This window comes from Apostichopus japonicus, chromosome 17 (assembly GCF_037975245.1).
Source record: "Apostichopus japonicus isolate 1M-3 chromosome 17, ASM3797524v1, whole genome shotgun sequence".
NCBI classification, from domain to species: domain Eukaryota; kingdom Metazoa; phylum Echinodermata; class Holothuroidea; order Aspidochirotida; family Stichopodidae; genus Apostichopus; species Apostichopus japonicus.
The window spans coordinates 12922912-13046972 of NC_092577.1; the positions used below are offsets into that span (position 1 = coordinate 12922912).

Here is a 124061-nt window from a genome sequence, read left to right on the forward strand (position 1 = left end):
CATGCCTTTTAAAGCATTACATTTCCTGACATTTGCTTCAACATTTTCAAATCAAATGTAACACATTATGTTGATACTTGTACAGATATACACCGATTATAGAATATTGACAAGTTAAAAGATACATGATTGGGTCAACCGCCATCACCACTTCTATTTATCTATAATGTAGGTATAGAGCAAACGGTTCATCCTATATGTAGACAGGGAAGTAATAAACACAGAGATACGCAGTACAACTGTAGACGAGAGAACAAATAATAAAATCAAAGGTAACAAACAATTTAATTAGAAGCTATACTGATTAAGAAAGAAATTGTTTATTTGCTCTATGTCGCTGGTAATAAAGTAATATATATATGGAATATCATCACACGGAATATTTTTAAGAAGATGGTGATAATCAAGTAGACATTTTCGTTGAAATATAAGTCCATATTTTGATGCTATTTTGCGCCTCAAAAACTAACACCTAAACAGACCTCCTACAACCCACCGCAGGGGTGAATCCTCCTTCCCCTTGGTGATCTGGTCAGGGTTTGGGGGTTGCTAGGGGAGGGGGATTAAATTATACATAATGGTAAGGGGTGACTAGTCCATAAGCATATCCAAACAGGAAGTTTATACCACTTCCGGTTCCGAAGTTTTATTAGATTAAAGTGTGAAAACGTCATATTTTCAGCTATGGGGAAGCGAAATTACGTAAGCTGTGTTTGTGGTTGAAGTCTGAACTTTGTGCCGGTTTCCTCAATGTTAGATGCAAGGGGACATAAGGTACAATAAAGTAAATAAATTACGTTTTTGAATCGCAGTTGAACTTTTATGGTTTCACAACTATCCTACAACCAATTGTACAAATTGTTAGATTCTGACCCTACGTTGGACTATCGCGGAGAACTCATTTCGCATTTGAACACCTTACCCTCGGCGGTCAGAGCAGAGTTCGTAGGACTCATACCATCTTCACCAAGACCTGATAATGACATATACCCCAGTTCCTGAACACCCTGAATGAAGTATACCACAGAAGCATTATGATGACAATTCCTGAATACTGTACTATAGAATTTGTAAGAGGAGAAGCACATTGTTTTCAGTAAATTCACCAAACCATGTGACCTTTAGCAACAAGTTCCTGTTAATAATATAATAAAAATTACATTTGAACATTTTCCCCATGGAAACTGTGTGAAAAGATACTGTATGTGTGTTTTGATACCAAAGAGAGGAGTTTAACTACTTCCTATTCGAACTTCTCGTGACTAATTACGTGTGCAATGAGGTTGTTCTCTTCTGAGGTCAGATCTACGACTGAGATAAACACTGTTCGAAAGAAACCGTAAAAGCTATACAAAAGAAAGCTTCATATCGAAGAGAAGCACTAAATTACTAACATAGCTCGTGATTTCCATTGCTATGCATGAAATCACCCAATAAATATTTAAAGGAAGACGAGTTAGCCCACCTTTCAGTTTCACAGAAGCTATGGGACAGGGCCACAAGGTAATATCAAATACAGGGATATGTTTGCGCAAGGAGGAAACGTAATTGACCCAAATGTGAAACTCTGGTTGGATATATTTATTACAAGTAAACTTCTTCTTTGTCTTGGACATTACAGTAACTCGATTTATTGTGTTCGAGATAGTTGGCTTTAAGCCTTCGGAGAAGCTATAGCTCGTTATGTTTTATTTTGAGAGAATATAAATCAAGTGTCAAATCTTAACAGAATTAGTTTCATTCTCTGTTATTTGTCTGAGTGTGTCTCGCGCCACATCCCTATATTACGATTTATATCCGAGTTAAACAAGCGAACCATAACAGAACACTCCCAAGAATATTTTGCAAAGTAGGTCAATTAATATGTTTTACATCCGGTTATGACATAGTCACCGTTTATGAAAGCTATTGGATGATTGCGAAGCAAGCGCAGGGAGGAAACTTAACTGACTCAAATATAGAACTCTTGCGGATTTTCAATCTTTTATTAGCCAATTAGTAAAAGCTTAAAAAGAGGAATACCAACACAACAATTTTGCTAAGAGACACTCTGTAAACGACACCAACATAACATTTTTTGCTAAAAAGACAAACGAAGTAACGAAAAAAGGCCCAGCGAACGAGACCAATTACTGGAGCGTGGAAGAAACGGGGAGCATTGTGAGGGTAAGTTTTATTTATTCTGTAGTTGAGTCAAGCTAGACAATATGTTAACACCTTAAACATATATATTTTTATTTTTGGGTTTTCTTTGCTGATATTGAAGTTTGTTTCATATGAAATAGCTTGGATAAATCTGACTTAATCCATGTACCGGGCATATAATGCACAAGTATTAAACCTTTTAAGCATTTTAAGCGCAAGACTGTGAGGTATTTTTAAATTTTAATCTCATTGTTGATTCTTAAACCTTCATTTATTGAATGGTTGATCCTTGTTAATGGTTAAGTTCAGATTCATCATACGATTCTAACGATTCTAACAAGACATTCTACTGCGTGGACGGAGAATCCATGAGCTGAGCTTAGTTTAAGCCCAACCCCCAATATACCACCTTTTTCGCCATGTCTAAAAATCAGTACTTTTAAGAAACAAAATCAAACCTCTAGCTAATATACAATTCATAAACTAAGCTAGCTATGTTCATTCAAAACTATGAGCAGACCTAAAGTAACATATCAAACATGGCTTCATTGCACATCAGTATTGCCGTAAAAGAAATGCCGAAAAATTCATTCCCGTCGGTGAGGGAAAATTTACATCTTATCGTCAAACCCCATAATCCGTCAACGTTAACTTTTCCTCAAAACTTTCCTTTAAGTCCATATTTTGCTGAAACATCGAAAGCATTCCACGTTCATTCATTCGTTTATTTAGATCTTTTCTTACCTATACATTAATAGTTTATTTTACCTTACTTAGCTCCACCCCCATCGAACTTAATAACACCCTAATCTTGATTTTGTATAAATGTTGGAGAAACAAGTTCAAAACTTTGAAGTAAAGAGCGAGTTTTTTAGATGAAATAAAAAAATATATAAATGTTCCATTTGGGTCACCGTATCATCAACAATGGTAACACTCTTTTAGCGAATATACTCAAGCCAATCATCGGTTTTATTTATTACTCCCCTGTCGCTGCCATATCCTCCACTTCCCCATATTTTGCTCCTCTTTACTCGTCTCATTATGTTATAGCCTTCTACTGCCGGTTGTGATATCTGGTTTGCCTTATGAATTCGCAGTGAACAATTAAATCTAGACAAAGTATGTTCTAAACCCCCTTCAACCCCCCAAAAATCCCAGCTTGTCCGCTTCTGGAATAGACATGAAATACATGTGGGATGATCTTAGAACTGACTTGTACTTCTTATACTCACAAGAACATGAATCGTTCTGGAAAAAGATTACTGTCTATGTGAAAGGTTTTCATCCAGAAACATCGACTTATTCAATGCTTAATAATACTGTACCAGTATTGGCTCTTGTCACCGGTGTATTTACTGGAGATCAATAACCTCTTATTCTGACAAATATGTACAAGGCATTTGACAACTTTACTCAACATAATGGCTAAAGAAACTTCAAAGTCGAAAAGCAAAATATTAATTTTAATTAGATTAATCCTAGCAGGATATTCTGTAAACTCCATATATATATATATATATATATATATATATATATATATGGTTGTTAAAATCATATTTGTTGAAGATAAAGAACCCAGAGTAGCTTGTACAAACAAGGAAAAGTAAATGTAGCTAGACTCATAGTAATAAGGTCATGTAATTTGAGTAACTTCAAGGAAGCAGCCCATGTAATGTGTCTAATAGTCCTTTTTTGAAGAATAACCATTTTGTTTAGAACAGCTTCATTATTACAGGACCTTAGATAAATTGAATTGTAGTATCGGTCAAACTATGTTTTTTTTTTAATGCCAAGCAATTGTTGTTGTGTATTGGTCCAACTATGTATTTCTGGTGTTAGAGACACTGAAAACTCGCCCAACCGCGTGTCGTCCTCTGAAAAAAAGTGGAGTTTTCTTCTTGTCGCTACAAAATAAAGACGGTAATGAAACGTGATACCTTGTTATCTTCATCTGGACCTGAGATGTCCAGCGATGCTATATACACTGTGTTGTGGGTAGTTGCCGTAGCTGCCTGTATTGACTGTACACTAGTATCTAATTACCGACCATAGCAAGCTGTGTGTGTATTTTCATGGTCCAACCATGCATTTATAATGCCAAGAAAAAAATCCTTAAGTTCAATAATATACTTTATACTATAAAAGCAAACGTCATAACTATCTATTGTTTCTACAATGTATTGTAGTATCAAGTTACGGCGATTAATGTTTCCTTAGATAAACGACAAATAATAATTTAATTTTCACCTGAGGTACTTGTAATAAACAAGCAACAAGACACTCCAAATAGGGCTACCTTCTTTCAATTGTCAATGAAACGTAGTAGAAGTCTATAACTGTATATAATTTCGTAGTATTTCAATTAACAGTACTACATTTTCAATAGAAAGTCTATCTGTAACATTTGGAATCTTTCCAAGGAATATAATATCGTGATCCCATCAGCATGAAAATATATCATGTCCTACTTTTTGTTGATGTAGTCTATATTTTCTTAGAAACCAATGTTGTTTTTGCTTATAATACCAATTGTTATTTGGTATATTTGGAAGTTCATAAACTTCGTTCAAACTTTTCCTGTCGTTCATATTTTTTTTTTTCGTTTAAAGGTAAATGAAGTTTTTTTAGATCATCGCAGACTAATCATTTAATTTTTACCTGAGATATTTGTAAGGGACAAAGCAAAAGGCCCAGAATCTCCAGATTGGTCTACCTTCGTTCAAGTGTCATTGAAACGTAGTGGAAGTCTATAACTGTATACAAGCTAGTTTTGTAGTGTTTCAATTAATAGTAATACATTTTTATTATAAAGTCTATTTGTAACAATTGGAATCTCTTCTAAAGGAATATTATATCATGATGTTATTAGTATAGCATGATATTATTTCCTCATTTTTGTTGATGTAGTCTATGTTTCCTTAGACAACAATGTTATTTTTGCTCAGAATAAAAGTTGTTAATTACCACGCTTATAAACTTCGTTCAGTCTTTTCTTGTCGTTCATATTTTTGACGTGTGTGGGTAAAAATCCTCAGTAAAGATCAAACAATAAAGCCCTATACACGAAACTAATGTTCAACGACGTTCAACCTTGTAAATCTATATATAATATGCTACAATTACTGGTGAAGTTCCACATTGTTAATCAAATTGAAATTAGAACATTGTGAAATATTTTTGTCATAGTTTAAAATAAAGAAATATTATTATCTCATCGCTCTTATAGAGAGGATAAGATATTGTAGATATTTGTTAGTTGGGTCGTCGTAAAGCTTTATCAGTTGCCATGGCAGCATCTTCCACGGCAATTGTTAATTTTCCTGTGTAGCTACTCTCGAGGGGTCGTATATGTTGGGGTGCCCCATGGTGACCTGAAGTACATGATTAAGGGAGTGGTGCTCGTGTGCACGCAGATGGTAGTTTGTGTGCACACTGTTGTGTCAATGTTGTACAAGGAAGTTTCAGGGACTAAGAATGGTTTTGTTAAACAGTTCAATCATTATTATTCTATAACTTTTTGTCTGGACTATATTGCACATTATAGTATAGTGAGTTATACGGGAAAAAAAGGTACCACTGGAAATAACGTTTGACCCGCACTGCGTAACAGTTAGTAATTCTTCGAACGAAACCATAGTAGCTACACAAAAGTAACCATCATAGCGTATTGAAGTACAGGTAAGTAGGACAAATGGAGGGCGATCAAAACATTACCACTTAATGAAATCAAATTTTACTTCGTTGTATCTGGTTTTTAATTGTGGCAATATGTTCATACTGAGCCAGTGATAACATTATAGAAGCATGCGGACTTTCTTGCTAAACGAGCAACATAAAATGGCGCAGAACCACACGACGAAATCTACAGTTTCTAGAAACGAAGCTGTTGACTTTGATTAAGAAGATATCGTAAATGAACGGAATGGTCCCTTCACTCCGACATGATATCAATACAGAAGTGACAAAACTTTATATTATATGCTTGGGAAGATTTAGGAGTAGGAGGCGGGGGAGGGAGGGGCATAACGGTCAACAAATACAATGGATTATTTACGCTCAGTTTCAATTTAATTGTATTCATCGAGTCATTGGCTCGAATCTCGTTCAGTTCAATTTAGCAACAACAGCAAAAGCCCAGCATTGCGTGTTTATTTAATACGAGTAACCTTCTTCTTTGTCTTGGACATTACAGTAAACTCGATTTATTGTGTTCGAGATAGTTGGCTTTAAGCCTCGGAGAAGCTATAGTTTGTTCTGTTTTATTTTGAGAGAATGTAAATCATAAGTGTCTAATCTAAACAGAATTAGTTTCATTCTCTGTTATTTGTCTGAGTGTGTCTCGCGCCACATACCCTTATTACGATTTATATCCGAGTTAAAGAAGCGAAACATAACAGAACACTCACAAGGATATTTTGCAAAGTAGGTCAATTAATATGTTTTACATCCGGTTATGACATAGTCACCGTTTATGAAGGCTATTTGGTGATTGCGAAGCAAGCGCAGGCAGGAAACGTAACTGACTCAAATATAGAACTCTTGCGGGATTTTCAGTCACTGATTAGCCTATTAGTACAAGCTTAAAAAGAGGAATACCAACACAACAATTTTGCTATGAGACACTCTAGTAAACGAAATGGAGCAACATGTCCGGCGAGCGAAACCCATTACTGAGGCTTCGAAGAAACTAGGAGCCCAATGAAACTACTTATTATTTAGCTGAATCAAGCTGTTAACACCTCAAGACAGTTGCTTTTTAGCTGGACACATCACAGACACCTCACTTTCCCAAGGAATAACATTCATACATTAATTACTGCAAGTATTTCCTAAGTTTGCACCACCCTCATGAAACTTAAAAACACCCTTATCTTGATTTTGTATAAAGTTTGGAGAAACAAGTCATGTTGCCAAAGATGTATGTACTGCTTTTACGATTCCACCCTAGGCCTCTTTGTATTTGTGACCTGATATTACAGCAAAACGCAGACCAATCAGATGTTGTCTCGACAATGACAGAATTGCACTGGGCAGAAGAGATTCCTTTCAGTCAGTTTACGTGCCCCGCAGCTATATATTTCATCCATTTAAAAAGTCAATATGAGATACATGATCACATTCTTATTACCCTAGTGGTCCTCGTTTGGGGTGGACATTCATTTTGGATGATCTGAAGATTGAGTTGTACTTACTATACTAGCTGTAAAACGAAATATTCTGAAAATATTTATTCTTTTTGTGACTTCAAGTAATCCAAACATTTCAGCTTATTAGATGCTGGACACCATTATACGGGTACTAATTGCTCTTGCATCTGGAAGCCAATTACTGGGAAGCCAATTCATAACTGCAATTCTAAACAGCAATATGGTTTATAAAACGATATGAGAATACACGAAACCATGATCTCATAGCAGTATATTCTTAAACAGCTAACCTGGTAGAGAAATAAGTTTAATATTTTGGTCAGGATTTCTTAATTTGGTATGTTGAACCAGGGGATATCTTAAACATTCCTCAGTTGAAAATAACGAACGGACATACACTGACATGCAGGTAAGGACACCGAACATGAAAATGTTACTCAGTAGATGGAGACCAATCGAGAATAACTGAGGTTAAGTTAGACAATTTGACGATTAAAAATGAAGGTTGAAGAGTAAAAGAGCACAAATGACAAAGAAGGAGGAAAAATTAAGAAAAAGCAAATGGATTAGTCTATAAATTCTTATATGCTTTCACCGTAAATATCGATGATGCAAAGGCCCCAATGAGTAGACGAGATCAGACTTCAATAGGAAAATTTGTAGTTCAGATGAAGGAAAATTTTGAGAAATATCTGAAATTCCGAGAAAAATGGCATGTTGCAGGACAAAATAGTAAGTTTGAAATTTCCAACGTCTCATTTGGAAGACCGTAGCATTCAAAATTCAAATTCGTCTGGTGAGTACCGGTATACCGTCAATTCTCATCTGTGTTCTGGTGACTATATTTAAAATCATGCCTACTACGCCTTTGCTATAGCATTTGTGACGGTTGGCATTTTGGAAATAAGGCCAAAGCAAAATTTAGTATCTTGATGTAAACATTTTACTCGACTTCCTTTCTCCTATAGAGGTTGATGTTATCAGTTTACTTGACAGAACTTCAACAATGTCGGGGATAAATGCAAAGTTTCTTCTGATTATGATTACATAAACATTTACAACAGGACCAGAGGTGAATGCAGGATCTTTTACTTTATATCCAGGTTTTTTCTTATATCCCTTTATAGTACGATGCCCATTTAAATCTTTAGAATTGCCCGGTCATGAACTTATGAGTATTCAAGTTAAGGCTAACCTTCACAGTACACTTCTTATTCCATCGTTGATGATGACATCGAAGGTATTTTGACTTGCTCCTCTCGATATCAAAAGTGTAGTTAGATTCTTTTATGTTGGCATTTTTATAGTTCACCTAAGTATTTTTCTTAAAGAAAAGTCAACCAGGAAAGTGCCTGGACACAAAAAATACTTTTGTTTTATATGAACAATAAAAAATAGTATTCATACACCTGTTCTGGTAATTTTTTTGTAACAAACTGGTATATTGGTTGGAAAATGAATTGTGACATTCCGGGTGACAAGTTTGACAGGGTAAGCAGTATAGCACATGAATGCCTGGATCGACATTCACTTCGGGAGTAACCAGCTGTTGATGTTAATGGCAAATATATCGTCAATAATTGTTATTGTATCTTAGAAAGGAACCTAAAAGTCCACAGTCAATAGCAATTGTCGTTTCAACAATTGGGTATATTGCAGCAAAAGGAAGGAATATATTTCTAACAATACGTTGTTAGAGAGATATACATCCCTTTTGCTGAAATATAACCAAGTGTGTGCGTGTGCTAATGGACCCTTTGCGAACTTTTGTGTTTTGAAAACTGCATGCTCAGGATGCTATGACATTATACTCATGAGTTGAGGTATTGGTATATATTTAGCTTTACGCTACTTAAACCTTGCATGTGTTAGTTAGCCAATGTATGTAAGATTTTCATACTTGTATTTATGCATTATATTATATGTTCACTGGTTGTCAGCACTAGCCTATTAAGTGATCGGTGCCTAAACAGGCTATAAGCATCATAATAGACTAAATAGTTACAAGCCCATATCGATTTACGTTTGTCGTATTCAGTTTATGATTTTGTTCAAACACAGAAGCGCTTAAAACCAAACGAAAACGTAGAAGCGGTCCATATACACATGCATCAGTAAAACTGTAGAGCGACTAACTTATATAGCTGCCGTTTGGCGAGTGTGACTAAACATATATTGGCCAAAACGCATAATTTACTCACAACTAATAATACAATGTTTAGTATCTGCAATTAGAGTAGTACAGAATACGACAGCAATTCTTTCCAACTTAGTTTAGCAGAACCACGAATATACTGGCTGCACCTATGTTGTTTCAAATAATTATCAAAGGAACAAAGCAAGGACCGACGCCGCTGCTTGTTTCTGCGAATACAGCTTGTCTTTTGTAACATTGCTTTAGTACTAGTGGCTAGCCTTGGCACACATAGTTAACAATATTATAAATAATGTTATGTAAATCACTGGTTGTAAAAATAAAAAACATGGCATTTTGTAAATTTTACACAACATTCAGTTAAAGTATGCGTATGCCTGCAATTGAGGATTGGCGACAATTATAGTATCAGTCCACTTAGTCATTTTATATGATTACAAGTAATGTTTGCCAAAGAGTTAGTCAACGGTCACAGAGTTAGATAATGCAACCTAATTTGTACCAGTTTGTCAATTAAAGTCATTTATCGTTACTAAATATACCAGTAAGACACGGCCAAACACGCACAAGCCACATGCAGTTCGCAAACACTTGAGCTACAATGCATGGAAATCACGTTAAAGGAATGGGACCTGGAAGACTTGATTGACAAATTCGAAGGTAAGTTTAATTATTCTGTAAGTAAACGTGGCAATACTGAGAAATGCATTTAGACTCACGACTACAGTGGGTAGACGACAGATTTTGATTTGCTTGCGTTACGTAGACCTAACATTAAATGTATACATTAAGTTATATCATAGGCTAGCTGCTGTTTGTCATATTTGTCAGAGAATCACGGACGGACGGAGGATTTATTCTGTTTCTTAGTGTATTCTATTCGCAAATTCATCTAGGCCTAATCCTAACTGAGTGTATCCTTCGAGTCCTTTTTACGTAATAGGTCTTACTTAGGCTAAACTAGGCAGTACATTTTAAAATGGCCTTGAGCATTGGCCCATCCTAACGCTGATACCATTTTTTTTTAGAGTAAACGTATTCATGTAATGCAATAAATAAATACTGGTTTGCCATTTTAGCAGGTTGCAAGTAGGCCAAGGCTGATGTGGATTGGTGACACTGATGGACCTAACTAAGGCTCTCATATGGTAGTGATCTTGTCCTAATCATAGCAGTGTATCCAACTGCAGACAGTTGGAGTGAGCATTTTTTAAGCATTATATTTTCCCAATACTTCATCATGCATACTTTGTTCAAGTACCAATATAGAGCTCAGAGAACGAACTTACTAATGATGTGTTAATGTATTTTTTTTTGTTGGATCGGAGGGGGGGGGGGGTTATATTGAATATCTTTCCAAACACTTTAGTTGAAACTTTGTTTACGCTGAATATGATTGGAAATTTGACCTTTGACCTAGCCATTTTTCTCGAAATCAACTGAAATTTAGATCATCCAAGCAGTCTCACTAATAATTCAAAATAAGCTTAACATATTATTAAGATACCTTGAAAAGCTCAGGTCTATTTAGTGTGGTAGGAAATATGACCGAAATTTCCCCAACTTGCCTGAAATATTTGTCAAAATCCGGCAAATTATGGGCAAAAGTAATGAGTATATACATACTATACAGACACAGACTACACTCTCCTAAAAGCAAATACAACTCATATCGCGGACAGGGCTTAATATACCACATGTCTTTTTTCCTTATTATGACAGACATATCAAAATGAAACAGCTTGAGAGTATCTCTGTTAAAGGTCCATGCTTGATAATTAACTTTTCTTACCACTTGAATAACTAAACGATTTTTTTTTTTTTTTGGATGCAGATGTCACGTTGTATGTGTTTACACAACCTTATCATGATGGGAATGTATTATTTTTTTTTTTTTTAATTAGGAAAGCACCAACTTACAGTTCTATCTGCAAAATATTTCACAAAACCCTCTTCTATACGTATTACTTCTTGGAAAAAGCCAAATACATGCTAAGCAGTTATTTGTGATCATCAAGAGACTTGCCCTACCTCAGAGGGCATTCATGAAGACCATTGATGTGTGCTTTAAATCATTACATGTGTTCAATCTGGAATACCAAAAGGCATGTCTTGGTGCCTGGGAAGTTTTACAAAAAGTGGACTGGTAGTGTGAAGTGAAACCAGATTCGAGATTTTCGTGCTTACCGTGCCAACAACAAAGACAATCCAACTGCAGTGTAGCATAGTCAGCATTCCACATGTTTTCACATCTCAAAGTTAACTTTGATGTATATCTTCCAGTTTCTGTTAAAAAGATTATATCCTTTCATTTCGCCACTACTTGTTTTGATTAGTTTGCATGCAAATTCAAATTAAACTAATAATAAACAAACCAATGTGTATCTAAAGTTGTTGCTTGTTTTAAATTGACTTCAGGAATAATAAGAATAATAAATGAAATTATAAAGCGCTAAAATCTACGGAGTATTCAATAGCGCTGTACAACCCTAACAGAACGCTAACTTGCAAAAATGAGTCTTCAAACAAGACTTAAACTGAATGAGAGTGGGAGAACTCCGCACAAAAATGGGCAGACAATTCCAGATGTTGGGCCCGGCTGATGGAAAAGCACGGCCGCCATAGGTTTTCAGTTTAGTTATGGGAACTGTGAGAGTGAGTGTATTGGTAGAACGCAAGGTATAACGAGTACTGACCTGGAAGTGTTGTTTCTTTGTCATTACATTTTTTTTTGCCTGTCACATCGGATGACTTGAGGAAATGTTGTTATTGTAAGAGTGTTAACATTCATTGTGCTTAATACTCAGCAGTACAATAATAAATCCAATCATTGTGATGAGTGTGTGTTTTACATGATGAATGTACTGTCATAGCATTCAGCGTCCCAATAATGCTAATGGTCAGTTTAATGCAAATATGTTTCATGACACAAAGTTCACTATTGTTCCATTTTTTTTTTCAAGAAGACTATATCGGTGCAATTCATTCTTCATTTGGTACTGGGTTGATTGTTGACTCTAAATTGAAATTAAACTATAATCTGCAGCAGATTATGAAAATACTGCTTTTACAGGAAAAGTTGTGTCTTTGTCATTGTTTTTATGGCTGACAGTTAATTATGATTTAACTTTAGCTTTCAAATGATGTTTAATATCAACGTTGAATAGGTGGGTTATTTCTGTGAAATGTGGAGGAAATAATTTCAGTGCTAACTGGCTACCAACAAATATTCAAGATCCTTCTTCTTACTTGAGGATGTTAAGTATTGATCCATTGCGCTTCATAGTATTATATCATAATCCTGATAAAGAGCTGATAGTAACTTTAACTTGTTGGAACAGTACTACAATGCTCAATTATATACCAGCATGTTTAAGTTGCTCATAAGCTCATATGACATTTTTCTAAAACTATGCACAGATCATTCTACGTATCTATGCAAGAAATTGTACTTAACCTGTGTAAAGTTTTACATGATCAGCATGTAACACAACTACAAAATTATTTTGTACAATTTTACAACGATTTCAACATGGCACCCGTTCAGTAAGCGTTTTCTACAAGTTTTGCGTTAATTATTTAAAGCAGCTTGATGCATCTTTTTATTAATTCGATCACAACGGAAAAGCACATTTTAAGAGACAACAAGAAAGAGTGACAACACAAATAATTCAGAATAGTTGATCAATTCAACCTATTATTTTAACACTTAAGAAGTTATCATGTGCATCTAAACCATGCATGAATAGTAAACTATATTTTAATTTTCGTGTCCAGTTATGGATGGCAGTTTGCATCATATACATTAGGCGGCCGTAACCACATTGTTATTATACCTTCAAATGATTGAAATTTTTCAGCAATTTAAATATCACTTTTACCTATAATAAAACCAACTACAATAACAAAATCATAAACAAAAGGTAATAACTAAACATGAACAAAAGGTACTTAAAAGTGCATGCATACGGAAATTTAATGATTTACTCTTTACTTTCTGAGATGCATATACAAATAGCATTTGGTCGACTTGGGAATTTTCACCCAACTCTCCTAACATGTTAAGATATTTGAAAGCTCCAAAAAATAACATAATCAACTGTCTGATTGCAAAATTTGATTGCGAAATATATTGTACATGATATCATTATATAATTTCATTATATAATCAGTAAGAGTGTTATATATATATATATATATATATATATATATATATACATTGGTATATTTGTTTACTTCAACGCATGATAGCTGGGACTTAGGTTTACCTCGGGGATAGGTTTACCTGACACCAGGTAAACCTAAGTCTAGGGTCTTCTTGTTCAATCAATTTCACTTCCTTTGAGGAATGATTATTTCGAGTTAAGAGAAAACCTCATAAACTTTTCAATTCCGAATTTACAAAAAAAAAATCGTTCATTTAAAGGGTAAAATTTCCCCTCAAAAGTGGAGGTAATTCCGAAGGGTATATAACAGAATTACGTAGTAGATATACGTGGTATATATGTTGATCCCAACTTTACACCTCGATTTTGACCAAATGCGGCTATATATAGTTCCGAAACTTAAAGGTTCCTCTAATTACACTGAAATCTTCGTGTTTGTACTTTTTCTTCCATTAATTTGGGATATTTAAGAAAATAAGAGTTTCTATTTTAACTGGCAAATTTACACGTAACGAAACAACGCCCCCATTCATAAGCAGTTCTTTCTGTGTTCGGAGGCAGGGCAGTCGATCGGATCGTATCGTATCGTTGCTATCCCAATAGCCTACATTCAACGTTACTTTATGTGGGCCTAGCCATGTAGTCTACAAAGTAAAGTGCCGCAGGTTACCGTAAACGTTGCCCATTTGAAGTTGGCTTTTGGAACTTTGGTGGAGTATATGCATTGTAAGTAAATTCCTTAAAAGTGTTCCGGGTATATTAATAACATTTAGAGTAAATATCTTCATGCTGAACCAGTGGCGGAGATTTCTTGTCAGAAGTGGGGGGGTTGCAGGCCATTGATGAAATAAAAAGTCATAACTGCTGGCTCACTATCTAAGTGGAGCACCACCATAAGTTGGCGCGAAGTGCACAAGAATCTTTTGGCAAATATTGCCTCCCAGATTGCAGTAAATGGCACTGCCAAGGCCTTGAAAAGCTGGATTTAACGAGAGGCGTATGCAGGATTTTCTAATCCGGGGGGGGGGGGGGCGCGTATTACTATCTAAGCGGAGCGCCGCCATTGGTTGGCGCGCAGCGTACAAGCAAATTTCTGGTTTTGGTACCCCCAGATCACCGGAAATGGCACTTCTCGGGCTTGAAACTGACCAACCATATGTACACTTTTGCCTGAGAACCAAGTATTTCCAAATACTTTTTTTCTCATCTATAACCTTCTTGAAGATTGTCACGAGTCACACATCATGTTCGACTTCATCACATATCCTGTGGATCATTGCTTTTGTAGGTGATTCTTCATCGCGGCCCACAGTATCCGTCAGCCCCACTGTTCAGAATTTGAAAATTCACAATTCTCGTGAATAAATTCACTTCAAAACATACCCATAATGGATAACCGATATAGAAAAACCTCCTTCAAACCCTAACAGACGGGTCAAAATTGCACGAGTATGATGAAGTATGATGAAGAATGTTGGTAAGGGAATTTTCGAAAATTCAGACGGCAATTAAAAAAATTCGTTGAAGGAAATAAAAATTTACCAGATATTTCCAAAACCGAACACTACACACATCGACAGTTTTGAGCATGGGCGCAGATCAGTCTTGGATAATGGTGGGGACGCGTGTATGCTCTCTGATACTATCTAAGCGGAGCGCGACCATGGGTTCGCGCGTAGCGTACGATTTTTTGGGGCAAATATACCTCCCAGATCGCCGGAAATAACACTTCCCAGACCTAATGATGTTCCTAAACCTCCTTAAGTTTTAGATCTCATGGCTTAGAAATTTAGTTTGGAGAAACACATGGGCGTCTGCAGAAAGAAAGTCAGGGGACAAAGAATCCAAGTAGACTTTTGTATATACGATGGGTCTGGGGTCCTCTCCCAGAAAACAAATATAGACTGCCGCAAATGCGATTTCCGTCCTATATTTAACAACTGTGGATAAAATACAATAAAATGAGAACTGCTGCATGTCATTTGCACAATGCTGGACAAAGTTCAATACAGGGGAACTTGAAATGCAGCTATTGGTCAAGACAAATTGGTGGGGACACGGTATATCATGTCCCCTCTACTGAAAAAGTTGGTGGGGACGCGTCCCGCTGTCTTCACCAGGATCTGCGCCCATGGTTTGGAGGCTGTTTATCGTGGAACGCCATTTTTATGCTCACTGATATGATTTGATATCTGCTGTTTGCTTTACAAATTCGAATAATTTTGTCACTGTTCCTCTTTCTCTTCCCGTTTTCTTGCCGTATTTTCTACTCCATCCTTTTCTCCTTTTCTCTCTTTCTTCTTTTTCTTTTCCTTCCTTCCTTGAAGTTGGCAAGTGTATACAGTTCCAAAGCTATTCAACAGCAACAAAACGTTATTTTGTGTATGTCTGTTGTGGGGTGAAGTTAGCGCTACGAGCTACAAGTTCCAATGAGCAAGATGGGGGAAAGGGGGTAGAAATAATGTGTGGGTCAATTCTAACTCGGTTTTCGGTCGTTAATTGTTGATGTAGCCTACCAGGTAAAAGGTTGAAATGACTTTAACAATTTCAATTTCAAATTCAATAATTTGATTTATTATGCCATTTGGAGCACATAACATAGGCTATAACAGAACATTACTGGCTAAAACTAGGGGGGGTTGATTGTGTGGGCCAACCCCCCCTCTTCAAAAAGTGGGGGGGTTAAAACCCCCCCAACCCCCCTGTTTCTCCGCCACTGTGCTGAACACAAATAAAGTAAGACCATGGTTAGAGTTAGAGTAGACTAGCCTAGGCCTAACGTTAGCCCTAAATTGGACCTATCAGTATTACTGGCTATGGTAAATCACAGCTGCCTGCTACTGCCTTTGCTGATACTCGGAATATAAAATGTGATAAATAAATTAAAGTATATACTTGTAACAGACTGGTCAACCTACACATTTTGCAGCCTGGTGATCTTCCAGATCTTTTAAAGTAAAGGCTAAATAATTGACGCACCTCCAAATATTACTAGGCCTAGGCCTACTAGTACTACTATTACTATACTAGCCTACTAATACTGTAGCTAGTACTAGCAACTATACAGCAGGCAACCATAACTTTTTGCAGCCAAGCAGAGTTAAATATTTATGAGTTTGAATCCATTTCAGGTATATGCTGATCAAATTGTGTTTGTGCATGTTTTGGGGCATTTGGAAATCTTACTCCCTAAAAATAACCAAAATTACCTCAATATAATACCACTAATCTCTGGGACCTGACCTTTCTGAGGTAAGAGGCTCAGAGCATAGCAAACAGCATCCAAAGATAATACTTAGGCCTTCACTACAGTAAGCTTATCGACAGATGTGTCAATTTAGGGGTATGAAAGAACTTGCATTCGTGCGATGCAATTTTGAACCACTTCACGAAATATAAATCTTTGGGTATGTCTCAATCTCTCTGCCATAAAATAAGGCAGTCAGAAAGTCACAACTCCACAAAAACAGATACACAAGCAACGGAACACTACAGTAAAAGAAAGGGCCTGATAGATTCCATAAACGAGTTACAAAAGTAAAAAATGTGAAAACGTTTGCCATCTCAGTACAATATTCATCCCCACAATATTCTCTATATGTGTTAGTGTGCATCACTTAGCCCTGTACGTACAGTAGTAGTGGTGTGTCATTGGTTCTGATTCAGAGAACTAAGTCACACAGGGCCTCAGTGTAGCAGTGTACAACAATTTTTTGTAACATGAGTATTTTCCCCCTGCACCTATGGGATGAATCATGGCTGAAGGTAAACAATTGAGTATTCATTTTAGAATAACAACGCAATCATGGCTAAGTAATTTAGGCATTTTGATATTAACGTTATGATGTGGGTAGTGTTAATGGTGCTGAAGTAATAGCTTGATCAAAAGTATTCCTCAAAGTCCCACAATGCCTTCACAGGGTGACCTACTGTACAGTCACTTGAGCACTTCGGAGTTTTTGCGAAAAGAGCAAATTCCTTGTCCAAAATTGCTAGGTTTGATCCAGTTTTACAGAGTCCCATAACAAAAAAACACAGTCTGTGATATATCAATGGAAAAGTATAAAGATTCAATGTAACATATTTGAAAGGATTAGAGTATGTTGAAAAACCACCAGCTATGCATTTTAAGGAAATAAACAGTACCTCATTGAACCTTGCATTGTGTTCACACTAATGAGTTATGAAATTGTTATCAGTGTCTTCATCATTAAAAGCTATTAATTAGGTTGATCAATGGTCTCACATATTAGTGCAATCACAGAGGTTAAATTTCAATCAGGTTATAATGCCAAGGGAATCCAGACCTACTTCATAAAAAAAAACAAATTCATGGCTCCTATAAAAATCATTCATGATAAAAACCAGCATACATACAGTATGTGCAACTAAAGTAGTTTCATATTGGGTATCATGTCCAAATAAAAGCTCTTGATTGTATTCATGTTTTCATACTTTTAAAAATGACCATCTGTGTGCAGTAGTTTGGTGTTAGTAAGTAACATGAAAATGCACAAAACTAATGTTCAACAGGCACTAGATAGTTCTCATGTCCATAGCACAAACCAGGGAGTTGTTCCATTACAACTCCCTGCACGAACAGGCTATTATGATCAGAGTTGTTATGGAACAAATAAAACTCCCTTGTATGATGTTAGCACTGTACTGTGTGACAAAACACTTAAATGCATACATGTGGTAACTTGTTGCTATGATCCGATACTAGCTGGTTGGGTGTATAAATAGATCACCATTATGCCAACTGCACTGCACATGGTTTCCATTATGTACAGTAATAAGTTTCATTTTATGAATTTGTCAATCTGACATGTATGCTACTGTATATGTGTAGGCTGCATGTACAACTTCTTGTATCTTAATAATATACAGTAAAAACTATTGAGAACAGTGATAAACAACATTTTCAAAGTGACAGTTGGGGATCTAAAAAGACCACTGAAAGCCTTCTGTAGCGATATAACATGATACTAAACATTATATATCTCTGCAAGCTAGTGTACCCTGCTTTGAGATGTATGGTTTAAATAAGGTTTTGACAAGTTTGCCCTGTTGACCCAACCACTGGCCTAGACATACCAATAAATAGATCTATCCATGCTTCAAATTGAGTTTTCACAATTTGACCATTTTAACCTAAATTACCTTTGACCTTCACCAAAAACAATAGGCTTCTTGTACTTGTGATGCATCTATACATACATACTGTACCAACTATGAGATCTGTCCAATAAAGCTAACTGTCATGAGAAACTGTGTTTACAAGCTAGGATCACAAACACAGTACTCCTACCAATGCACACGCACACATATGCCATCGTGAGTGGAAAGTTTCAACATCATTGAAACCAAACATTAAAAATGAACTCAGTCATAATGCCAAAGTCTGTGTACACGAGTAGTCCTAAGCTTAAACCCCAAATGATGCGTTGAGGGACTAAATGTACCGGTATACATAGTCTAGGGTGCATGCAATTTTTAAGTAAATGAACTGCATGCGGGATGAGGCATTGAACCATGCATGATTACTCAGTCAATCTCTTGAAGTGATTGCATGCTAAATTCCTGGGTACAACTTACATACCAAATAATAGATCAATATTCAAACTTAGTAGTGTGGCATTTTTCTCAATTGTTGCATATGCGGTTTCCATGAAAAAAGTGATAGATATATTAACTAAACTGACATGAATATTGGACAACATGTACACTAAGTATTGACATCAAATAGGGAACTGCACTGTCAAGACTTCCACTTGCAATTTATGAAACAATAATCTGGACTTATTTATGTTCATTCTCTTGTCAGAAAAGATGGCTTAAATTTGGCACAATTTGAGGAATGCATGAATGCAGAATGAGAAGACCACAGCAGATATGCTCCACTTTATTGCAAGAAGTACAGGGCTGCAATTTCAAGGTCGACACAGGATATCAAAATACTGTAACTTTGAGCTGCTGGTTCATGCTGATCATGGGATGCAGCGAGAAATGGCTTATATGGAAATAAGGAGCTCCCACAAGCATATATTGCAAACATCCCCAGTTGTCTTTAATATTCAGTAAGTATTGACTGTGAGATATATTTTAAATCCCTATGACCTGAAGTTAGTTTTCTAAAGTCTTCCCTTTAATATCCTCTAAGTCTGATCAACACACACTATACATTATATAAATTTACTGTACTAAGTTTCAACACGAACAAAGATGATGAAAATTTGCTGTTTATTTCTAAAAACTGTAAACGATCTAAGGCAACCGCTAACAAAGTAATGTAAGAAAGACTTTCCACTTCCCACCAAGTCCACTGCCAAACCTTTTGTTTTACTTTGCTTCTTCCACCATCATAGAATGTTATCAGAATTGAAATGACTTTATGTGTAGTCTTTGAAAACCAAATGTACTGTAAATCTGCCATCTGGCAGGCTGGAATGAATTGTAGGTAGGATTGTGAAGCAAAGACTTGAGGTGTTAACACACCATCACATTTTAACCTTGATTATGATGTGTTTATTTGTACCTTTTGCAACAATGTCAATATCAAAATGTGAGGCTTTAAAAAAAATATTTACATGGAATGTACTTCAGTGAAACTTTGACATATGATTGAAATGTTGTTTTGGTTTGTTGTAGGTTAACAAGAGCTGGTGGAATTTCTCCACAAGAGAAGGAAGTACTGTCATCAATAAAATCTGCAGACAGAAGAATATTTTTACTGAAGATCAAAATTTTCAAAGAAAGGAAAGGCTTTCGATTAAAATTGGACAAACAACTTCTGTAGATACAATGAGGACTAGATTAATATGTCATTGCTTGGAGCCAGGTACGGTGCATTCTATGAGTTTGAATTTTTCTTTTTAGTTTCTGGACAGGTATATGACATGCAGCATACAAATTAAAATTTGTTAATGAATTTTCTTCCTTCACAGCATCATAAAATTCATTATTAATAATCCATTTATACAAATTCTTATGTTGCTGTATTTGAGAATAATTTTCGTTAGTAAAACAAAGATTTTAATCCTATTCATTGCATTATTCATGTAACTCCCTTACTTCACTGTATCAAATAAAACATTGTTTCACCAATCCATTATTCCAGTTGTTATACTGCTGGGAGGGGAGACACCAAGGTCTTTTAATACTTCAGTTACCCAATTAATGCTAACTAGATGCTCAATAATGCTTCCCACTATGGGGATGTTGGGTCTAGCAAACCTTAAGTCTAGTGGACCCTCAATGTAATGAGCATCCTCCCCCCCCCCATGTTGGAACTGCATGTGGTATACTTTTGTTAGTGAAACTAAGAGTTTCATCCTAGTCATTACATTGAGGGATGCTCTTTATTAAACTCCCGTACTTAACTGCAGCGTATTGGTAATCAACTATTCTAGTTGTAATGTTGCTAGTACTGTATTTGAGAATCCTTTTGTAAGTGAAACGAAGAGTTTAATGCTATCCATTACATTTAGGAGTACTCTCTAAGTGTCTACCTTCACAACATCATATAATAAATTATTAACAATCCATTATCTCTTTATATTTATGGCAGAGTTGTAGTCGAGTCCAATTAGCCAGAGCCCGATCCAAGTCCGAGTCCATCTGGTCTGAGCCAAATACAAGACCCCTCAAGTCCGAGCCGACTCCAGATATTCAAATATGACCACCTTTGGTAAAAATTCTTGAACTGTTATGATAATTATGCACCCAGGAGGAAATTTACCTCATGCTATAATTTTTTTGGACCAGATAAGTGGCAGCAAGCTCTTCCTGGTTCATAAATGTTATAAAACTACTGGGAGGGGAGTCACCAAGGTCCTTCAATACTTTCAGTTACCCAATAAATGCTAACTAGACGCTCAAAAATGCTTCCCACAATGGGGGTGTTGGGTCTAGCAAACCTTAAGTCTAGTGGACCCTCAATGTAATGAGCATCCTCCCCCCCCCCCATGTTGGAACTGCATGTGGTATACTTTTGTTAGTGAAACTAAGAGTTTCATCCTAGTCATTACATTGAGGGATGCTCTTTATTAAACTCCCGTACTTAACTGCAGCGTATTGGTAATCAACTATTCTAGTTGTAATGTTGCTAGTACTGTATTTGAGAATCCTTTTGTAAGTGAAACGAAGAGTTTAATGCTATCCATTACATTTAGGAGTACTCTCTAAGTGTCTACCTTCACAACATCATATAATAAATTATTAACAATCCATTATCTCTTTATATTTATGGCAGAGTTGTAGTCGAGTCCAATTAGCCAGAGCCCGATCCAAGTCCGAGTCCATCTGGTCTGAGCCAAATACAAGACCCCTCAAGTCCGAGCCGACTCCAGATATTCAAATATGACCACCTTTGGTAAAAATTCTTGAACTGTTATGATAATTATGCACCCAGGAGGAAATTTACCTCATGCTATAATTTTTTTGGACCAGATAAGTGGCAGCAAGCTCTTCCTGGTTCATAAATGTTATAAAACTACTGGGAGGGGAGTCACCAAGGTCCTTCAATACTTTCAGTTACCCAATAAATGCTAACTAGACGCTCAAAAATGCTTCCCACAATGGGGGTGTTGGGTCTAGCAAACCTTAAGTCTAGTGGACCCTCAATATAATGGGCATCCCTCTTGTTGGTACTGCATGTGGTATCCTTTTGTTAGTGAAACTAAGAGTTTTCTCCTAGTCATTACATGGAGGGATGCTCTTTATTAAACTCCCTTTCTTCACTGCATCGTATTGGTGATCCATTATTTCAGCTGTAATGTTGCTAGTACTGTATTTGAGAATCCTTTTGTTAGTGAAACGAAGAGTTTAATGCTATCCATTACATTTAGGAGTTAACTTTCTAAGTCTCTACCTTCTCAACATCATATAATAAATTATTAACAATCCATTATCTTTTTATATTTATGGCAGAGCTGTAGTCGAGTCCAATTAGTCTGAGCCAAGTCCGAGCCCACTTGGTATGAGCCAAATCCAAGACCCTTCAAGTCCGAGCCCACTCCAGATATTCAAATATGACCACCTTTGGTAAAAATTCTTGAACTGTTATGATAATTATGCACCCTGGAGGAAATTTACCTCATGCTATAATTTTTCGGACCAGATAAGTGGCAGCAAGCTTTCCTGGTTCATAAATGTTCAGCCCGGGCGCTCAACTTTCAAATCATGCAGGGAGAGGCAAAATCATATTCAAACCACGACCACCGCCAGGTTAGAACGTGCTTGTGAGAACCCTGCTCTACTAAAAGGGATATTCTAGTTACATTTAGGATTGCTCATTAAGATTTCAAATCATCATCATTGTCATGGTTGCTACTTTTTCTGATGTCATCATCATTTGTGAATAATTGTTATTGTTGCCATGTTACATTTGCCAGTATCAATTTTGCTTATTGTTTTCTCAAAATTGCAGAGTAGAAGGAAGAAATGTTAGCTAATAGTGATTATACCATATGTTCTTGGTCTCTAAATTGTTTACGCTGAGGTCAGTATGAACAAAAGTGTTTGTAATAGTTTTCCTTTCTGTTAAAGTATTTTCTGAATCATTTCATTAATTTTATATTTATACTGGAATTTTCAGTAGGTGTTGGCTTCATTGAGGGTCAAAGGCTACTCAAGGTCAGTAGAGTAACATAGAGCATCTAACTCAACAAGGAAAAGTTGGTAGTCATATGTAGTGCATATAGGTTTCTGACATTGAGTACTATTCTATAAATTTGTACAGTATAGCAGAAGCCCATGTGAGATAACTAGATATCTGAAACTGAAAGCCATGTTAACATGATAGTTCAATATTGGAATGATGAATGGAAGTTTGTATGCAGGTGTATCATGTGCTGAGTGCTCTTAGCCAAGTCAAAGGTTATTTGAGGCCAATATAGGTAAAATCTGGAAACCTTCATGATCCCATACTATCTAGTATCTGACTAGTAGCTGCTTTAATAGCTGAGTCTTAGGGCAATTAATATATTTATCAGAACAAGTATTGTACCTCAAAAGACTTCTTAAGCTCTTTTGAGCCCCATTCAATATTTCAGTGTATTAACTTCATCATTCTTTTAACAAATTTACTCAAAATTGCTAGTTTCATGTTCTGGCAATGAACCTTTGTCATATCATGTTGCATGAGTGCTGTAACTGGTTTACAAGCTTGCAAAAGCCTTAAAAGGAGGATAGGGTGTTGGGATAAATAGTTCAAAATAATATTAACAAAATTGTACCGTATTTTGCTTTTCTTTTTTCCCATATGTTGCCACTGCTTGAATAAGACTAGTTGATAGGACTTTTTGTGAGCTCCACCTTTGACAACAAGGTACAGTAGGTAAAGTTTCAATAAACACAGATGTTTCTATAAATGAGGAATCTGATGATTATTCCAATACTGCGAGTCTTTATTGGACATTTCAGCAGGAGGCAATAACCAATTCTGCTATCGTTACATACTGTAGGTCCTTCATAAAATGCCACTTAAAGAACTGTATTACTTCCTTGGGAAGGTGAATTTATTGTCAAATACAACATCTGTCAAATATTTAGTTTCCCAACCTGTCCAACTCCCCCCCCCCCCCCACCCCTCCATTTATCCCGAGTAGTTTACAGAAACTGGGACAGAACATTTTTTGTGGGAAACAAGGTTAAATAATGTTGTTTGAGGTATTGAGCATTTATCTATATGTCCCTTTCGAATCTAGATAGGAGGAAGTAGCAAACAATGCAAGGAAAACATGAAGTTCAAGTGGATGCTTTAATTGCTTTTACCCAAAACATTGCTATATTCATTGATAAATATAATCCACCTCAAATTCAGTACCGTTATACAACATGCAAAAGAGTTATGATATTGATGTACTTTCTGAATTTAGACCATTGCAGGTGAACAAGTTTAACATTGGTTTTTAATTTGACTGTATGTAGAAAACAGCGGTTACATAATGAACCTCAGATACAATGTCGTGTAAATACATATTACTGCTAGGAGCTGTTTAACAAACAGTGAAAGAAAAATTTATTACTTGACTATCAAGAGATTGGCAGAACTCCACTCCTTCAACAATATTTACAGTGGTGCAGACTTCAAAGCAGTGCAAGGGCAACAACTGCCTATCTCTTTAAGAAATTTCCAAGTGCTTTCATTTCTAGCATTTGCATATGTTCAAAAGAAAAATGACAAATTCAAAGATGTGGTCTTTTCAACATGTTACCACATCTCCCCCCCCCCTCTCCCCCATCAAAAAAGTATTGCATGTACAGCAGTAACCCTTTTTGTACATGTGCAATATATGGGGCAGAGCCTTATTCATGACTTGACCAAGCCCTTTATCCATTTGAATAGCACAAGTTATGTCAGTGGTATTCACATCAATGCCTCATAGAAAATGTGCCTCATGGTAAATTTTCTAGCTGATAGCATGAATGTGAATGAGCTGAAGTTGTAGAAGTTGCTTTGTTTATATATTTCTGAAAGTAACATGAAATTTCATATTGATTTTTAATGAAAATATTTGCATTTATCAGTAATAAACAGAAAGAAGACATAATGATTTCTGCTATAGTGTCTTATCTCTGCCTCTTATGTTAAAATTGTGTTCATTGGTTGGTCCTTGTACTTCGAACATATTGCTCCCTAACTCAGCAAACCCATATTCGATCTGAAGATGCTAATTCAGACAGCTTACTGTTCTAGCAAGTTCTCGACCAATTATATTGATGAATTTGCATCTGGATGAATTTGCACTGGATGAATTTGAATCATGCCAACTATGTAAGGAGCCATTTCTTTAAACCTTGCAAGACTGGTCTATAGAGATTCAGCTAATTTAATACAAGCCGATCGATGAAGAATTCAAATACTGTGTAATCCTATCCTACTTCAAAGGTGTACGTGGTCGAAAGGTTTCCTAGTAAAATTACTGGTCCTTTCAGATCTGCAACTTCATCTTGAGAACTTCTTTTTGGTCACATAGTAGCTTGAAACAATTGAAAGTTGGAGACAGTACTTTGAAGATATGTGCTTCGGCACCATGTACCCAGTGGCGTAGCCACGGGGGGGGAGGGGGAGGAGGGGTGTGGGCGACAGCCCCATGAAAGCTTGTCGCCCGCCCACTGGGATTTTGGGTGTCGAAAAAATTACATGTGCGAAAAATATATCATTCATTGGTCTGCATGGTATCGAATCTCCATGATGACCACTCATGAACGACCCTTCGACCGCGGACCGGCAGTAGGCTATAGTTGCTGAAAAACCTGACGTGACATAGCGCATAGGCCGAGATATGTCATGATATTTCAAAGCAACTTACCAGATTGTCTTTTTTCTTCTATTTCTCTGAACTATTTGATGACCATATCAAGACATGGGGATCTCAAAATAAAGGATGTTGTGAAACTTTAGAGCAGCTTACAAGGCCTGGGAAGTGTTATTTCCAACGATCTAGGAGGTCTTTTTAGCTGAAAATTTCCCGTACGTTGAGCGCCAACCCATGGTGGCACTCCACTCAGGTAGTAACAAGACGCCCTCCCAGGAATTGGTCAAGCCCCCCCCCCAAGCGCCCACCCCCTCCACTGGAACAATCCTGGCTACGTCACTACATGTACCACAGGTTTATCTGATATCAAAGTGAAAGCGGCTTTCCACAAGAATAAAGAAAGCATATCTACATTTTTGTGTAACACCTACACAACTCAATCCCCACGCAAACAAGACTACCTACTTATAGTTTTCATTAAGGATTCCAATAATTCCTGCAATTTCCTACCAATAACATATGGAAAGTCACTCCTGTTATCGTGGCGGAGCTAGGGGTATTGGTAAGAGGGGTGAGAATGGTCTGTATGGGCGCTTTCGACTTTATCTAAGCGGAGCGCCACCACAGGTTGGCGCAGAGCGTACAGAAATCTTTTGAGTAAAGATACTCCCTATATGGCCCGAAATGACCCTTTCCGGGCCTTGCTAATTTGCAGATAAACGAAGAATAAATAGGTGTCATCGCCAACAAAATGTGACAAATGTCAATAGGTAGATGAGAGCGCCATAAAAAAGTCAATAATCGCGAATAAGTAAAAAAGTGATAAATAGCTGAAAAGGGCGCCAGCAGTCCATATGAGTCCGTTTGGGGGGGGGGTGCATCCGCCCCCTGACTGTATTGACGCTCCGCCACTGTTGGGAGCTCAGTGTAGGAAGAGAAGGGGAGAGAGGGACGGTATTTTTTAACGGTTTGGGTGAGCGTCTGCAATGATTCGTAATGACATGTTATCGCAAGCGTTCAACATGCTCAAATAAAAAGAATGAATGAGGAGGAATTCATATCACTTTTCAATCATTTTTTGAAACAAATTGAGCGAATTGATCGCTAGTAATCTTGAAATTGGTTTTATCACGGTCATTGTCATGTTTCTCATATGTACCTTTCTCATATAAAAGAATTCTGTACGTAATGTTATCAGAAATACTTTTAAAATGACACCAAAGAGATTAAAAATTCTTTTCGAATTTGTTAATAATATTGTCTTTTAAGAGACACCGTAGACACGTTGCTCGGTTGGGTTTACTGCAATAGTGGCAAATGGAGACCAATATCCGCACTTAGTGGACCTAATGTTATAGTCGTGCATTGACCTTGAACAGAGGGGCCTACCGTGAAAACGTACGGAAAATTCATCCTTTTATATCTCAGCGAGACAATTCCACTGGATACAATAATACGGCTCAAAAGTCCTTAGATGTGGTCATCATAACAATCACAATAAAAGATATGTATGAAAAGCAGATTAAAAATATGATGGAAACTCAAATGTGGACCAAAAAAACGATGTCCCTACGGATGCCGTTTAGTGACATTTACATAATTTGTGTGTAGTAGGTTCCGTAGCTCTTTTGTGGAAAAAAATTGTAATATGCTTAAAGTTGGTAGTTCATCCATGCTTTAGATTAATTAGAGACATAGATCATCACGTTTTATGAGGAGGGAGGCTATTTTTAAAAATCTGGGTAATAGGTACTGTAACTCTTTTCTTGGAGAAAGCTTGGAATATGCTGATAAGGAAGAAAGTTTCGAGTTCCTCCCACGCATTAGATAAATGAGGGACCTAGTTCATCACGCTTTGCGAGCATATCTCATATATTAGGTGTAAGAGAAGCGGTGATTGTAAGGAATGGAAGGGGAGAATGGGGGGGGGGGGGTAAATGATGTTACCATCGGGACCTAATAATTTGTCCTAAATGAGATTTTAAAAATTCATTAATGTAAGTAAATTTCATTACTGCCTGCTCTCGCTGATTTCTTTTAACCCTACAGAGCGGAGTGTGTGAGGTGAAGAAGGGTAGGGCAGGATGGGGGAGGGATGATAAATGACGTTGTAACCAGGGGGCTGATAATTCGTTCAATAAGAGATTTGAAAATATATATATATGTAAGTTCATACCATTACTGCCTGCTCTCACTGATTTCTTTCAACCCTAAGTTACGCTTATCGGAAGACTATACGCCGATAATACAATTCTTTAACAAGGAGATGCTTCTAATTTATTAAACTGTGTAACTTTCACTAATCTATTTGGAAAAAAAATGCTTTTTAAGTTGAAAGACTCAGTAAGGATCAATTAAGTAGAACAAAGATCGTTGCGTGCTGCGTGTAACGATGAAGTTTCCTACATTGGGATGGAAGAGTATCAGGGAGTGTAAGATTGAGTGGGAAGTTAAATGACGGTGTAACTGAGAAATTAAAAAAAATCTTAGTGATAAAATCATTATTGCCTTCTCTTTGCTGATTTAACATTGGAATAAGTGTCTCTAATCATTAGATATTCCTTTAACATACGAGGTTCGATTGGGGAAGGGGGGGGGGGGGATACTAGACGGATTGACGGGGAAGAAGATTGGGAGCCAGTGGCGGAGCTAGGGATATTGGTCAGAGGGGCGAGGAAGGTCTGTACGGGCGCTTTCGACTTTGTCTAAGCGGAGCGCCACCACAGGTTGGCGCAGAGCGTACAGAAATCTTTTGAGTAAAGATACTCCCTATATCGCCGGAAATGACCCTTTAGGTATAGGTGTCATCGCCAACAAAATGTGACAAATATAAATAGGTAGATGAGAGCGCAATAAAAAAGTAAATAATCGCGAATAAGTAAAAAGTGGTGAATAGCTGAATAGGGCGCCAGCTTCCCATTTGAGTCCGCCCCCCCCCCCCGCCTGACTGTATGGACGCTCCGCCACTGGCTGTTATGACATTAGAAACAAATACTGATATGAGATGAGTGTGGTATATACCTACTGACGACTGATAACAGTATTATAGTGCATGTTCTAGCCTTTTGACATCGTATGAATCTAGCAGACAACGTACAGGTACCGTCTGGTACCATTATCCGTTTTGAGTGCTATTTAGGGGTTCTAGGACAAAATTCCCCCAGACAATATCCCCCTGACCCATACAAAGCCTGCCTGCAACAACCAGGGATGGCCCAAGTGTGACAGTCAAGGCATGGGACATTGCACTAGTTAGGGTACCGTTCAGGGGATTGGTCAGGGGACTGGTCAGGGTACTAGTGAGGGTACTGGCGAGTGTAACAGTGATGGCTTCTGTTAGGGTACCTGTGAGGGTACCGGTCAAGGTACTGGTCATGTGACTGGTCAGGGTACCGGTCATCATACTGGTCACTCTACCAGTCGGGGTTCCACTCAGAGTACTGGTTAGGGTACTGGTCAGGATACCAGTCCGGATTCTGGTCAGGGGACTGGTCGGGAGATCATTGAGGGTAATTGCGAGGCTACCTGTTAGTGTGGCCATGGGATATAGCTCCATGGTGTGACATTTAAGGGACCGGTCAAGGTACTGGTCAAATTACTGTTTATTGTACCAGTACTAGTAAGGGTACGTGTCAGAGTATGTGTCAGGGTGCCTTTCAGGATACCAGTTGGGATACCGGTCGAGGTACCGGCCGGGGTACAGTCCAGGGTACTGGTCAGGGAGGGGTACCGGTGGGGGTAACTGTCAGGCTCACTATTAAGGTACCGGTCGGGGTATGGTCGGAGTACTGGTCCGGGAACCACTGAGAGTACCACTGAGAGTACCAATGGAAATACTGGTGAGGGTACCGGATGACTGTACTGGATGACGATACCGGGGACCGGGATGACGCATTTTTGTAAAGAATTGATGGGAATTTTTTATAGCTTGGGGAGATTTTGGCTTGGGTGGATTTTGTCCTAGGGGGATTTTGTCCAGGGGGATTTTGGCTCTGGGGGATTTTGTCCTAGGGGGACTTTGTCCGGGGGGAATTTGTCCTGTCACCCTATTTAGGTATTAGTATTGGACCAAAAACAGTATTAATGTCGGCACGAAACAAACGTTAAAGAAAGCTTAAATGTTGTTTGTCCATCACTAACATCCCTGGTGGAACCATGGAAATATTTGAAAATTGTCAGCACTGTGGCAAGTCCCCAGACATTTTGATATGTTACCATTATAGTTAACAAATTGGGTAAAGCCTGTTCAGGGAATGATGATAAGCAGCCCCTCCACTTTTATGTTTTTGACAAAATACTATACACTCAAAGCCAGATTTTTAAAGCAAAAAAATTATGGCAAGAACTAATGGTATACTGGCAGTTTTGAACTAAAATCGACAGTGAATATTACATGAATTGCATCAGAACATAATTTAAGTAATGTATAAATGCATGCGCAGTTGCAACTGTTCACTGTATGTTTATTTTTTTCACTCCTCAGAGGAATACTGCAAACAGTCAAACAACAAACAATTTTCAATTGATCAGGAATACAACAGAAAGTGTCCCTTTCTGTACACTACTGTACAGTATACTGTGTTGCTGACTCAAAACATAAACAGAGATAGAGGCAGTGAATGCGATTGCTTAAAATTCATCAAAAATTGTTGACGATTTGTTTGTTTTAAACTTCTACCCAGAAATCTGGCTTATTACCAAACACATACAGTAGTGGAGATTAGCATGATATTAAAAGACGAGACACAATAAAAATTGTACAATCATATTCAAGCAGTTGATTGTATTTTCAATCCCAGTTAATATTTTCCACAAGATTTATTTCACATAAACCAGGATACTTGCACTATTTCATGACCTCAATTTACTGACCTCTCTCATACATGAGAAACATTTTGGGAACTAACTTATACCTCAAGTATTTATCTAGACTTACCAGTATAGGCTGTATCTAATACCGTAACCAATGCAAATTACCACAATATCATGGAGTTTCCATGCTTGGAGGGACAAAATTATACACAATACCCCTGGATTGCACAATTTCATACCTATAGTTACAAATGTTGTGGTTTTACAGTATGTTTCATTGGGCTGCACTCGGTTTCCATGACATTGGTGCTAGTTGCATGTGCCTTTGCTGTATTCACTCCCCTCAATTTTGAGGGGAAATAATTTAATTTTGTTTAAAGAATAAACTGGTTCTTGGTGTAATAAAAGACCACAAGCTTTCAGTAATTAAGTCAGGCCTAACATTGTAAACTTTTCCCATAGCATAACCCCTGAACCCCACTTGTAGAATTGTGAAACTGTGGTTCAGAAACAATGCAGTGTACCCCTGGAGATTTTGAGGGATAAAAGTTTGAAAGATTTTTATAATAGTAATCTGCTTAACAAATACCCTTAGTCCTGCACAAGTATCTGTGTGGTGGTTGTTGAAAATTACTGTACTATGGCTTGCTGATCTTGCTTGGAATACAAAATTAAAACATCTTAAAACATAAGAAATGCATTTAAGAACAGTTAAAGCAAGGTAAGGCAGCAAAATATCCAGTAACCTCAACACTTAAGCATCAGGACCACTTCAGTTGTATAACAAGTTCCATGTTCTTGACAAGCAGCTGCAAATGTTCCCTAATACTTACAAAAACATGTAGTGCCACAATGTCACCAAACTAAAATATTTCAAGAAGTACTATACATTGCAAAAGAATGAGTCCATTTATACAGTTAAATATGTAGAAGACTTGCCATGAAGACTGGTCTGCATTCTCTTGGTTCTGTCTGCTTGAAGCTTATAATATTAATTTCCTCTATCTTTTATATGGTGTAACAGTGTAACATATCCTAGAACTAGTTAGTTTTCTGTTACTGCTCTGCATTTATGTGAAGCAAATACTACATTACTGTGCCAATTCAACAACTATTCCCAGCAACTTCCTAACTCCATTGAAAGATGTGCTGTGTCCCAGAGGATATACACGAGATGTGTGAATCTACTTCGCGATTTACAGGACATACTTTTGCTTTGCTTGGCATCGGCTTCTATGCAAGCTTTTAATTGATAAGCCCAACAAGGAGCTACTGTATACCACTATGTGCAGCATGATGAAAAGCTTGGTTGATGATTGTATTCACCCCACTGTAAACTGTGTGATAATCTTGCCTGGCATTTCTAGTTAGAGCATATCCTTTGCTGTATTAGCCTGTAGATCTATCCATCTGTTGGTACAAAAAGAAAAGCTTTCTCTTAAAGATATGCTGATTTGGTCCCAATTATAGCACGCGCAATATAGCTTGGAATGTTTTGCGATTACCGATTAGACCTCACATGACCTCACACTCTACAAATGAAGAAAACAATGAACTGCTTTACAAAACTAAATCTCCTGTAATTCAGCCAATATTTTAATCATCTCACAACCTTTCATATATACTATTTTCACTGTAAATTTCAATTCGTTTATAAATCCATCCCATTTTGGGCCCATTAATTCTTGATTCATCTTGCCTTGTATACAACATTACATATTTTATTTATGCAGCCATGCATTCAATTGGAGCTGAAACAGCTCCCTACCATAGCAAGTGCTTTTAAAAGTTGCAAGTCATTCAAGCTTTACCAATGGTAAAGATTTCAAAATTTAAATATACATGTACATTTTATGTGGACCTAGCCTGACAATTTGGTGTTGTCTTGCATTGACCCACTAAGATTAAAAACCAGAGAGTGGATATAGCTCTAGTGTAGTTAAATACTATGGACATAGAGGAAAAGATACCACCACATTAACCAGATCATACAAAAGTTTTCATCCCTTCTGATTGTTTCTTTCTTCATTCCATAACTTTGGAATAAATTACCTCAGATGTTACTCGTATTTGAGATAATAGAGTCCTATGGTATCAAGTTTATGCGATGTCAAACCTACAGAATATTAACTTACTTTTTGGTTAATTCAGAAAATATCTTCCATTTTGCTGTCAATGATGCAGTAGGTCACCACATCAGTCTGTCCCAGACGGCATCTGTGCTCTAGCTATGATTGCTACCGTTCCAACATTGACTTTTTCACTGCATGGCAGCTACATCGTACAGTGTTATTCCCTTGGAGAGTGGGCTGTTGTCATTCATCTTGAGATTGAGAATGTTGATCATCAAATTTGTCTGAGAAAACATTAACAGTGCCAATCAAATAAATATCAAATGGTCAGAGTGTAGATGTGCATTATTTCAATTTTTATTGTACACTTCTCTCCAATATATTTTGGGCCAATACAGAGCTCAGATCTTTAACACTGAATATTGCACATTTAGTCAACTTGGTATTACTTATGGATCTAAATAGACTTAACAAAATGACTTACAGTATATGCAAGGGAGGGGATAGAAGGATTTATCAAATTTTTGTGTTATATAGATTTTTGGAGGATGTTAACTTTTAATTAGGTGCACTCAGCTTTTGTAATAGTTACATTATGGAAATGTACTGACTCAATAACCTTTTGGATGCATGGCATTGTTATTTTGTACAAATTTTGGCTAGTTATAAATAAGACACTTGAAACACAATGCATCACTTGAGAGACTTAGATTAAAGGTATTCTGCATTGGCCCAAATTTGATGCTGGATTTTCAAGTATTATATCCTTTAACTGTTTTTATTGATACCCTCACTGGGATATTCAGACATCTTACAGTACAGTGGTGTTTAGAATGTCTGAGAATATTTTTTGGCCATTTGGAAATCTTACACCCTTAAAATACCCAACATTACCTCGATATGATAACACTACTCTCTGGGACATGACCTGTCAGAGCTTAGAGGCTCAGAGCATAGCAAACAGCATCTAAAGTCAATGGATGTATACTAAGGCCTACACTACAGTTAGCTTATCGACGAATGTGTCAATTTAGGGGTATGAAAGAAGGCCGTGGCTATTCTGACGACTAGTCGTAACAATTGGTTATAAACTATTCTTACAACATCGGCGAATTCATGCGAATTCAAAGTAAATAAAGCAACTGCGCATGTAGTAGGGGTAACCCTGACCCTAACTCTAACCCCTAAATCCAATCCTAACCCTAACCTTAACCCTAACCGGAAATTATTGTTACTCTTGTCGTAAAAATAGTACTCCTAGTCGTAAAATAGCCACGTTATAGCAACTGCGCATGCGCAAAAGGGAATTATTGTTACGACTAGTCATAAGAATAGCCACTTTGATGAAAGAACTTGACACGGCAGACATTTTGTGGTCAAATTCTGCTCAATTGTACGGTGCATAAGCACAGAACCTTAAATATTTTGAGATCAGAACATTTCTGAGGAACTACACATTTGAAAAACACATACAGTTGAGTAATTTGGATTTTGCCTTGATACAGTAGATATCATTGATCAAATCCTTAAGTGCGTCAATTATAAGCCCACCATGCTACAGTATCTGGTCATGATTAGGGCAATGTATGATACATACATGCACAGTAGGCTAAGAAGTTAAGCTGACCTACTTGCTATCTAATTTCTCTGGCAGTTGGTATTAATTTGTAGCTCACACTACAGACCAGTTTACCCTTGACCCAATGCTAAGGTAGTGTTAGGACTTGGACTATGGCCCTAGGCTACAGCCGAACGTAGGCTAGGCCTTACAAGTTTTAGGCTAGAAGATAGTCACTATAGTATTGAAATATGGGTATGAACAAAAAACGTGAAGCTGTATGCAACAACGTTATAATATCAACGTTATTAATATCACCAAACTTTATTGACTAATCTCATGGACCTTACCTGAAGTTGTTGGTGAGACGTTTTCGTGTTAACGGTACTTTTTTAAGAAAAATTCAACAAGGAAAGAACCTGGGCACGAAAACCAAACTACCCGGCGAACGACTGACCAGATCTCAAGCCCAGTCCCCTTGCATCGAGAGGGAGCAGATACTACACATCATCTTATATTAGCCGAAACTGTTCTTGGGTTGCATGCAATGCAGCCTACGGGTATGCTTTAGCGTTAGCCCTGGCGTATACAGTGTACACAGTGTAGAGCGTATACACTGAATACAGGCTACTGCCGCTGCCAAGAAAACTACGGATGCCTGTACGTCAGGTCAACTTATATACCAACTGGGGGATATACTTTGAGAGCAAGACTTAGGTTTACCGTAAGGGTTTGACCAATTGGATTTTTCCTTGCCAAATGACCCAAAAAGTAGGTAGCAACTTATAACGACTGATATGCAGTCCTAGTACCATAAGGTATACTGATGTAAAATTTCAAGTTGATCCAATCATTTCACCTCAGGTAAACCTAAGCACCAACTTGGAGAAGTAAACGTAAATACCAATCCAGTGCTATATATATATATATATATATAACTATGGATCATACCTTAGGTCGACAGTTACATTGACTTACACACTAAATTTAATCTAACCCTAACCCTTTTTTTCTAACCCTAACCCTGAACCGACCCTAACCAAAACAGTGAAAACATTAGGTCGACACTGAAATGTCGACCTAAGTAAGGTACACTGTTGACCTAAGGTACACTTTTTTTACCATAAACTGTCGACCTAAGGTACATATCATGAGTATATATATATATATATACATATATATATATATATATATATATATATGTGTGTGTGTGTATATACATATATATTTATTTATATATATATATATATATATATATATATATATATATATATATATATATATATATATATATATATTTAACACTCTTACTGAAATTATATAATGATATCATGTACAATATGGAGCGCCAGTTATTAACTCCATTTGCCGAAATGGACCTAAGTGCCGCGTTTGACACAGTCAACCACCAGCTGTTATTGGGCATTCTTAAGAAGGGCTCCGGAGTTCACGGAGTAGCTAGAAAATGGGTATCGTCGTATTTATCTGAGAGGCAATTCGCTGTTTGTATAAACAAATCAATTTGTACTCCGATGGAGGTCAATTTCTCCGTACCACAGGGTAGTATAAATGGACCAGTATATTTCACCTGGTATACTAACACAATGAACACATGTATCAGTGATGACCAATTCCTCATTGGCTACGCCGATGACCACAGTATCCATTCCAGTTTTAAACCCGGAGATGTTTCTTCGGAATTGGAGTCAATCAGGGGTCTTTCATCAACTCTAGAAAATGTGAAACTCTGGATGCAATTTAACCGTCTTAAGATGAATGATGAAAAATCGGAGTTTATCGTTTTCAGAAGCAATCGCTAACTAACAAAGTGCAATAGAGACGTTTTATCCATTGGGGACACTCCCGTCCGTCGTACCGATAGTGTGAAGCTACTAGGTGTTTACATGGATGAAACCCTCAATCTCAAACATCATATTTCCATGAAAGTTCGTGCATCAGCCCTCGCCATGTTTAATCTAAAGAAGATCCGGAAATATTTGGACAAGTCGACATGTCTCAAAATTGCAAATGCCATGATTTTCTCCCATATGGATTATTGCAATGGTCTTTTTATCAACCTCCCGGCCTCCACAAATTGCACGGCTAAAATTATTCTCGGCAGATCAAAATATGACAGTGCCTCTGCAGCATTGAAGGAGCTGCATATCCTCCCCGTCAATGTTCGTGCCGAGTACAAGATCCTCCTCCTCGTTTATAAGTGTATACATAATTCAGCACCAGTTTATCTGTCCGAGTTGCTAGAAATTAAGATACCTGGTCATTCAACACGCTCGTGAAAGGGCATCCTTCTCAGGGTTCCTTTCATACGCCGCAAATGTTTCGCAGGCCGCTCTTTCAGCGTTGCTGGCCCCAGACTCTCCCCGTCCACACAAGAAATTCGAAGACCACCAGAACTTTTAAAGTTGCTTTGAAGACTCACTTATTTCAGAAATCGTCTTTATAATTGTATTGTTGTTCAGCTCCATTGAGTGTTTTTACAGTAATGTGCGCTTTACCAAGTGTTACCTATATATATATATATATATATATATATATATATATATATATATATATATATATATATATATATATATATATATATATATATATATATATATATATATATATATATATATATATATATATATATATATATATATATATATATATATATATATATATATATATATATATATATATATATATATATATATATTAATATATCTATATCATACCTTAGGTCAACAGTTTATGGTAAAAAAAAACGACCTTAAGTCAACAATGCACCTTAGGTCGGCATATATATATATATATATATATATATATATATATATATATATATATATATATATATATATATATATATATATATATATATATATATATATATATGTATATATATATAAATATATATATATATATATTTATATATATATATATATATATATATATATTATATATATATATATATATATTTATTATTTATATAAATATATATATATATATATATATAAATATATTATATATATATATATATATATATATATATATATATATATATATATTATTATTTATATAAATATATATATATATAAATGAAAATCGTAATGAGTTGGAAAATCAAGAACAGTGAAAAAACTTTCAGCCATTTGGCGAAATCAACTTTATCGATCCTATTTTGATTAAATGATATGTATATCATCATTGTCTCATTTCCTAACACTGCTAAGAACATAATCAACTTCATGTGTAAGTCTCATCAATAAACATGCTACCAACGCTATGAAAATTCCATATACCTGTTTCTAATGAGTCGTTCTGCTGTATCGTAAAAAAATATATTGTTATGTTACTGCGCTTGCGCGTGATATAATTTCTGAAGCGCTAGGGAGAAATGTGAGCAGGCATGCACCAGCATACGTTTTTCGTGGGCCTTCAGTATGGTACACCTACAACAGTGTAACTATATGACCTGCTTCGTAGTTTTGCGTTCATTTACTGTACTTGCTGCTGAGTAGTACTACTGGATTTGTGTTAGGTCTGGGATTGAAGACATTACGCCCGGTAAGATGATTTGTTTCAGCTAAAAACTATTAATATTGTATTTGTAACCAGAGCGTGCTTTTTTTGCCGGAATGTTCCCTTATATAATGTAACTTTCTCAACTTCAAAGTTCAACCGCCCCAGCCATACTCGGACTTGCATAGGGTATAGCTAGGCACTTTGCTTCATAATGCCAGGCTTAGGTTGGGTAGCCAGGCTTTTTCTAGGCTTATAAAAAGTTAAGGTCTAACGTTTGGCATAACAAGATTAGACTGAGGCCCATTTTCCGTGATTGCCTAGTTAATTAGGCCGAGACTATCGTGTTGGCTTGGCTCGAGAAATATTGAGGCAAACGACTAACTTAGATACACATGCACTGGCGGATCCAAGGGGGGGCCAAGGGGGCCATCGCCCCCCCCCAAAGGTGAGCCAGAAAGTGTTTCCGAACATCCGCTAAATCATATGATTGGAAATTAAAAAAAATCGAGAGGAATAGCAGTGGTAGACTAGTCCAGTGGCGGCGGAACCGGGGGGGGGGGCTTGGAGGGCTCTAGCCCCCCAATGCAAAAGTTGAGGGGGCAAATGCATGATAAGCCCCCCCCCCCCATATTTACCAACGCTCCGAAACGTGCATCTGCCCATTTTTCATTGCATACTTGTCGATCTGTCCGATGCACACGTATACTATATAGGTGTAATAATTTAAGTAGATGCTCGGGGACCCTCGGCCCGTCCCCTGGCTATAGACCACATTTTCACCCCAACCGCGTCTTCACGCCCCGTGAAAAGTGGAAGCAGTGAGTGTGAGTATATCGGTAAGCGCAACACAACTCCGTCTTAGGACAATGACTTGCCTCATTTCAGCCAGTTCTCCAACATCCACTTACTCAGTGGCGGAACGTCCATACGATCAGGGGGCGGATGCAACCCCCCCCCCGACGGACTCAAAGGGACTGCTGGCGCCCTTTTTAGCTTTTCACTACTTTTTACTTATTCGCGATAATTGACTATTTTATTGCGCTCTCATCTACCTATTGACATTTGTCATATTCTGTTGGTGTAATTTTCCGACAAAATGGCAATGACACCTATTTATTCTCCGTTTATCTGTAAATTAGAAAGGCCCGGAATGGGTCATTTCCTGCAATCTATAGAGTATCTTTACTCAAAAAATTTCTGTACGCTCCGCGCCAACCTCTGGTGGCGCTCCGCTTAGATAGTGTCGAAAGCGCCCCCCCCCCCGACTAATACCCCTAGCTCCGCCACTGCCCTTACTACACTCAAAAACGTCTTTGCGAGTACACTACGAGTAATAGCTACTCTCTTAAAACACCATCGAATATACAAATTACAATGTTTTTACAGACTTTCTCGTGCAATCTGAGAAATTGCAGGCTTGAGACCCATATTTTAGGGCTAGGTATTCGCAGCATAAAACACTCAGGAAGTGCCGTTTCCGGCCATCTGGGGGTTTGAAAAAACCTAAAATTTTATTGTACGCTTCGCGCCAACTGATGGTGGCGCTCCGCTTAGATTTTAGCATTAGCCCCCCAATAATTTTTCCGTTGCGCCGCGCCTGGACTAGTCTAAACCTTTTCGTTTTCTGATTTAAAATTAAATGCAGAGCTCCCAACTGACCCGCAATTCGCGGGAATTAGACCCGCATTCTAACACCCAAACCCGCTGACCCGCACAAGCGTCCGAAAAAACCGCATTGTAATTGTCAAGTATACATAGAAAAATTTGCATCAAATTTTGACTTAGCAACCATGATTTCTTTAGCATTTAGCAGAGTATAAAACCTCCTTTACAGCATCATTTGAACCTCACATTAGCCTATATTTCTTTTCATTGGGGCGAGCAGCGAACATTTTCATGCCACCGGAAAGAATGAAGTATCACCTACTATTCAATTTATTGATGTTACACACAAAAAATGCATATTTTTCAGAAAATTTTGGGTGACAAAAGCCTTTCTAAGTGCCACCATTTTACATGTAGGAATCACCAGGATTCAAAAAAAAATCAAAAGGGGAGGGGGACACCCCCTCCCCTTATACCCCTCCCCCAGGACGGCGATTCGTGGCATGGACCAGCATTTGCCTTCGAGAGAGTTGGGAGCTATGTAAATGTATGAGCATGAGGATTTACAGTTTAACACAATTTTGCAGTTACAGGCTGGTTGTTAGAAATCTATAACCTATGAGAAATAAAATTTCTTGAGAAAGATGATCCCAACTTTGTTTTATAAATATTTTAGAAAATTACACCTGGGAAAATTTTTTTTAGATGTAAATTAACATCACCATTGTACACTTTTGTCGCACCAAATTGCCCCCTTAGACCCCTCCCCCATATCACTCTAATGCCACTTTCACCCCTCCCAAACAAAGGTCCTGGATCCGCCAGTGTACACATGCCTATGCATAGTCCAGTCTGTTGATGTTAGTGTTAGATATATAGCCAAAAATTTGCACCTAAGTTAGGCCTAACGTTGGCCTCTGATATTAATGATTTAGACCTTGTTAATATTGATAAAAAAGTAAATGAATAAAGTTTCCGCTGTGAGGGAAGATGCAAGAAATGAGAACAGGAATCCAAAATTCATGAAACCACAGGCAGTATTCTGCAGGCACAACTTCTTGCGCCACTTGCGAGATCATACCTATGATACACAATATATTGTAGCTTAGGCAAGATCCCAAAGGGTGAGGGCAACTTGCAATTGCCTGATCAGAGCATTCTATGTTGAATTTCTAGTGTTTGGATTCTGGAGTTGGACATAGGACCCAAACCTAAGCTAGCATTTACCTTTCATTAGGGCTTTACTGTAACTAGTTACAATTTAAGATCATCCATGAATAGTATCGAGTTTATTCGTTTGCCTGGCAACTAGCCTAGGCCCATAACTAATTGTTCCTCACCACAACTGTAGCATGTAGAGTCTAGAACTGCTTATGTGATGTTCATAAGGAAAAGGATGAATATAATTATGAGTTCACAGTAAGGAGGCTTTGATGTGTGATACCTCGCCCTCATAATGATTTTCAATTTTCTGTGTTATTGGTGCTTAAACTTTTACATGCCGAATAACATCATACGGTAATACTTCAGCCTAGTGACTCTAAAATGGTTGATAAGTGGTCTTTAATGTGTCATTTACTTTGTCAATAGGCACTAAGCACTCATCAAGAAAGAGGAAAGTAGAAGAAATCCTTAAAAAAAATCGGTGGCCTTGGCACATAAAGTTCTATGAACTAAACAACTTTTCAGTCTGGTACTTCTCTGGCAAAGGTATGTTAAAAAATTCTTTCAGTTTTGTTAAAGTGATCTGCTGTAGGGGGAAGGATAGCTTGAAATAAGTTACAGACACTTGTAACCAGTGAAACACTAAGATATTTGACTCTTGTTTCATTTTTTTTATTTAGGGTTACTTATAAGGGCTGTGTTATTCCGGTTATAATCCCCTAACCATTTAACCGTTTGATTATCTGAGCAATTTATGGTTATCTGGCATAGCCATTATTTCAAAAGCTGTAAGACGTACGTAACTTAGTATAGGGTTAACTAACCCTTAGTATACACACCTGCATATTGGAAAGGCCTAGGCTGGGCCTATCCTACACCTGCATTTCATAAGACATGCCCCATGATAAACTGTTATGAAATAATTTGCACAACAAGTTCTTACTTCTCTACAAAATGCCATCTTCATGTTTTGACCTTAGTATTCACTAAGATTCCAATTACTAATTTTAATATCATTACTGAACAGCAACTTTACAATTATGTTTAACGGTATTATTGCTTTGCTAAGCATTTTCTCAAGAATCCATGAGTCTCCACAAGTTTGCGCAACTTACAGAAAAATCCAATATATATTATATGTGGAAAGATCAATTTTTTTTTAACACACTTAATACCCATTGACATTGGTCACGGATCAAAAGTTGGCCCTAGAAATTTGAACTTGCCTAAGTTAAATGCTCACAAGGAACAACATTTTTAATCAATGACATTCCATTGTAAGAAGAACCTTGGCCAATCAGATCTTGTAACATATTTTCTAAAGACCAAACAGATCAAGCAATGTGATTGGTTTAAGTTCAAAATGTGAGAAATAATTATCCTAACTATGAAATAATATGGCCTATACTGAAACTTGCGAGGATGGTTTAGAATTGTCCTTTTTGATGGTGTCACAAGAATAAATGACCTGTAGGGCTTCAGATATTATCCTTCAAACGTTAACATATTTGCAACCCAAACCATAATTTTGTTTAAACTTACACAGTTGTGTTGCTTAAGTGTTCCGCTTATTCTATACGTCTACACAATAACGGGAAACAGTGGAAAACAGTAATTTCCTTCTAGTATTTGAATGATCATCCAGATGGTACGAAGACTATAATACCTAAAACTATTAGCTCAGGCTTGAAGTATTAGATCCCCAATTTTTGGGGAGAAAGGTGAGTCGGACTCCTGCAAAACAAATATCAAACCCTTTACATACCCTATTCATTTACCGTCTGGATGAAAGAAGTGTTATTGGGTGCACATGTTCATTAGACTGAAAGCGTTAAGTTTTTTTTTGTAGGCATGGACACTAAGACAGAGTCAATTTTTTTTTTTTTGGCAAGTGAAGATGAATATTTTCTTGTAAGATTAATACTAGCAATATCATATGGAAGTAATCTAGCAAGAATAGTTTGGCTTTGTAACAACATTTTATGCTTGGCCTATATGTTTTTACCAACATTTTCTAAGACGCATCGAACATCTTATCCCAAATATCTTATCCTTGTTTTTCTTTGTTATTTACTTAGGTCGCAGGGATATTTTAGAATTCCTTGATGTTCATGAAATCTTTGGCCTTGATAAGAAGACTTTCAAAACAAACGTAATGAATGAAGTCAACAAGTCTGAAAATATTGCAAATGGAGAGAAAGCATATGCAGGAATAACATCGGATGATGAACCGTCTACCTTAGTTTTAATTTACCCCTGAGCCGAGAGCATATCTACCTTTTGGAAGGACCACAATTGTAGTAAAGGATATGTTCACTTTAGGGAAGACATCCCTTCAGTAGGTATTAATACTAGCTGCATGATATTTCCATAGTCATGTACTCGTGGACTGTTGGCTTTTAGAGAAAGGTGTTAAAGAAAGGTGATGTTGGCATATAGAAATATCACTCCAGGTTGATGCATCATTACAGAACATCACATGTGTCGAAAACTTATGTGTATCCTTTTAAGACAGGTCTTACATATTATTCTCTCAGGGAGAATATAAACAGGTATATTATCCTCTAAGTACCACAGAAATGGGAGGACTATAAAGACTTATAGGAATATGTTTTTTCCTGGCTTCATATGATTTCTTTTGAGAAATGCAAAGTTTGTCAGTAGTAGCAGTACAGGCTATTTGCATCATAACATCACCTTTCTTAAAGGGTAAGGTTTGTCATTTTCTTTTAAAAAGATAACATTTATTATCCCTCAGGGCAAATATACACAGGTAAATTACCTTTTAAGGATCAAAGTGACAGTATGATGTGGGAATCTCATATCCTTCTGTATTTGCTTCATGAACACAAAGGTTTGCATCTGAACTATGATTTAAAGAGATATATTCTGATTCACAGTCCACCATGAGTATATGACACAGGGTAAATGATTGACACCTTAACGATTAGTGGAGGCAGATATGTGTACAGTATTGTCACCATAGTCCACTAGAAAGAATGCATGAATGGTTTACTTGGATCAGTGTTAAGCCTGTACGTACAGCACAACACAGATATATTTTACAACACACTTAATTGTGGGGATATCATATCCTACTAAGGAGATGCTGTTGATAAGATTCCTCCACAACTTGTGTAACAGGATTGTGTGCTATCCAATGTATATGCCTGTCTGTTTGTACATCAGTAACTCTCCTACAATGACCAATGTTCAGAGATCTTCAGAGAGATTCAAAAACTATTTGTATTACCACCTTGGAAGAAATTTAACTCACTGGGACATTCAGTTCATTTAGAATGTCTAACAATTTGGAGAGTAAAGACCTCCAGGAAAGTACATTTTGAAACTTCTAGTAATTATAACGTGTTATAATTTGAGGCCTAAACAGACTTACTTTTAACATAACTATACATATACTTTTTCAAGTAGACATATAAATAGGTTAATTAATATGGAACGCCAAAAGGACCACAGTGACATGTACCACTACTAATTTGACATGTACTACTACTAATTCGAAGTGTACTACTACTAATTTGAAGTGTAATACATGTAAAATGTCGCGTACTACTACTAATTCGAGGTGTACTACATCTAAAATGTCGCGTACTACTACTAATTCGAAGTGTACTACATCTAAAAAGTCACGTACTACTACTAAATTGGAGAGATGGCGCTATTCACAATCTTTCCGATACCATGTCATCGAGTTGCGCATCTGCATTAAAATAATGATGAAGAAAACATTCTTCAATACTCTGTTGATTCAAATGTCTATTTTACAGTTTATACCTTTAAGGTCTGTGGCAAATATAGAAAATAGCATATAGTTTGGCACAGCTGGGGAATCAAAAGCATTCTTGACATTTCAATGACGGGGAAATTGCTGCTTGTGAATAATAATGTGTATTACAATTTTAAGAGTTAAAAACTGGTGTACTATATTTTCTATATTTGCCACAGACCTTAAAGGTATAAACTGTAAAATAGACATTTGAATCAACAGAGTATTGAAGAATGTTTTCTTCATCATTATTTTAATGCAGATGCGCAACTCGATGACATGGTATCGGAAAGATTGTGAATAGCGCCATCTCTCCAATTTAGTAGTAGTACGTGACTTTTTAGATGTAGTACACTTCGAATTAGTAGTAGTACGCGACATTTTAGATGTAGTACACTTCAAATTAGTATTACTACAGTTCGAATTAGAAGTAGTATGCGACATTTTTGATGTAGTACACTTCGAATTAGTAGTAGTACGCGACATTTTGCATGTATTACACTTCAAATTAGTAGTAGTACACTTCGAATTAGTAGTAGTACATGTCAAATTAGTAGTGGTACATGTCACTGTGGTCCTTTTGGCGTTCCATAAATTAACTCTTTTAAGGTATTCACGATGGAAGTAGTATTAAAGAGATAGATTTCCGTGTGAAGTTGAGTCTTTGTTTGCGCAAAGATTTAAGTATAATTTTCTTTTCTCTGTACGTAAGATTATGTAGTAAAATATGCATTTTTCAGTCTGCTGTCAAAGCAGGATTGCTTATTAACTTTGTTTCAATTACGATATTCCAGACTTTGGGTAAGAGTTCATTGTCACTTTACTGGTTTATATTTTTAACACGTTGCAGAGGAAGCCCCAAAGTGCTATGTCCGTGTGTCTAGATGTGCAAAATATAACAACATGCTTACCTTAGCACAATCCACAATTGTGCATGGAGGAATATGACAGCTCCTTTGGGTGCCATCTATATTGCTGCCAGGCTCATTGAAACAATACTAGCCTGGACGCAGAAACCCAACAAAAAAATCAACTCTCCCGATGTCCTCTAAACGTAAATTATATTGAAAGGACTTGACAAATATCTTGTCTTGAATTTCGATAAAATTGCAAGGTAACGCCAGTCATGTGACCAAGTTATGAAGTGCAAATGTGGGAACTGGAAGGAAACAATAATGAAAATGAAATATAGCGCCATTACATCAAGCAGATGGTAGAACTGATAATCTCTCTCTATTATGTTCTACCAGTTATTGGAATACACATACACCGTAATAGGTATTTGGGTATTTTCATCAACTTGAAATCGCACAAAGATCACAGTCGTAGCATTTGCTCGCTATACTTTAGTACAAACATACTTCAAGTATTGTGAGCAATGTAATAAACTACAAACTGCTTGAATTGCCTAATGGAATGTAACGCGTTAGTTGTAAAGCGCATAGAGAAGCAACACTCACTCAATCCTAATTGTATCGTCGATATTTCTTAACTGGAATATTAGAGAAGCTGTCAAAACATCAAATTAGCTCTAAAAACGTTAGGAATATCATATCGATCGAAATGAATTACAATTTACAGCGTTTTAAATACGGCCAACACGGTTGTTTTCACTTTTTGAAAAATAATTTTCTCTGTTCTTAGGTGATGTAAAATCAAACAATAAGATAGCTACGCCCTTGTTTCGCACTGATAACAATGTAGATTGATATATTTGTGTACTCTTTTAAATTTGTATCCTAAGTTTGACAATTGTTATAGCAGTTTCATTGTATGTCAATGATGCTGTTTTTTGGTGTTGCTGTTGGTAGGCGATGTTACAGGTTTAGTGTATTAACATCTCTCCATATTTACATATCTTGCTTCAGTGGGTTTGATAACAATTGGAACTAAAATTGTATGCATATGACAAAGTAAGTAAAGGCATATGTAAAGACATACGAACTACACTAATACTGGTAACAATAACATAGACGACAAAGGTAAGGCCTAACATGATGTATCAACTTTCAGCGAAACTGAAGCAATTCAATGGCAATTTGAACTTGTTTTCCTTTTAAATCACTGCCACTTTGCGAATGTTATTAAAATTATATTGCCAAAACACATAATTCACTCACTACTAATAATACAACGCTTAAGTCTCTGCAATTGGAGTAATACAGAATACAACAGCCAAGTCTTTCAACATCAGGTAGTTATATGTGGCAGAATCACTGATATACTGGCTGCACCTATGCTGTTTCAAAGAATTTCCAAATGAACAACAGCAAAGACTGATGCCGCTGCTTGTTCTGCGAACATAGCTTGTCTATTGTAACATAACGTTAGCAATAGTAGCTAGCCTTTGGCAAGTAACCTCATTGCACTTCTGACCTATTGTACAATGAGCGAAGAATCATTAGTTTTCGTTTAACTAAATCAAATTGTATCCGACCTTTTTTAGTGTATATCAGCCTAACCGAATCGGCAGTTAAATGCTTCTTTGTTGTTTTTCAGCCGAAATTACAAGTAATCTGGAATTATGTTATCTAAACTTATCATCACAGCTCTCAAATAATCATGGGTCACTAAGTCAAGGCGTCTAACAGCCAAAAATGAATATGTCGTGGTCTAGAGTTGTCATAAGTTAGGTTAGTAATTGCTTAGTAATTTCGTGCTCTCAGCACATACCTGGAAATTATCGTAAGCCTAGCCAATTCTATCGTTGTTGTTGCTGACATGTGTAAAAAAGAACGTATTTGCAACATTTAAGTTTGTACTATTAGATCTGTTGTACGGCACCTACCAACAGTGTTCCAATGATCCCTTGTATGATTTTTGCTGTACAGTGCTAATTGACATCATAAGTGTTAGTGTAATTCAGTAATTCAGTCTGAGCTGTTCGTTGACTGACACCTGTTATTTTTACCCTAAGCGTTCACAGATTTGCAATTCGAAGTTAAAATTCATCTTATATAGTGTGGTGTGCGTGCTATAGCAGTCACTTATTGGTATCGGGTCGATACCCAGACGAAAGATGTTAAAGGCAATTCCAAATTCACATTTATTTCTCATAAAGAAAAATGCATGTTATGGATGCCCGGTCTTATGTAAAACAAGAAAGCAATATTTTGTATTCCTTTGCTTTTATATTTTGTCTAAAAATGTTCATGTAGGATATCGACATACTAACGCAAATGGTAAAACACTACGTCAGATAGTTGTTGCAATAACCCGTCAGTCATACCAGGAAATGACGTGTCAGCAATTTTATTACTAATTTCAAAGAAATATTGATGAAGTACATTTGTTCATCCGCTGCACATTACATACAATGATGGAATACAAGGCAAGCTTCGCTTTGTTGTAAACATTTAATTTTCTGAAGGTTGGTGGCTTTCTCATGAGAGTGTAACCTACAAACAAGTTACGGCTGCTCCATTGTCTTTTTTGAATTTCCCTCTGATTGTACTCAACTGTATACAGCGCCATTACATCAAGGAGATGGTAGAACGGTAAATAACTCTCCACATCTCTTCTACCAGTTATTGAAATACACATACATCGTAGCTATAGTGTGCTATTTTACTTTTAATACATTAATTTTCCAATTTTATTTCAATTCACTTTTGGCTAAAAACTTAGTAATGAACAGACGGTCATCTTAATGTAAATTTATATAAATTAATATCAAAATCTTTTCATTTTGTGAAATTTAACAGGAGTTACTCTACTTATATGATATATGCCTTCACCTTAGGATAAGTATATCTTAAATATGTTTGTAATGAGAACAATTGGTACAATGTTCATCAACTTGAAATCGCACAAGGTCACAGCTGTAGCGTTTGCACAAAATTCTATGCAAACATTTTTCAAGTTAGCAATGTAATAAACCAATGAACCGCTTGAATTGCCCAATGGAATACCAACGTAATAGTTAATAGCTCATTGAGGGGCAAAACTCTGTGTCGTGCACGCCTTGGAGAGCAAACAGTCGCTCTGTTTTTTTTTATGGTTCATTCACAGAATGTCACCACATGAAAGCTACTTCACACGACGGTGCAACAATATCCATTGCAACGATTACCTTTACCCAATAGAGCAATCTTGCTACAGCCAACACAATGACTCGCACTAACAGCGCTAACCTTATCGAAACGAGGTTCAGCCGCGATCATAATATTATCGTCGAAAATACTTTCACTGGCACATTATAAAAGCTGACAAACATCAGATTAGCTCACATATCGTTAAAAATTGCATATCGATCGATATGAGTTATTATTCACAACGTTTAAGGCACTGTCAAACGTTTTTTTGTACTTTTTGAGAAGTAATCATGTTGTGTTTCTAGGTAATGTAAAATTAAACATTAATGCTCTCACTAGTAAAATAGCCACGTCCTTGTTTCGCACTGAAAACAATGTTGATTAATATATCTTGTATTCTTGTTTATTTGTATCCTAATTTAAACTCATGTTATAGTAGTTTTAATGTATACCAGTAATGTAAATTTTCTATTTTGTGTCTTGTAAGCTTTATCGTGAACTTTTGGTGGTCGATGTTACATGTGTATCAACAGCTATCCATATTTACATATATCACATATATACAGTATAACTATTGTTGTACTGTATATAAAATATTATAACTAAGACGTTATATGTTAATACATTGCATCTGACCTTTATTTTTCATCAGTTGCTTCTTAGCCTAGTTGAACACAACATTGTCAAGTCCCGCAAGCTAAAGTCGTTAATCGGAGTTAGTCTCATAAAGAAATGGGGTCGCGAATCAGTTCCAAAGCGAAGGACAATGACCACGGGTCCAATAAGCGGCTTCTTAGCGTCTCTAACGTCATTAACGGTAAGTCTTAACATGATGTTTTAATTTTCCAGCGAGACTGAAACACTTCAATGGACAACTTTTTTTGTCTATCTTTAAATAGCTACCATTTGGCGAGCGCGACTAAAACAATACTGGCTAAAATGCATACTTTACTCACAACAAATAATACGTATTATGATATGCAACTTGGGTAGTAAATTAGACAACAGCAATTCTTTCCAACTTAACTTAGCAGAACCACGGATATACTGGCTGCACCTATGTTGTTTCGGAGAATTCCCAAGAAACGACAGCACGGGCTGATGCCGCTGCATGTTCTGCGAAGAAAACTATCAGTAGCATTAATTATGTTGGTTATAATTTATGGTTTGCTATTTTTACAATTTGAATGCATTGCAACTAAAATGGAGAATGAGGTGGGATAGCCAATTTAATTTTCAAGGAAAGTGGTAATTTAACCTGGAATGAGGTCAACAATTCTTTTATATTAACCAAGATAATGGTGACATCAACCAGGATAAAAATAACCAGAAAGAGGTGGAACATTCTGTGATATTAACCAGGATAGTATTAACACCAACCAGGAAAAGGTTGGTTAATTTGACCAGGAAAGAGGTGGAACATGTTATGATATTAACCAGGATATTATTAGCACCAACCAGGAAATTTTGGTTGACTTAACCAGGAAAGAGGTGGAATACTTTTGATATTAACCAGGATAGTAGTCACATCAACCAGGAATTGTTGGTTATTTTAACCAGGAATGAGGTGAATACCCATTGGTATTAACCAGGATAGTGGTAACAGGAAATTTAACCAGGTTTTCCTGGTTATTTCTACCAGGATTTTGTTTACATTTCATTCACCAGGATACCTGGTGAAAACAACCAGGATATGGAGGGTGGCATATAAACTGGTGTAATTTCACCAGGTTGCGTTTAGAGTGTATATCTAAACACATTTGTATACACATGACATGCAACATGTTGTCATATGAAGTTTAGCATGATTATTACATGGAATTAAGGCAAATTGTGGGTGAGGGGTGAAAAACTCAGGAGCAGGAAGTAAATAGTTACTCTTAAGACAAAAAGGCAAGGAAACACCTGCTTCAAGTGATATGATGGGGATATAACAACATAATACATAACATTTAACACTTTACTTAAGCACTGTAAAAACTGAAAGGGCTTATTTACAAAAAAAAAAGGTAAATGTAAATCCTGCATAGTTGCACCCCTAGGGGGTATTTTTGTACTAGTAAAAATTGTATCTATTTGTGATGTACTTTACACAAGTTTTTACGATCTGAACAACCGCCGAGGTGCGTAATTTTACATTTTAATTTTAATTTACACACACGAATGGTATATGTACCAATTTGGGGTTCGCTGTGCGGGATTTTCATTTACCCTTGTAATTGTCTCGTACTTTCAAACAAGATGTGTTTTATAACCCCATCAAATGCGGGTCAATGAACACACATGAATAGTATATGTACCAAGTTGGATGTCGCTGTGCGGGATGTATATTTACCTTTGATTTCTCGTAATTTTACACACGATGTGTTTAATTACCCCATAAAAAGCGGGTGAATTTACACACACAAATGGTACATGTACCCATTTGGGTGTCGCTCTGCGTGATTTACATTCACCATTACTTCTCGTAATGGTACACACGATGTGTTTTCATTTACCCTTAATATTCAGGTTAATTTACACACACAAATATTATGTTTTCTTTTGGTGTTGCTCTGCGGGATTTACATTCATGGTCCGACAATAGTTGATCCTAGTTTCGGTAAGGTGCAAAAAGATACATTCCTTTATAGTAAGGACAATTAATTACTATTAGTTTGCATATGTAGGGACTACATGTACTATACATATCTGTTTCGTGTAAATGAGAGGTCAGTGCCCGTTGTGCCTCTCGCATGACAAGCTTTGATGACAAAGATGGTTAAACTTATTTCTTTTACCTTTTTTAGAAATACTAGAGGTTCCACATGGAGGGCCCAATTCTACACAAAGTAATTAATATGAATGCTTTCGAAAAAGCAAGGGTCGTAGTAACAATAACTGCGCAGGAACAAGGTTAATGGTTTTAGCAGCATCGTGAGAAATTTAGAGAAAGGAAGTTTGGTTAACTCGTTGTGGGTTTATTATCATTAGTAAGTTTCTCCCAGTGGGCAAAATTAAACCACGGATCCGAAACTATATAACTGTTAAAACATCAACACTCGTGGTAATCTACTTACGTGGGCTTTGAAATATGAAGTCGAAATTCTGGCTAAAGTCATTTTTTAAGGATTTTACGGCAACTTTGTTTGAATAAAAAAGATAACGATGAATTAAAAACGCATGTTTTGATTCAATTAAGCATAATAGTACATTAAATTTACAATTTGCAATTATCTGGTGATGACTATATATATGTGTATTAACAACTATATAAGCAAGCACAAAATGGAGTTTAGTCCACTTAGTGCGCATACTGTTTATTCCAGAATCGGCTAAACACATAAACCAATAAACTTGATGAATTGTTCATGAATTTTGTCCTGAAAGATACTTTCATTCATGTTAATTGCTTAAATTTCCAATAGATATAAACAATTCAGATCCGGTTTTACCAAAAGAGGAAGCAAACGATAAAACGAAGGAGGATGAGGTAAAGATACTGGTCGAGGAGCAGCAAGAAACAGGTAACATGAAAACAAATGCAGTTGATATTACGATGCCTTACGATACAAAATTATCATCTCATGATTCTCATCTAATAAAATACATCAATTACGCAACTGATTTGAATATAAAACATAACAATGTATTAAAAATGCAAAACCAATAAACTCGATAAATTATTCATGAATTTTTATCTGAAAGATGCTTTCATTGATGGTAATTGCTTAACTTATAAATAACTTTGAACAATACAGATCAGGTTAAAAAGCAAGAGGAGGAAAACGATGAGGATGCGGAGGATGAGGTAAAGATAGAGGTCGAGAAGAAGCAAGAAGAAGGTAACATGAAAAACAAATGCAGTTGATATTACGATGCCTTACGAAACAAAATTATCATCTCATGATTATCATCTAGTTAAATATGATACAAATGACGAGGAAACAAATATAACTTATGAGTGTAGCTTTTATGTCGTAAACACTGGAACAATGGTATTATCTACGTCATAGGTCCAATTCATTAAAGACACCAACAGAAAAAAAAACCCCATCCAAGTTGTCTATGTGAACCAAACGCAGTAGCATCGCACGAAAACTATCGCAAACAGAAGCACGCATGTCGTTGGTACAGTAATTGTGTTTTGGCTTTGCTATGCTAAAACCATGATGTGAATCCCGATTGAAGTTGCATGCATACATAAGATTGCTTTAAAAATGCATTAATATCGTATCAACTAGGCGTAACACTGCATTACATCTTCAGTTGAGGCAATTTTTAAAGATGAACCCGACCTTTACGGACACTGTGCACAAACATGCTACCGATGTGCAACTGTAAATTATCTGGTGATGAGTCTATTTTCAATTGCATTTTTATGTCTGGACTTAAATTCCGTTTTCCGGGCTGAAATGTATCATTGTGTCGCTGGCGTTAAAAACAAATTTCGGACAAACCTAGTCAGTGTGTAGTACGTTAAGTGTTTCAATACCAAACATGTAGGGGGATGAAGTAGTTTCACCTATCAAAATGATATGTTCAGAATGCTTTTCGCTTGCATTTGTATTATTTTAATGAAAGCTGCCCACATTTATTATATTGTAACACTACATCAAATGAATAAGTACAGAGCGTTCCAGTTTCCAAGTTGACCTATTCTTAAATAAACCTACTTGATATGCAAAAGCCAGAAATTCAGAGAAAGGAAGTTCGGTTTACAATCTATGTGTTTACATTTCCTTAGTATCTCCCAGTGGGCAAAGGTTAACCACGAAAACGATACTGTGTAGCAGTAGAAAAATTATAAGTACCTGTAGTTATCTATTTGCGTGGGCTAAGAAATATCACTAAATTCTGCCTAGAGTCATTTTTTAATGATTTTACGCAACATCCCTAATTGTTCTTGATCCAGATTGATGCTTGATGCATACTGATATTTGAATTACAATGCATCAGTTTAACATCAACTAGGCATTATTTTACATTAAATGTACAGTTGAGACAGTTTTGAAGATAACATCAACCAACACGGACACTATGGACTGCCATGTTAGCGCATGTACAACTGCATTTATTTGTAACTACTGTGTGTGTGTTGGCAACTATAATAACGAGCAGAAATGGAGTTGTGTCTTCTCAATGCGAACACTGCTTACACAAGAAGCGGCTTTATGTCACATAAAACCAATAAAGTCGATAAACGGTTCATGGATTTTGACCTGAAAGATAATTTCATTCATGGTAATTGTTTAACTTCTCAATAACATGGAACAATTCAGTTCATAAGGTTTTACTTCATGTGTCACCAAAAATATATTATTTGATCCTTCTTTCGGTAGGATGCAAAACAGATACATTCCTTAATAGTAAGGACAATTCGTTACCATTAATTTGCACATGAAGGGACTACGTGTACGATGCATATCTGTTGGGTGTAAGTGAGAGGTCAGTACCCGTTGTTTCCCTCGCATGAAAATCTTTGGTGAGAAAAATTGGTTCATGGTTAACGCTTATTTCTTTTACCTTTTAAGGAAACCAAGAGGGTTCAAGTAAAGAAACCGAGGCTTCAAGAGGTAAGTAATGTGAACGCTTTGAAAATACCAAAGACCGTATAAACCTTAACTACGCATGAACAAGATGAATGGTTTAGCAGCATCGTGAGCCACATAATTCACGTCCATGTATTACTGATGAGTATTGGTATACAGTTAGCTTTACGCTACTTAAACCTTGCCGGTGTTAGTTATCCAATGTATGTAAGATTTTCATACTTGTATTTATGCATTAATTTATATGTTTCTAATATAACATTTGACAATTGGTTTTCATTATCACGGACGAAAGCGCATCGAAGTTCGCGTATACAAAAGAATTAGCAAAGCAAATGTCTTAATTCACTATCACATCGATAACCCCATTGGCCCTAGAAAAAAGAATTCACCGGTTGTCAGCACTAGCCTATAATATTATACATGTAGTGGTGTGACTCGTGTCCTCATCAAGTAATGCAAATTCATCTCCTAAATACCGATACTTACAGACACCCAATCTATGTTTACAGCCGTTCTTCACATTGCCGCATTTCAAAACGCTTTGAAGTCACACAAATACACGACGTATAATATCCAACCTGAGTTTAACTCGAATGATCTATTGACATGTTGGAACTTTATCCATGTGACTTTTATTTTCACCGTAAGTTACCCTTCTAGCATGTCAACAGTTATTGTAGATTCAGTTTGCACCGAGAGACTTTCTTAGCAAACCATTGTAAACATCTGAAAAGAAACTTCAAATATTCAATCGTTATTTGTTAATAACTTTTGCGTAACAACTCATCACACGCTTTACAAATCCTCCAGATGTTTTAAGCCACTCAAAAATATGATCATTGCTTTACAAATCCTTGTCGCGGTATGAAAGAGCTCTCTATTCCAATACCATTCGCTATCATATTGGTTTATCTAGTTCATTGTTGGTATTCGCCTTGGTCGTTTATTCTATCTATTCTTTTGTTTTCATTTTTTGTGTACTAAAGTACTAATTGACAATATTTTATTGTATGATACATCCCGCTATAAGCTGTATAATACCTACTTTTATAAATATATGCCCAATTGAGAGCGCTATGAACTTGCCATTATAACGTTATCATCTTAAACCTACACATATATTATTCTTACACAATACACGTGAATGAGATAAAGGAGTATTGGGTTCAGTACATGTTGGAAGGAATCTTTTACACCACACTTAGTTTACAAAAATGAAAAATTGACTCCTTTGTAAAGACAACATCCCAACGGTGCATTTCCTTTTACGCCACATAGAAATCATTATCAGCGTATCAGTGGCTCGCCGTCGTTTATTTATGTTACATCAGTAATATTGTGCTTGGTCAACAAGTTTGAATCTACGGATGGGAGTGTTACTGTGGTTACGGGGAATTTTGTACAGTGATGACCAACTGCTGGAAAATTCTTTGCTGGTTTCACAATAATGGTACATACGCAGAGAAACCAACTAACTGCATTGATCCACATTTAAAATGGTGTCACACTATGATCAACATTATTACTTTTAAAATCTTCATTGATTACTATTTTACTTCCATCTGCATTATTAAGTTTTAGAAAATAAAATCGTAACTATTATTGTATGCAATTCGTGTTTGTTTAACTCAAGTTTACTATGACTCACGTCTTCGCTCATTCAAATCACAACTCGTGGCGATCGTAAATCGTATAGGTATGTAGTTCGATAGTCTTATTGTCCTTGAGTTGAGTAGTTGGTACGTCGATCGCAATTCCTATAGATGGTAATAAATACTACTTATGAATAGGCCTTGGGATTCGTGACCTCTGACCCTTGAATGGATAATAGCGTTAGAAGCCGGTAATGCACCACAAGTTATGCTTACGAATACAACCACTAAGCTTGCAGCATATCGAAATCCCGGTTAAAGAAAAAAATTCCCCTTAAATTTCGCTAACATTATCGTTTGAATTATTTTTTTGGCATACGCTTAATGGCCGTAATGAACTAGTTTTTCCTGCAATATTTGACCCTAAATAGATGCAAGTAGTAGATGACAATAAATCATATATCCCGGCATGCATGTAATAAATATGATATCCATTGACCATTGGCCTAACAGTTTAGGAAGAGTTGACCAAAACATTATTCTCTCTACTGGCAATTCCATACACTTCACTCTCCCACGAACACACACACACTCACATGCAGGTTGTTTTTGTACCCGCATTAACTCCACCCTCCTCATTCCCCTCTTCGCATATTATGTTCCCTATAGTATCCCCTTAAATGTACACTTACTCTCCGACTCACCCGTCAGTCACACAGATAGATCGATATTTATTCAGCGAATCATATATAAATATAATGGAAATTGGTTGATAACAAGAGCTCAAGACATTAAAAAGTGTAAACAACAAATAAGACCTATAATAATGCACATAGATATGAAAACGTTCTTATAAAATAATAAGATGAACACAATATCAAATGTACCTACAAAATATTGAAGCGTAAAAAAATATGTAAATGAATGCCCTCATATCCTAAATTAAGTCTACAAAGTTAAGTATTGTTTAACGGTTTTGTTGCGCATTGGATATCTTCACAGCAGAAGGATACAAACTGTCAGTCAATCTTTTAGAACCCTTAAAAGTACGTATTTTTTTTCCTGAAGGCGGGAACTTGAAATAATCAGTTGTTGGGTGGTAATCATCATTCAATATAAGTTGCAGCACGTTTTAATGTTCGCTCCTGGTAGGGTAAGTGAAGGGACGGTAGGCCTGTGCCAATGAGGCACTCCGCGTTTCTTATGACAGATTCTAGTTTCCTTAGATCATTCTTACTTGCGCGACCAAAACAGACATAAATGTTTAAATTTAAAATACTTTCAATAATAGCACGATAAAAATTAATTAAAATATTCTGACTGACACCATACGATTTTAGAGCGTGCAAAAAGAATAGTCTCTGTCGTCTCTTTTTCAATATCTCATCAGTATTTTTTCCATGATAAGTTGTCCATAATAAACGTGCCTAGCAACTTAAATGCGTTTACCTGTTCTACAACATATCCATTAATAATGATAGGGTCCTTTGTATTTGTGTTTCGTCTAAAGTTCACAATTAATTCCTTAGTTTTGTCCACAATCAGAATCAAGTTGTTATCGGTGCACCATTTCACCAAGGGATCCACTTCGTCACTGTAGCCACTTTCATCTTCGTTGATAATCAAACCAGTCACTGTAGTGACGTCTACAAATTTGATGATTCGTGAGTTCTGATCGGCGGCTCTGCAATCGTAGGTTAACAGAGAGTACAATAGCGGTGATAATACACAACCCTGAGGAGTACCAGTGTTGAAAACAATAGATGCTGAATGAATGTTGCCTACTCTAACAGTTTGTCTGCTACATAGAAGGAAATCTTAAATCCAATCACAAATACACGCAGGGAAGTTGAGGTGTTCCAATAATTTAAAATGTAACCGCGAAGGAGTAATAGTATTAAAGGCAGAACTGTAATCAATAAAAAGTACTCAGGCGTAGGAACATTTTTTTCCCAAATGGGCAAAAGTTTCATGTATCCATATGGCAATAGCATCTTCAACTGATCTGTTTGCGCGATATGCAAATTGAGATGGATCGAAATCAGTAGCTAATTGAGCACACCATTATCAAGTTTTGCTAGCAGAATTCGTTAATCGGATTATGTGTTATAAAGCAATGAAGAAGCGCGAATTTGTCAAAGGTAGACATACGAACTACACTTATCCTGGCTACGATGACGGAGAAGACAATGGTTAGACCTAAAATGATGTATCAAATTTATTTAATCGGAGTTAGTCTCATAAAGCAATGGCGCAGATCAACCTTTTTCAAACCTAAACATGCCAACTACATGTTCATTGTACCGTTGCGTCAAGACAACGTCCCACTATTGGAACTTACTGGTAATGCCTAGCATGATTTATTAACTTCCAGAAGGACTGAAATACTTCCATGTACACCTAAAATATTTTGTGTTCAATAAATATATATATATATATATATATATATATATATATATATATATATATATATATATATATATATATATAAATAGCTGCTATTTGGCGAGCGTGACTAAATTTATATTGGCCAAAACGCATAATTTACTCACAACTAATAATACAACGCTTAGAATCTGCAATTAGGGTAGTACGGAATACAACAGTAATTCTTTCCAACTTAGTGTTTAGCAGAACCACAGATATACTGGCTGCACCTACCGCTGGATGATTGTATAAATATGGTTTATGACAAATACAATATTTATGTCCAATACCAAAGAAAAACTTTAAAAACACATATGTAGAAAATGTTTAAAGCAACGGTTTAGCAGAACCACAGATATACTGGCTGCACTTACCGCTGGATGATTGTATAAATATGGTTTATGACAAATACAATATTTATGTCCAATACCAAAGAAAAACTTTAAAAACACATATGTAGAAAATGTTTAAAGCAACGGTTTAGCAGAACCACGGATATACTGGCTGCAACTACCGCTGGATGATTGTATAAATATGGTTTATGACAAATACAATATTTATGTCCAATACCAAAGAAAAACTTTAAAAACACATATGTAGAAAATGTTTAAAGCAACGGTTTAGCAGAACCACGGATATACTGGCTGCACCTACTGCTGGATGATTGTATAAATATGGTTTATGACAAATACAATATTTATGTCCATTACCAAAGAAAAACTTTAAAAACACATATGTAGAAAATGTTTAAAGCAACGGTTTAGCAGAACCACGGATATACTGGCTGCACTTACCGCTGGATGATTGTATAAATATGGTTTATGACAAATACAATATTTATGTCCAATACCAAAGAAAAACTTTAAAAACACATATGTAGAAAATGTTTAAAGCAACAAAAGGCTTAGTACGTTTTCATATGCGTCTCTTTATTCCAGTGTTATTTCGTTTGCAATGAAGCTGTAAAATTTAAACGGATATTTATGTCACAACAATGCATGAACTTCACACTTGAGATAGTTTTGAAAATTAACCAGAACTACACGGACACTATGCACAGTCAAGCTAGCGCATGTGTAATTGCGAATTATCTGATGATAACAATGTGTGTGTTTACAACTATATGAAAAAGCAGCAAATGGATTTTGTCCTATCAATGCGCATACTGTTTATACAAGAGGCGGCTATATGATACATAAAACAAATAAGTTCGATTTATTGTTCATGAAGTTTTACCAGAAAGATGCTTTCATTCATTGTTATGGTTTCGGTAGGATGTATACTAAGACTTTCCTTTATATTAAGGACCATTAATTAGTTGGGTTATCATGGGCGACAATCCGGGAGGGGGGTTGGAGGGGGACAGGGGAACACGTCCCCCAAATTTCGATGGGTAGGGACACCCCCCCCCCATCACAGACAAACCTTTGGAAAAAGAGTAGTGTCGTGGCTCTATTTTGTTAGAGCTTACACATCTGAGGATTCATATCATCGAATATTAGAAATGTAAAGTGACCGAGATTGTTCACGTCAGTAGACCTGCAACTTTCTCTGTTTGTCGCGATGGGCGAAACTTGAGATTGAAACCACAAGCTGCGTGCGGATAATGGTGCGGCCAGAGCCTACAACTAGTTCAAGAAGTCTGCCCTCTATCCGAAGAAGCGCAAACATGCAACTTCCGAGTGTTGCAACCTTTATATGACCATGTGACCACGTTATCACGAACACAGAATAGGATATTATAAAGGTAGGTAGTTTCTAAGTATTATATGCTGTTATCTGTAATATTCTTGTAAATAGGCATTGAATTCTTAGGCGCTTTTGTGGGTACTGAATAAATATTGTGTTATTCGACGCGATTGTAACAGCAAACATGGTATACCTTGAAACATTGAGCTATGTCTGATCGGTCTGTTTTCTAAGTAGCATACCTGTTCCGTGAACATTCATAATCATAGGTCATATTGAACCTAAGCCCGGACCGTCAGAGATTTAGCTCTTTCAAAGCCTTACTTGTAGGAAGTAGAGGGGAATGACAGGTTGCGTGACATCCAGACATTGCACGCAGTTACCAATGTTTAGGACTAAACTTGAGAGAGATCATAATCCGGCCCTAGTCATAAACTAGCAGCTTACCGGAAATTGCTCATTATGGCGTAGGCTAGGCTCTTTGTGCAGCTTGGTAGCAACTTGATTGTAACTGATATAGCCTACATTAGGTTCACCATAAATCGATCTTCTGTCCATGAGTGTGACAAGGTTGTAGAATAAAACTGATCTAGTGATTTAGGCAGTTCGAAATGCGGGGGAAGGGAGGGGGGGCGGTGGGCAGCGAACACATTGTACTTTTAGTACATTCAAGGAAGGTCTTTGAAAATGGCCTTTATAATGCTGTTTATGGAAAATAGCGGGACAATATTTTTATGCTTTTACGATAGCCTACATCTACCCGTTAGCAACCACCCCCGTTCCGCCCTACCACACCCATTTTTTGTTCTCTAAAACTATTTAGGCTCAGATCCTAGGAATACGTCAGGAACGGATTTTTAAATGTGGAGGTCCTGGGCATGGATCTATGTGTGACCTTCAAACAGGCATTGGCTCCTTGTGGAAAATGGTATAATCGACCTGACTAACATGCACCTACTACACTGAAAAAATAAACTAGTCAATATTGCCACGGACTAACGTTAAATTAGTTTGTAACGTTAGTTAATGCACACGGACTAGCAAAAATCTTCGTTTCATCGCTGCTTCTTAGTCAGTTTACACTGACTAAGGAAAATATAATCGCAGCTTAGTCGGTGGCGACGGACTAGGGTATTTTAACCCATGGACTAAGAACGATACGGACACCCGATTTACGCCATAATCGTAGCTTAGTCGGTGTCGACGGACTAATGTATTTTAACCCAATTCGATTCACTTCAATTTGGAAACCGAGAGGCAACGGCAGCTTGCCGGACTTGGCATAGTTTCATACGATCACTCTAAGCAACTTTCAACCGTAAATCACCCAAGAAGGTCTTTAGAAGAATGGAGGTATTAACTGCCATCATCGGCCTACCTGTTATTCCTTTAACTCGAAGGTAAAATTAAAGTTAACTGTTAGGCCACTGGCACTAGTATTGTATTATGGTTAGTGTAACGCTACCGTTGTCACGCTGGCGTTTCGCAATACACAAGTGCAATGACAGTGAGTAGCCTATAGGCTTCTACTGGGTACTGCAGTGCATTCTCAACACGAAAGTGTGCATTCTAAACACCAATTAACAATGTGTTATGTGTGTATTGGGCTAGATTGAACAGTGGCACATAATCTTCTAATTTATTCCCAAACAAATGCTGGAACTATAAGTCTCAATAATTTATTTGAAGTCTACACTCATTTGGTAAAGATTTCCTGTAATTTCCCATGTGAATCTATATGGGTAGGCTTTGTGATATTGATTAAGCAAGGCTAGACCTTCAAACGTACAGTCACAGTAGGCTGAACAACTTATGTTGGCTATTCAACGGTATTATATGTTGCGAGCAGTCAGGATGCACGCTTCAGTTCTATTTAACCTTTTCATTTATCATTTTTTAGTATTTAATTTCCGGTCACGCCCAGGAAACAATTGCGACATTCCTTCACGGTCGACTTGTTTACTGTAAGAAGTATTAACCGTTTTTTCTCAGGAAAGCGTGATAGTCTGAAGTTACTTATTTTAACATGTGCTTTTAGTATACTGCCAAAAGAGTAAGTTGTTGTATTTGTATTGATATTTTACGTAAAGTAACGGATAATTTATTATGTTTAGTTTGGTCTAATTGCACGTTTTTTTTTTCTGTCCAATGTAGTGCAGGGTTCACTTGCGCGAATTCAAATTATTCTGTTTATGTATATGTATATGCATCGATTCGTAGATTATGATGTTTGTTTGACATTTATTTGTAATTCAAGCACATCTGTTTAGTAGCAAAGTTTAAAGGTTAAGATTAATTATTTTTTTCGTTTTGATCCTAGATTGAATGAAACTCATTGACGTAAATAATAGATCAGTTTAACGCAGAACGCTAAAACTCTGGGTATTCTCTAGTCTTCGCGGGTCCATTATATACTTTAGTACTACTAGTAACACTAAATCAAACGACCGAAAGACAAACTTAGTGTAACAAAGTACTGATTCTCCCCTAGCTTAGGTCTAAACAGGCTTGTTATGTGAGCAAGCAAAATAACAACTAAAAACGATTAGGCCTATAAATAAGTTGGCTCAGTGCATTTCTGTTTCTAAAATTTTATATTTTTAAAGATCATAAAAACAAACAAAGATTTAGCCCATGTTTTATTATATCTGTATTCTGGGCATTTGATTCTGGTTGCAATGGTGATGACACTCTCGTTCAAATTTTCAGCTTGATACAGTCTGCTTCAAACTTTGGGATTGTTTTTTGAGACTATAGTGGAACCAAATCTCACATAACTTTGTGGTGACAACTTTATTTAATTTTTTTTTCAAATGATGAATACTTTGCTATTTCTTTTTTCCAGCAGGAATTGAGAAGCCAAATATCTAAGTCAAGGGTGAGGTTTCCTGTGATGTACGACACCAGTGTGGAGGCAACAACAGAGGAGGAAAACTGTGTTATATAAGGCTTAAAGACATGTTTTAAGATGATATATTGGTACCCTTCGCAGAACAAAAGAGTTTATCCAAGAGTCCAAAAAGCAAAGGAACAAGTACCATAGAGAAAAAAGATGGAAGAGTGAGTTTAACTAATTGTACCCAACTGTTTAATGATATTAAAGATACTTTTCATAACCTGTTTAAAAAAAAACAGTCTAGTATATCATTTACGTGCAAGCTTCATAAGTTTGGTCAAATTTTCACTGATCTGTAGAGCGGGAGTCCAGAGGGTTTGGTTAGCTTGGAAGGTAACCAATTGCCTGGTACATCACAATGGTCACAATGCATTCCTGTATATGAAACCTGACGACTGGCAACGACTGTGGTGGGTGTGGCTGGGATAGCAATTTTAAAGTCACCTAATAGCTAACCTAGATCAGCTTTCATGGTAACCACATCAAAGTAAGAACAATGTGTCAGGTATGGCCCCAAGAGCAACAAATGGCCATCGCCAGTAATTATTGGTGGTGGGGTACCCCTGCCAGTGATCAACAATTGACCCCTCACAGCTGACCTAGGTCAGCTCATGAGGTAACCACTTGAAACCTACTGGAAAATGTTGGTTAGGACTTCAGATACAAGGGATGGGCATTGCCAGTCATTTTTATTGGTGGGGTACCCCTGCCAGTAGACCCCCAATATGCCCATCCCCCATTGACCTAGATTAGCTCATGAGGTAACCAGTTGAAAACTACTGTAAAATGATTGGCAGAACTCTATATGTAAGGGATGGGCATTTCCAGTAATTTATATTAGTGGGGTCCCCTGCCAGTAGACCCCCAAATGCCCCCCCCCTCCTCATTGACCTAGGTGAGCTCATGATTTGACCAGTTGAAAACTACTTGAAAATGATTGGTAGCACTTCATATGTAAGGATGGGCATTTCCAGTATTTTATATTGGTGGGCCACCACTGCCAGAGTCTGCCCATCCCTTACATATAGAATCCTGTCAATCATTTTCCAGTAGTTTTCAACTGGTTAAATCATGAGCTGACCTAGATCAATGAGGGGGGGGGGGTATTTTGGGGGTCTACTGGCAGGGGACCCCACTAATATAAATTACTGGAAATGCCCATCCCTTACATATAGAGTCCTGCCAATCATTTTATAGTAGTTTTCAACTGGTTACCTCATGAGCTAATCTAGGTCAATGGGGGATGGGCATTTTGGGGGTCTACTGGCAGGGATACCCCACCAATAAAAATGACTGGATATACTCATCAGTTGTATCTGAAGTCCTAACCAACATTTTCCAGTAGGTTTCAAGTGGTTACCTCATGAGCTGACCTAGGTCAGCCTTGAGGGGTCAATTATAGATCACTGGCAGGGGTACCCCACCACCAATAATTACTGGCAGTGGCCATTTGTTGCTCTTGGGGCCATACCTGACACATTGTACTTACTTTGATGTGTTACCATGAAAACTGATCTAGGTTAGCTATCAGGTGACTTTAAAATTGCTATCCCAGCCACACCCACAGTCGGTTTGCCAGTCGTCTGGTTTCATATACAGGAATGCACTGTGAACATTGTGATGTACAAGGCAATTGGTTACCTTCCCAGCTAACCAAACCCTCTGGGATCCCGGTCTATTGGGATCATTATTAACATGATTAACATAATTATTAAGCTTTGAAAAATAACTTGGTGTTATGCTGTGCAAAGCTAATAATTATTTGGTAAAGCTGCTATTCCTGGCTTATAATTTGAGGGACCTAGATTTAAATGTATACCTCCCAATATGTTATAAAATGTTAATGTAAATGTATGTTTATGATAATGTGAGTTATCATGTTCTATATCTGTATATGTGCTTACACGTATATCATATTTTCTGTTCACAGGTCAATAATGGTGCAGATTTTGGCTTCCTGAAGACAAGTGGGAGGCCATTTGTAGTTAAGAGAAGCACTCTTTGTTCGTGAAGGCTTAACTGGTGTCGATTTGGGGTACCACTTTAAAACGAAAGTCATGAGGAACCCTTGCCCAAGATTCAACTTTGCATTATTGTGCAGTGCTATACTTTTGCGACTCATGTTTGATCCATTAACTTGTCTTAACTTTGTTGGAATAAAATCATATTTTCAGATTTTTGTTTACAGTGATTTCTTCTCTATCTGTCGAAAGTCAGCCTTTGTAGACATCAGAACTTTTATCAGAAATAAATACTGCCAACGTACACATTATTTGTGTTTCTTCTGCTCTCTTTTCTTTCAGTGATGCTAGTCAGTGAAACTAGTCGGGTTTAATTCTTTCAGTGATTCTAGTCAGTGCAACTAGTCAGTCGATACCGACTAAGAAAGGTTAGTCGGGAGAGGCACCATCCTGACTAATGTAAAACCTGCTATAAACTAGTCGGTGGCTCATATAAATTAGTCGGTAAAGACCGACTAATGTCACCAACTGATGTAACTGACTAATATACATTTACCGACTAAGAAATTGTTGATCGACTAAGCTGACGGACTAAGATGACCGACTAAGAAATCCAACTGACTAAGGAATAAATTAGTCGGTATAGCAACTGACTAAGGCTATGTTAGTCGGGAGAGGCACCAGATGGACTAACGTTATGTTAGTCGGTGAACCAATTTAAGTTTTCAGTGTAACCTATTGTCAGTTGGCAAAGATATACACAGATTTAAGCTAGACAGCTCTTTCAGTCGCACTAGAAGAATTTTATATCCTAGACTTTGGGCCCATTGGTATGGGGGTCCCTGAACACGTGCCCCGCTAAACCTGGCCCTGGATTTAGTAGTCACATATTCGACATCAGTAATTACTGTTCAGTGTTTCATCACTTCCATAAGTAGTTACTGGGTTGTGTCACAACACGGCTTCCTAATTGTCATCAGAAACTACTTTTCATAGTTTGAGAAATTATTCAATTCATCAGTTTATACTGATCGGGGTATGAACATCGGGTAGGCCTACAGTAGTAGGTCTACAAGCCTAAAACGCATTTCATTGTTGTCTATTGGGCTAGCATTGCTGTATGTTATTTATGATGATATAATTACAAACCAGTTAGTTTACTACGGCACCCAGCGACGTAACACAAAGGTTGGGGACCCAGCGTAACGGGAACAATTTTTGGTGAAGGATGTCTGTCCATACAATAACGGGTGGGAACAGAATGCTTCTACGATTTTTGATAGCTATACCCCCTCCAACTTCTGAAGACAGTGCATTAAAACCGACATGTACAGTGTTGATGTGTCGTTACACAGTACCCGATCAGCCAACCCTTCAGGTCAGAAACAATAGAAGAGCGTAGTAGGAATTTCGCATGCCCACTAGCGTCTTTTCAAATATTTCGATTGTCACTCTCTTTTGTCTTTCATAAACAGATGTCCGCACCAGTGAGCAAATCACGAAAACGTCGGAGGTCATCCATGGCTGCAGGCACGACAGAGACAACCAAAGGTATTTGAATGAATATTGCAGTGCATATATGATGGAAATTATGAACATGTATGGCAGTGATATCAAGAACCCAAAAGATTAAATGAGTGTGAATTGTTGCTATGGACCATATTTTCACCTAACGCCGCAGACAACATGTCTTGTAACAGTTAAGATCAGCTACTTGTGCACGTTTATTGCAATGAAAAGCCTGGAGGCAGTGAAGTGCCTTTATTTGCTCCATTTGGACTTAAGCCAACGTGCTAGAAGAAGCAAGTACAACATCCACCAAGGTACTGGGGCTGGCATACGAAAAGGATCCTAAATGGCAACAATATTTTTCAGTCTGAAAACAGATTAACAAGGGTCGGATTGGTTCTGTCGGTAAAGCTCTGGACATTGGGTCGGAAAATTGTGAGTTTGGACACGGAAAGCTCAGCTTTTGCTTGTTTGCCTGTTTGGACTTGGAAACTCGACTGCCACTCCCTACCAAGGTGCCAAAAGGTGACCTTGTAGTAATTTGCAAAAAAAAACAAAACAGAAAACATGTAGCGCCATAGGTGCCCCCCTCCCTCAGTAGGGAAGCTCACGTAGACATGACATCGTGACCTACTGCAACGGTGTGTTGTACACAGTGGTGTAGTCAGACGTTTCATCCAGGGGGCAGAGGGGGCAAAGCATCTGGAAGGTGGGGCAGAATCCTCGTATTTTGTATAGGCCATACAATATTTTTATCGATTGGTGACTCCATTTGGGGGGAAAGTGGGGGGAAGCTTCCCACTGGAGGGATCCTCCCCTTCTGGCTACGCCACTGGTGGTACGACAGGGTGAATATCTGTAAAGATAATCCACATATCGGTGATAAATCGTTGTATGGAACCCGAGCAAAATTACCATTATATTTTGTTGAAGAACATGTGTTCCAGCGATATAATGGTTTATCACAAATAATTTATGCTATCAAATAATTTACTGTTTAGTGTTTATCGAGCAAATGCACGCGGCTTATTGAAGAAACTTAATCCACTGTCCAGTGGATTCTCAGATTTCCGAGATAAACCACATGGTATTGTTTTGTCGAAACCTTGTAGTTTCATGTGGAAGCCCCGGTTATTCAATAGAAGAATCTTAATCCCGCATGTTTGCCTGATATATCGTAAGCTCGCATATGTCAAATATAACGAAGATGCAGCATATTTTGTCATGATATTGCATGTTTTATGATGCAGTATGGACGGTTTATTAATATTACTGCATATCAAAGAAATGCTTCGAAATATTATAGTGATAAAACGGACCCATATCCTTTCACTCCTCTAGTATCTGCATGTATACACTCATGAGATCATGATGACATATTACGCTTTCCCGACCGTAATGTAGGCAGACAATTTACTCTCCAAGTTCGATATTTAATCTACACATGCAGCTGTGTTGTCGAAGTAACCAGGGACCAGAACGGTTGGCTCAATCTCTGTTGCTCGTATGAAAACAGTTTCAATATAGGTGAGAAGTGTGGACTGAAACTGAGGTCCGACGTACAAGGTGACGGGAACTGTTATTTCCAGGCACTTGCGGATCAGCTGGCAAGAATCGGTCTCCTTGAATTTGTGATAACCACAAGTCATAAAGAGCTTCGAGCAGAGATATGTAATTATATGCAATACAACGTGAGTACTTCTTTTAAACAATTCGGCATAACGGGAACATTCGTATAAAATTGATCCTGCAGAGGCTTTCTGAATCAGTGTCCCGGCAAGACTTCCTGATCTTCTTCAGCGTGGTGGTGGTTACTAGGAGGGATGGTATGGTGTGCGCGTGAGGTCGTCATTGACCTCTCCGTTGGTTGGGAAGCAACAACCAAAGGATCAGTCGTTGCTCGTAACGAGTTTGAGGCAAGTCGGGGCCGGTCGCATGTTTTTGAGTCGAGCCGTAAGCTAGCCGCACACTGCCCTGACCAGACGTTGGCACTCTAGTCATCAGTCCACACAAGGGCCACTTCTCACAGCGGTCACCTGATTCCAACATGCCCCTCATTGTTTATGGAGCTCCAGTTTCGTTGCAGTTGGGTCGGGTCAGTGAGAGGCGTATACTAGCACGGGACGACAGCACGAATGCGCGACGGCCTTAGATTCTGTGACGAATATGAAAAATGTTTAGCACTATCGATTCCCTTAAAACGGGACAAAATTGTTGCCAGTGAGTGGGGTGGCAAACACACATTTGCCGCGCACCGCCCTTACGCTATTCAAACACGAAGCTGCAGTTGGATCAGTGCAGTGTACGGTAACCTTCACATGAAAATAGGAATAAAAGGAAACCATAAGCTTACAATGTCTGTTTGAAAAATGAACACGATTAATCCTAATTAGCTTATTATACTAACGGTATCAAATGCATTTTTGGTACTGTCAGGCTAAACTGGTTTGCACTCCGGTGTACAAGGTTCTAGGTTGGCATCCAGTCATCTCAAATTCTGTCAAATAGTGCAAACCACCCTATTACTTCAAGTGTATGCAGGAAATAGTAACTCGAGAGAAATGAACAGCATGTCCTTAGGGAGTATATATCCAACATGCGACAAAGCCACCAGTGGGCTGGAGAACCGGAAATAGTCGCCACCTTGAAAAAATATGTAGTGGATATGAAAGTAGTCACAGGTGCAGCATGGAGTACAACGTACGGATTTTACATTCATGACTTCCAATACAAGAACGCTACCGAGACTTTGTACTTCTGACATATACATGAGAACAACTTTGTCAGCCTCGGTAGGTAGAGCACAGTTTATGTCACCAAATCAAGTTGTTTTTCACTATTAGGGAGGAGGCGTTCGCTGTAGGACATTTAAGACCAGAAAGACCGTTCTGGTTACAGCTGGCAATGTGTTCAGTGATGTTAATTTAGTATGTGCGTGTGTGTGCGATGCTTGCCGACTTAACTTTATTAGGCTGAGCGTTATTTCGCTGAGAAACCATATAAAAATATATTTTTCGCTTTGATTGAGCTTGGGCAAATTGCTCTTAGGGTGGCACCTCAAATTCACACAAGACACGAGTATGCCACTAGAACACACTGACAGAGGGAAGTGAATCATGTGTTGCTCAAGATTGGTAAATACGTCAGTAAGTCTGATACCTTCAATTGCTCGACATATCATTCGGTTTTAAAATTATTGGAGGACTCTATGTAGTCAGGACTGTGTATGTATGTATGAATATAACAAACCTGCATATATCGCCAGATCGGTATGTCTGACCACAATATTGGCAGTCGAGGAATCACTAAGCCTTTTGGCTTTCTGGTTGAGGTACCTTTTCGGGCTTTGACAAGGTGTCGAGTAGTAGCTACATGTTCACCTGCTATGATGGATCATCGTGTCATCAGTAGAATGAACTAGATCATATATATTCATTGCTACATGCAAGCGCCTGTCAAAATACAAACCGAGTGTGTAGATCATGCGAAACTTTCGCTAAGTTCGGTTTGAGTGGAATTTTAATCAAAGGCTGGAATAAAAAGCTTACGGAAGAGCTTCGGTATACGCTCCGCGGGTGGTAAGTCGCTTATCCAGCTCTATACGCATTTGAACCTACATGAAATATTTTGTTTTGCGTCAATGTCTTTGGCAGTTGGGAATTGCTAATTGATTGTATGTATGTGTAGTAAAGTAATAATAATGCAGTTTAGGATTATTGCTACAACACGAGACTCAGAAATCCTCACTCTATAGGTTGTACATTTGAACCAAAATATGGTGGATAGTCTTGAGTAAGTTATTAAGGATACAGGTGTGAAATTTCTAAACAATTTATCGCGAAAAAAAATGTGATAGTTTAATACAACTGATGGACAAAATGTTTACAGTGCGTGCACAAGTTTGCCACTCGATTGTAGAAAAAATGCACAGTATAATCTGGTAAGCGTAAATAGTCAATTTGTCCCTTCAAATATACGGCGCGGAGCCAAGTACGGCGGTGGAGGTACATCACCGCTGACTGAAATGACCCCGCGGTCCCTTTGAAGGTCGGACAAGGCAGGGGGGAGAGGGTTGGGGCCAAGCTTTTGCCATTGCTAAGACCTGGAGTATTTCGACTGTAGATCTGCGGTGGCCTATATCATTCAGCATTTACATCAATTGCACAACACGAGACAGGCCCGAGAAAAAAAAAACACTGACATCTAAGCATGCGCATCGATTACTGCGTATGCCCCCACTGAGTCCATTCGGAAATATGATTTGATGTAAAAATAGCTCCAGGTATATACTCCACTGACATATTTTGATATATTTATGCAAAAAACAGCAAAGTTTTCCATAATTACGATCCTAAATATTAGAACACGTGTCAGAAAAATACCCATCGAAGCACTCTGTTGCATAGGCAGAATAGGAGCCTATACCGAAGAATTCCTGACGTTCCAGGACAAAACGGCTAGTAGACAACACTGACTAAGGGTTGTCCCCCTCCCCTGCGACAAATTTTTTTTTTGAATATTTCAGTGTCCTTACATTCTATTTGGTGCAACGTTTTTCTTCTTTGAAAGTACAATTTGTGTTCGAGAATTAACATGATCTAAACATGGCTAACTGCCAAAGGGGGGGGGGGGGGGTGGTGCATGGCCCGATGCCCCCTGGCTACGCAACTGGTGTGAAATATTCCATTATGGGGACAAAACAGAATTCACATGACCTAAAGTAAGGAATTTCGATTAGCCATTGCCCTAAATCATTTAAGCAAGAAATCGTATTATGGGTCACTGCACAGGCAGGGTAAGTCTGTCTGCCGCTAGGCAAAAACAAGTCTTAATCAAGCTGTCTGTAACCACAAAGGATTGAGTTATGCCGTCATTAGTAAGCACAGTTGGCCCTCTGGATAATATATACATTGTCTCCTAGAGGTAGTCACAAGTGCTTCCCTTTAGTTGCCTCTTGCGACAGGAGATTACCGCGGTTCTTTAACATTCTTAGAGGAGTTTGGTAAATGCTGACTATTGTCTAGAAGTTTATTATTTTCCATTTTCAGTGACTACTAGTGTAGTACATTATATCTAAGGGATAATCATATCACCTGCATTTGTCAAACCCCATTATTAATGAATTTTGACAAAGGCAACACATTTTGTAAGATACTTTATGTTTAACAAAGTTTTCAGATCTTTCCTGATATTTGCTATACTAAACTAGACTGATCACATCCATCGACAGTTTTTCTTATCATCCAATACGGCAGATTCACGAGAAACCTTCGCTAGATCTACGAAGAGGATAGAGCAGCACAGTACAATACATTCGTTCTTCGGTCGGTCTATCCCAGAAAGGTGAGACTGCCATTGAGGTTCCTTCCAAAATTCCTATAGGATATTGGTGAATTGGTGTGTTGCCTCTTGAAGCACAACACGGTGATTATCCAGGCACATGCACAAGGGTTTAAAATTTAGAAGATTGCTGAATAATATTCTACTGATGGATAGCACAGTTGGTATAACTTCATATTATAGGGAGACTGGAATTCAATCCTTACCTGGTAATACCAAGGACCTAAAAATTGTACCTGCTGTCTTCTAGCTTTTTGCTCAGCATGAGAGAGACTGGAACAGGGAATAACAAGGGCTGGGCCGCATCAGCTGTGAGCCGGGTTCCTCCCGTCGGGGAGCAGTGTTCCCCCTTCCCCCGCCGTCAGGTAGAAAAGCGAAAAAAAATGTCGGGGAGCCCAGGTGGGTGCACAAAAATAGGGAGACCCCGACGAGGATTTATTGCCCCGACGGTTGATCTATTACCAACCTTAACAAGCGTAAATTTCTTTACAAAAGTTAAGAAATGGCCTTGTGTCTTTATTTCAAAATGTTTGAATGCCTGAAGAGCCATGGGTAAAGTCAGTCTAGACTATCTCTACCCTCATCTTTCTATAAACAAAAAGACAATTGTAGCATAGGCTATAGTAGGAGATGTGAGTTTTATGAATTCCCTCCAAATGTCCTTTGAAAAGACAAATAATTCCGCACTCCCAGAAAAGTTTACCACCGACGGAACCTGATCAATTTGCCAGGCTTGTTCAGCTTAAAGAGGACTCCTCGTAAGCTTGCAAAAGTGTGTTGGTGTGCTTGTGTGACGCAGGTAATAGCCTAGCCTTAGCCTACATTTCCAGTCTAATTATCGGGCATGTTTGACCCTATCTTAGTAGAGGCCGGTCGCTGCATAAGTAACTGAAGCGTCCGATTCAGTGATATGACCATTTCCACTAACACACAGTTGAACAACCCTCCAGGGCTTGTATTTATTTAAGGAAAAACGAGAGAAATATGAAGTCCAAGGAAATGAAAATACCTGGCGTTGCTTCTGAACGAGGGGTGGGCAATTGCTAAAATGTCTTCTGCTGGATATTAACCCACATCTCTACATTGAGGTCATGCCACAGTGGCATTGCCTCAATGTACCGGGTGCTGGCTTGCTGCTGACGAAACTGCAGTGTTAAGACCTACATCATCATATGGTGTAAAAAAGTGGATATACTTGCCTCTAAAGTTACTTGAAAAAAAACTAGTCCAGTGAGTTCCCTACCTGGTCCCATAATGATCGGGCCAATGGATCTTATTGCCCTTGGGCCTTGTCATTGTTTACAATAGGTGGTACTTTGTGTGTGCAATATTGATTATTTCTTTGTATAATTCTAAGGATTCTAAAGATCACGCCAGAAAATCATCAAATATTATTCTCACCCAAGGCATGTTTTGTAAGTATCATGCCATATAATTTTGGAAGACGGATCAACGAATTTACTTTTAATATAAAATATTTTTCAAATCGTAATGACTATGTTGTTCCGTTCTCCTCACAGGAACCCAAGACATCGGCATCGAAATCTACATTAGTTGATACACCACGTAGTACTTTAACGCTGACACCAAGTTCGTCAGCTCCTCCCGCTACCGCGACAAATAGTGCACACAGTAGTCCTAATACGAAATCTACCGAATCGGCACCCTTGCCTCCCACAATGCCAAGGTCACCAGTTCCACCTTTAACTTCTGTTGACGACTAGGACGGAAGTCAATGTAGCCTTGAATCCGACTTCTCCGTCTCAACATCTGGGGATGAAGCAACTTGCTCGTCAGCAGCACCGACCTTTCCTGAATATCCTGGTTCACTACCCGGTTTAGCTTTTCAAATACCACCTAATTGTACCACAAGCTATGTCGAGGCCACGAAACGAGCCGTGCCACTTCATGGCAAGCCCCACCAGCCCAAGGTGTCACCTGTGTAGATGCAACATTGCAAATCTCAAGGGGATGGCGAAATATCAAGAAGACACTTTCATATCAACAGGTTTCAAGAACTGGAAAAAGGCAATCGAAAATGCCAGAAGCATGAGAAATCTGATGCGCATCGGATTTCTGTAGCACTGACTTTGCGTAAAAAAATCACATAGTATGGGTGTTCAGCTGAATAAACGACGTCGTGAGTCTCAACTGTCGGCCCAGAAAGCGTCGGTGAAGATATTATCCACTATTCAGTGCCTAGCTCAGCAGGGACTAGCGATTAAGGAAAAGAAACGATCAGCGGGACCTTCAACGCCCTACTGCATCTGCGGGGATCCGATAATGACAATCTTGAATCGTGGCTCGAAATAGAGACGTATAATACTTCTGGGGTTCATCAGAACGAAATGCTACAGCTAATGCTCAATCATATATTGAGAAATTTATGCTACGACATCAAGAACAGCAGTGATTGCAGTGTCTTCGGAATAATCATCGATGGTACCCAAGACTGCACACGGAAGGAGCAGGAATCGTAATGTATCAGGTATGTCGATGGCAATTTCGACGTCAGAGAAGAGTTCCTGGGTCTCTATTAGCTATCCTCAACAACGGATTCACGCTGTGCAACATGTTGAAGGACGTTTTGATTATATACCAACTGCCGATTGAGAACCTACGAGCACAGACATATGACGGCGTAAGTAACATGGCTGGAAAATATCGAGGATGCCAGGCCGAAATAAAGAAATTCCAGCCACTTGCGTTATGCACTCACTGCGGGATACATATGTCGCATATGATCGTGTCAAAAGTTGTCCAGAGTACAGCGTTCATCAGAAACGCCCTAGACCATCTTCAGGTGCTGAGCAAGTTACACAAGAGTTCAGGGAAGTTTATAAACCTGTATCTAGACTTGCACGATGACGTTGTTGGTCATGTATCTCCATGTCGATTAAAACCCATCTTAGGCACTCAGCTTCTATTAGAGCCTTTCTGGGCAATAAGAAGATGTCATAGAAGCATTAGGTATAACATCAGCTTTGAGGCGTTTGGACATGGCTACGGAGCAACATGACTTAACATGTAATGGCGTGCCATATTCACCGCAAATGTCTAGCCCACTTGAAGCCTGATGAGTTAGCAGAGAAGTTCGTTGCTTCCTCGGATTACAGACCCGGCATCTTGGGCAAATTCCCGACCGTAATGTAGGCAGACAATGTACTCTCCAAGTTCGACATTTAAAGACCAACTATGGAGACAATTTTGTAGGGGTTTTTCCATTAACTTACATACCCATAATCAACATGTGCAAAAAATAAACTTCGAAAACCTACTATAACCCATCAAAAAACGACCACGAAAATGGAAATTTTGGGTAGTCAAGTGACATGAACCTCTGGTATGTCTGAAAAAAGAGATTGACCCAAAGGAGCCTCTGGTCACCGAGTGACGTCAAAGTTGGTGTACCGCGAAAATCAAACGCTGATATAGGAATAGTTTATACACAGAATCACAGATAGCGAACAATTGTACTGTATTTGACCTCCAAGTTTGAAAAGCTGTTAGCTGAAAACAAGAACACATGAAGGTAAAAAAAATAGTTTTAAGACAATTGTGAGAAGAAAATTTAGTTTAATTGGTTATTTTATTAGCAAAATTTCCACTCAAATGGAAGCATCTTTTACATAGCGGAGCGTCAATAGGTCCGTACGATACAATATACTGTAGAACATGCGAGCAGCTTGGCGATTCCTTAATACAATTTGATCGCAAGATACCGTAAACTGAATAGAAGAATAGACCTAAAAGATGCCTCATGCGTGAGATGTGACGGAAAATGGCTCACGTTACTGTCAACAAATTACCAAAAAGACACTAAACATAATCGAACAACTACGAGAAGATGCTGACCCGAATCGACCAGGGTAGCATATACATGACTAAGCTTCAGCTGAACAAAGTACTTACTCGTTTTAATATCCAAAGGAAAAACACAGAAAAAGTATCCTTTCAATAAACAAAATTTAGCAGTGAATATCCAAATCTACGTTTCTCGTTCAATCATGGGCGAAATACTACCGTGACTCTGTGTAATTCTTTAGAGTTAGGTCTAGCTGAAACAGGCCTTGACCAGTTACATCCCACAATCACAAGACAGTCACTAACGAAATAAAACGTCCGATCGCTACATAGAACCGTTTTTATTCAACTCCTTGGACCATGCAAATGCCGGAATAAACATAACGGACAATACAACACAATGTATCACGAACTCACGATACTGGAATACAACAAGGAAATAGATAAATGCGATGAAATCCTAACATGACCATTTACACATGCTTTGAGCCAACTCACTACATGTACTAACCCTATAAGCACTTTATATACACGGTCATCTCTTACAGTAAATATTATACTGTCAATTGCGTGATATAATGTTACATGAAAGGACGTCCAGAGCTTGTTTACGGTCAATTTCACATTAGCTATGTCCGACCTTTGTTCGACAAAGCTATCGAAGATATATAATTTTCGCAGAATGAGACATTTGCAGCATACAAAGAGGCAGTGTCATGCATGTGGACTCATGGGCATGAGATACTCCGGGTGCTGAAAAATCTTTCCGCGTGGATCTCAAAAAAATGATCAAAAGTCAGCGGCGTTTTACGTCGGTTCTTTTACTAGGAAATCTACAAAAGCTGATGCTTTTGTTGGATGAGGTATAACTGCAACCTCCAACAACACAGAATTGTGGCATTTCGGGGGAAAAAGAAGTAATATCGTGGATGATTTTGGCAGCTCAAGTATACAACTTTACACACTAAAAGTATTGTTGTGAGTGAGGTATACAAACAGTGACGTCACAGGGTCACCTGATGTCTTCGGAATGTTTCAGGAATGTCTGAAATAGGTTTCAAAAAAAGCTGACTTTTCTTCCCATTTTTCATATATTAAACATCCGAAATTGGTAAAGTTAATTACAGCAATGTAATTGGAGTGAGTTAAAGATTACATACATGCAAAATGGTGGGATTTCATCTTCATCAAAAAGTCTCCATAGTTGGTCTTTAATCTACGCTTGCAGCTGTGTTGTTGAAGTAACCAGGGACCAGGACGGTTGGCTCAATCTATGTTTCTCGTATGAACACAGTTTCAACATAGGTGACGTCGGCATGCCTTAATTCCTCTCAGGATTGACATTGTTATTTTGTATGTACTCTCGGTGGACATCGTCGGACTTAACGGGGTTTGATGTGTCTGTAGAGTGACGAATAGCTGTCTTGGCTAATAAGGGAGCAATCAAATTCACAAAGAAGCACTTACAAACATTCACATTATTTATCGAGAACGGCTGTCGTTCTGTGTAGAAGAGAACGCGTAATATAGAACGCTTTATAGGGGATCTTTTAATAAAAAATGACACCTAACCTCTTCGTGTAATGGTCTCTATAATTAATCATTTTTAAGGTCTGAACCCAATGAAATACGTTGGTAACAAATAACAGAAAACAACATTTCCTCAATCACGTATAGATTCTCATCGTGCCCGTCTGTTCGCGAATGCTGCGAAGTGTGGACTGAAACTGAGGTCTGACGTACAAGGTGACGGGAACTGTTATTTCCGGGCACTTGCGGATCAGCTGGCAAGAATCGGTCTCCTTGAATGTGTGAACACCACAAGTCATGAAGTGCTCCGAGCAGAGATATGTGATTATATGCAACACAACGTGAGTACCCCTTTAACATTCGTTGCTCGTAACGAGTTTGAGGCAAGTCGGGGCCGGTCGGATTTGTGTGAGTCGTGCCGTAAGCTAGACGATCACCTGATTCCAACATGCCCCTCATTGGTTATGGAGGTCCAGTTTTGTTGCAGTTGGGTCGGGTCAGTGACAGGCGTATACTAGCACGAGACGACTGAACGAATGCGCGACGACCTAAGATTCTGTAACGAATATTAAACATTTTTAGCACTATCGATTCCCTTTATAACGGGACAAAATTTTTGCCAGTGAGTGGCGTCGCAAACAAACATTGCTGCAAACATTTGAAAATCCGCCCTTAATTGGTAAGGACAAAAGGATTTTTACTACCTCGGGCATTCAACAAGAATCTTGCGGTATTCGCAGGAAATTTGATCTTCTCCTTGGTAGTGCCCGCTCCGTTCATTTCTAATCCGACAGAAGAACCTCGATTCGGACGTTTGGATGCCGAAATATGAAATGCATGGACCATTTAGTATGAAATTGCAACGTTAAACGAAAATATTAATAATAATTAAAGCATTTTTCATAAAAACTGGTTATCCGGGTTACAAGCTATTCGTAGGAGCCAACTTCCTCCCCATCTACTCTTTCGCTTATGTCGCGTCAGTTTCCATTTGGACGGTACCATTACCTTTTGTCGTTGATAATATACATTCTTCTTCATTGAAAGCCAAAATACAAAGCTATTGAGGAGATTAAAATGATTGTTAACTAGACTTCTCTGGTAAATTACTACGTAGGAATGATTTTGGTAGTATTGGTTATGTTTTAAGTGCAATAAACTAAGAAAGAGCTTAACTATAAACAGCTTCCCCCTGTCAATTAATCAACGTCGAACATGCCAAAAAATGTTACGTCATATCGCTCAGAACTTATCTCCGTTAACGGCAATAGTGCAACCCACGGACAACTGTTTGTGTGTATACACCGTAGATATAAAATTGATAGTTCTTTGGTATACACAAACCAGACCAAACTGTACCACGGATTACCTCCTACCGCACTTTGCGAAGTATATCTTAAATGGCGACAGCTTCTCTTACACATTTTTGTGTTGGTGAGCATGCAGAAGCGGTGGACGTAGCGGGAATTTGGGCACCGTGCAAAATAAAAAAGTAAATGAATTGGAAAACGGCAACAGAAGTTTCTATGTCTCTTTCGATGTATGGATTCAAACATGGAATGTTTCGGTCCCTTCAACCAAGATAGGAAGAAACGGTTACCGAGGTAGGCAACTCAGGAGGCTTATAAAAATAACGTTAGAGTTGGACATGTTATTGACATGTTTTGAATTGATATATGCCTAGGCCAACCTAAGGTTGAAGTAACAACACTGTCAACAGTGATGGTAGGTCTTGATATTTAATTGGAAAATAAGCGTATATTTCTCTGCTTTACTCAATGTTGTAGCGCCCGCGGTCCTGTTACTTGTGTAACTAGGACTACATGTTGAAAATATCTGGACCCTTAGCCTAAAAAGCATAGAATACGGCACAAAAGTATTCGGGATAAGATAGGCCCAGTCCCTGAAATGTCTTCAACGTGCAACGTCGCTTTGATAATTTGTTCACTGCATCCAGATTTATAAGTGAATGCTTAAATCGATACTGGGATTATGTGAAAGTTAGCCTACAACAATGTTTTTGTTTAAATTGTAGGCTTTACATTTTACACAATGTTCTGCATATGTGCATATATAGTACGGAATATTTGCAAAATACAGGGCCATACACTGAAAGTGTGAAAAGATTACTGTGCACATCTTGATGTGTGGATGCACAGTAAATGTAATAAGTAATTACAAATACCAGAAATTAATAAAAATTAATTGTTGAATTGTTCTTTTTGCTTTAGCTACATTGCCCATCCTGAGCGAATAGGCTACTATACTTATTAAACTATCCTAGAGATGAATGAGTTTGAATGGAAGTCAGCTTCATAAAGAGTGAGAGAGGTATTTAAATTGTTCATTCCATTAAGAAAGGTACCATTGTGAGACATGTACATTTTAGCCCCAAAATCTATGAAGCCCTTTTCAATGTGCATTTCTAATAGTAACGTGTGTAAATACCTTCTATGGGGAAAATAGGTGAATTATATCACCAGAACACCTAATTTCATGAAATGTGTATGTTTTACATGTAAAAGGTTCATCATGTTTACATTGCAATAAGTTACCATATCGCTCGTTTTTAACTATTTTATTTTTCTATAAAAATAAGCTAATCAGTTTCTTCTCTACAAGCACAATTCGATTTATTAATCAATAGCTTAATCTATTGTTCTGCTTGAAAAAGATGTTTCGTATGTTCCACGTGTTACAGGGACACCAAAGTTGTATTCTCAAATTATTTCAAATTCCGAAAGAAGTTGGCAAAAACTATGAATGATTGTTGATATCCTCGCTCCAAAATAAACTTGTGATGGAATTGGCATCTCATTAAATCTAATAAATATTGACAATGTATCCAGAAGTGCATAAATATTTAATGGGACACCAAAGTGGTCTGTCAATATTAGAATGATTTTGTACTTTTTATTTGACTTACAACCTTTGTTACTTTTTAATCCTATAAAATGCTGCACAAGTCTAAAACAATTGGTACATGTGAATATGATTACAACTCTTGTCAATGATTCACTAAATGCAATAGGTTTCCTGTGTAAATAATTTTGTGGGACAACGACGTTTACATGTGGAACGTCTTTTCAATCGCCCGATCTTGTTGGGGTAAACATAAAGTAATTGTTATCAAAGTATTAGTTTAATAGTAAAAATGCGTCTGGTATCAATCACTTTAATTTACAACTGAGCAAGTCAGCAATTTATAAAGGTGGACAATACATTATTATTTATTACAGATTAAAATATCCCGCAAAAAAGTACCTTTTTTTCAAATTGTTATCAAATATCAGATATTATTTTTGTCATGGTTAATGCTTGGGGTTTTATTTAGTACAGATTGATATTGGAAACACAATAATAACATTAAACGTATCATGTTCATCATAGTAGCATGACGAATGCCTCATGAGAGCTTTGCCCAGTTTGAGTCCTGTCCTAGGCTAGTATATTGTGTGCGAATGCTAAGTGAAATAAAATCAGCTGCTAATAAGTCTGGGGTGAAGTTGCACGATGCAGAGTGAATGGTTTCTGCATGTAGTCATTAGAATAATTTAGCTAGTGATTTAGCAGAAAGATTGTTGTGTTCAATGATAACTGGATGTACAATTCTGGTAATTAAAGGAGCTGGAGAATGAATGTCTTATCTTATTCTATTATTAATCTCTAAATGTATTTTTTTGCAAAACAGCTGGGCTATTTTTAAACTGCATTTTTGTTGTCCCAATTTATTAACTACTCTAGTTTCTGGAATTAACTTAAAAATTAATTCAGGCAGTAGCTCCCAGCAAGGAATTGCTGTTATGCACCTATCAATTGTATGACAACTATAACCCTGGATATGTGCTTAAATGTCCAAAATTAAGGGGTACATTCATAATGCTTGCGCACCTCTGCACCTTTAACCGTGCAACTCTAACGCACCATTCCATAGGGTCATTCAGTTTGTCTAGGTATAGATGAAAAATGTTGTTAGGTGCATTGCACTATTTCACTGAAAGACAGATAACATGTAATTGTTCATGGTCAAAAACTTCAATCAATTCTGCAAACTGCTCACAGAAAGTATCTAAAGCTGGTTGAGTGTAATAGCTGATTATCTGATATTTTCGGTCTTAAATTATACATTTGTCTTGAATTGTGTCCAATTAATTGTACTACATAATGTTTTGTAATCATATTTAGAAGAAAGGTATAAGCATGCACATTGGTGGTAATTGAGCACACTATACACAGTATGCATGTAACATTGGCATTAACTGCTTCTCGCCCTCTGCTTGGAAGACCTTTTAATGCTTGTCCAGCATTTTCAAGAAACAATTGAATTTTCCAAAAAGTAGTTGCCAGACACAGCTGGAGATTTATGTGTACACCCTTGTAGTATGTACATTGCAGTTACAGTACCTAGACGTGACTACTGTGGCACCTTGTGTTGTAACCCCCCCCCCCCCCCCTCTAACCTTCAGGAGCATTCAGGGGAATTAGATGTGGTAGGCCAGAATTGATTATCTCTAGAGCGATGTTGGTGTCATACCTGACTAAAGGATTTCCCCCACCTTATTCCCCCAACGACTAGCTTGGGTGGTGGAAAGGCACATAGCTACAAAATTATCTGTAGGTATAGTACATATTTTGTTTCCTCTGGTGTGATGTGGTTGATAATGACAATTGATCTTTTTTTTCCCATAAAGCAGTATATGTATGGTCCACTTGACGACTAATAGTACACATTGCTAATGGCAATGAACTCGGAAACGTAATCTTCTTCCTCTAATAGCAATAAATGGTGCTCTTTCGATTACAATAGTGAATGAAATATATTCCTGTTTTCGTACTTTTCAGCCTACTTTGAAAATCGCATCATTGCGTTTTGAAAAAGATGATGCAGAGTCTGTTAAGAAAGGTGTTGAAATGAAAGAAAGGAGGTAGATCCTATTCGGTCAAAGGTGTTGGTTGTAGTAGATGGTGAAGACATTTTGATGGATGCATCAGAGATTAAAGATCCTCAACAATGTGAGCCCCCATCAAAAAAGACAAAGGTACAGTACCATATCAAAGTAAATATATATTCACCTTCTCACCAACTACCTGTGGGCTCTTCCGTAGGCGATAAGAACCAGAAATCATCTTTGTCATTTCTTAAAATGCTCTGGTCCAAGCAACGTCACCTGGCTTCAGTTTAGCAATATGGCAATTGGTGCTTTCATGGTATATTGTCCTATTCAGATATATAAATAAATTGTGCATATAGTACAACTGAAAAACACTAGTAACACCATAGAATGAAACCCCCTACTTCAATTACTGTATGGCCTGCAAATTGGCTGTTAAGTCTTTTAGCCATTGTATGTTGTTGATTGAATTGACCTTACTTCAAACTAGGTCACATTCAAAACACAACCCCCCCCCCTGCCTAATGACTTATTAAATTACTCCTTGATAACCCAATTCTACTTCTAAGTTCATACAGTATTACAATATTTTTGTATTATATGAATATTACTAACTGTTGCGTTTTTTCCGCACTGTAGCTATGTGTAGCTTGATAATTAATAAACCCTTATAACTAAAGCTATTAGACAAAATCACCGGACCATGTAACATGTGAACCAGTACTAAACAGTATTCAAGATACTGAAAACTCATATCTAGTATTTAAGGGGTTTTGTTTGCAAATATAGCATTTTTTTATAACCAATTGTTGCTGGTCACTTCTGACATAAGGGGCATGGCTACAAAGGTTCAAGAGAGGAAACTGTCACTTGCTGGGTGGTACCAAAAGACATTGAAAGATCATTGGTGCGTTCTGTTGCAGTAGCTAACGAAGGAGGGGAATGGGGTAGTGCATGGTAGAGTCTCTCATAGAATTTTGGAGATAACATGGAAATGGCTACAGGAATGTGCTGCTTGCCTGTTCATAATTTGATATTCAGGAAGATTTGGTGTCAAAAGGTGACATCTTTCAGTTTGCCACTGTTGTTAGTTTGCTTGATAAACTCCGAGTCAATATCAGTGTTTTTCAATGAAAGTTTTTTTTACAAGACTTGTAACACATTTTTATTTCAGACAGTATACAGTAGGCTAATATGAAGCTACATGCAGGAATTTTTCTAACAATTGGTATTGACAGTACAGTATATAGTATAGAATATATACAAAGGAAACAAGAGAAGGGGGTTATTTTTAAGGTCTTCATGGCCAAATCATAAAAGCAAAAAAGAAGTGACAAAGATGGCATAAAGTACTGTACCTTAGGTTAAAACCATGAAAGATGCAAATGTATTTTTATCTGAAACTGTCATTTGATACTTATAATACAGTGCACTAATGGGACTGCTTTGTTATGTCACATATACATCTTCTTCAAATTGATTTTCCTTTTTAACTGTAGGTATCAAAGGTGGCCATAAGGAAGAAGTCATCAGGGCCCAAGTCCTCAGCTATTAGCACAGCAAGTGGACAAAGCACCTCAGCAGAACCAGAGCAGCAGCTAGAAATATTATTTCCAGTGCTGCTAATTTTCAGTCCTGGTGACCTCACTTTCATGGCTTTGTTACATGTAACTGCAATTTGCAAAGTGTGTGTCGTTGGGGTGATCAGGTTAGAGATTTTATTGTGGATTCGGAATTCCTGCTCAGTAGCACGGCTTTATGTTAAACCTAAAGTTAAATTAACTGCCTCGTTTTCTAAACGAGGAAAAAAATGTTCGGCATGGTTTGGAGGCTACCACAAAGATTTCTCTCGCTCATGGTGATAATTATAACTATAAAAGATTTTTAGGGCAGTGCCGAATTGGTAGCTATATTTGTCATCATGTTACACAGACTCTGCGTGGAAATGCCTTCAGACATGTATTTGATTTTGTTATTCACTATGTTGACTTTTCAATATTTGGATGACAGACATAAATAACTACAGTGTATTGTATACAATAACTGATATAATATTTTTCAAAGAATGGGATGTATTTCACAATACTTTGGATCCAACATCTTATTTCACTTTTGTTCATTCGATTAGATTTAAAGCTGAATCTAGACGTACTGTTGAAGCAATTCAGAAGGCAATATGCAACAAAGGGGTTAGGGAAGCTTACAGGCAACTTGCTCAACAATATGCAGCATCTGTAAATTCATTCGCTTTACATAAATAGTAAAGCAAAATACATCAATAAGGGTTTTTATTAGGGCCATTCAATATCAAATTACCAGATTTTGGAGTATGTTGTGTTTGGACCTCTTCTAAAAATTCTACAAAAGGTACAACGAGCTGTAGTGTACATACACGATACACATGTATATCCGAATGTGCTATTTTTACAGTTTTTGATTATTTTTATCATAGAATATTATTGTGTGAATGTCCTCATTTTGGCGGACTCAAATGATCGTTATTTGGAAAGCCACTTGAAAGCGACTCTGCCTCCCTCTGCCACTTGTTGCCTGGTGGCACCAGTAGATACTGTTTGGCATACATAAAAAACTTTAGTAAAACTTTTACTTAAACTATTAATGCAGTGATCATGCACTGTGGAAGCAATGATGTAGGAAGAATGTGCAATGCACTGGAGGCTCGTCAAAACATAGAATCTCTTGGTCAGTGTGCAAGAATTTGCTTTCATATCCCTATTTATATAATATCTGTTATGCTTCAAGTAGGCAATAGGCCCTTAATGATGAATTGCGCTATACCTCATATATTGCAATCCTGTTTGATAATACTTTTGGATGTGACATTTATTTTCTTAAAATCACAGACTATTATCCATATGTTTTGCACTGGAGGGGATTCACTTAAATTGGCAGGGGAAAACGCTTCTGGCAGCCATTTTACATTGGGTTCTGCTTTGCAGACCATATCGTGGTACTGTTCTCCCAATATCGGACATAGGCTTTGAGAGTCCAGCCCAAAATCAGTGTCTTTGTTTACTGATTTATTATTGTAATTGTTAGTGTTTATAATTACTTGCCGAGGTATTTAAGTGTCATGCCTCGTCTCACAGGATATCTGAAGTTGCTTGAACCTGAAACTTGTTATATATGTAGCACTTGGTGATTAGATGTTGTAGTCAACAGACTTCAAAGTCTGAATATATTGTAAACATCGAGTCTCATGAAGTGAAAGTTTGTGTAACTCAAAATTTGTTATTTGGTAAATAATACATCTTTATTGCTTTTCATGAAGGTCAACGTTCACTTAACAACATTTAGAGATAAAGTCTTAATATAGCTGATCACCGAAGAACTGATAGTTGGTTAAACTTAAACCTTGGGCACGTTTCTGGTCAGCATCGCAGGAAATTGGAAAATTATTATATCCTAAGCTGTTGTTATCATTTAGTTATTGGTCTTCTTCGTTCCATTTTGTCTCAATGTACATGCAACAAGTAGTTTTATGTTCAGTAGTCTCTGCTTTGTATGTTAAATTATTTTCTATTTAATATTAAGCATAACAATTGTTTAAGTTTTACTTTGATGTTGTGTTCTTTCTGCGTTGATGTTTATGTTTGTTGTCCAGCAAAAAAAAACTACCTATTTCATGCCTACAATTAGAGTGTAAGCTTGGCTCAAACGATCCTATTATGATCATCATTTTTATCCAATCATCCTTTCGTTGATTATGACATCATTCCAATGACTCAATTTCACCATACTTGTAATGAAATATGTCAAATAAATATGTAGAAAAATCAGCAATGGATTTTACCCTAAAATAATACATCTTTCTTAGTCGGTGGTTTATTTGGGATTTTTTTGGGCAGGTGAATGAACAGCTTGGGGAGGGGTATTTTTACTTTTCCGTTATTCCAAATATATTTAATGTTGTCCTAGAAACTTGTAGAAGTCAAATGCAAATGCACATCCGGTCTTTGGGGGAGAAATAGTGTCAAAGGGAAATTCAGTGGAGCTGTGACTGGAAATTTGTCACGGGGGGGGGGGGGGGGGATGCCGGGCTCTGACTAGTGTGTAATGACCGGAAATATTTCATTAGTTGCGTTTACTTTCAGATAGGTGGGGGGCAATGTTGGGACACAGGCAATATATTAAAACGCACAAAAACAAAGAATATCACAACAAAAAATTACATTGGTGAGTTCTTTTTATTTTCCATCACAGTGAACAGCACAAATGAGCAAGGTATAAGGGTTTTCAGCATAACTTACTTCCCGAAGTGCTTTTAACTCTGTTTTCCTTGTATTTTTCGCCTTTTGAAACCTTAGCGGGCTGGGCCTTCAAGCTTCATGTGGGTAGTTTTCCTTTCAGAACTGAGTTATAGCATTGGTCTGTTCAGCAGCCTTCAGTGGGTCATGAATTATGCTCTCCCATCTTTATGTTAGGGGCACAACCTTTTCTGTGGGGTGGGGCACATTTTGCCAAGCCACATCAGACCAATGCTATAACTCATTATGTTCTGAAAGGAAAATTACCCACATGAAGCTCGATATTGTTACAAGGCCCAGCCCGCTAGGGTTCCAAAAGGCGAATAATACAAGGAAGACAAAGTAAAAAGCACTTTGAAAGGTCACAGATGGCATCATTTAAATATTTTGTAGCATTTTGCAAAACTGTTATTTTAAGAGCATATAGGTTCCTACTTGATAGGCCACTAATGTACAGTAAATACATAACATTGCAAAGCAAATCATTTTAAGTTGATTTTATGAGATTTTGGAAAATCTAAGTTCAGCAATGACACCTACAAAAAATTCATACGATAGGTTCACAGTTTTACAATTTCACTTGCAGCATTTTTACATCAGTATACTGTACTTTTGACCTTTTTTTAAAGGTTTTATGTATAGATTATTTGAAAGAAAAATGTCTACCATCTCTAAGCTGAGCAATCTATTCCATTGCATTCTAACAGCCCCCACCCCCACCTTCCTCACCAATGCTTCATTAAGGACATGTGGCAACACACTATTTCACCCAAATTCACGGTGGAGACAATGGCATGAATTAACCATATTGTTCTTGGAAAACTTAAAAAATCAGGGCAAAATGTTTAGCTTGGCATGACCATAACCCAAAGCAACTCATAAAATAATTTAAAATGTAGTTCCATTGCAGAAAGGTCATTCTATGTCAAATAACGGATGCCTGTTGCTGCACCCTCTCCAAAAATTCAAAATGTATAGTATGCTTAGAACACCATGAAATGTGCACATCCTGAAAGATGTTAAACTTCAACATACCCCAAAATGTGGTGATTTGATATTGGATGACCCAGTTAATAACACACCATCATATCGTTAGCATGGTTTTTAAATGAATTCTACTAACCTCAGATGACCTTTGCCTTCTAAACACATCAGCAAACGAGATCGGGTACTTTCTGTTAAAAACAAGAGCCCAACGGCACTGTGGTTCCTTGCGTAGGGGTATATGACAATACATATAATATTATTAGAGCAAGATTGGGCTCAACTAGTCCAAGTAATTGTGGTCCTACACGTACACATAAAGTAACCAACACTATAGCCAAAACTTTTTTGATCACAAATTGTGATCGGAGTTTTGATCGGAAGGCACTTTTGAGATCTGAATATGGCGTCGAAAATGTAAGAAATATGAGGTCACCTACAAGCGGGTCGATAGATATGGTAACATTGGTGACCTCAGATCAAATGACGTATCAGTTTGAAAATGCTCCACCAGCCCATTCACAACTTGTCCCGAAATATCAATCGTGTCAGACCCTGGCACTGGGAGTTAATTGCATTAAATGTCTAAATATTAACTTTGAACTTGTATAACTTCACACACAAAGGTCAACTGGGGTCTACCATTGCCTTTTTTGATCGGTGAGATGTGTATATAGCATCAAAACTATAAAAATTAAAACATTTTTACTTAGCCCATTTTCACCCCAAAATACTTTTTTTTAACTTTAATTGACCGTTGGTGACCTCGGATCACATGACCGTTAAGTTTGAAAATATTTCCCTATCCTAATTCCAACTTGTTCCAAAATAACAACCGTGTCACACCTTGGCACTTGGAGTTATTGCATTAAATGTCTGAAAATTAACTTTGACCTAGTATAACTTCACAAATTTTTTACATGAAAACCTTGAACTCTGAAATCAACATTACATGGCTACCTGTACAATGTTGATGCTGGAAAAGGAATTGGCATAATGACATACCTTCAATGTGAAAAGGCATGTACTATACACTAAACACAATAATAGTTTTCAGCTATTGACTGCAATAAAGCATGTGGCAAAGCTTCACACCAAATTATATAGTATGTGCTGCTTTCACACTCTCACAAATGAATGTCACTTAATATTGCAAATCACATTAAAATGTCCTAGATTACACTTTATTTAGGCTTGCTGATATTTGTACATTTCAATAAACCTTCTGTATAATAAAAAAAAAACTGTAATGGCTTGAGGGGGGTGGGGGTGATTACTTCACTTTACATACTAGCGATTTTGTCAAATATAGTAACACTCTTACTACTAAGTGAAACCTATATAGTACATTTATATATCAATATTGAGTGTGTATTAATGTGTTCCCCATATAGTATACTAATAAATTGGCTATAGGCCACTAGTGTAGTCTTAAGTATTATAAAATAAGATTCAGCCACTAACAGTAATAGTAAAACGGAATGTGGCAAAGCTTCACACCACACAATATGGTGTGTGCTGCCTTCACACTCTCACTTTTACCAGTTAAATGACATTCCCATGCCAACTACATCACATGAACTACTGCGCATTGGCCTTTCTTGGGAAACACCTACTGATATTTGTACCATTTAATAAACATACTGTACAATATCCTTTAACTGAACTGGGTTTGGGAAGGAGGAGGGGATCGGAGGTTGTGATGGTTGGTTGATCACTTTACTGTACATACTAAAGGTTTCTGGAAATACAGTAACACTCTTTCTACTAAGTGAAACCTATGTAGTGCATTTATATATCAATATTTGAGTAATGAATGTGTTCCTCATATAGTCTACTGATCAATTGGCTATAGGCCACTAGTGTAGTGTTAAGTATTCTAAAATAAGTTTCAGCCACTAACAGCAATTAAACAGTATGTGTCAAACCTTCACACCACACAAGATGGTGTATGCTGTCTTCAAACCCGCACTTATTCCAGTCACCTTAGGCAAACCACATGAGGGTTTTATAATATACTATTTTTGGATAGGCCTGCCGACACTCGCATTATCCAATGACCCTACATAAACCTATTCTTAGGGTTTATAAATTAAGAGGGAATTAGGGTTTTGGTGGTGGACTCCTGACAAATATGTGACCAAATAAAATTAAATCCAAGGATCCTCACACCACACCAGATGGTATATGCTGTCTTAATAAAATGGGTCATATGCAAATAAACATAATAATAAGGAATCAAGAATTTAAAATGGTGGTTTTCATAAAATGTCACCAATTGGTGAGCTTTCCTCCACTTCATAAACCCATCCATAAGTTTATCCTCCTTATATATATATTTTTTAATATAACAAATACACTTTGTGTTTGAAGATGTGTCATCACCTGTTCTTTCGTTTGGCACTGTTTCTGTGCTGACAGTTGTATCTTTCCCATCACTTTGTTGGCTTTCCGAGCACTCGCTACTACTGGAAAATGTAGGAAATAGAGGGGAAGGACATTGATCATCCAAGTTGGTCTCTGCCATCCATGACAGAAACTTTCTGTCACAGCCTACTTCTTCAGAAGCGCAGGGTCTACTTTTCATTGTCTTCAATCGCCTTGCTTTGCTCCTTCTTTTTATTTTCTCCTTCCCTATTTTTCGGGCCATCGCATTTCTACAAGAAAAACAAGCAATAAATGAACAGTGGGTTCAGATAATAGTTTGTGACTTGACTTTTGCATTCAAAGTTGTCTGGTATTATATGAGCCAATTCATTTTGGTTGGTAGAGTTTGGGGTGTAATGATTTGCCTATTGTGGTCACCTATCAAAACTGTATTGGTCCCAAATATGCCAGATATTTAAATATGGTCACCTTTGGCCAAGTAACCTCAATTGGGCATTCAGTCACCATGAGTGTTCATTGAGAATGTTTGAGAACAATTTGGTAAGTACTGTAAAGAACTCTAGATAAGTTTAAGTAACTTATACAGAAATTTATTGAGTTGTAGCAAATTATTACAATTTATTTGTTATTCTTTTTTTGTGGGGTTATTATTCAATGTGCTCGGGAGACAATGCTACAATTAATGGAAAGAAGTGTACTAATAAATGTATAAGATGTGCGGGGCGGGTGATTAGTGAAGTACAGGAGGAGGTGAACGTAACGACCTGGCTCCCTTTGGACTGACAGTAATCCCCATCCATGTCCAGATTATGTAGCAAGTAATTCCATGCAGTGGTAGGTTAAGTCAGCCTTCTATGACCCTGCTATCCTTTATCTTTCGTTCCTCGGGCTAATAAAACTCATAATATTAAATTGCTTTTTCTGTACAGCCTACTGCGATTGTGGTGTCTTGTTTTTCTCCAAGTTGTTGTTATCAAGCTATTTTCACTTTTAAATAGTTTTTGAAAAATTCTAGTAATTTTTTGTTGTGTTTGTATACTTATTTGTTACTGTCCTGTGTAATTTACTTTAATATCATGATACGTTATGTCTTTTGCTGCAGGTTAAAAATATATATTCTTGTGAACGAAGACAATTTATCTCCTATGCCTAGCCTTGGCTGAATACATGCCACAACTTCGCACAAGGATGGTGTTTTGATTTTCTTGTTTCAAACACCGAGGCAAGGGCACCCAATTTCAAGCGAATAGTTGCTTTGCTTGGCTCCATCTTGGTAGACTAGGCCTTGTTCTAGTACTCTACTAGTAGTAGTTAGACTTAAGTACTAGGCTAGGCCTGGCAGTAGTAAGTAGTACTACTATTACTAAGCCAAATATACATCATAATTTAAAGAACAAGTTGGGCATAGACTTTAGTACTTACTTCAAAAAGTTCATCTTTAGTACATCAAAGGCTTTCAGAAGATAATTAGCTGTTTATATCATCTAAGACTCTCGTACGTATTGTCAAAAACCTTACATAACCGACAACGTACATGTCAATAGGGCCACCTTTATACCATAGAAACTCTCAAACTATTCAGCGTAAGGTTAAGTTTTCCTAGCATTGCACTAAATTAGGCCTATCACTAGTTGTATTACGGTTATGTTTAGCCTAAGTTCGGCAAACCTTGGATGTGAAACACGCCAATGTTTCATAGCCTAGTACTCACTTTTTCAATCAAATCAATCTCTTCTGTAGCCTTCTTCTACTTGAACAATGAGCCGAGACAAAAAATGAGGGAATTTTAAGGCCAGTTTGAACTCGCTACAGAACGAAATCTTCAGACCTGAGCATTTTTTTCACAGCGCCTTAATGTGTAGATTCACGATCACGATCGCCGGGGTCTCACTAGTTCCGCCCGAACTGCGCGGGCTTTTCTCCTGGGGAGGATGTACGCCCAGGGATCGGCACGATTTGAAAGTTCATATCGGAATTAAACTTCTCAAAATTATCTATTGCGATGACTATTGCAACAAATTGGAAATTCAACCACTAATTAGGGTATAAATAATCCAGCTAAGAATCTTACAACATTAAAACAATCATCAAACGTAAAAATTATATCTTATATGCGTTCATAGCTCAGGTAAATCAGGCTACTTGAGAGGAAAATAGTTACGTAATATACAAGCTAGTAGGATTGGTTCAGGTGTCGGAAATGTCTTTCTTGTATGAAAGAGCTTAAAAAGACAAACAGAATAGTGAAGAAACTACCATGATAGCATTCTCTGTTAAGGAGATAGCACACTTTGAAGATTTCAAAATTTCTTTGCAAATGACTGATATAGAAAGAATAACTGTGAGGGTGTGAGGTCACATCCTCACTTCCTTAACATGTGTCAATATTTTTCATTAAAAATAATTGCATTTTTTCACAAATCTAAAAAAATATCATCAAACATTCTTCAGATGCTAATTCTCAAATACTTCCCTTGACACAAATGAGATCTCCTGACGTATCTTTTGGTTGTAAGTCATAAAATATTACATAATATTTTAATAAAATAACAAAGACTTTTTAGGACTGTGAGGATATGACGTCACAGCTAGTATGATTTCAGCAGTTTCTACACAATCAGATAGAACTTTAAACTTGAATATCTCCTAAACAAGATATTTGAATAATGTCTTCACTATAGGGTTTCTTTTATTGTCCTCTTTCATATCAGATAAAAATTTGTGACACCTGAACTAACCTTGAATAGTGCAACAACGGCCAGTGTCCACCAGTGCACGCCCGTGCTACTAAATGGCTGATTTTCACATGACCGCGCTCACGCGATCCAAACAGAAAGACGTAGTTGGATTAGTGCAGTGTACGGTAAACTTTAAATTAAAATGAGAACAAACTGAACAAGTTATCTAAGGATGTGATTTGTACTTCATTCCTCTCAGCCAATTCCAGAAATGGAACATTATGTCTCTTCGGAGTATATATCCAACATGCGACAAAACCACCAGTGGGCTGGAGAACCGGAAATTGTCGCCACCAAGAAAAAATATGGAGTGAATATGAAAGTAGTCACAAGTGCAGCATGTAGTACAGCGAACGAATTTTACAAGCATGACTTCCAAGAGGAGAACGCTACCGAGACGTTGTACTTGGGACATATCCATGAGAAACACTATGTCAGCCTCGGTAGGTAGAACACTGTTTATGTCACCAAATCAAGTTGTTTTTCACTTTGAGGGAGAAGGCGTTCACTCGCTGTAGGACATTTCAGACCAGCAAGACAGTTCTGGTTACAGCTGGCAATGTGTTCAGTACTGTAATTTTGTGTGCGTGTGTGTGCGTGTGTGCGATGCTTACCGACTTTACTTTATTAGGCTGAGCGTCATTTTGCTGAGAAATCAGATAAAAATATGTTTCTCGCTTTGATTGAGCTAGGGCAAATTGCTCTTAGTGTATTCACACACGTCACGAGTATGCCACTAGACCAGACTGACAGAGGGAAGGGAATAATGTTTTGCTCAAGATCGGTACAAACGTCAGTAAGTCTGCTACCTTCAATTGCTCGACATATCATTCAGTTTTCGAATCATTGGAGGAATCTACGTAGTCAGGACGGGTATGTTTGTATGAATATATCAAACCTGGCACATCGCCGGATTGGTATGTCTGACCACAATATTGGCAGTCGAGGGATCACTAAGCCTTTTGGATTTATGGTTGAGGTACCACCGTTGGCTTTGACAAGGTGCCTAGTAGTAGCTCTATGTTCAACTGCTATAATGAATCCTCGTTTCATCAGTAGAATGAATTAGAGCATATATCTTCATTGCTACATTCAAGCGCATGACAAAATACAGACCGAGTGACAATGGCTGATATAAAGACTTCAGAGGAGCTTCGGTATACGCTCCGCGTGGTAAGTCGCTTATCCAGCTCTATATGCATTTGAACCTACATGAAATATTTTGTTTTGCATCACCGACTGGGAGAGGTACTCGCTCATCTCTTTGGATTCTCTGAACGAAGCCTGGCCTCTCTTGTGCACATTCAGCACTGCAATTTTATAATAAATTAGCACTACCTATCCCTCAAACGAGTAGGTATATGCTCATAACCCTTATCATAATGACGATAACTCTTCCACTTTTCAGAACCAGATGACGATCAAGACCTCACTAAAGACCGTGGAGCTCCCTCACCAGCAATGTCTTCGGCAGGTGGGAATTGCCAGTTGATTGTTTGTTTGTTTATTAGGTAACAGTCATGCAGTTGAGGGTTACTGCTGCAGACTCTAGACTCAGAATTCCCCCCCCCCCCCCCCTTATACGTTGTACACTTGAACCCAAATATGGTGAGGATACAGGGTCATATTTCAATACAATTGATTGCAAAAAAATGTGATATTCTAATACAACTGATGGACATAATGTTCACAGTGCGTGTACAGGTTTGCAACTCGATTGTAGAAGAAAATGCACACGACATCCTGGTAAGTGTGTATAGTCAATTTGTCTCTCCAAATATACGGCGTGGAGCCAGTGATTGGAGGAGGTATGACACCGCTAACTAAAATGGCCCCGAGAGCCCTTTGAAGGTCGGAAAAAGCAGGGGAAGAGACTGTATTTCCACTGTAGATCTCCAATGGCCTATATCATTCAGCATTTACATCAATTGCACAGTACAAAACAGCACTGAAAAGAAAACACTGACATCTAAGCATGCTCATCCATTACTGCGTATGCCCCCACTGAGTCCATCCGGAATTAATATTTTGATGTAAAAATAGCTCCCGGTCGATACTCTACTGAAATGGCTGACATCGTTTTGATATAATTATGCGAAAAACAAGCAATATTTTCCATGATTACGATCCTAAATCTGAGAAGCACGTGTCAGAAAACTTACCCATCCAAACACTCTGTTGCATAGGCAGAACAAAAGCCTACATAGAAGAATTCCTAGGTTCCAGGACAAGGCAGCTAGTAGGCATTAATCAAGGGTATTGTTCACAGCAGTTAGGTGTTTATCTAGTTCTACATAGTCTTAATTTAATGTTATACAAACAAAGGGGAATCGGTCTCCATAAAAACCTATTTAACCTAACCCCTAAATCATTTTTTTTTAAATTTAATAAGGAAACGTTCGGGAATTGTTAGTCTGTAGGATTGATCAGTGTTTTAGGGGTTAGATTTGATAGGATTTTGTGGAGACCGACTTCCCTTTGTTTTGTACAAATTTAAAACCCGTCCGTAATATTGAAGTACTTTATTTAATCAATGTAACCATATATGTAATCACATATGTAACCAATTTAACCATTACTTCTAGTTTCCTTAATATTCGGCTCGTATCCCGTAACGTTAACAATTCCTAAACGTTTACTATCAAACCTATCAAACTTAACCACTAAAACACTGATCCATCTCAAGTTTCCTTAATATTCGGTTCGTATCCCGTAACGTTAACATTGCCCGAACGTATATATAAGGAAACGTTCGGGATACTAAAGGTTTAGGATACTAAAGTATCATATCAAATCAAGGTTGGGCGAAATGACCAGGCTTGTTGGGCAAAATGGTAAGGTTGGGCGAAATGGCAGTTGGGCAAAATGGTTGTTGGGCGAAGTGACCTGCTTCCGTGGAGAACACTGGCTAACGGTTACCCCCTCCCCTGTGAGAAAAGTTTTGTGTGAATAAGTGTCCTTACATGCTATCTGGTGTTAAATTTGTCATCTTTGGAAGTAAAATTGTGTCGAGAATTTATGTTATCTAAAAATGGCTAACTGCCGAAAGGGGGTGGGGATTGGCCTGATACACCCCCTCCCACTGGCTACGTCAATGGTGTGAACTATTCTATTCTGGGGACAAAACAGAAGTCACATGACCTAAAGTAAGGAAGTTCGATTTTGTAACTATGAGTCACTGCATAGGCAGGGTAAGTCTTTCCGTCGCTAGGCCCCCAAAAGACAGCCAAAATCTAGCTGCCTGCAACCATCATTGGATTGAGTTATGACATCATAAGTAAGCACAGTTGGCCCTCTGGATAATATATACATTAACTAACTATTCACGTCCACGCTTTCGAAAAGCAAGGGCCGTAGCAACCTTAACTACGCATGAACAAGGTGAACGGGTTAACAGCATCGTGAGCTGTTAACCCGTTTTACCCGTAACCCGTATTACTTATGAGAGTATCTTTTTCGCATATACACTGGAACAATGGTAACCTCTACGATATTGCTCCAGTTCTGTATAGAGACAGGTATTGTATGTTGACTTGTGCTATACTAATGCCATCAGCTTCAACTTTAAAGTCTTAAATAAGAAAAACAGTCCAAAGTTTATTTTGCAATATTATTTGTGGACTTAAAAATGCAGTTTTCTGGGCTGAAATTCATCACTGTGTAAATGGCGTTTTAATAAATTTCGAATAAACTTAGTCAGTGTAGAACGTTAAGTGTTTCAATACCAAACATGTAGTAGGATGAAGTAGTTTTATCAACCAGACTGCAGTGCTCAGAATGCCTTTTAGCTTAAATTCGTTTCATTTTAAATGAAAGCTGTGCACATTTCTTCTATTGTGACACTAAATCAAATGGTAAAGTACATAGCGCTCCAGTTTCCGGGCTGGATTATTCTTAATTAAACCTCCTAATATTTGCAAAAAGGCAGAATTTCAGAGAAAGAAAGTTCCGTTTTCTCTCGTTGTGGGTACCTTTTCCTTAGTAAGTATCTCTCAGTGCACAAAGGTATACCATCGAATTAATACTGTATAGCTATATATATACACGTAAGGGTACAAGTAGTTTTACAAACCAGAGTGCAATGTTCATGATGATTTTTTGCTTTAATTCGTATAATGATTGACATCTGTGCACATGTCTTCTAATATAACGCTACATTAAATGAACAAGTACTGAGCGCTCCATTTTCTTAGCTGACTTTCCTTCAAAGAACTTACTTGATATGTAAAAAAAGCAACATTTTCAGAGAAAGGCAGTTCGGTTTCCTCTCGTTCTGGGTATATTTTCTTTAGCTAGTATCTCCCAGTGGGCAAAATAAAACCACGGAAACGATACTGTGTAGCTGTAGAAAAAATATAAGCACTCATTGTTATCTATTTACGTGGCTATGAAATATTAAATCTGAATTCTGCCTTAAAGACGAACGATAGTAATTTTCAGCATTGACGAAAAAATACGATTTTGTTCAAGAGTATTCTAGTTGGTTCCGTTTTACACATGAGAAAATTCAAATCAATCCGATATTGGGAAAGGCTGAACAAAATTCCTAAAGTCATTGATTTTTTAAACAAAATTTGGGCTTTTTGTGAAAGCGATATGATGATCACGTGATCTATAGTGACCTGTGACGTCATAATGATGATAAGAAAGTGAGCTCAGCGTAGTGTACTTCAGCTGTGTGCACTGAGTGTGAAAGTTTAGTTGCAACCTACTCTATATTGGACTCGACAAACAAAACATCATGTAAGTGTCACTAATATTTGCACAGTGTGAAAGTACCGTTTGCGGACCTACGTGAAGTTGGGCTAGAATATGATTCCTCCTGAAGCCCAAACCACGAGGCATGCATGTGAATAAACGCAATAGGCATTGCATGTAGTGGAAAATTGTTACAGCATAGACGAACGGTTGAAATCTTGATAAAGGTCTGGAAAACCTTGCGAACCGTCCCAACCAGGTTCGCGAGAAATCCGCGAAAATAAAAATCGGACAAAAAAAAAAAAAAAAAAACGGGACGAAAAATTTAAAAAAAACCCACAAAGGACAAAAAAAGTACATCTGTAAAAACAAGGAGTAAAATATCACAAGAAAAGTTCAGAAGCATAAGGTACATGATCAGAGAGCGTGCTCGCAATTTTAGTCACAATACCAACGAGTAATGATGTGTCCCCAACCCACTTACAATGGCTGTTTCGCAAGCTTCAGGTCATACGTGTCACACGGACACCCACGGCCCAGCGCGGGAAGGTTTCTGTAATAAATCAGCCTCGCGGGAAATATTTTGAACAATATTGCCATTCCACATTTGTTTATATTTATATTGTAAGCTGGCTAGCAAACTATTCTTTCGTATTCTTCGTATTTCTTGCGTGTGATTCGTAATTCTTTTGTATGAATTTGACTTCAGTTCAGTGTTCCCACTAAGGTGCGGGATTCCCTTCAACTGACTCAGTAACCCCGCAAAGAAAGCATTTGTCTGCAGGAAATCCCCGCATCGTTTTTTGCATTCGCGATGAGTTTATACTCAATGTACAACTTATTCACTTGACCGTTTAGAGAAAAAAACTGAAAATCAATTGTGTACGGAAAGTAGGCTAAGTTAGTAAGCTACACCTTTTAAATTTTACGATAGATCGAGCAAAACACTTTCGAAAAATTCACGCAAAACTGGCATATCGTACTAAATGCAACTAATGTCATATAAAGAAGGCTCTAGCTAGCTCATTTCCGCCAATTGGGGTCGATATCGACCCCAATTCATCTTTGAATTTAAAAAATTTATTACTCAGCCATCTTACATCCTACAACATTCATTTAGGTATTGAAATGTAGCTAAGACAATACGTTTGTGTATAAAACAAATAAAAAGGGGGTCACTGTAATTTGTTTTAGTGGGTGGGGCTCAAAGGTCAAATGTCAATCTGAAAATGACGTAATTTGGCTAACAATCGATGTTCGCTTCATAAAAATCGTGACAGAAAATAAGAGTTGAACAAACCCCCCCCCCCCCCATTATATTTGGTATAAACCCTAACATGTTTTGAACATATTCTGAGCATTTCAGGAATATATTTATAAAGAGCTCTGAGAAAAATGCAAATGACCTTGAAATTTCCTGTAATTTGACACCAAAATCGTCCAAATCCGTTCATTTTTGATAAAATTCTCGTTCCCAAACGCTTCAACCTACGAACGTGTTTTTTTTTACCCTATTATAGATATTTAGGCCGCTCACTTCTTTGTAATTGATAGTTATGACATAGCGCCCTTATATTCCTTTGTAAGTCGATAGTCGACACATTTCTAGGAGAGAAGGTGACAACTTGGAGAAGGTCATGTTGAGGGTCAACGAAAACGTGGTAGGCCAAAAGTTCGATGGGCTGACGGGATAAAAGAGATCACCGGCATGAACATCTGCGCAGCTCACCGATATGCCCAGGATAGAAGTGGTTGGAACCAGGCGCGGCGGAACGGAAAAATTATTGGGGAAGCTAATGTGTGGAGACTATCTAAGCGGAGCGCCACCATCGGTTGGCGCGGAGCGTACAAGAAAATTTTGGGGTTTTTCAAACCCCCAGATGGCCGGAAACGGCACTTTCCGAGTGTTTTATGCTGCGAATACCTAGCCCTAAAATATGGGTCTCAAGCCTGCAATTTCTCAGATTGCACGTAAAAGTCTGTAAAACATTGTAATTTGTATATTCGATGGTTTATTAAGAGAGTAGCTATTACTCGTAGTGTACTCGCAAAGATGTTTTTGAGTGTAGTAAGGGCAGTGGCGGAGCTAGAGTATTGGTCAGGGAGGGCAAGAATGGTCTGCAGGGGCGCTTTCGACACTATCTAAGCGGAGCGCCACCACAGGTTGGCGCGGAGCGTACAGAAAATTTTTGAGTAAAGATACTCCCTAGATTGCAGGAAATGACCCTTTCTGGGGCCTTGCTAATTAGCAGATAAACGGAGAATAAATAGGTGTCGTCTCCATTTTGTCGGAAAACAGAATATGACAAATGTCAATAGGTATATGAGAGCGCAATAAAATAGTCAATAATCGCGAATAAGTAAAAAATAGTGCTGAAAAGGGCGCCGCCAGCAGTCCATTTGAGTCCGTCAAGGGGGGGGGGCATCCGCCCCCTGACTGTATATATGGACGCTCCGTCACTAAGTAAGGGGATGTTGGAGAACTGGCTGAAATGAGGCAAGTCATTGGCCTAAGACGAAGTTGTGTTACGCTTACCGGTACTCACACTCACTGCTTCCACTTTTCACGGGGCGTGAAGACGCGGTTGGGGTGACAATGTGGTCTATAGCCAGGGGACTGGCCGACGGTCCCCCAGCAATTACTAAAATGATTACACCTATACGTGTGTATACGTGTGTATATGTGAGTATACGTGTGCATCGGACAGATCGACAAGTATGCATTGAAAAATGGGCAGATGCACGTTTCGGAGCCTTGGTAAATATTGGGGGGGCTTATCATGCATTTGCCCCCTCGACTTTTTTATTGGGGGGGCTGAGCCCCCCCCCAAGCCCCCCTGGTTCCGCCGCCACTGGTTGGAACGTCATCATCAATAGGGTCACAAAGGGTCAGTCATGACTCATAGGACGACGACGACGACGACTTCTTTGTAATTGATAGTTATGACATAGCGCCCTCATTTCCTTTGTAAGTCGATAGCAACGCCGTTCTTGCGCAATACTGTGTCACTGAATGTTTAGTGTGCATTTCAATGGACTTTTACGTAGTGCATATTTTCAAATAGGTCGTGGCTGCACACAGCGTCCCAAATTACGGCCCAATAGGCCCTAAAGATGTGGGACGATTGGTCAGATACCTTGATGAGGTCCAGGACCTTCTGGTCGAACCAGTTTATCAAGGTTCGGTCCTTTGAGGACCCAGAAATTGTAAGTTCAATAGCGTTTTTTGCAAAAATGGCTAGGCTAGGCCTAACGTTATGCCAACGTTAGGCTGTATTTGTAGGAAGTAAACAACATTTGTACTAACTTAAATCAGTCATAACTCTGTCAATCCTCAACAGATTTCAGAAAATAAGGTATCATCCGAAAGAGCAGCCCCAGAAGAACCTTTATCATACAATTTGAAGTCAATTTTGAAGTCCGTTGTGATTTTATTGTATTTTGGTGTTTTCCAATTAAAATTTAATTGCGACCTAATTTGCATATTATAATTTGCATATATTTGGAATTTTTTATAAAATTATCAATTCCAAATATTGTTCCCTACTGATCTACATCAACTTCCTATTAGAGAAGTTGTCCCTAGCCTTTATAGCCAGCCCTAACAAGATAAGTGCCCCCAGACCCTAATTGTTTTCCCCACCCACCGTCTGGAAGAGGGCTAGTGCATCCATTTACGAATACACCGTAATACCACATCTGGTGTGAAGCGGGGGGGGGGGGGAAGTATTTTCTAGAATTTCCAAAAATACCGAAAAAATAATATCCTACCATAGTTAAGTGTATAGCAAGTAGCCTAACCAACTCGGCTGTTACGGATCTCACGTAACTACAAAATAACAACTAATTGTATTTTGCGGAGTTGACGTTTTCTACAAGAACATGGAAATAATATTTAGCATTGAGTTAATCATGCCAAGTGGACTAAAACATGTGATTACAAGGGTAACTTTCATAAAGATGGCCATAGCAAGGGGCCTTGATATCGTGCTGTGCGTGCAAGGGCGTAGGAACCGGGGGCTGGGCCACCAGCCACCCAGTGAAAAAATGTGGAGAGGCGGAAGTATCATTCCGCCCCCCGGTTCGCAAGTCAGAAAACCCCTTTTTCATTTCCAAATGAGAGAACAAAATCTCATTTGGAGCACCAAATTGCATCTACGGCCAGGTGAAAATACAAAATTAAGGTTTACAAAATGGAGTGGGTGTTGAAGTGTACTATATTTCACCAAATTGCATCTGAGGCCACCGGAGATGCAAAAAAATCCAGGGGGACACCCCCTCCCCTTACACCCCTCCCCAGGCCGGTCATCAGTCTTCAGCCCATCCCCCCCCCCACTCAAAAGTACCTTCCTACGCCACTGCATGTGTGTATGGTATGGACTGTGCCTCGTGTTTCATGGGGTGTGCATGCGGAGGAGTCAGTTGGCTTGAAGTGTGTTTTACTTACCTTAATGTTACGGGGACATTTTAACCTACTTTTCTTGAACGTCTAAGATATCATTTCGCACAACTTTACCGATCCTTTAACGACTGACCTAATTAATTCTAGAGTGGGACGAAAAAAAGTTTACTCCATGAAAAGGGCCCTGGCAACGTGCCAAAAAATGTTAACAAACAGGTGTTAGACAGGGGATGAGCTCAGAGTTGTTTGGCAAGGTACATGGGAAAATTCGCAGCACATGTACCGTGGTAGTTGGGTAGGGTTAAACACTGCAGTTGTAAACTTGTACGCATATAGTGCACGCTATTAATTGTTAGGCAGTCTAGAAACAGGGCTTTGTCGAACGTTGTTTATTTCATAATATCGGAAGTTCTGTAAGTTGCACTTTTCATAGATTGAAAGACCGATTAAATCTCTTTTCTCTCTTATTATAACATAATATAGCTACTCTAACTTGTCGTTTAAAAATTTTCATAATTTTCCTGACGATCTAAATTATAAAAGTTGTCAATATTTTGCATCCTCAACTGCGAATTTGTCATCGCCAGACACGCCAATATACCATTTTTTTTCGGGGGCTTCCGCCCCCAGGATCCCCACAAGGGGTTCTATCCCTTGACCCCACCAGGGCCATAAGGCGGCCCCTACACCCGATGCGCGAACACCGGAGGGAATTCGGCAGTGTGTTCGCGGGAAATTGAACAAGGTTTTCCAACACTCACTTACCACTCGATTGAGTTTAAATGCGGTTGTATTTCAAGCTCAATGGAACCTTTCTGTTGGATTTAATGATGTACGGAACAAGGAACGTTTGTGTTTTACAGTAGGCATACAAGCGATTCTATACTCTGTTTAGAACTTTGTGATTTTTTTTTTCTCGGATGTTATACTAATCTACGTTTGAGACTATCATCAATATTATTATTGTGCCAGTTTGACAGGTAAGTGAGCACATTCATACAGCACTCTGTATAAGACCCGCCAACAACGTGATATTGTGATTTACGTTACTTTGGGTCAGCTTGCGAGTTACCTCTTCAGATATTGGGAAATCTTTGAGCAAATTTCGTAAAAAAAACTTGTAAACACGTGTTGAAGTAATCAAGAAACGCCACGATATTCATTATCTATTTATGTCTTGAACATTACGCCGGAAAATTAAACTAAAATCACAGTTATGCTGACATGACATACACGCATAGTTCCGTACTAAACAGTTCACTGCAGAAAAGATCATCACAGTGACGTCATTCACTGACCTGAGGGCTGTTCAAGGTCGTTGCAGGGTTCGCAAAGCTCCGTACCAAACAGTTCACTACAGAAAAGATATCACAGTGACGTCATTCACTGACCTGAGGGCTGTTCAAGGTCGTTGCAGGGTTCGCAAATTCCAAAATTCGTATCAATTACGGAGACGAAAAAAACGATGTTTTAATTCCCTTTTTTATAACTTTTCGGTGTGCTATTTGGAAAATTAAAAAAATATGTTGCTTGGTAACATATAAACTACATTATATATGAAAAGGAGAGATTTTTTGTCACTGTCGTTCTACGTTAAGTTATTTTTTGATGATTTTACGCAACTTGCTTGAATATAAAAATAAAAAAATTCGGCCTACATACTGTTTTTCATTGTTCTTGATCCAGATTGATGTTCGATGCATACAAAACAATGTATTAACAATGCATCAGTTTAACATCAACTAGGAATAATAATACACTAAATATACAGTTGAGACAATTTGAAGAAAACACCAATCAATACGGAGACTATGGACTTTCATGCACGAGCATGTATAACTGCAGTTATTAGTCAGTGTGGTACGTAAGTGTCTCAATATCAAACATATAGGTAGAGGATGTAGCTTTACCAATCAGGGTGCAATATTCAAAATGCGTTTTATCTTTATTTCTTATGATTTAAATGAATTCTGTGCACTTTCTTCTATTGTTACGCTACATTAAATGAACTAGTACTGAACGCTTCAATTTCTTAGCTGACTTTCCTTAAAGGAACCAACTTGATATGCAAAAAGGCAGACATTCAGAGAAAGGAAGTTCGGTTTTCTCTCGTTGTGGGTACATTTTACTTAGCTAGTGTTCCCCAGTGGGAAAAAGTTAAGCCCGGAAACGATACTGTGTAGCTGTAGAAACATTATTAGCACTCCTTGTTATCTATCAAATTCTGCCTAAAGTCATTTTTTAATGACTTTACGCAAATTGTTTGAATAAAACATATCGGGTTACGGGAACATCATTCATAGTTGGTGATCATGATCGATGCTCGATGCATACATAACAATATATTAACAATGCATCAGTACACATGTACAACTGCAATTATCTGGTGATTACTGTTTGTGTGGTTACAACTATATAAACAAGCAGAAAATAGATCTTTGTCTTCTCAATGCGCATACCGTTAATTAAAAAGCGGCTTTATGTGACATAGAACCAATAAAGTCGATGGACAGTTCATGAATTTTGACCTGAAAGATACTTTCATTCATGGTAATTGTTCAACACGGACACCATGCAATGTCATGCTAGAGCTTGTACAACTGCAACTATCTGGTGATTGTTATGTGTGTGTGCGTGTTTACAACTATATAAACAATCAGAAATGATATGTCTTCTCATTGCGAATACTGTTTATGCAAGAATCGTTTTCAAGTCACATAAAACCAATGATGACGATAAATTGTTGATGAAGCCTTACCAACGATCCTGTCATTCACGGTAGTTATATAACGTACCAATGACATCAAAAATCCAGACATTAAGGTTCCAACAATCCCTAATAGTACTGACGAATCCTGAATTGGCTCATACATGTACTAGAAGTAATTGTTTAATGTTGTACAGTATACGATGAAAATGTACGAATGTCAATCGATAGCCTTCTCTAGGGAAAATTTTTCAAATAATTATTGGAAATTACTGCAATACTTTAATAAAATAAACTTTCTTTTAAGTTAATGATACCTGGTTATGATATGTATTTTCTCTTTGCATTTTCAGTTAAAATTTAATAAGGCGATAATTTTTACCCTGACATCATATTTCTACCACTGATTTGCTTCCTTTACTTTTATAATGCACAAGAAGAGATAATGTCATGGTTCTTGTTTATTTTCCTTAAAATTTAATAATGCGATCATTTCCAAGTTGACATCATGATTTCACGTTTTGATGAATCTTATATACTCTAAAAACACGAAATGTTACAATTACGAATATTTGGAGATAAACATTGTACTGTCAATGAGTCTGAAGGCGTAAGCGACGTGTATTATTTTTAAGATTACATGTTTACGACGAAATGCGGTTCATAACATTATCGTTACCTGTTGTAAAGATTGTATTCTCTTCATACCAAAAATCAAGAAGCTTTTAAAAACAATAAGCTTTGGTCAAAATGTAGCACAGGAGTCATTTCATTTAACAAAATACAGTTTTTAAATGTTTCGTAAATCCATGAATGTTTTTGGTACGCTTAACTTCCTCGTGAAGTTGGAGCATATCTATCAAAACGTCGATTTCATTAGTGGAAGATTTAACTGTGGGGGAAAATCAGTCGAAATCAGGCACAACAAAGGAAAGGTAGCACGAAGGGAACGAGCGATGAGAGAATTAAGGCTCTGCGGTAGGGAATTTAGTAGACACACTATGCATTATCTGTATGTGTGTACGTACGTACATGTAACGTTTATATAGAGTACACTTAATCGCATGTACGCTAGCATTCTAACAGTTTGGCGACCGGAGGTGTTTGTTGTGGGGTTAAACAATAGTTTAAATCACTGAAAATATAAAGATTATCCATGTGACATACGTTAATTGTACCTTTAGTGTGTCAAACGATATGGCATGGAAATGGCATGGAAAGATGGATAATGGTTTTACTCTTATTTCTTTTATCTTTTTAGGAAAACTTAAAGGTTTATGTGAAGGGACCGATGCTACAACAGGTAAGTACTGTGAACGCTTTCGAAAGAGCAATGCCCGTATAAACCATAACTACGCATGAACAAGGTGAATGGATTAGCAGCAACGTGAGCCACATAATTCACGTTCACATATTACTTATGAGTGTAGCTTGTATGTCGTACACGCAAAAAAATGGAGTGTTGAATTTTAACACTTTCCAGGTGTAGCCGTTCACCCTACACCTGAAGGGTTACTCTGACCCTGAGTAGGGTTACATAATTTATGTAGCGTGAATTTTTTAACACCTGCAGAAGTGTACTTTCAGTTCGAGTATTCTGATTGGTCAAACCTCCCGTCAGCTGGATTCTTAGTGTAAGTACCATCGTACCGTGAACACCCATTTACCGTACCTAGCAATACTTGTATACCAGTTTGTCGACATTTATCGTTACTAAATGTACTATAGTAACCACAGCCATATATACGTTCAAGCCACAAAACGTTACGTACTCAGTGTGCGATAACGAGCTGCATGAAAATGACGTTATAGGAGACTGGGGCCTGGAAGAATTGATTGAAAAATTCGAAGGTATGTTTTGATATTATGTAAGTGTACGTGACAAGAACGAGATATGCTTAGAGACCCACGACTAAGCTGGGTAGACGAATGCATTTGAATCGCTTGCGTTACGTAGACCTAACGTTAAAGTCATACTATAAGTTAATATAATAGGCTAGCTGCTGTTTGTCATAGTCAACTCATAATTGTCAACGAATCAGTGTAGCCTACATACAAGTAAACATTAAACGGAATTGCCTTCGGACGGACGGAGGACTTTGGTCTAGGCCTTTATTGTAATCTAGTGCATTCTATTCCTTTTTGTGCGTTAACCGTAACTTCGTATACCCTGCGAGTCACTTTTTTAAGTAGTACTACTACTAGGCCTAGTACTAGTAGGGTATACTTAGGCTATTTCAAGACAATGCATTTTAAATAGCATCGGGCATGGGCCTATAGAACACGCTGGTACTATGTTCAATAAGGGATAAACATATATTCATGTAATGCAATATATAATTACCACTAATTGCCATTTTAGCTTGTAAGTTGTAGCAAGTAGGCCGAAGCTGATGTGGATTGGTGATACTTTTAGACCTAGGCCCAACTATAATTTAGCTATCTTATGGAAGTGATCTAGCTGTTATAATTCATATCAATCTACACAATTGCAGTGGGAGTGAGCATTATTTTAAGCATTGTTAACATGATGCATTGGTTATAAAAGTTGCCTTCCTTGTCTGATGAAAGTTTAATGCAAGTTCCTGTTTTGACAAGTAATCACTATAGGCCATCTGGCTTTCTAGATTCAAACGTACTTGAAGAAGTTAGAATCACAACTGATTAAATTGTGGGCATTTTTTTTAGGAATGTTCATGTTTTGTGAGGGGTACATGTAAAAAACTGCTTATGCTCCAAGAAGGTTTTAACACAACTTCATTATGATGGGAATTTTCTTTTCTTTTCTTTGTTGTTACTTAGGAAGCATCAACTTGGAATTCTATTTGCAAAAGATTTCAGAAAGACCTCAGCAATATGTGTTACTTCTTGGAGGAAGCAAAATACACCCCAAGCAGTCATTTGTGATCATCCAGAGACATGCCCTACCCCAGAGGACATTTATGAAGCCATTGATGTTTGCTTCAAATTATTCTACCTGTTAAATCTGAATTATACCAAATTGCAAGTCTCGGTGCCTGGGAATTTTTCCAAAAAGTTGTCTACAAGTTGCCTGGTGGAGTGAAACGCAACCAGATTCGAGATTTTTATGCTCACCGTGCCGACAAAAAAGACAAAGTTACTGCAGTTTAGCAGTTGTCATAGACAGAACTCCATGTTTCCTCATCTTACGGATCAGAATGTATGTAAAGTTGTTGCTTATTTGGAATTTTCTTTGGGAAGAGTTTTTTCTTTGTGTTTAATTTGGAATACCAAAGGCACGAGCCAACAACAAAGACAAAGTAACTGCAGTGTAGCAGTCATCATAGACAGTACTCCACGTTTTCTCATCCCACGGATCAGCATATATCTAAAGTTGTTGCTTATTTGAAATTGACTTTGGGAAGAGTTTTTTCTTGCGTTTAATCTGGAATACCAAAAGGCATTTGCCAACAACAAAGACATAGTCACTGTAGTGTAGCAGTCATCATAGACAGTACTCCACGTTTTCTCATCCCACGGATCAGCATATATTTAAAGTTGTTGCTTATTTGAAATTGACTTTGGGAAGAGTTGTTTCTTGCGTTTAATCTGGAATACCAAAAGGCATTTGCCAACAACAAAGACATAGTCACTGTAGTGTAGCAGTCATCATACACAGCACTCCATGTTTTCTCATCCCATGGATCAGAATTTTTCTAAAGTTGTTGCTTATTTGAAATTGACTTTTGGAAGAGTTGTTTCTTTGTCTTTAATCTAGAAACAAAAGGCATGTGCAAAAAAATAAAGACCAAGTAACTGCACTGTAGCATTTGAAAATGTTGGCACTTTTAAGTTGACTTAATTCCACAAGACAATACTTTTATAGCCTAAATTGTTCGTTTTACATTTAATGGGATATAATAAATGGACCTCTGGAATAGGAAGGTAGTAGGGTGTTTAATTGCTGAAAATCCCACATTCTGAATTGTTTGTGTTGTCATTGCTTTTTGCTCTCTCTTAAATGTAACTTTCTGCTGTGAGCGATTCAAACATGCATCCATATTGTTTACCTAATTACTAGGTAATAATTCACCTAAAACCTGTATAAAATATTTACTAAACCGGTGCGATGTAAACTTTTCTGGCAAAATTTTACATAACAGTATTGTATTTGCGTTACATAATAAACATGTAAAACTTTACAAACCAGCAGTTAAATATACATCCAGAAGTATAAACGAGAGAGCACTATTGTGTGTTGAGAGTCCATTAAGTATCATCTTGACACAGATGACAAATGAACACTATATGGTGGTAATTCTACTCACTGAAGCAGAACTTTGACACCCAGAAGGCCAAAAAATGTGCACTAGAGTGTTAATTATACTCCCTGAAGTGCAATTTTGACACCCAGAAGTGCTAACAAATGAACACTTTATGGTGTTAATTTTACTTCCTGAAGTGTCATGTTGACACCCAGAAGTTTTAACAAATGAACACTTTATTGTGTTAATTTTACTCCCTGTAGTGTACCTTCAACACCAGGAAGTGTTATTTTGACACTTGTATGGGTGTTGTTAAGGCAACACTCGCAAAGTGTTATATTATGTTACACTTCTGAAGTGTTAATTTAACCCGGTGGGTGTTGTCCCTAATCCAAACAGGGTGGGGTGTTAAATTCAGCACTTTACGATTCAAATTTAACACTTCATTTTTTTGAGTGTACACTCGGAAACAATGCTATCCTCTAAGTCATAGGTCCAATTCTGTATAGAGAGCCAAAATAACAAGGCATACCAGTTGTGCATGTGAATTCAACGCAGTAGTATTGCACGAAAACATTCCCAACCGGAAGCACCCATGTCGTTGGTACATGTATTGCAAATTGACTTTTGCTATGCTGATACCATTTTACAGCTTAAACTTTAGAGTCTTAAGTAAGGAAAATAGTTAAAAGTATGTTTTGTATTATTAGGTCTGGACTTAACTTTCAGTTTTCTGGGCTGAAATTCATGATTGTGTCAATGACTTTGAAATCAACTTCAATCGAAATTAGTCAGTGTAGTACGCAGGGGCGTATCCAGGGGGGGGGGCGCAACAGGCGCGCGCCCCCCTATTGGCCGTCACCAAAAAAAAAAAGTTTAGCAAAAAAAAAAAAAAAAAAAAAAAAAGGTGACGACCTTTATGTGAGATGTCGGTGATCGCTCAACCCCCCCCCCCTCCCGTATGCTTTATTTTTTGATTGCCAAAAAAAGGTTCTGGCGAAGTTCGACGGCATAATATTTTTAGAAACATAGATGGTAATTGTGTTTGTATTATCACTAACTATAACTATTAACACTAAATGACATGCCAGCCATACTAAATTGTGCATTTTGTGTCCATATTTACTGGAAATGTTGCTTATTATTAAGATCGAAAAATGGATCACATATGGCCATGGGCGGCGATCCTGGGTGGAGGGGGGATATATCCCCCATTGAAAATGGGTGGAGGGGATGTAATGCACCATATTCCCCCCCCCCACCAAATGCCAGGGATAAGAATATTTTCATGCCTACATTTATGCATCTTCATTAATGTACGGCTCTTTTTTAGCTTCATTTCTCGCCTACCATAAACGCAGTGCGATCTTTTCAAATAAAGCGTCTTTATAAAGCAAAAATAGTTGACTGTAGGCTTCATTGGCCCTATAACAACAAAATGTATTATTGCGCCCACGGTATTGATATAGTACATATATGCACCCTCATAGTATTCATATAGGCCCTATAGTAGGCCTACACACGTACATGTTCCCTCGAACAGCTGAGAATCTCATGTAACAAGGGTAATGCTTAATACACGTTTCACCTGGATGCCCTAGCAATCGGTACCTAGGAATGTAACTATGTGTAATTGTGTATTGCATGTGTATAGGCCTATAATAGCCTGCATGAGGCCATTTTCTTCATCGAATAATATAACAGAGCTCTCGAACATTCTAACGTTGCGCCTGAAACAAGATTGACAGGGGCAATTTTCCCAAAATAACACCCGAAATAAAAAAAAAAGTATTTTGGATCCTGATTAATTATGAGATATTTCGGACATGACATCCCTATTTTAAAGTTGGGTATATGCCGCTTGGAAACCTCGGGAAGTGCCGTTTCCGGCCATCTAGAGGGTTTGTTAATCCCAAAATTTTCTTGTACGCTTCGCGCCAACTCATGGTGGCGCTACGCTTAGATAGTCAACAAGGTCATATCCCCCCCCCCCCCACTCGGAAGTATGGATCGCCGCCCATGCATATGACAACATTTTTCATTTCAGCCCTTCTTTGAAAGCAAAAATTTTACACCCCTCCCCTTAGACCCATCCCCCAGGACGGCGATCATTCATGCCTGGCGCCCCCCCTATTGAAAAATCCTGGATACGCCCCTGGTACGTAAGTGTTTCAATAACAAACATGTAGATGGATAAAGTAGTTTGATCAATTGAGTTCAGTGTTCAAAATAGACTTTAGCTTTAATTCGTATCATTTTAAAGTAGGTTGCTCACATTTCTTCTATTGTAACGCTACATTAAATGAACAAGTGCAGAGCGCTCGAGTTTCCACGCTGACCTATTTTCAATTAAACTTACTTTCTATGCAAAAAGTCAGAAATTCAGAGAAAAGAAGTTTGGTTTCTCTCGTTGTGTGTAAGTTATCCTTAACTATTATCCCCCAGTGGGCCAAAGTTTACCACGGGAACGCTACTGTGTAGCTGTAGAAAAAATGATTTGCACTCGGTGTTAACTATTTACATAGGCTATGAAATATCAAGTCTAAATTCTGCGTTTAGTAATTTTTTAATGATTTTACGCAAATTGTTTGAATAAAACATATCGGCCTACGGGAACATTCCTCATATTTGTTGATCATGGTCGATGCTTGATCCATACATATTAATGCATTAACAATGCATCACTTTTACATCAACTAGGTAAAACTACAGTAAATGTACATTTGAGACAGTTTTGAAGATAACACCAACCAATACGGACACTATGGACTCTCATGCTAGAGCATGTATAACTGCATTTATCTGACGATTACTATATGTGTGTGTTAACAAAAATATAAACTAGCAGAAAATAGATCTTTGTCTTCTCAATGCGCATGCCGTTAAGAAAAGAAGCGGCTTTATGTCACATGAAACCAATAAAGTCGATAAATTGTTGATGAAATTTTACCAACGATCTTGTCATTTATGGTACTTGAATAACGTACCAACGACGTCAAAAATTTAGACATTAAGGTTCTGACACAGTCTTCAATTGTACTGACGAAACCTTCTTTTTGGCCTATACATGTACTGGGTGTAATTTTTGAATGTTGTACATAATACTATGAAAATACACGGAAATCAATCCATAACCTATTTTAGGGAAAATTATTAAAATATTTATTGGAAATCACTGTTTACTTGAATCAAATAAACTTTTCTTAGTTTATGATACCTGGTTATGATATCTATTTTACCTCCGTATGTTTCCGTTAAAATTTATTAATGAGATAATTTCCAACCTGACATCATGATTTCACGTTTTTATGAATCTTATGTAATTTAAAAACATGTTATGTTACAATAACGAATATTGGAGATAAACATTGTACCGTCTGAAGGCGTAGGCGACGTTTATCATTTTTAAGATTACATGTTAACGAAGAAAATGCGGTTCATAACATTATCGTTACCTGTTGTAAAGATTGTATTCTCTTCATACCAAAAATCAAGTGTTGAGCATGGCAAAGAGTTAATACACGATAATTGTTATTGAACACAAAACTGTAATCATTTGCTTACTATAGTCTATTAACCAGACGAAGCGTTAAATATTAATTTGGTAATACAATTGTAAACTGCATCCAAAACGTGAGGTACATTTTGTCTAATTATCTTTTATTTACATATATTTGTTTGACATGAACAGTAGTAAGTTGCAAAAAGCAGACAACACTACTTTGTTTTTAAATGACAAGTGCAACTTCTTAATAGAAGATGTCACATTTTTAACTGTTATTATTCGTCTTTGGACAAACATGGCAATATTAATTTGAAAGTTTTCCTTTGTATGGATTTTAATTTACAGACTAGTATGAATTCCCTCGGACTGATCTAGCCGCAAAGATTTCAGGACTGTCTTGTCAGCGTCGACAAAATGCTAACATTTTCTTGGCCTTACGAGAATCATATTTTGTGATACTATAGAGTTTATACGTTGTGGATTTTCGGGTTTTCATGGTCACTTGAAGCTATTATATGGCATACTTTGAAATTCATATCTCTTTTGTTTTTATCAATGAACCCAAAGTTGAGGATGAAAAAAGTTGTCAAATTGAAGAATAAAAGCTGTTCAATTATTTTGGAAACTTGATATTAAAGGTTCGTTGTGGGTCATTTGTTGTTTATTTGCTTTTTACTCAGTACAATCATTTCCCACTCCTTGAAAGTCACCTCATCTTTTTTTTTCAAGGATAACATACTTTGACCTCCGTTGACCTCAGATAACATTTGATCAACAAATGGAATCGTCTATTACATGTCTTCTGCTTGAATTCTTTGTGACTCTAACGAAGAAAAGGAATAAAATAAATTAAAACCCGAAATCAGCTTGCTCCTTAACATTATATTAACGATGACGTTGACAATAACATTATGATGATGACAATGATGACGAAATTGCCTATGTGGGCGATTAAGACGACGATGACGATGAAAGTGACGATCACGACGACACTAAAATGTGACGATGACAAACAGAAGTATGTTTACAGAGTGAATCATATTAATCCTTATTTTTTTTTTACCAATTTCAATTTTCAGATGGAAAACCAACGAAGAGTTACTTTTGCCGTGTGTCTTCCGGTGTGGTTGCTTTGATTTTCATCGTATTTGGTTGCGCGCCGATCGTTTACTATATTATTTGTTATTTTGGTCACGAAGAATACTATCTTCGATTCTTTGGTCATATGTCTTACCGGCCGTCACTGGTTTTAGCTCCACTAATTATTTTTGTTGCTGCGTTCAAGGCGCCAGAGGACCCGTACACTTCATGGGACAACGTGTTTTTATTTAGTAAATCAAGTTGGAAAAATAAATGGAAAGCTATTAAATACAATAAATCTGGGTCAATATTTAGCACAGTAGTCATCTACATTTCGGTACCAGGTTCGGTTTTAACGTTCAAATCAATATTCTATGTAACAACGCTCAAGCAAAGTCACTTGTTCTTTTTGACACTTTGGTTTGTTACTGAGTTCATTGGAGTTATTATCTTCCTTCTTTTCTGTTTGTTTCTTTATCTTCAACGCCTTGTAGTTCAGGAAGCAAGCAAGGAAGCATCAAGGCTTTTGTGTCATAATGTAAGCCAGTTCAGACATTGCATTACTCCAATAACAACTTTCTTTAAAGAATATTACCCTTTAAGAAGTCTAATGCTGCCATTGGTGTATATATTTCTTTTCGAATCAAGCTTCGGAATCGGGTCATACCTTACCTGGCATTATCAACATGGCAATCCATCAAATGGAACATCGTACCCTACAATACAACCAAACTGGGCAGACAACCATTATTGGTGTCCAAATAACTGTCCGGCTCTAGATTTCAATCATTTAAAGAGCTCCGTGTTGTACAATCTATGGATTGTGTCAAGACATATAATGACAATATTATTACCATACTGGTCTGCTTCTGGAATGGACATGAAATACATTTGGGATGACTTTAGGACAAAATGTACATACAAATACAGTGAAGAACACGAATCATGCTGGAGAACAATCATTGCTTATATGAAAGAGTTGCATCCCAAAACATCAACATATACAGTTCTTAATATTATTGTACCATTACTTGCTCTTGTCGCTGGCGTATTTACTGGCAATCAATTTTGAACCCTTGTTTTCATTGCAAATATGTATAAAGCATTCGCCGATTTCTCTAAAATGAGCTCAATGACAGATAAACGAAGTATAAAAAAATATAAAAAAACTGGCTAGATGGATGGATAAGATGAACGGATCGATGAATAGATGGATAAATGGATGAATGGATGGATGCACGGAAGGACGGATTGATGGATGGATGAATAGAAGAATGAATATGTGGATGGAATCTTAAATTTCTTTTTGTTGTTTTTATTTTCAATTATTACAAGTTTTCTGTACATTTCTTTAGTTTGTTTATAACTAAAAGCAATTGTAACAGCATTGTAACCGCAATGTGGTTCTTATTCGAGGGCTTGGGGTAAGAGTTGAGTTGAGGTGAGGGTTAAAACATAGTGGCAATTTACTTGTTATTACCCATTGCTTCATAGTTGTCATTGTGTTCAATATGTACATTGCAAAACACTGAAATATATTGGGAAGCATTGGAATTCTGGAGCTACAAATCAGAAATACTCTTTCTTACCAAACTGCGCTATCCTTCAAACAAGTCGTATATAATGGTATCAACGTGTTTGTTTAAGATTTTCTGAATAATGGCACTAAGTATTCAGCTGAGTTTTATTCCCAGGATAACATTGTGCTTTCCAAATATGTAAGTGTTTCCTAATTAAAGTTTCTCAAGTCTCTGATATTTTAATCTATTGTAGTGACATATTCAATTAGAGTTCGTTAGTTCCAATTCATCTGTATTATATTTGAGTGAATACATGAATTTCTATTGCCCAAGTAAGGGTCGTTATGTATTGGTCCAACAAAATCATTCTAGTGTCGAGTAGAAGTCGCCAGGTATCGGTCCAATAATGCATTTCTAGTGCCAGGAAACGTCGTTATGTAATGATAGTTATACGGATCTTACAGTTTCCTTTGGTAATAGAAGCATTTCAACTTCCCCAGCGGAATTTGCAAATATGCAAATCGAAAGGCTCAGACACTGTATATAGGTGTGACTTCTTTCAAAGGTCATTGAAAAGTGACTTTAGTCTATAACTGTAAATAAGGTAATTGTGTAGTGTTTAATAAATTAAACACATTGTCAATAGAAAGTAAATGTACAATTTGGAAAGTGTTACAAAAGGAATGTTAGATAGTAGGGGTATTAGTATGACATTAAATCAGGTTCTCTTTTTCGTTGATGTAATCCATCTTTCTGTAGACATAAACGTTGTTTTTGCATAGAATAAAAGTTGTTATTTACCACGCAAACAATTTCCGTTTAGTCTTTTCTTGTCGTTCATATTTTTGACGTTTGTAGGTAAACATCTTCAGAACAGATAAAAACATGGAGCCCTATACATGACACTAATGTCCAACGACGTTCAACCTTGGAAATCTACATTATGCCTTACTTAGTGGTAAGGCTCGACATTGTTAATCAAAATTGAAAATTAGAACATTGTGAAATACATTTTTTTTGTAGTTTAAAATAAAGAATTATGATTATTTCTTAAAGAGAGGATAAGATATTGTAGTTCGTTTTGTCAGTTGGGCCATATACAGCTGTATCAGTTGCCATAGCAACATCTGCCATGGTCATTGTTAATTTTCCTGAGTAGCTACTCCCAAGGATCACCTAAAAAGGGGTACAGAGGGTGACCGTAAGTCCATGACTGAGGGAGGGGTCAATGTGTCCGCGTAAATAGAATAGTTGACCCGCACTGCGTAAGATTCAGCCGGAGATCTGACCTTCGATATTTTTTTACCGATGGTACATATCATTTATATCGTTTGAATAACGTCGGCCGCATTAGGCCGTACACATACTTTTCCGGTTGCATATATATGATTCATATGCCCAGAAAGACCACTGCGCGTAAAAAAAAAAAACAATATTTAATGCAATGTTGCAATCTATGTTGAAATTTCGTGACGGTAAAAATTCGATAGCAGTTCCACGATCTTGCCGGAGGATGCTTAAAAATCGTTCCTAAGAACGATTAAGCCTAAACAAACTCGAAAATGACCCCGAATATTACGTTAAGTAAAATCCTGTTTGGATGTTGTCGCATTCAGAGCGGCAAACATCTTAAGACGGATATTCACAGTTCGCAAAGCAGCAGATTATGCCTTGCGTTAGCTTGGCTTACGGCCTCAATGACTTAAAGCTTGTACAGTAGTTCAGCTAAATTTTTTTGCTCTCGTGGATTGATCGCATGTGTAAACAAAAAATGCCATCGTTTTAGATCAGTGCATTTATCCAGATGAAGGTAGGGCTGAGTAGATAGAAGGTGACACAATGGTGAGGTTCTTGTAAAAAATAGCCTACCAAAGGTCAGCAGACAATGGCCTCCATGGGTTTATTTCATGCGGAAGCTCAACTAGTTTCTTCCGAAGCATTCATATACGTCGAAAGCAATAGCAGGAGAGGTGCACAGGGGAGACTTGTGGTGGGTCAGCTAAGCACGAGTGGAGATGATGGGCACGCGGGTAGGTAATGGTATATTTTATTCCATGGTAATGCTAAAATAGTTTACATGCACTTCGAGAGTAGTGGCAGGAAAGGTGGGAAGTGGAGACGGGTGGTTGGTCAGATGGATGTAGACCGGTGAGGCTCGTGAGCACAATACCCAAGTTCAGCGGGCATTGGCTTTAACTTATTTCATGGGAATACTGACGTAGTTTATTAAATAGTCTACATGCACACCAACTCCCCTCCCCTTTTATTCAGTATGGGGGGAGGCATTTCATTTTTTAACACTTGCTTGCTCATCTATTTAGTCTTTGAATCTTTGAAAAGTATAATATGTTATTGGTCAGTAAAAATGATTAATACAGACAAGAGGAATATTCGGAAAAGTTAAAGTACATGGAATATAGTATCAAAACAAATAACATGAAGCGGGTTATAGCAACGATTTATCTCACACATATGCTCATGTGACATCAAACAAGTGCAGCCAGCGGTAAAAAAAAAAGCAAATGAGATAAATAAACTGTCCCAAATCCACAAGTTTACAATAAACCACTCATCAAAGACCTCACCCATTACCATTACATAGTAGTGATTCTGAATAGGTCAAGAGAGACTGGCTACTGATATGTTTTGAGCAAGACTCGAATCATATGCAAGTTTACACTCCAGAAATAACCAGGGGCGGATCCAGGATTTTGAGAAAGGGGGGCCGACATCCCGATGGTAGCACTTTAGTGATCTGCGTCCTGGGGGAGGGGTCTAGGGGGAGGGGTTGTCCCCTTACACCTTGGAAATTTTTGGTTAATTGTGAGTGCTTAGATGCAAAATGGTGAAACATTTCACCAAAAACTAGAAAAACCAGAAACGTTGCAGACACGCTTTTTTGTGCACATATTTTTTCTCGATAGACACATATTTAATAACGCTCAACAGTGCATGTACAATGGATACACTATTATTGCGTCGATTCGTTTTTTCTTTTGCGCGAAAATTATGACACCAGATTCACCCCAAGAAAAAACATAAAACAAGATATATTCAATGAGATAATTATGATATACTTACTAATGAAAGGGGAGTGTAGGCGGTTTTACACTATCTAACGCAACGCAGTCGCCAAGAACCTGAAGTATTTTTAAGGGAGGGCCCGATAATAAGCGGAGACGGATCACCGACCGAAAAAATATCGGATTTTGTGGACTATTTCTTGCTTCCTATTGTATTAAAACAAAGCACCTATGTGAAAGACACAAATCACATTCTGAAAATTGTGGAAGCCACCCCGTTACCAAAAGCAGTAGTACTTGCTACACTCGATGTCGTCGCCATGTATACCAATACTCCCCAAGAGGAGGCATTAGATATATGTCAAGAAGTCTATGAAAAGGCAGAAAAAAGCGAATATGGAATAAATAAAATATCTTCCATATCCATGCGCAAACTAATTGAACTTATTTTTAACAAGAAACTGTTTCGAGTTCAATAACCAATTCTATCTACAAAAGATCGGTTGCGCCATGAGTAGCCAAGCCTCTTTGGAAATCTGTGATATCGTCATGCATAGACTGGAAAACCAGATTTTACCGACAGATAATAAAATCTTAAAATGGCTCCGCTATAGAGATGAAATTCTATTGCTTTACGACGGTTCACCTCAGGAACTTGAACAACTAGAACATCAACTTGAATGAAATTCACCGCTTCTTAAAGTTTACGGTAGAAATATTACACACCGAGGTAACATACCTAGATTTGAAAATCTTCAAAGGTCCAAGGTTTGAAACCAATGGGTTATTAGACACCAAAGTCTACACCAAACCCACGGAAACCTTCCAATACCTCGACAGAAACTCTGCACACCCACTTGCCACTTTTAAAGGCTTCATTAAAGGGGAAGTCTTACGATACGCACGTCTATGTAACAATGAGACTGATTTCTTAATAATTGCCTCAGCCACGAAAGGCATAAAATTTGAAAACCGTGGGCAATACCTCACTACCAAACCTAAACAAAAGGAACCACCAATGGTGTTCAAGCTTCCCTATACACCCCATATCAAAACCACGCATTTGAAAAATGTACTTTTGAAACATTGGCACTTAATCTCGCAACACGCGGACAGGGGCGTAGCGAAGTTTTTTTTGTTGGGGGGGCGGGTGTGGAGGATTTGATTTGCCGACGGATCTGGAAGTGGTGACTGAAATGGGGGAGGGGTCTAAGGGGAGGGGGTGTCCCCCTTCCCCTTTAGAAAATTTTTAGTTTTGAAACGTCCTTAGATGCAATCTGGTGCATATTTTAAGTCAAATTTGGCACCGTAGAATTTACATTTCGATATTATTTTTATGGCAGTCGGCAGAAGAAGAATTAATTGGGACCAATTATCGAACTGTATTTTCTCTTTCACCGATCGTTGAAATAGTGAAACTTCGTGATGAAAATGTTCAGAAAACTCTCCGGTAATGAGAAATAACAACATTCATTGATATACAAGCGAGAAACGTTAAAAAATTGTGTACAATTCGTGAGCCGTGTCCTTAAGTTTTCCACGGAGAACGAATGACATCTGCGATGACGTCATTCTGAACAGAGGATAATAACAACACGTTGTCACACGATAGCACGACTCATGGGCTGCGGCCTATACGGAAGCCTTTAATTCCATTTCTTTCACTGAGTTGCCGGCGATTCTGGCACTCGTCTAGCTGAGCCTGGCTACAGTAGCTATACCGACGGCCGTGACATTATCAGTTATTTGCCGAGAGGTTTTTAACTTGCAGGCGTCGGGTGATTGGATTGGTGAATGAGTTTATCAGATGAAGACCTGGAAAATCGAAATAACTGATTAAGAAGCTCCCGGTCTCCTTTTCTCTATTCAGCTTTCCTTCTTTCTTCCCCTTCCGCACCTTTTCTCCTTCTGCCGACAGACCCAAAATTTGCCGACAGCGACCAAATTATTGGGGGGTGTGACACCACCACCCCCCCCCCCCCCCGCTCGCTATACGCCCCTGCACGCGGAGTTATCCAAACTGTTTCCAAAAGAACCGATTCTCGCCTACAAAAAGGGCCAAAAATCTCAAAGATTTACTTGTTAACTCAAGGTTTCATACTAACGAAGAATCAGCTGACTCTCAAGGTTCACACGAAGCTCTTTTAGATGCTCTTATAGCTGCACTATGAGTCCATAAAAAATCGTGCACAGAAAATAGATGCATTTTGAGAACGAGACGCCCAGGCCGAATAAAAAATATTCAAAGGCTACTACTGATGACGCTCCTCCTATAAAGTTTGAGAGCAGAAACCGGTGTAGTTGGTCATAAGAACGAACCTACACTAGTCTCTCTACTATTAACAGTACACTCAATTCACCTAATAGGTGCAATTATGTTTCACCACGAGGAGCATGCTATAAGTTCATGTTCCTCGGGCCCTCCCTTAAAAATACTTCAGGTTCTTAGCGACTACGTTGCGTTAGATAGTGTAAAACCGCCTACACCCTCTTTCATTCAGATAATTATGATATACTTGCTAACTGTGCATTGATTTTCCCTGACAGTAATAGTCAGCACTATAGTACTGAGCCTTATCTAATTAATACGTGATGTCGCGTAGGCCTGATAATTGCCTTAGTTTCAAATTTGGAATAAAAACGATCGCGTTTCAAGGAAGAGCAGCTGGATATATATTAGGCTTTTCTTTCACCAAGTTATGCCTATTAGGAATTTGAAGTATTCCCACATAAAAAAACTCAACTGATTTCCAAAAGGGAGGGGCCGGGGCCGGGTCGGCCCCCCCCCTGGATCCGCCCCTGATAACTAAACACATTCAAATTATATGAATCCTGGAATATAATGCAGGTTCCTCAGATTCCACTCATTACAACTGCAATACAAAAATTCTGAATAGGTCAATGAACTTGGGTATTGTTGGACTTCGAGCTGGTTTCCTAGTGCATGTGAGGTGTTTACTACAAAAAAAACTATATCATATTAAAACTTTAACAGATAGGTAATAACTTGCATATGAATGTTAGCACAATTTTTTAAAGAAAGGCACATCATCTCTGGTGTAATTGCTTTGTAAGTCAAACCGTTCTTAGAAGATAACCTTTAGCGGGGGTTGACATGAAGTGTATTACCTTGTATCAATTTGACCATGGATTAAGGTAGACATCTTTATAGGCATGTTAGAATTAATGTGTGACCAAATTGGCAAATTTCAGTGACAAAAATGACAGAAAACGTATATGTCAAAATGTCGGACACAGCTAAATGTAAGTGAGTGTAACAATTCTTATTAGTGGCATACTTTTAACTACATGTAAAAAAGTACTTCTTTGGAAATTTTGAACGATCAACCTCAGTAGAAATTTTCTTAACTGTGGAAAAATGTTCCTATTAATATCTTGTGCAAGAAGAGAGAGGATTTTTTTCTGAAGCCATTTGAACATGTTGGGGTGTGGTGACAACCCTATTGGTTATATGTAATCAAATTTACTCGAATAAATATGATCAGCTTATTTAAAAAGAAAGGCTCTGTCGTTCATTAGTTCAAAACCAGCCCACTTAATTGCATAATCAAATTAAATCTATCAATATGTTCATCTTCACCTAGTTCCTGAAAGTGGTAGGTAGAGAAGAAAAATACAGCAAGAACTACGTGGAAAATTATGGAAGTACTGTCCCTACCTCAATCTATACACAGCTTTATAGCAATTGCTACAAAGAGTTTGCTAGTTCAAAGAGCTCACAACTTGTTCTTAAAGAATTTCACTAGCATACTTTCTTGCATTATCGATACTTTGAGAAAAAACGAGGTTCTGTTTTGAATGACACAGGAACACAGAACACTGGTGTTTGTCACATTACTATGACATAGAATAGCAATGACTGATGCAGTTGATGCTGAAGGCATGTCAACAGGTATATCAATGGATGTCAGAGCTTCCTAGAAATATGAAAGTAAATTCGTTTCATGAATTTTATATGCACAAGAACATCCAACGACAGTACATTCTCTTCCATGGGACCTTTTGTGCCCTTGTTGGGAGGGTGGTTCATTTCCTAGGGGTTTGCAATATTCGTCTGACATGACTGACAAATGTATTCATCATCATGTATTGCTGTTTTCTCAAGTTGTTGAACATCTAAACGTGGTGTGGAAGAGCCTGGCCAATATGTGGGGAGATTTACTCTGCACGCACACTTTAAATAGCCCACTTGTTTTACTAGGTTGCAAAGTTGGCATACCTTCCTTAGTCACTGCCATGCATAATTACATTATTAACAACAAAACAGGTCAATACATATCTCACTTCACGTAACTAAAATGGTTAAGACCTTAGATTATAACAAATTTTAAAATAAAATTAGGCTTTTTAGGTTTGGACTAGCCTACATAGGCCTGTATCCTATTCCTACTTCATACCCCAAACCTGGATAGGAATGCCCTGAGTGCCCTTTACTCCTACAGCTTACATGAGGCTACTTGCTTGCCTAAATTAACGCAATCATATTCCTACTCCTATGCTTAGCCCACTTACATTAGAAAAAAAACATGTCTGAAAATGGCATAGCCTATAGTATTTGCCTAAGTTAATCTATAGCCTGTAGGCCTAACAAAAGTTTGAAATACTTTGACTTCGAAACACCACAAAACTGCTAAAGTTCTGAATCTACCCTTGGCTTCGGAAATATATAAATATATATATATATATATATATATATATATTTATATATATATATAAATAAATATATATATATATATATATATATAAATATATATATATATATATATATAAACGAGGTTTATTTTTCTACTTCTATAACTATTGTCTCTTTTATTTACTATCAACGTCCCTCATGTTATTGTAAACGTTAATATCATGATGTGTAAAACAAAGAATTTACATGTACGGAAATCTATTCTGCCCTGTTCGATCATATTTTAGTTTCCTGATGATTGCCAAAAAATGTGCATGAGACTTTGTTACAACTAAGTTCTAACAAATACGGTACGTGTATTTACGTACTAATAATACACTTTCATATAAATAAATACTCAACAAGTTGGACGAGAGATTTCGAGCGAATTCACAGTTTACTGCAAACGTATGAATTATGTGATTTATGCGTAACGGTAATTCTTGACGAGTCAACACGTGGACAAATGTAAAAAGATATCATTAACATGGAGAATTTGTAAGTCTGAAAGCAGTTTAAAACAGAAACATTGAACCAACATGTAGAGTTAACAACAATATAATGGCACATTGGGATTCCTTGAACTATTTCATAACAGAGATTTGCATTCCGTGACAGGATCCATGTGAAATGACTAAAAAGGACGTATATAGCAAGTCATATATGTCATTAACATTTGCTTCCAGAAGAGTCTTTCTTTTCCCTACATTTTCTTTTCTTTTCTTTTCCCTATCTTTTACATTTATTACTTAAACAAACTGGAGAGAAAAGCCGATCATGTGCTATAGCTTTGTTGTCTGATATTCAGTGGCTTTCTTTCACTAAAACCTATTTATCATAATCAATTTAAATTACTGTAGCACACTACACTAGTTGAATTTATGATAAACTCATTAGCTCATATTACCTGGAAATTTTTTGAAGAAGCACAATTTGCCCAGTCTTTTACAATCAGACAGAGGAAAGGCATGTAAACATCCATTATACTTTTTTTTTCATTGTTTATAACAAGGCAAAAATTTTGTACAAAAAAAAAGACCAACTACAGCACCAGTCTGTTATGCATAGCTTATACCAGACTTGATTCTTTCAGCATTCCAAATACCGTATGCAATAGAACCAATGACATGCAATCTACATATCATTTGGTCTACATTTAATAGAGTTCCATCTCAGCATGTATGCGTATTCGGAATAGTGTAATTTACACGCAATAACGTATATTTTCTCCAGATATACCATTGATCCAAAAGCCCGTAATTCAATGACCGCTTTTTTTTCAAGTTCAGTATAACATGTATGTGTGATATAAAGTAACATGATGATAAACACTCAAAGGTGTACCAGCGTGCTGTCCAGCAGATGAAAGTTCAATTAATTTCGATACATTTCTTATTTCAGCACACCAAACCAACCACATATTGCCAAACAAGTTCGAGTTAGGTTACTGAGTCTCAAAGATTATATTCTGAAGATGCCTGATCACACACGCAGAAATAGCTAGGCTCTTCATATTCAAATTTCCTTTAGGTGGGCTGTCAACATGCATACATATCATAGAGCACACGGTGTTTTGTGGTAGGGGAATCAAACGATTGATGAGGTACACAGCATTTTCAATTCTAAGAAAGTGAACAAACATATGGGAACGAGTTAAGTTATGTAATATGATCATCATCTTGTGTGGTGGAGACACAAGTGTACAAATCAACAATGAGTTACTAAAACAGCGTCAATACGCATGTCATGTATTTAATTATTTATGAACAGGACTACAACAAACGATGAAAACTGTGAAATAGTGCATAAAGTCCTGACTGTGGCTTGAGATAATATCCGCTAAATAATAACTCATAGTAGTCTGTTGATCGTTAACATAAAATACATCTTTAAATGAGTGCTTTATTATAAATGAGCAACATTAACATATCCATACAATCTTCAGGAAGAAAGAAACACTTCTTGTTTCAATGAAAAATACGACTCATTAATGACATTTGACTCCAAGTTCCCAAACACAACAGTGACTACCGAAGCATTTAATAACAAACCACCCCTCAATGATAGACCATGCAATATGTCGGAGAAGATGCATTTTCATGGCCTGTTTTCAGACAATGACCACTAATCTTTAGATAATGACATATACCCCAGTTCCTGAACACCCTGAATGTAGTATACCACAGAAGCATTATGATGACAATTCCTGAATACTGTACTAT

The 124061-nt window shown here is 37.6% G+C and overlaps 1 protein-coding gene across 2 annotated transcripts; it reads left to right on the top strand.

Annotated features, from left to right (window-relative positions):
- The first annotated feature begins 1307 nt into the window (after window positions 1-1307).
- LOC139984942 (uncharacterized) lies at window positions 1308-114923 on the top strand. Of its 2 annotated transcripts, XM_071999094.1 has the most exons (10): window positions 1308-2166; window positions 49086-49250; window positions 51841-51939; window positions 52174-52257; window positions 53947-53988; window positions 76863-77056; window positions 92185-92428; window positions 93394-93459; window positions 105054-105095; window positions 112603-114923. In XM_071999094.1, the coding sequence occupies exons 2-10, from the start codon at window positions 49166-49168 to the stop codon at window positions 113673-113675; spliced, it is 1929 nt and encodes a 642-aa protein (XP_071855195.1). In that variant the 5' UTR covers window positions 1308-2166; window positions 49086-49165; the 3' UTR covers window positions 113676-114923. The 2 variants fall into 2 exon arrangements, 1 of the variants encoding a protein (XP_071855195.1); XR_011799237.1 differs by lacking the exons at window positions 1308-2166; window positions 49086-49250; window positions 51841-51939; ... (3 more) ...; window positions 92185-92428; window positions 93394-93459 and adding an exon at window positions 99700-99890 and having other exon boundaries at window positions 112603-112700.
- Window positions 114924-124061: the final 9138 nt, after the last annotated feature.

What these genes read in the sequence shown, in the direction of transcription:
- LOC139984942 (XM_071999094.1), top strand. Translation starts at nt 49,166, where the DNA reads ATGGGGTCGCGAATCAGTTCCAAAGCGAAGGACAATGACCACGGGTCC. An exon ending in CGTCTCTAACGTCATTAACG is followed by an intron (nt 49,251 to 51,840) that starts GTAAGTCTTAAC and finishes AATTTCCAATAG; the next exon opens with ATATAAACAATTCAGATCCG. An exon ending in ACCAGCAATGTCTTCGGCAG is followed by an intron (nt 93,460 to 105,053) that starts GTGGGAATTGCC and finishes TTATCTTTTTAG; the next exon opens with GAAAACTTAAAGGTTTATGT.